The 119,511-nt window shown below is 41.5% G+C and overlaps 2 protein-coding genes, 1 long non-coding RNA gene and 1 pseudogene across 5 annotated transcripts; 1 reads left to right on the top strand and 3 right to left on the bottom strand.

The window, feature by feature from the left end:
* Nucleotides 1-3,007: 3,007 nt before the first annotated feature.
* LOC128410634 (uncharacterized) lies at nucleotides 3,008-7,349 on the bottom strand. Its single transcript, XR_008329563.1, has 3 exons — nucleotides 6,994-7,349; nucleotides 4,801-4,893; nucleotides 3,008-3,137 (listed from the first exon to the last, which is right to left on the bottom strand). It is a non-coding gene; the product is annotated as an uncharacterized LOC128410634 (long non-coding RNA).
* A 106-nt stretch (nucleotides 7,350-7,455) lies between these two features.
* Nucleotides 7,456-103,452, top strand: FSIP1 (fibrous sheath interacting protein 1). Of its 3 annotated transcripts, none has more exons than XM_053382119.1 (14): nucleotides 7,456-7,573; nucleotides 9,004-9,135; nucleotides 11,440-11,602; nucleotides 13,633-13,734; nucleotides 15,766-15,944; nucleotides 17,020-17,113; nucleotides 20,117-20,215; nucleotides 21,625-21,725; nucleotides 23,547-23,657; nucleotides 24,453-24,617; nucleotides 34,051-34,185; nucleotides 73,673-74,180; nucleotides 76,077-76,135; nucleotides 102,248-103,452. In XM_053382119.1, exons 2-13 carry the CDS (start codon nucleotides 9,010-9,012, stop codon nucleotides 76,109-76,111), a joined length of 1,818 nt encoding a protein of 605 aa, XP_053238094.1. In that variant the 5' UTR covers nucleotides 7,456-7,573; nucleotides 9,004-9,009; the 3' UTR covers nucleotides 76,112-76,135; nucleotides 102,248-103,452. The 3 variants fall into 3 exon arrangements, with proteins under 3 accessions (XP_053238094.1, XP_053238085.1, XP_053238075.1); XM_053382110.1 differs by lacking the exon at nucleotides 102,248-103,452 and adding an exon at nucleotides 85,357-85,494; XM_053382100.1 differs by lacking the exon at nucleotides 102,248-103,452 and having other exon boundaries at nucleotides 76,077-76,312.
* THBS1 (thrombospondin 1) lies at nucleotides 95,626-115,497 on the bottom strand. The gene is made up of 22 exons (XM_053382089.1): nucleotides 115,174-115,497; nucleotides 114,746-114,840; nucleotides 112,379-112,953; nucleotides 111,736-111,811; nucleotides 111,319-111,515; nucleotides 110,541-110,669; nucleotides 109,910-110,003; nucleotides 109,013-109,186; nucleotides 108,407-108,583; nucleotides 107,687-107,860; nucleotides 106,674-106,801; nucleotides 106,422-106,574; nucleotides 105,323-105,541; nucleotides 104,783-104,890; nucleotides 104,153-104,312; nucleotides 103,831-103,949; nucleotides 101,515-101,749; nucleotides 100,760-100,987; nucleotides 99,991-100,262; nucleotides 99,003-99,100; nucleotides 98,734-98,873; nucleotides 95,626-98,163 (listed from the first exon to the last, which is right to left on the bottom strand). The coding sequence occupies exons 2-22, from the start codon at nucleotides 114,810-114,812 to the stop codon at nucleotides 98,156-98,158; spliced, it is 3,531 nt and encodes a 1,176-aa protein (XP_053238064.1). The 5' UTR covers nucleotides 114,813-114,840; nucleotides 115,174-115,497; the 3' UTR covers nucleotides 95,626-98,155.
* LOC128403220 (uncharacterized) lies at nucleotides 99,471-99,570 on the bottom strand (annotated as a pseudogene).
* Nucleotides 115,498-119,511: the final 4,014 nt, after the last annotated feature.

Raw genomic sequence — 119,511 nt, 5'->3', positions numbered from 1 at the left:
ATAAATTCTTCAGCAATGTTTTCCCCCTGTTCTCTAGTTAATATTCTTATCCAGGGCCTGTAGATAACAATATTCTTAATGCAGTCATTAGTTTTATACCGAGCATCTCGATGTGGGCCAAAAGATGAGGCTTCCAGCCTATTATACTGTTTGCCACTGCAATACAGAGAGACAAAAATGAAGAAGAAAATTAATATTCCCAAGATATCAAAGCAATGACGTACACACCACATTAATATTGAAACGCTGTTCTTGTGTTAGTTAAAATTGTGTTCAGCGGAAGAACCCACACAGTATTAACAGGAGCAAGACTTTCAGAGGCAAGACTTTACTCCCCCTTTGTCTGTCAGGGTGAGCTTAAAATAAAGTCTTTAAAATTTTATTATTTTGAAATTGAAAATGCCAGGTAAATTCATTACTTGTTTAGAACATTTCTATGCCTCCCTTCAACAAAGCCTCTCAGGGCGACATACTGGAAGATAATAGAAGCCAGTAAATAGATAAAACACTACAGGAAGCAATGAAAACAAACCTATATAATTCAGCAAAGCAGAATATTAACATAAAGCTAATTTCTATTCCCTGCTGAAATGTCTGGGCAAATAAATAATGTATTTGCCTGACACTGAAACGACATCAAGGTTGGTGCAAGGTGAGCATGTCTAAGGAGGGCATTCCATAAGCTGGATGGTAGGATAGAAAAGGCTGTCTCCCTCCTGTGTCAGGGGTTGTCAGGAGACACAGAGGAGAGCTTTCGGTGATAATAGTAGAGAGGTGTGGGCAGCCCACTGACAAAATACAGAAAAATAAAACATAAGAGCAAGCAGACAACTAAACAAATCCCAAGTATATAATACATATTAATAAAGCAATCTGTTGATAGACAGAGCTAACATATTAATCATAGCTGACAAAATGAAAAGCTAAATTCCCATGGAAGGTATGTTTAGATTTAGCAGGAGTGAATACATTAGCATTCACCACTGGCAAACGTGAAAAACCCAAGAAACATGGAAGGAGTTAGGGCTTTGGTGGCTTGTGCATGACAACTAGCTTCTTGCATAATCGTAATATCCCTCCGTTTCTCTATCCACTGCTTCAAGGAAGAGGTACCGTAATTTCTAGTTATTTCAAAAAGAAATGTTTACTACCAACTGTAAATTAACCAAGAGCTGTTTATAAGAGGATAAAGGGGACTCTGAATAAATTAAATTTACCACTGCCTTTATTGGATCTTTCTCAAACTGGGCAGCAGAGTATAAATCCACAATGATGTTAAATTTCTAGACATTCGGGGAGATTATGGGGCACACCACACTGGGCATTAAAGCAATTCCAATGTATCGCAACCTTTCCAACATAGCGTGCTACACTATTTGTGTAATATCCAATGTCACTTGAGTGGGGTTCCATCACGTGACAGGACTTCCTCTTCCTTTCTCGTGTGGCCCCCATGCGTCTTCCAAATCTGCTTCACAGCATCCTTCCAATCCTCAAGAGCAGATTTGGAGGCATGGGGGGGCTGTGGGGAGGAGGACTTATCCCTTTCACAAATGGCGTCCATCTTTCTGGTGGGTAGACATAGCTGGATTCCACCCTTTGTTTATTGGATACACGAATACGTGCACCATGTAACAGTGAGTGAATACTTTAAACTAAGTTGCACAAATAGAGACTCTGGAGGCAGTTTACACACACACACACACACACACACACACACACACACAGTACCAATAATAAAACATTTTCCACTTTACATTTGGTATTTGACTTTTCCCCACCCTTCCATGGTTTCCTCATATTATCTATTGCTGCTGCATATTATAGTTATTCTATACATTCTTTCTGCCACATTATTCTTAGCATACCTTTTACTGCTATACTTCAAAGCTGATTGTATTTTAACATATTTACATTTTTTAAAAAATAATCTACAAACAATTTCCAGTCCTCCTTGAAAGCTGTCTCATTTTGCTCTCTAATTTTACTAGTTAAGCTTGCCAATTCAACATGTCCCATCCATTTCATCTGCCATTCCTCTTTCGTAGCTACTGCGTCAGTTTACCATATCTTCTGGCTAATTCGTGATGATTTGCTTAACTCAATCAGCCAGCAACCCAACAAAGAGGGAACTGCCTCTGGAAGTCTTGCTCCCATTAACCCCACTTTGGTTCTTCCACTGAACTCCAAATTCAACTAATGGAGAGGAATTATAGCTAGCAGCAATGCAATGTGAACCACATCTGCCTTACAGCAGACGTTGTGGCAAAATGTCAAGAACATTAATTTCCTTCTGCTTCATATTAATCTACTTTCCAGTCATGTTTATCAAACACTTCTCCTAGGTTCATTTTCGAAGCCCAGGATTATGAGGGAAACATCCTCTCTCAAATAGCAGCTTAAAGCTTCAGGAGCTGGATTCAGTGTAGTATTTTACATTACAAAGGGCAGCATATAAGCTAAGGGTGCAATTGGATACAACCCAAAACATGCTTAAAATTAAGGACAGAAAAACTGGTCTTAACTGGTTGTTCCTTTTAAAGCTGATGGAATCCTAAATGTTGATAAGGCTAAACCAGGTGAATTAACTTGGAATAAACTACCGAATTGGCCCGAATATAAGCCACACTCGAATATAAGCCGCACCTTTAAAATTGGAGGGGGGGGAGGAAAAAAGAAAAAATACCCAAATACAGTGGTACCTCTGTTTACGTACTTAATTCGTTCCGGAGGTCTGTTCTTAACCTGAAACTGTTCTTAACCTGAGGTACCACTTTAGCTAATGGGGCCTCCTGCCGCCACCGCGCCGCCACCGCACGATTTCTGTTCTCATCCTGAAGCAAAGTTCTTAACCCGAGGTAATATTTCTGGGTTAGGGGAGTCTGTAACCTGAAGCATCTGTAACCTGAGGTACCACTTTATAAGCCACTTACTTTCCTTGCTGCTCCTGGCTGCATACTGGGTGGGGGGAGCTGCGCTGCGTTGCCAGTGGCCTTTCCCCTTCCTCGCTCTCCCTTCCCGGCCTTGGGTGAGAGGATGGGACTGCGTGTGGGGTGGGCATCGCTACGCTACGCTCCTGGCGCTGTTTGCCCCGAGCTCCTTGCTGCATACTGTAAGGTTGCGAATATAAGCTGCACCTATATATAGTGGAGCCGGAAACAACAATACAAGTCTTGCCAAGATATTCATAGGAATAAAAGCGATATGACCACACACTCCCGAGGTGAGAATTGAGTGCCCCTCACAACTATATAGAACAGAGGCGAATAACTGGTGTCTAATTGTTTCCAAGGAAAGAGCATAAGAACAGCAGAGTGGATTGCAACTGGTTTTTAATATCAGCAGAAGATTAGCATTAATTATTTCCAATTTACTCTAATTGGCCTCATATTTTGAAATGGCTTCAAAGAGTTCTAGCTCAAAAATGTATTTAGTTAAAGCAGAAACAGGCTTGATTTTGTATAAAAACAGTATTGTCAGCCAACATCAAAAGTTCATGCTGGCTCTCATGCCAGCAGGGCTCTTTAATTTAGCTTGCTTTACCAGAACAGACTACAGAGCCAGCAGGAGAGAGATAAGCTGCAACAAGTCCAGAAAGTTTACATCATATTTTGGTTTGCATCACTATCCAGCTGTATAGGATTCTGCATGAGCACTGGCAGATATGCAAGATCATCTTTGCTTCTAATAATAATAATAATAATAATAATAATAAATTTTATTTATATCCCGCCCTCCCCAGCCGAAGCCGGGCTCAGGGCGGCTAACAACAATCAAATAATCAAACAATCAAATAAACCAACATTCTAATAATATTTCATTATAAAAATTAATTAAAATCAAGTTAATGGCAACCATTAAGCAAAACTCTGTGCAGGTTGCCAGAGGAGGGAGTCAGGCTGCGCCCTGACCAAAGGCCTGGTGGAACAACTCTGTCTTGCAGGCCCTGCGGAAAGATGTCAAGTCCCGCAGGGCCCTAGTCTCTTCTGACAGAGCGTGTCATGCTCTAGGTTGCATGATTACCTTTGCAGACGGACACTTGCTCCTTGTTGAGAATCCCCAGAGACTGACGAGCCCAGCAGGTCTGTTCTGATATAAGAGAGCCTTATTAAACCCATTTCATCAACTATTAGAACAGCACTCTGGCTAGTGGCAATTCTTGCCTGTCTCTGTGTGGAACAAGCAGCAATAAAAAATAATAAATGTGCTCATGAGTTGCAGAGAGCTCTCAGAGGTTTTCATGTCAGCTTGTTAGGAAACGACTTTACAAGCAGCTCCACTTACACAGATTGCAGTATGGTGATCCCCAACAGTGTGTGGGAGCCAAGTAATAGGAGCCTGAATGGTGTGCCTATAGGAACTGATGTTCTCAAATTCAATAAAACTGACTGGGAACAAAAATGCATGTAAGTGTAAAGTTGCCCAGAAAGTCCAGCATGGTTACATTTCATTTCAAAAGAGAGAAAATGGGGGCATTAGTTAAATCAGGGGTGGGGAACCTCCGGCCTATGGGTGAGTCTTGGTCTGTCTTGAGGTCCAATTGTCCTTCAAGGCCACTTCTCACAAACCATGCCTACCCATCAATTAGCTAACATCACTGGGGGAAAATGTGCTGGCAAAGCAGACCCCTGCAGAGAGCAGAACTGGACCCTCCATTTATCAGCTGGTGAGCAGAGAGTTCAATCCTGCTCGGTGCTACTCAGCATGTTCCCTACAGGAAACACGGTGGCAAAAGAGACCTCTCCCCACCCCACCCCACCCCCCATGGGTCATTTCTGAGAGCTGGATGGGACCACCCACCTATCAGTCACCTGACATCATCATGATGACAGAGGGTCAGCTTGCAGGGTGGTGGGAGCGAAAGATCAAAGAGGACAAAAAGCTTCCCCATTCCTAAAGTAAAAGGAAAGGCTAGAAGGATCAAACACATTGGGGGGGTTGTTACTTAAAACCACAATAATAGAAGTTCACCTAAAATTAGGAAACATACCAAGAGAATGCCAGGATGGTTAAGCAGCAGAATCAAGGAAGCTATAAAAACTAGAAGGCTTCCTTTAAATAAGTGGAAGTCTTACCCAAATGAGGAGAGCAGAAAGGAGGAAAGTATTATGGAAAAGCAAGTTTAAGCTGCTGTGAGAAAGAAGAATTTGAGGAGCAGGAGCAGATCATAAAAAAAAATGGATTGTGTTTAATACGGAACCAGATTGACAAATGTCCTGAAAATGATGGAATGGTCCATTGGCAGCCCAGAAGCTTCCTAACTTTTCTGCAGCCCCCACACAAGGAGATGTCGGCCAGCCGAGAGATAAAGATGGATAGCAGAACTGTCTTTAGCCCAGCAAGTACTGCTCTTGGGCTACCTTTTCAGTCCTGAGGCTAAACTCCTAATACTGTCTTGCAGAGCAACAGGAAGTGGTCCAACCTCACAGCCTGCTACAGTGGAAAGAAAGAAGCTGCAGAGGTCTCTGGACCATCCTCCCATTTCATACAGGTCAGTAAGCTGACCCACAAGGCATGCAACAATGCACGCCAAGACAATGTTTTTGACCTCACAAGCAGGTGGTTAGAAATGGCGCCTCACATGGTGCTCTGCGGCTTGCAAAGAACAGCTTCTTACCCTCCAGGCTGTCCCTCCTGAAATATTTAAGAGTATGCCATGTGAAGGATAGTGCTGGGAAGGAAGGCTGAGAGTGGTGCTATCTAGCCAAAATCAATGCAGCTCTTTGGGTTCTCTCCCAGCTGGCTGGTGCTACTTGCAGCTCAGAGTGACAGCTCAAGTGGCTTCAGTGATATATCAGAACAACGTGGTGTAGTGGTTAGAGTCAGACTAGGACCCGGAAGACCAGACTTCAAATTTCCACTTAACCATGAAATGCACTGGGTGACCTTGGGCAAATCACCACCTCTAACTACCTGACAGGGTTGTTGTTATGATAAAATGTGGAGCAGGAAAACCATGTGCATCATCTTGAGCTGCTTGGTGGAAAGGTGTGATATAAATGTAATAATAAATCCTCTTATTTAGTGTTGGGAAGGGTCTTCACCTTGGGGCTATACCTTGCTTGCCAATGCTCATGGGAGAGCAGCGATGTCAAGGGTGGGGCAGTGTTCTGTTGATAAGCAGCTTGGCTGAGAATAAGCAAACCTCCCCCCAGCTTCCATCCCGAGGCTGAAGACACTGGTTCATGTTCAGAGATCCCTCACCTACAGTGGCTGCACGCAGTCAGACATCCCCACCCCAATAACTGTAGAGCTCAATGCTGATTTTGGCTCCATGATGTAGTCCGTTTCCTTTGCCAGCAGCTGTCAATGAAGTGGCAGATTCAAGGGGGAATTATTAAATTATTAGTAGGGGTGGGGATGCTTGCCAGAGGAATACCAGTTTAGAATTCCCAGCCTATAAACATGTTAGTACATCCTAAACAGGAAGCATGCCTGCTCAGACCCTTTTAGCTTAATGGGTAATATACTGAAAGTCAGACAACGCCATCTTCTGGATGAAATATTATATATATATATTTATCAAAGAGCAATTACCATATCACTCTGATGTGCATTGTAGTCATAAATGCATGTTTTAACACGGGGTTGTTTCTTCTTTAATTTCTTTATTGAACCAGATCTAGTCTCACAAATATACAGTAACGGCAGAATGGAATGAGAGACTAGTGGATTTCAACCTCTGAATCTTTTCTCTCTCCCCACCTCAACCGCAGTGTGGTGTAGTGGTTAGAATGTTGGACTAGGACCTGGGAGACCAGGGTTCAAATGCCCACTTCAGCCATGAAGCTCCTTGGGTGGTGAGTTTGGGCCAATCACTATCTCTCAGCTTAATTTACACCACAGGGTTGTTGTGGGGGTTCATTGGAGAGAACCCGTCTTGTTCTCAGCAATAACGGCGCGCACGTGTAAGGAAATTAAAACTGTCCAATACAATGCAGCCCTGGATCTTTCTACTCAAGAGTAACCCTCGCTGAGCTCAATGGTATCTACTGCCAAATAAGTGCGCACAGGACTGCAGCATTTCAAGCATACGCCACACGAACTACCTATTGCACCTGCAAGAATAAATTAAACAAAAGAAACTGCTTGGTGTGCATTGGATTGCAGTCTTAAACGGAAGCAGCAGTTTTCGGCAAATAGCTAGGTACCCTGATCCTGGCTGAAGATTATCCTCAAACTTAAAGGTAAGGGCTGCTGAAACATGCTTCGGCAGCACATGTGAGCTATACGGACGCGCCTGAGTGCAGGAGCCAGAATCGAGGACATTCAGGTTAGTTCATAATATGTAAGATCAGGCGCATCTCCAGGCTCCGCAGCCACGCGTTCTTTTAACGGTTTTAGAACGTCGCTAAAGGGCTTCAACGGGCATTTCCCAGGTACGCATGCTCAGCAGCACTCCGAGAAGGCGCAGGGCTCATTTCCGCCCTTAGTGTCTACCTTATTTCCGGGTTCTGCTCTTCGAATGGGTTGCCATAGCAATTGAGAAGCGTATCGTCTTCATGGCTGTTTGTTTACAGAGGCGTTTTGCTCGCTCCGCCCGCTGGAGCGCTCTGCAGAGAACCTGCGCGGGGTGAGTTAATGCAGGGCGAAGTTTGCAGATTATGGCCATGTTGTTGTTGTTGTTTATTATTACTTAGAGGGGGCAAGTTAACATTTCCCGACCAACATAATAATAATAATAAATAAATAAAATTAAATAAATAAATAAATAAATAATTTTATTTATATCCGGGCCGGGCCCAGGGCGACCAACACCAAACACAAACCACAACAAAACGCAATAGAAAAAAAACAAAAACAGTTAACCAAAATACGGCCCAAAACACAGCCCAAAACACAGCTTAAAATGCAGCCTCATTTTAGTGTGATTGGTCAGTCAGTTAAGTATTTCTATTGTTTTACTTGACTGGGGGGAGCTGGTCCTCTTTGGCTACGGCCATAATCACTGTACTAATTTGTGTATGGGATCATGCCATTAACTAACACCCCACTGTTTCCATATGGTCGTGGAACTATAGTGCTCTTTGGGTTCTCTTAATGAGATTTAGGGCAATGGGGAGAAGTGCACAAGCTCTGCCCATCACTGTGCTGATCCCCCTCTATGAGCTGAAGGTTGAACATGTAAAATCAGAATCCTCCTGTACGTTCAGAGACTTACGGTGCATTTTGGAACCATAACTTTCCAGAATATTAAAATGAACAGCCTCCAAGAATACAAAAGGCTTCCGTGGGAAATGATACATAATGAATTGGAAAAAAGATGTTTAAAAGTACTTTCCCAAAAAACCCAGAGTTCTTTCTGTTGTATGCAACAACTGCATACATATGGCCCGTGGTTTGTTAGCCCCAAAATGGAAAATGAGCGAGGTCCCAACCAAAGAAGAGTGGCAATGTGAGTTGACAGAATATGCGCAGCTTCCAGATTTAACATATAAAATAAGAGAACAAGAAGAACATATGTTTAGAGAAGATTGGAAAACGTTTATTGAATATATGGGAAATAACTGTACAGCTGAAGACGCTGGCAGCATTAGGATAAATTCAGCAGTGTAAATAAGTTATGATGGATGTAATAATGGAATACTGAATAGTATAGTTTCTGTAAACTATGCAGGGATTTATGATATGTAAAATGAACCATGGAAAGAGAAGGAAAGTCACTGATATCTTATGGATCTAAAAATGAGTACTTTAAATTGTAAAACAGAAAATTTAATAAAAATTACATAAAAACAAAACAAAAGGCTTCCTACTTCACAAGTTTGCCCTCCTGCTCATGAAGGATGGCAAGAACAGTGACAGGAGGCAGAACTAGCCTGTGTATCCTTGCTGGCCTTCCTCATGTCTTTACCTAAGTCATATCAAGAATATCCAAAGAGGGGTGCTGTTTCCATCAAATATACGCTGTGTGGAAAATGTGGAAGAGAACGGCAGGTTGATGAATATCAAATTAATTTAATACATGCCATATAATGCGCTCCCTTTATCTGCTTATTTCAGTTTTTAATGGATATTACAAGGGGAAGCCTGGATGACATTTCAAGGCCAGCATCTAGCTCAAGAATTAATCATGGGAGCAAAGTTTTAAGCACATCCTTAGAGATTTTAACACCAGCGCCAAGCCTGCCTAAGGTAACTATTATGTCCACTGTTTTTCTTGCTCTTTCTTCTACAGTGTTTTCAAGTTTTTGTCAGAGATGCTGTTAATGTTTATAATTATAGTAACATTAGTGAGGTACAGTCCTTGAGAAACCTGTATTTAGTATAGTGGTACCTCGGATGCGGGTGGCGCTGTGGGTAAAACCTCAGTGCCTAGGACTTGCTGATCGTAAGGTCGGCAGTTCGAATCCCCGCGGCGGGGTGAGCTCCTGTCGTTCGGTCCCAGCGCCTGCCCACCTAGCAGTTTGAAAGCACCCCTAAGTGCAAGTAGATAAATAGGTACCGCTTTATAGCGGGAAGGTAAACGGCGTTTCTGTGTGCGGCACTGGTGCTGGCTCGCCAGTTGCAGCTTCGCCACGCTGGCCACATGACCCGGAAGTGTCTTCGGACGGCACCGGCTCCCGGCCTCTTGAGCAAGATGAGCGCGCAACCCTAGAGTCGGTCACGACTGGCCCATATGGGCAGGGGTACCTTTACCTTTACTTACCTCGGGTTAAGTACTTAATTCATTCCGGAGGTCCGTTCTTAACCTGAAACTGTTCTTAACCTGAAGCACCACTTTAGCTAATGGGGCCTCCTGCTGCCGCCGCGCCGCCGGAGCACGATTTCTGTTCTCATCCTGAAGCAAAGTTCTTAACCCAAAGTACTATTTTTGGGTTAGCGGAGTCTGTAACCTGAAGCATATGTAACCTGAAGCATATGTAACTCGAGGTACCACTGTACTTATATTTTATGTTTTCATAATAAAGTGTATTTCCAGTTGGATCCATCCCTCAAATCCTCTTTCATGGTAGAGACTCTGATTCATCGGAGGATCCTGTTGGAGGAATGGGACAGGTGAATTTTGCCAATTCCTGTCCCCACCCCAGTCTCCAGTGCCACACCCCACACTGTTCTAGAGGGCCCCCCAACCACCTGGAGTAACTATTCAGGGGGAAGAAGGAATTGGCAAAAGTGCCCCCCTCCTCTGCCTGTGGTGTATCCCATATTTGTTTCAAAATAGGCATCTGCACAAATGATTAGGTTCCACCCATGTTTTGAAACAATTCATTTATTAAATGAATTTTGTGTGTGTGTGTGTGTATAAATCATACTTTGAAGGAGGGACATGTGTCTTGATACTCTTCTAGTTTTTTGCTCTCATTCACTACCTGTCCCCCTCTCCCCCTCCTTTATTTCTCTTTCTTTTTGCTTTGTTTAAAACAACCTGGGGAAATAAGGCCATAAACATTTTGCTAGACTGCCTGTGCACTGATACATACTGTGATATGTGGCATAAAATAAAGAGAGAGCCAACCACTGTAAAGCTTATTTGTTTGGTCACTTGGAGGTGATTCTTTGCACTGGCAACTAAATACACTGGTACCTAGGGATGCGAATGGGATCCGTTCCGGAGCCCCGTTCGCATCCAGAAGCAAACGTAACTAGCAATGGCACGTCTGTGCGCGCGCGTCGCTTTTCGACGCTTCTGCGCATGCGCGTGACGTCATTTTGAACATCTGCTCATGCGCGAGCAGCGAAACACGGAAGAAATGCACTCCTTACTTCCAGGTTGCCACAGAGCACAACTCGAAGGTGCTCAACCTGAAGCAACTTCAACCTGAGGTATGACTGTAAGTGACTATTCCCAAGCCTTTTTTTTAAAAAAAATAATACAGTAGTTTATAAATATTTGCAATGTACCGTATTTTTCGCCCCATGGGGCACACCGGCCCATAGGACGCACCTAGTTTTTGGGGAGGGAAATAAAGGGGAAAAAAATTATTTCCCCCCCAGGTGCGGGGCTGGGGCGGGGGAAGCCCGAGCTTCCCCCGACCCCAGCCCCCAGAACAGGCTGCTATCCGCAAGCCGTGGGAGAGCTGCGCGAATCCCGAAGCTTGGGGTGTGCTGAGCTCAGCGTGCCCCAAGCTTCTGGGTGCAGGCAAGCTCTTCGCTAGCCGCAGGAGATCTGCGCGAAGTCGTGCAGCTCTCCCACGGCTAGCGGATAGCTTCCTGAAGCCTGGAGAGCGAGAGGGGTCGGTGCGCACCGACCCCCCTCACTCTCCAGGCTTCAGCGAAAGCCTGCATTCGCCCCATAGGATGCACATACATTTCCCCTTCATTTTTGGAGGGGGAAAAGTGCGTCCTATAGGGCGAAAAATACGGTATTATCAGATCTTTAGATTTCATCTGAAATTACATTAAAAAGGAAATTTTATCTATGATTCCAAATGATAATAAGGAGAAATAGTGACCAATGTGCTTGTAGCAAATTTCTATTTCTGCAATCATTTCTAGGTTGCTTTTTATAATGAACACAAAGAACACGAGTCAAAAGAAAATTATGATGAAAATAGAGAGGAATATGGAACCAAAAAAATGAGAACCTCGGACGTCATATCTGAAGAAAAGATGAATAGTAGTTACCAGCTGGTAATACAGAATACAAATCAGGTAAAAGGTATGAAATTTAGTATGTGTACAGTGCTTGTTTACATACAAGTAAGTTCAATGGCATTTGTTATTTTATTTATTTCATAAAATTTATACACCGCATGATTGTAAAAAAGAAAAGAAAAAGCCACCCTCAAAGCAGTTTACAAAATGGTGTTCTGTGGGACCTATTCCTTAGAGTGTGTGTTAGGGTTGCCACCTTGGTTTTCTAGGGGAAAACTCAATATTAAAGTTACAGAACTATGTAAATATTCTTCTCTTAGCTTTATAGAAGCTCAGTTGAGAAATTCTCTGAATGTGGATAAAAAAGAAGGGTTAAATATATTTGAGAGCAGAATTTTGCACTTTGACCTGCTTCTGCTGCTTCAGATATGACTCAAGTATTGTACAAATTAATCAAATCACAAGAGGCAGACATATTATTTGCACAATGAAGAGACACCCAGAATAACCTCCCCTTTTCTTGCTCTTCTATTTCAAACCCTCAGTATGCTTTTAGACTTGGGGCCAATTCACACAATCAAATAAACTGTTATTAATTAAGTGATAAAGTCCTGTCCTTGAAAAGTCACTTGAGCTTAATGGATACTGCACATGATAAAAGATTTCCACAAAAGTTTATCTGAGTTAATGTAATAGTTGGTCCCCTGGGGCGGGGGAAACAGGAAGTTTTGCTGAGAAAGTGCTCAGCTATTAAATGAGTCTATGAAACCTAGATCCAATCAGAACTAGAGCAGTACATAAGGGAGGATGTGTGATGAAATCTTGCAGCTTCAAATATAATAGAAAGAGGGATGATATAAAAAGGCAGGTGAACAGCAAGGGAGAAATAGCAGGCTGGGTGAACAATGACTGCTGGATGACCCTCCCCCCAAAAAATTATTTCATAGAATCATAGAGTTGGAAGGGTTATCTAGTCCAACCCCCTGCAATGCAGGAATATCAACTAAAGCATCCATGACAGATGGCCATCCAGCCTCGGATTTAAAACCTCCAAAGAAGGAGAGTCCACAACCCCCCGAGAAAGTCCATTCCACTGTTGAACAGCTCTTACTGTCAGAAAATTCTTCCAGATGCTTAGTTGTAATCTCCTTTCGTGTAAAATATTTGTTTTACAGCATAAGCTCCTGGGATTAGAGCCCTATTTTATATTAAATTTTGTCACGAATATCAGTGAAATTCAAAATACTGGGCAAAAGTGCAGTGAATGTTGGAACTGATTGAGACATACAGTCACTAGTTTTGTGCACACTCCCCCAAATTGCACCCTCTGTTCAAAAGTTGCTGCGTAGAGGGGGTGATCCTAAGGGGCGGAGGGTGTAGAGGGTTTTCCTGTCCTGCCTAGCACTCCCTTCTGCCTGATGCACAGCCCCCTAACAGCCATAGATCACTCTGGGCCAGCCAACCTGACCTGTAACTATCTGTGGCTGTCTGAACCTGACTCATCCAATACCTGAGTCCCTCCATATGGGTCCAGTTTGGCTTGGGACTCTGCCAGATCTGGTATACAGCCCTAGCTTGGATAGTTTCTGTAATGGAATATTTTAATAATAATTTGTGCACCAAGCTCCAGAGGGTTTGGTGCTCAAACTAATGCCTCTTCTTCACTGGAAATGTATTGCTTGTTTCCTAACATGATTGTGCAGTAGGCCTTTAATTGCTGCATCACAGACAGAAATGAAATAAATGATTATGTCATCACCATAGTATATTCATGCCGGAGAAGCTTTGCCTGTTAAATTTCTGCCTGTCCCGCACCCATTTAGATAACATGTTGTGCCAGAAAAGGGTGGCAACAACACTTTCCTGTGAGCTACAAAATATATTAATATAATATGGTGAGGTAGTTAACAACCAGTATGTAAGTAGTACTGTTAAAAGTTGTTTAAAGCCACACAGATATTTGGCAGAACTTGACAGAACTCCATATACTTGTGTACTGTTCCAAGTTGTTTCTTAGTTTGTAGTAATGATGATTTCACTGTTGGTTCAAATCTAAAGGTGCTGCTAATTTCATGCATGACTTCTGTTTTTCAGAATATTCCTCAAGTTCAGCAGATTCTGAAGATGACTGGGCTGAAAACAGATGGTCTTGTAGCAGCAGTGCTCCTCAGAATGAACCAGCTAGATTAGCAAAAGGTATTCCCAACGTTTCGCCTGCAATTGAACCTGGAGAAGACATGCTGTTGTGCATGACGTTGTTTATCCAGTGTCACAAATAAGTAGATAGTGGATAAAGAGAACTTAGGGCGACTTTTTTATTTCCATATCAAGCAAATAGTAATTCTGGGGAATTTGTGGTTGGAACACAACTACCTTCATCCCTGTCCATTGGCCACATTGGCCAGGGCTGATGGGAGTTGGGAGTCCAACAAGATCTGGAGGGCCACAGGTTCCCAACCCCCTATTATAATGATTTATTTTTGTAGAACAACATCTAATGTTGCCAACTTTGTCAGCCTCTACTGCTATGCTTGGGACGCGGGTGGCGCTGTGGGTAAAAGCCTCAGCGCCTAGGGCTTGCTGATTGAAAGGTCGGCGGTTCGAATCCCCGCGGCGGGGTGCGCTCCCGTTGCTCGGTCCCAGCGCCTGCCAACCTAGCAGTTCGAAAGCACCCCCAGGTGCAAGTAGATAAATAGAGACCGCTTACTGGCGGGAAGGTAAACGGCGTTTCCGTGTGCTGCGCTGGCTCGCCAGATGCAGCTTTGTCACGCTGGCCACGTGACCCAGAAGTGTCTTCGGACAGCACTGGCCCCTGGCCTCTTAAGTGAGATGGGCGCACAACCCCAGAGTCTGTCAAGACTGGCCCGTACGGGCAGGTGTACCTTTACCTTTACCTTTACCTTTTACTGCTATGCTTTCAGAAACCGGATGCACAGGAATTTAGAAAGTGAATGGGGATACGATGGTGGGGAGAAAGTATAAAATTTCTTCTTGTCAAACTGCTGTGAGAGGCAGAAGATCAAGGCTAGCAAAAGTGTTAGCAACCCTACATAGAGACTAAAGTCTAGATTTTCGTTCTGTTCAGGCATTTGTTATCATAGTTCATGGGTAGGCAAACTAAGGCCCGGGGGCTGGATCTGGCCCAATTGCCTGCGGACAGTCCGGGAATCAGCGTGTTTTTACATGAGTAGAATGCATTTTATTAAAAATGCATCTCTGGGTTAGTTGTGGGGCATAGGAATTCGTTCACCCCCCCAAAAAAAATATAGTCCAGCCCCCCACAAGGTCTGAAGTATAGTGGACCGGCCCCCTGCTGGAAAAGTTTGTTGACCCCTGTACATAGTTAAAGAAACATTGGGGGCGGGGTGTGTGGAGAGATAGTGGGCACAAGTCTGTTAGCTCCACCATACTTTTCCATTTCCCTCTATGACCTCAAGGGTGACTTCATGGCAAAACCTGTATTCCCGGAGGCTTCTACACAAAATTGTAAAGACCTTAAAGCTGTTTACATCAAGCATATATCGAAAACTCCTGTTGCTGTGTTTTCACTGTTCTAAATAAGGATAGGGAGGATTTTGGGTTGCTCCCCAATTTGTAGCAACAGACCTTGCCTGAATCAGAATGTATACATACAGATTAGATCGATCTCAGGTTTTCAAACCTTTCTGAGTGTGATTTGCTAGTCCTTCTTTTTTAAAAATGAGATGGTCTAATGGTTCTTTTTTCTTTAAAAACAAAACAAAAGTTTAACAGCAGCTTATAAAATGTGGTCCTTAATGAAGAAATAGAAGGAAAATTAATATCTCATACGGGAAACGTATTGGATACAAATGCCAACTCCTTTTAGCAGAAACAAAAGCTAATAAATTTATAACTACGATTGAAAGTCTGTTAGTGGTTTTTCTAATTGGATTGTAATTTGGTTTGTGATAATGTGGCTATTATTGGATTTGTATTAAAATTAATAAAAATTATTGTAAAAAAAGAAAATAAGAAAATGTGGTACTTAAAGCACTTGTTCAAAACTTTTGAATTAAAAGCCCCTAGAAGTGGCAGTATAATACAGGTGAATTGTACAGAGAAAAAGATAGCACCTTCCATCTAACTATGGGGCAGATATCTTTTTTTCTGCCCTGTTACCAGAGATCTCTGCTTTTAATATGTAGTTTGAAATGCTTCTTGAAATGGAATTTATAAGAATTATTGTTAATATGATTAATTTTTAAGTGACAGTCAGTTCTGCATCCCTGCACGACTCCAAGGAGAAAGATGTAGATCCTCGCATCCTGAAAGCTATAAAGAAGATGGAAAGGTTGGACCAGATATTGGCCAACAAACAATCTCAAGAAAGGGCAATTAAAAAACAAGGCAGGGAAATGAGAACTAAACTGTGGGAAGATTTTCAGGTTAGAAATAACTGTAATAATTTTGACATATGCACTTTGAAATAACTTTGTTAGTATATTCAGAATTGTTTATGAGTGTTTATAGTTTCATTTTTAATTTAATTTAATGTAATTGTTGCATGTTATATCTCTTATCGTGTGAACAAATATCTATCACAAAGCAACCATGTTAAATAGTTTAAAGATGAAAATGAATAAAAACTGTTTCAAAAAAATATTTCAGGTTAGAAACATACAATTTAAGTTCAAAATTCTTCTGTGAGCAAACATTTACATAAACTAGCATGATTTAAAACGATGCATTTCACTCAAATTCAAGTTACTCTTGTCTTAAGAAAATCAGATGCTGACCTTATATGGGAGAACTGTTCAAGTCTTTATTGATCTTATGACAAGTGCTAGCCTGATGCAGTATTCACAAAGCATGTGCTACTCCAGGGGTAGGCAGCCTAAGGCCCGGGGCTGGATGCAGCCCAATCGCCGCCTCAATCCAGCCCGCGAGTGGTCCAGGAATCAGCATGTTTTTACATGAGTAGAATGTGTCCTTTTATTTAAAATGCATCTCTGGGTTATTTGTGGGGCATAGGAATTCGTTCATTCCCCCCCCAAAAAAAAATATAGTCCGGCCCACGGCTGAAAAAGGTTGCTGACCCCTGTGCTACTCGGTACTTAGTCATACCTTTAAAACAGTGTTACTAACACGCATTTCGGAGATCAGTGGTGGCCAGGGTTTACCAGGTGGAGCTGCAGAGCCACCCTCTCAACCCTGGTGTCACTGCAGCTGGATGGGGCAGGTCGGGGTGAGGTCAGGGCTGTGTGGATGCACTGACATGAGCATTCAGTTTGACTTAGCCAGTGCATCTGCACAACCCCAACCCGTCCCATCCCTGCTCTGCCCCAGCCCCACCATGGTCATCTGCAGAGATGAGAGTGTTGGGAGACTGGCTATTCCTCACTATACTGTCACTCTCATAGGCAAGAAAGTTGCCACAGCTGTGGGATCTTCTGGTCTGCCTTTTCTCTGGAATGCAGTATTATAAACATAAATATATATTTATTTATTGTCCACATACAGTCTATGACATCTCGTAGTTCTTCCGGGGTTACCGAAGAAGCAGAAAACACCAGCAGATTTTTAGCTTTGACCACACCGTCACCGGAAATGCCTGGTAAGTGTCAAATCAGATAATAATAATAATAATAATAATAATAATAATAATAATTTATTATTATTTATTATTTATACCCCGCCCATCTGGCTGAGTTTCCCCAGCCACTCTGGGCGGCTTCCAATCAAGTGTTAAAAACAGTACAGCATTAATGTTAACCATGTTGTTCTCTGCTTTAATAGTGTCACTATTGTTTAGGCAACGTATGTAGATAAAAATTAGGCAGGCCTTGCCTGCAGGCTTCTAGCTTAACAAATCCACATGTGACATACTTGTACGTAAACTTTTTGAATTACATTTAAGACCTCATGTGTGGTGCTTAAAATTGGTGCAAACCCACCAAGTTACCATCAGGTGGCAGTATTTGACAATGGAACATGCTTGCTGAATCTTTCATCATTATTATTTTTTTTTTAAAGTAAGGAGGGATGGTTTGCCCAGGTGCTAAAACTGAAGAACTCCACCCCCCCTTTTTACTTTACAAAGGTACCTTTTGCTGTAGAGATCATGTTGCTCATTGATACTGGCCAACAGAACTATGCATAGTTTAAATAGTTTAGGATCCTCCTTGCCCAAGGCATTTGTACTGCATATCTACAGTCAGGCCCATTCTGTCTGAATTTTGCAAAATAGCTTAATTTACTTGAAAATAAAGGTTGGAATGTAATACACTAATTAGCTCTCGAAGAGGTTAGCATTTAATCAGTCTTGGCACTATGAAAGGTGAGCTTCTGAAATTAATTTTGCAGTTGACTGTCCACTAGGCAAAGGGACTATAGGGAAATGCAGAAAGTACAGAGGCAGTGATAATTTCCCAATTAACAGTGGTAATTCAAAACAGTAGTCTTTAAGGTGCCACATGACTTTGTTGTTTTTGCTGCAACAGACTAACATGGCAATCAAATATATTTCAGTCTTTCTGAAATATCCTGTGCATCTGCAGTGCCTGAATTAAAATAAGAGACTGTATTGTATAGTCTACTTGACTAAAAGGCACTCTATCTACTCTAGCTGGCTTGTATTATTCATGTCATTGTCTGTCTTGTGGTTCTTGCTCTGCATGTTCTGTAGAGTTGCCAGAGAAGGGCTGTTATTTCAACACGTTTACATTATAGTTTCTGGCTGATTCTTGGCTGACATTTGAGAGCTTTATGAGCACTAGCTAGTTTCAGACAATGAAAAGATAAATTTCTTCACCGAACTGTTCTGACAGCATTTGTGGGTAAATAATCAAACTGGCTCTGTGCAAAGAGAATGACATAGTGAAATGGTTGCGTTGCTGCTACTCCATTTATTCAGCTGGTTCCCTTAATACACATATACAGTGGTACCTTGGTTTAAGAACAGCTTAGTTTATGAACAACTTGGATTAAGAACGCTGCAAACCTGGAAGTAGGTGTTTTAGTTTGTGAACTTTGCTTTGGAATAAGAACATGTTTTGCTTCCTGTTGAGTGTGTTCCATTTGTAAATTGAGTCCCCCGCAGCTAAGGGAAAGCACGCCTTGGTTTAAGAACACTTTGGTTTAAGAACAGACTTCCGGAACGGATTAAGTTCGTAAACCAAGGTACCACTGTATTGTGCTACTGCTCAGTCTACTGTAAATGTAGGTGAGGATACCCATTTCACCAAATGCAAGTTTGTTCATGGGTCCATTCATGGGCGTAGCCAGGATTTTTATTAGGGGGGCAGGCCTTTGTTGTGGGGGTCAGGTATTTTGTTAGGAGGGGCAGAACCTCAGTTAGCAATGTACAGTACAACCTTGACTTACCACCGCCCCTATTCGCGAACAATCCGACTCGCGACCACAGCAAACCTGGTAGCAAATACTGGGTTTGCCGTGATTCATGCATGTGCAGAAGCGGCTTCTGCCGACTGCACATGCGCAAAAGTGGCTGCACCGTCTGCACATGCACAGAACAGCGCTGCCATCGAATGTGCATGCGCAGAATGGCGCTTCTCCCAGCGACCCAGATCGACTCACAAACAGACCTCTGGAACGGATTCTGTACGTGAGTAGAGGTTCCACTGTATTTTTATTGATTGGGAGGGGCAGCTGCCTTTCCCTGCCCCCCCCCCAGCTATGGGTCCTATGGGTCCATTCTTGACACATCCGTTGCATTGTGTGACTTGACTCTTTATCCTGTGCCAATTGGGTAAAGGAATTGGTCTTTGTATCTCTTTGAACTTGCAATCTATATTTTTTCCACTGAATTTCTCTGTCTCCTTTTAAAAGAATTAGACTAAAAATTGTCTTGTCTCTTATTCATTGCTACTTAGTTTTGTGAAAATGTAATTTTACATGCCATAGGAATCATCCAAAAGGTACCTTCTCGCACTCCTGAATTAGCACTGCAACATTCCCTAACTAAAGCAGGCATATAGCACTAGTATGACCCTATGTGTCTGAACTGTTGGAAGTGGAAATACAGCCATTATGAGCATCTGGATAATATAACCATTGCTTGACTGTGCCGTTACTGTAAATATCTTTTAATCTATATGGCTCCCTTCCTTCAGTGAGCAAATGGGATGTTAGGGCATTTCCATATGTACTAGCTAACTATATCAGATCATAGCTGAAGGCGTAGAAATCTTCATATTTACAGAAAGTCATGCATAGCTCAAAGCACATGGCCAGCCTTTGAGAATGAGGAGTAGATAGAAGAAGTCATTTAATTATATTTCCAGGTTGTTCTGAAATGGTAATTTTAGGGAGTGGGAGAGGTGGCACAATGGCATTCCTTTCTGTGAAAACTAGATAATTGTATATTCTGTTGAGAGAAAGAAATGGTGCTCAGTCTCAGGGTAGGTGCCTCCTTGATCCCACACCACACTACCAGAACTACAATGCCAGTCATCAATAGGAAACTTTACAGGCTTCCATTCTTACAAATATTAAGTTGATATACTTGTCACAGGTACTGGTGAATATGGGACTGTTAATCTTTTTGTTTTGAAATGTAAATAATTATCAGTTATTTAATGCCACATTTTATTAACAGACTCGCCTGCTGCTGAAGAAGATGAAATGTTTGTTAGTGTATTTCACACGCAGATTCATCCAGAAAACTATGGGAATAATAGTAGACAAATGAAACAAGGTACAGGTTATATCAGTTTACTTTGTTCCATAGATCCAGTGACAATTCTGCCTTTTGCCTGGGGATACTGGTTTAGACATAATGGGTATTGTCCTGTTACAAGAATGATCCTGCATGCATCTTAGACTCAAGTGTTCCCATCTCTTCTCTACTCTTTTGTAGGTGTGAGGAGGTTAAACATGTCACTTTTGCTTTTGAACAGAAGACAGTTTCCTGTTAGGATGAACTTGGGGACCTGCGGTTGACAAACAAACCATTATAAACAAATGAAGATATAACACTCGAGTTAGAACTCTGGGCTGCAGAAAGCAGTCTACCTGGATATGTAGTGCAGTTTTGTATTTGTATCTCCTAAAGTTTTGAGGCAATTACTACATCGTATTTGTAATGCCTTTAACTACATTTCCTTCTGAATGATGAGGAAGGCAGTGCTATTAGAGTATTGAGTGCTTTGGCAAAAAGGCAATGTTTAAAGAAGTAAATATAAGTTTATAGCACATTCAGAAATATGTAGCATAATACAATTTTGCAGGTTTGAATTACTACATAATAAGTGTTTTCTTGTTGTGGGAAGTACAGTATATTTGAAGTATAGTGGCAGTCATTGTACTTAGCAGATCTATGCTAAAGGTAAAGGGACCCCTGACAATTAAGTCCAGTTGTGAAGGCCGAGGGAGCTGGCGTTTGTCCACTTCCGCAGACAGTTTTTGCAGGTCATGTGGCCAGCATGACTAAACCGCTTCTGGTGAAACCAGAGCAGCGCATGGTTTATGCTAAGGGAAGGACTATTCAAATAATGGGAGTAACTTCAGGCATAGATAGGATGAGACCAGTGGTTCCCAAAGTGGTGGGATTACCAATGGGGGCACTAAGAGACAAGGGGGTGGCAGGGGGCACTGGAGGTGTAAATGACTATCAGATAAATATCACCGGATCAAGTTCATTAGTTTTGTTGAATTAATTTTAAACTAAATAGTGTTAATTGGGTTTTGCATAAATGTGCAATTAAATTGTTACTGTTTTGAATTTTATCGTGTTATCTTCCTTAGTAAGTCGTGCAAACCACTATTCTAAGAAATGCTTTTTATAGGGTAGGATAGGAGGGGGCATTGGGGATAAGGAGGTGGTGATCCCAAAAAGTTTGAGAACTACTGGATTAGGCTATAGTTAGTTGCTTGAAAATTTTGTGCATGACTGTAACAAATGACTTTGAACTGAAATCCATCTAATTTTATTAGTGATATTTTTGAAAGGTTGCTGAAATTAATATAGTCTGAAATGAATAATACTGAATTATATTTGTGTACTGTAGATAGTGAAATGGTAAATTAGATGAATTGATTGTTTTTTAACTATTAATTTGCCCAGTTATACTTTTAGAATTTTTTTCTGAATTGCATGCTGTTTAGGTGACGATAAAACAAGAAGCTCAATAAAGAAAGTGGAAAAGATGACTAAGAAAAGTGAAACAAACAGTAAAAAAACTGATTTTGTTAAAAAGAACATAGAGGTATGTGTTAACAGTCTGCATGGCAAAGTACAGGATTAGAACTCTTTGTCAAGTCTCATCATGCTACTCATTTAGAAATTAATAATGGATGATTAACTTTGCTACAAAGGTTATCCTATATATAGCCTGCCTGAAGTTTTTAGGAAAAGGATGATAACTAGATTGTTGATAACTTCAGCTAAATCATGTATTGCTGGGAAAACATACTAGAATCTACTGAACTGGCATTTATGGAGCCCATGTTGTTTATTTTGTACTATCAGGCTCTTCTAATGCTATGCCTGTGGTTTTTTTCTGCTGTCAGGAAATGGAAAGACGACTTACGATTATTCTTATACCTAAAAGTTGTGAGTGGTATGATGGAAGATAGCCCTACGACAAGACTTGTATGGAATTTGTTCAGATCCTGGAACATCAGTTTCACATAAATTACATCGTGGGCAGTGCAGAGCCTATGGTCTAGTTATGTTTTAAAAAGAGCCTTGCTGGATCAAACCAAAACCTGCCTAGTCTAGCTTCCTGTTTCCCAAAGGGGCCAGCCAGATCATTTGAGGAAGCCTAGAAGCAGGGCAGTAGCCCTCTTGCTGTTGTTCCTCAGCAACTGATAATCAGATATATTGCCTTTGATTCTGGTAGTATCATATGGCTACTGTTACTAGAAGCTATTGATAGCCTTATCTTTCACTGATTTGTCTAATCACCTTTTCAAGCTGTCTAAGCTGGAGGTTCCACATGGATTTTGTAGTTTAACTATGTGCTGTGTTAAAATGTACTACTTGTCTCTCTGATTCTCCCGCCTTTCCATTTTATTGGATGGGAGAAGGAGAGAAAACTCTCTCTCTCTGCACCTTCTTCAATCCATGTCATCGTGGATCTGTGGTGTCATTAAGGGCTTAATTACACGAGATGGTAGTAGACTTATCCTTGAAGCCCTTGCCCTACCTCTCCCTTTCCTGTCCTATTGTGTCCATGGAGACATTTTCCCCCACAACTGTACTGCGGGACTAGGAATGATCCTGGATCAAAAGCAGCTCTGTGCATATGTTTGTGGGGAAGAGATCAGCAGATAAGGATTGGGTTGAATGGTCTCCACCCACATAACCCTTTGATCTGTCACTGGCTTGCTATAGTCATGTGTACTCTGGCCCTCGGCTACTGCCAGTGTGGTGTAGTGGTTAAGAGCGGTAGACTTGTAATCTGGTGAACCGGGTTTGCTTCCCGGCTCCTCCACATGCATCTGCTGGGTGACCTTGGGCCAGTCACACTTCTTGAAGTCTCTCAGCCCCACTCACCTCACAGAGTGTTTCTTGTGGGGAAGGAAGGGAAAGGAGAATGTTAGCCGCTTTGAGACTCCTTCGAGTAGTGATAAAGCGGGATATCAAATCCAAACTCTTCTTCTGCTTGTGCTGTGAATGGCATAGGTTGTTTGAGCATTGAGGTCAGCCATTATTTGTGCAAAGTTTTTCACCTCCTGATAAAATTATCTGAAACCCATTTCTCCTTTCAGGTGGATTTGTTGATACATATCCTTCTGTATCAAAAATGTTAAGATTTCAAAGTATTCTTCATAAGCCACCACATTTGTTATCATATACAGTATTGCACTGGGTGGCTTGCTAGCAGCAGCAGCTGGACTTTATTTTATTTTTAAAATTATTTTTATTTTATTTTATTTTCATTCGTAAGTGTAATAATAAAAATGGAAATATAAAATATGTAAACATAATAAAAGACTATAATACCATAATGGAGGTTAAAATCTCATCATTCCATCATCAGTCTTCAGTGGCTTCAGGCTTCCAAATTACTTTCTTTATTCAGCTGGCCAAGGATTCAGTTAACCAAGTAGTTATGCCAGAGGAAGATAAGAAGAGGCTGTCAGAATTGCTGAAAGATACTGAAGATGAGAGTAGTGAACTTCAAGTAACTCAGGTACACAGATATTCATCCAGGTTGATCCAAAACAGTAGTGTGTACTCTCCATTTCAGAGGATTAGTGCAGTGCTGGAATCTTCTTTGGTTTTCAGTGGAGTGGAACCTTGCATCTGTGTGGATGCTTATTGGTAACATGCAAGCACTACTGCTTTGCCCGAGTGTACACTGACATTTTCTGAGTACTGGGTAGTGAGAGTTAAATAGTGATTTGTTCGTTTGATTTTTTGCTACAAAAGTGGCTACAAGAAGAAAGTAATTTTCTTTATCTTACTTGTACATAAGTACCTAATAGTTTGGGATTTGTCTCCTCTTTGCTTTATAATGAAATTTAAAATAATTAGTATTTTCCCAAGCACTCTTAGGAATAAGAGCCTCTAGCCTGCCAGTAATCAGCATTCTTCTGGTGACCTTGCAAAACCGTTCTCAAAACTTGTGGACCTCTTATGGTTGGCCTGTTTGTCGGCACCCAAGCGGCGATGCAGCGTGCCTCTGAACAGGTGCAGAGTGCATCCCCTCCAACCCCATTGCTGCTGAGCAGTACCAGTACCTTCTTTCCCTAGAAAAAAAGCACTGCTCCATCCTTTATGCAAGTTATGTATAATCACTATTTTTATGAAAAGTTATGAGATGTTGCTTGATGAACTAAAATTTTAACATACGTGGTTTCCTATCAGATCTGCATTTATTTGTGCTGAGGAGAATCTGTTTCTCTTAAAAATAACATGGCAGGGTTTTTTCGGTCCTAGTTTATATGCCCAGATAGTGTGACTAATTCGTTATTCCTTTTTCTAGGAAGAAGCAACTACAATGCTAGCACCAGGTGAAGGTTACACACCTGAGCCATTGGAATACCATCACCTCACTGAAATCAATGCCAAACTCAAACTAGTAATCTCTGATGGAAATTTATCTGCAGATCAGAATTCCTGTTCAATAGTCTCTAAACAGATTTATCAGGTACAGTGCGACTTGGAATATACCTTTAAATGCTCAGTAGCCATTTTTTAACATGGGAATTTGGAGATGCTTTCATTCTAGTGAATTGCTTCCTGTTTTCCTTGAATCCCTGTCAGCTTATCCTTTTTGAGGCAATCTAAGATATATTGAACCCATTCCATTCCCAATTGGGACATGCAGTCAGACCCAGCTGTTTTCCGAATGTTTGTGAGACTCCCAAACCAATTCCATCCCACCCACTGTACTGAAACTCCTCTTGCTACCACCCGTCTATCTGCATATTCACCTTGCTGTTTGGGCTGAAGTGAAGGACGGATCTTTCTGCTCCTTCCCCAGTGCTGTTGTTTTACATTTCTCAGTTTTTCTGGCACCGTGGTCATTGCTGTAACTGAGGGGAGATACCTCTGTTCTGCTGCTGCTGCTGCTACTACTACAGCAAGGTCAGGAGAATGGTAAAGGCAGACCACTGAGTGAAAGGGAGGAGATTAAAATCTGAGCAGCAGAAGAATTCAAGAGGTTGAAATGCTTATCTCACAGCTGCTGAGGTTTGTGTTCTTATCATAGAAATTGTGACGGTTGGTGACATTTATTCTCAGTTCCTTGTACCAAACCTAGTATGAGCACAACTGCAGGCTTCCAGTAAGTTAGTTTTAGTTCACCTGAAGCTGTGCCTGTAGTGTTAAACAATGATTTAGCATTTTGTGTGAACCAGCAGTGCACTGGGTCATATTTGGAAACCAATGCTTAGCTCCCATGCCTATATTTCTCTCTGCAAGCTATTGAGCTCTGGAGCATCTATGCAATGTTTATGTAAAATTATGCTTTCTTTGTAATATAACAGAAAACTGTTTTGTGAAACCATCAAGGTCAGTAAGACTTCTGAGGGAGTATAAAATGAACAAAAGGTTAATGCAAACTTCTAGGGTGCTTGACTTTCACACACTATCATCATTTGGCAGAAAAACAGCAGAACAATAATCAAAGGAAGTTTCCTCATATTATTCTAATGTCTTGGAATAGGCCTGAAAGCAAGAGCCTAATTCTGCTGTGCTCCCAGGGAGCCTGTGGACCTCAAAGCTGTCACTGGCCCAGGACTGATTATTATCCTTCCTGGGCATTGAGCCAGATCAGTTTTATGGGAAAATGCCTTATTTTTGGAGAAACAGGAGACATTAGTTTAGAAGGCTAATTAAAGGAACACAGTTCAGAGTAGGCTTCAAATGTCAGAATAGGAGGTATTTGCAATAATGTGTTTAGGATTGTCAGAGCTGTAGTCCATCATAGTTTATGAGTGTGTTCATACCATTATGTGCAATCAAACTATATTTTTGCACAGTGAAATACAATGTTGTCATTAGATACATCAGTGCAAACTATGTTTTCTGGTGAAACAGGTAGGTTGCAGAAGAAGTAAACATTTGCCAGCAATCTGTAAACTTTAGCTGATCTTTTTAGCGTAAATTACTGTCCATAGAGTGCGTGTGTTGAATGCTTTTGCTGCTCAGAACTAGTGATGGAAAATACATTTCCTGTAGGAGTATAGACAAGGCCATTATCAGAGGAAAAGCCACACAGGCTGGATGCAGCTTCACTTTTCTTTGTCATGATGGTCTCACCATCTTATTTTCTCTCTCTACTTATTTTTGTATTTGTGGTTATCCCTGTCAACTGAAGATAACATTTCATGCATGTGTTGAAGTGAACGTAGAAGCTTAAGCTCATGCCATAATAAATTGGTTAGCCTTTAAAGTGCCACAAGGCTCTTGTTTTTACTGCAACAGAGATTATGTAGCTGGCACTCTGGAACATATGCTTGGGGAATATGCCACCAAATGCAAAGGAGGAGAGGGTCCTTGTCTTTCAAGAGTTGTGTAGAAAAGGGAATTAGAGCATGTGCAGCTTTTTATAAAAGGATGGGACAACTTTTAGAAATCCAGTCTTTCTAAACAAATGTGAAAGGTGCAGAATCCCTCTTTTCTTTTGCACCTGACAGTCTGGTTTTTTTAAACTGTCAGAAATAGTATCTTTATTCTGATAACTAGCTTTTATATAGCTGTGCCAACTTTGTGTAGAAACCTTCATCCATCTTAATTAACTGCAATAAGAATACTTTACTGTTGTAGAGTGTTCTTTTATTGGTCTTCATATTTTAAACCTTTCTTTGCTGCATTGGGAATATTGGCCTAAAAGTATCATGGAAACAATCTTTAATGAACACCTTGCACAATACCTTGATATCTCAGGATGGCATTGGCAAGGATAATCGGAGAATCTTAAGTATGGAACTCCTCAACCCTGGAGAGAGGAATAGGAAGAAGATGAGAGTGAAAAAATCGGCAGCTCTAGCACTGCCTCCACTTAACTGTTGTTACTGGACAACTTGTGAAATGGTGCGATATTCCCAGTGTTTTGTTTCCTGGCAAGCATTTATCAAGAAGCAGAGAGAAATACTATCTTATGACTAAGGGCCAGTTCATACATTCCAAAGAATTGGAATGCAGACTCATTTTGGATATTGTTTTAACAGGAAAGTGGCTAAGAAATATTTAAAATAAATTGAGAAAGAATTGGTGCAAGTGACTTGTACTCCTTTACCTGCTTCTTCGTAATGTTAAGGCTGACCTAAAGCACCCTACTACAGGCAGGTTTTTTTTAAAAAAAGAAAGATCATCCTTGAGCAAAACAGGGTTGTTTTCACACTTCTTCCTTAGCTCTCTCATATTTTTTCCCATATCTTCTTCATTATTTTTCTTCACAGTGAATTTTCTCCTTTCTGTGCAGCACTCTGCATTCATATTTACCTCTCTTAACTGGTTTATGTGATGTATCTTCTCAGATCCTTCCTTGCAATGCTTTCCTTTGCATCTAACACAAACTAGTTGCATTTACTTTCAAAGTTCTTCATAGCCTTGCCCTACTCTGTCTTTCTGACCTTATTTCCCAGAAGTCTTCTGTTCCCTTCAACTGCCTTGTTCAATTACTGCTGCCCTTAATAGTTTGAAACTTGGAGAACGCCTACATGATGCCACTTCTCGCTATCTCTTGAAATGCTTCTTCAAAACCAACCTTTACTGTGAAGCCTATTCCTCACTGAAATAAAGCGTATGTGCTGCAGTTTCTCACAGGAATCAATTATTACACTTAACCTCTGTTGCCACACTTCCTTCTGTTTTCTTGCTTACTGTCAACATTTTAAGCTTCTTGGCAGATACCTGTCTCCATGTTACTCTGTAAAGCATTGTACAGTGGTACCTCGGGTTAAGTACTTAATTCGTTCCGGAGGTCCGTACTTAACCTGAAACTGTTCTTAACCACTTTAGCTAATGGGGACTCCTGCTGCTGCCGCGCCACCGGAGCACGATTTCTGTTCTTATCCTGAAGCAAAGTTCTTAACCTGAAGCACTATTTCTGGGTTAGCAGAGTCTGTAACCTGAAGCGTATGTAACCCAAGGCACCACGGTATATAGTGATGCTACTAAAAATAGCAGTCAATTTTAGTTGATTTTAGTAGTAGTAGTGTGGAAAAACTTCGGACCCAAAACAAAATGTTGCAGTATATCCTGGTCCCCCATTCCCAGTAGCAGCTATTCTATTCAGAGTACTAGTCAGCCAGCCACACCTACTTCTGGGAGGTATTCAACTAAACAGTTATGCTAGCATGACTTGTAGCTGTGCAATGTAGCCCCCTACCCCCAATCTATTCTGAAGCACTGTGCTATCATAACTATCATAGGAACTAAAGCAGGCCAATTCACGCTCTACCCTGTTTTCTAGCTTTCTCTTCCAGCTAACGCTCAGCATCGTGTGACCTCTGGGCATCTCATTGAGTATAATTTAGCCTCACGGGTATTATTTTTTTTGGGTGGGGTCCCCTTTTGGTGAGCTCCTCAACCTTTTTGTTGTAATTCTGAGGGATCTCTCAAGCATGCTTGTTTTTCAGTGGCCCTATTTTGCTTTGATATCGGTTGGCACAAGGAAGTAGTCATACTTCCGATGTTTACTAAGCTCATTTTCTGCTCAGTTGTGGTCCAAACCTAAAATGCAATTTTCTATATAATTTATGCTGCATATGAAACCCGTGACTAGTTACCTACCAAGCAAAACGAGTGCATGGTAGCTTACACCTAGCATGTATCAGACTGAGCTGCAACACCTATAAAGTGCACAATTGGGCCAATTGTTTCAACGGACTTCCTTCAAAACTAGTTCGTTGTGGTTGGCCCCCCCTAAAGATTTGGCGAGTAATCTGAAATAGTTGTAGACTTAACCATCTGTTTGTATTTCCACTTAGCCGGAATGAACTTCAGTTATTTATTCTCATGTTATTTGCTCCAGATTTTTGTCTGCCAAGGACTGTGTTTAATGATAATTTCAAAGCAAATTCCCAAGCTAGTGTTTCATTATGCGCAAAAATGTAATTATCAACAGCTTAGAGATTTGGTTCCTACCACTTGTTACTATATTTGAAGAATATAGGAATTCTATATTTGTGTGTCCTTAATCCTTCACAAATGGTTTTAATAAGTTTGTATAGGAGTATTTCATCTTGGCTGTTACAGGAAAGTTGGATCCACAACTCTTTTCCATGATTGTATTGTTTTTCATTTAGGAAATTGGCGTAATCAAAGCCGTCTTTCTCTCTCAAGCATTTCCCCCCCGTATGCCAGATTGAATTAAATCATTATAGTTATGCTTGTCTCTTAATTTGGTTTAATTATTTATTTAGTTTGAGCTCTTAAGTATTAGCTCAGTTGAATTCCTTTCTTTTTTAAGGAGAAAGGTTATGCACAATAGAATTGCAGACTTAGGAGTTCTTTTTCCATGCCAAGGAGTGCCCTATACTGAACACTTGGCAATGCAGAGTTTTGTGAATGACTGACACTGCTGTGGAAGGACGAGTAATCTGTGATGCAGAATCCCTTCATGAAGATGGTTTCCATTCTTAACAGAAGGAAGTTGAAGGTTAGGTTAAGCCTCTCTATTCCTGTGGATGCCTGTGGAAGCCAGACTTTCAAAAACCCTGCATTGTGCTTTGGCTGAGCACACCTGTTCCCAGCAGGGGAACAGGCATGCATAGACAAAGCAGTGGGATCTAACCCCCACTCCCTAGCTGATGAGGAGGGATTAAAAGCCCTCATCAGCTGATGAACAGGGGTTAAATCCTACTGCTTTGGCTGCATGTACCAGCTCCCAGCAGGGGAACTGGCATGCACTACCAACACAAAATTAAACCCTGCCCCCTGCCCATTAGCTGATGTCACCCTCCCATCAGAGTGCTGTCAGTTGATTTTATTTTATTTTTTTAATGCCTTGCAGGCCAAATTTTACCTCCTGGCAGGCCAAGATTTGGTCTGAGGGTTGGAGGTTTCCCCTCTCATGTATGTTATTGATTTTTCTATCCCCTGATGCCTCCAATAGTCGATTTATATTTCCTTCTTCCAATAATTAACATGCTCAGTTTTCATTGGGTTGTTTTGGTCCTCCACCCCTGTCGCCCATTTTATGTCCCTCACTCTATTATTATTACTATTACTATTACTATGACTATTATTATTATTAATTTTGGTATTTCTGCAAACATTGGTGTTTCTCCAAGCTTGCGGATACTATCTCTTGTATCTAGGTGGTGTTGATCTGACAACATAAGGACACTCAGATAATGAATTTGCTACTAATATATATGATGATATATAATAATGTATTACAATGCATGTGTTTTATAGTACTATAATGGGCATGCCAGTGTTTAGGGTTTATCTTAAAATATCATTCAAAAATCTGGTGCTCAGCTTTTCAAGCTGCATGTACTACTACAGTGGTACCTCGGGTTACAGATGCTTCAGGTTACAGACGCTTCAGCTTTCAGACTCTGCTAACCCAGAAATAGTACCTCAGGTTAAGAACTTTGCTTCAGGATGAGAACAGAAATGGTGTGGTGGCAGTGGGAGGCCCCATTAGCTAAAGTGGTGTCTCAGGTTAATAACAGTTTCAGGTTAAGAATGGACCTCCAGAACGAATTAAGTTCTTAACCTGAGGTACCACTGTACTGATAAATGCTATTGTGAAACCCATCCCTTTGTTCACAGAGAGTGGGTACACCAGGAAACGTTCTTGATTGGTATTATGGTTTTATCTAAATGTCTTTCTTTTTTTTTACAACATTAAAACAAGCTGTATGTGTGATTAATCAGTGCTTTCAGATGCCATCATGCTACATTTGACTTGAGGGTGGTTGAGCTAAACCTTTTGGCATGACATTTGGCTCTTAGAAAAACTGCCATTACTGGCATTGCCACATGGTTTGCATTACAGTAGTAGATGTTAGATGTTAACAAGCAGATTAAAATAAGGATTTAAAAGGAACTACATAGAGCTAATGCCAGCTCTGTGCAACCAGACAGCTATCTGTAAGTCTGAGCTTTTCCACATGATAAAATGGGTGCATTTAACGATTAGTGTGCTACTCTCACAGGCTTGTATCTTGTGCCAGAGGAGTGATATCATGTCTGTGAGTAATGGGTAGGAGAGAGTCTGGTGGTGGTGGGAATAGCGACAATGCTGTCCACAATTTATTTTATAGGGTCTGGATGAATAGTGGATCTCCACAACCTGAAAATAAATATTTAAGCAAATGTTTCTGAAATGGCTGTTCAATGCATGATAATAAGCCTTGCTGCTCTTTGAACTTAAAAAGTGTTTTAATACTCTACAATGACGCATGGTGAGGAAGCCGTGAGTCTTTAATTACATCCCATAGGTGCCTATGGCACTTGTGTAATCACAATTTGCACCATAATTACTATAACAGTGGTTGCATTTTCCCAGATAAACAAAATATAGTGCAACCAAAGCTTAGAAAATGTGACATCTATCAAACAGAAGAGCAAGCTCAAAAATATTGGGTAACAGCTTAGTTTTTTCTCTCCGTGTGTTCTCTGTCCGGTTTTATTTTCCATCACTGTATGGTATCCTTAAACGAAATCCCAGATGTCTGCGAGCAGAGTAGCCATGCAACCTTATGCACATTTCCATGGGAGTAAGCTCAACTGAATCCAATTAGACTTAATTCTTACTGGGCTTGCATAGGATCAGGTTGTGCAGAAGTATTTTTGAGGGCAGAATTCTGCTTGGATCCAAAGGTGTCTAGTTTGAACAGAAAGACACTTCTGCTTGCTGAAGGGGACATGTGATTTTTGGCAATTCCCTCCATCTACAGATGACATCCTACATTCCACTCCATTTCTGAGGGCCCTCCAGTCTTTAGGCTTGGCTTTTGGGGGAACAGAGGTGTTGTAGTGGTGGTAGCAGGAGAGCTTCATTCCATGATGAGAACGCCATCTGCAGTTCTTAGGATGTAGGCTATTATATATGCATTTATTTTTAGCAGAAGGCATTTGCAGGGCTGACTGATTAGTTAGATAAGCAAGTATTTGTTTTGTCAAAGGAATGGTGGCTCCCCAGAGGTTTGTGGAAAGCAGTGACCTCACTGGCATATCTGTTGACAGAGCCTTTACTTGAGCTACAGAGAAAAGTCTACCAATGGCTTCTATTCTGTTGTTCATTAAATCTAGCCACTTTTAATTCCAGTTGATATTTTGGCTTAACATGCACTATATTTTGGGGAAGAAGTTTGCTTTATGTCATAAGTATGTGGCTTTAATTAAAATCTGGACGGTTTTATTTTGGCAATTTTTAAAAAGACATCTCGTTTCTTATTATGTGTAGCCAAATGTAACTTTTTGATCATTCATATTTGCCAAATATTAACTCAGTTGCTTTAGGCTCAGTAAGTAAGTGATGTCATAGCAGCAAGTGAGCAGGGTGGAAAATAAGAAGCTGGACTTCGTAGAAACTTTCATTCCAGTGGTGAATAATACTATCCTTTGTCTCTTCTTCCTGTTTCCATTCCTGATCATCTAACAGATAAAAATAAGTTGATTTTCTCATGCTATATAATATATTGAAAAGATTTAAATTGAATTGGTGGTTTGTATGCAGCATGCAGTACAGATGATGTTAAATGCAGGAATGCTCATAGAAGTTGAGAGCCCATTGTTAAAAGTAAACCTTGGTCTAATGCAGAGGTTTTCAAGCATTTTGGGTCCATGGCTCCCTTGACCAACTACATTCTTTCTGCTGCACCCCTGTGGGGCTCAGGAGCCTAGTTAGGTCACCCCTTGCCTGCAGAGCTGGCAGCCCCATTCCCCTTTTCAAACACCCTCCCTTGTGGATTGTTCCCTCAGCCTCCTCTCCTCTCCCCTCTCCTTGGGAGTCCTCTATGCAGCTATAGCTGCCGCCCCCGGTTTCTGACTTGCCCCCCTGCCCCAAAGAGGGATGCCTCCTACACTGGCCCACAGGGGTCTGGGAAGCACCCCCTGGCCAGCCCCAGAGGAACCATTCGCACACAAACAGCTGTGCAAGCCTTTGGGAGGCTGAGACACGATAGGGCATCAGAGGAAGGAGGGAAGGAAAGAGGGACAGAGGCCAGTATTGTCTGTGGCACCCCTGAGCATCATTCAAGGCACACTGGTTGAAAACCACTGGTATAGTATATTAAACAATATTCTGTAGTAAATGACCAGCAGTTTATCAATGTTATTTTCATTAATAATTTTTGTTACTCTTCCAGATAAACTAACATGCCTACATTCAGTTTTAATTGTCAGAGATTTGCTACATTAAATATATTACATGTGGGGATTTTAGCTGTTTAACATACAGTGTATCAATTGTAGCATGATAAATCCTGCATGCATATATATCATTATGGGTACACATGCTATAGGGAGCCTTTGTTACAGAAAAGTTTCCCTACTAAAGTGTTTTCAGTTAAGAAATGTCATAACATTTCTGTTTCTCCTCTGGAAAACAGTGAAAAGGAACAGTTCCTGAATTTATATTCTGGCTGTCTAATTCTGCTTTTCAGTATGCAAAGCCTATGAAGAGCCTAGGTGTAGATAGAAGTGTCTATTGGTGATCTATTGGGGTATGATAGAGTCCCCACCCCCTTCTTCAGATATGTTAAATTTTTCTACATAAGAATCACAACTAGAGAAGGACTATCAGGTGGGGTATTATTATCTGAGGATGAAAACATGGTTCACATTCCCTATCTTTCTGAAGGTCTTATTGATAGCTATATTTGGAGTTTCCCCATAGGCCAAATTTACCTTTGTAAATTTTCCTTTTTACAGGAATACATAGCACAACTCATTTGTTTGAGCCCAGCTGCCTATGTTTTATTAAGCATATTGTTCAGCTCAACAGTCACTACTACAATCTACTGTTGATGACATCCTATAATCTGTTTGATACAGATTAATCTGTAAGCGACATTTAACATGGAGGGGACCCTAGTAGATTGGTCTAGATGGTCTCCCTTTCTTTTTCAGCTTTACATGTCAATGATTCCATTATTATTTGCTTCTGTTAGGATTCTTTGGCTTATGCAAATAGAAAGCTGGAAACAATTCCAGGTGAAAAGGTTTTAAGAGACACGAAAGAAGAACGAGATCAGCATAACCGGCTTAAGGAGATTGACCAGCAGCTGAAAAACCTGGAAGGGACTGTAAGTCTTCTAAAGTTCCCTAGTTTGCTAAAGTCAGTAGATACCAAGAATAAGAAGAGAATGACAAAAGGTTTCGTTTTGTGTTCTTGGTAATATTATTCTGTGTTACAAAATAGATAAATTACAGTGATGCTTCTCAATTACAATATCTGTATGAAGATCAAGTGCTTTCTCACTGCTTATATAAACTGGTGGGATTTTACATAACTTGCGTTATGTTAATATAAAACGAGTGCAGGTTGAATTATATTATGCCATGAAGTCTAATGCTAAAAGACAGCTTTCCAAATAAACAGAGAAATCACTCCCTCTATTTCCCTTGTTCACGGGGTGCTGATGCTGACGTAGCCAAAATGGCACCACCCACCCACAAGAGGCAGGCTCAGGGGAATCCCAAAGTATGCAGATATGGGCAAATATGGGCAAATAAAAGGAAAAATAAAGGGGGGAGCCACCTCAAAAGTGGAAACCAGACTGCACATGTTTGTGCTTGATCACTTTCTACTTTTCTTGGAGGGCACATGGGGGGGGGGGAGTAACAGCACATGCAGCATCTATTCTAAATGCTGCTTTGACTTCCTCTGTGTCCCCACCTGCTGTCAAAAAATTAAACAAACTGCTTCCTCTTGGCTGCTTCACCAATTGCAATTATGTGAGTTTTCAATAATAGCTGCCATAACAACTGTGCAAGGAAGGGGCTGTGAGGGAGAAAGCAGGCCAGAGGATCACCAATTCGCTACTTATAATGCCCCCATCACTTATTGACCCTTTAAAAGGAGAGGAACAGGAATTTTTTTGTTAATACTCCCTTAGGGAAGATGTTTTATGGAGCTTAGAGCTGTAGTAGCCTTAGGTTTGTGCGTTTGCACATTAGGCAATAGTTCCGCTCCCTGTATAGAAATTACTGCAACTAAACCAACCAATCCCGCATAGTGTAAACCTGCACAGCAATAAAAGAGGTTTACAATGCAATTCTGTACATGTCTACTTAGAAGTAAGCCCCACTGAATTCAAAAAGACTTAGTCCCAGGTAAGAATGAATATGATTGCAGACCTAGCCTTCAAGGGCTCCCTCACTCCTCCTGGAAGAAGCCAGATAGTAGTAACACCTTGTCCTGCCCCAAAGAAACGTTATGTAGCAAGGTATCACTAGTATGTTTTAAATGCTTGAATATCCTTTTCTTCTCAGCAGAAAGCAGTGAACTGAAATGCTGCCTCCCTTCCATAGTTTAACAGTAGTGTAGTATTGCACCTGCATTGTGTGCTTCATTTAAACATTTCTTGAAGCACTAAAAGAGACGAGGCTAATCAAACCTTCCCCTACACATATGTGCAAATTTGGTTTCTTTACTACTCCAATAGTCAGTTTTAATTTAGTTCAAATAATTTCTGACAAATTGCCTTTTCATATTCCTAGTAAGTACATGTTATGCTCCATATGAACCTGGTTCCTCTTCTGATGCACTATTTCCCTCCCACAACCCATGCTTTTGCCTAGAACAATTCCTGTGAAGGCACAGATGCAGAAAATATGTTGGAGCTGAAAATCCATGTGGATATTATGCCAAAAAATATATGATTCAACACACAGAGTTCTCAAGAAGAGCTAATCCGGAAATGTTGTAAATATGATGGGAACATATTTCAGATGCTTTCTTGTTAGTAGTTCCACCATGTATCTGATGAAGTAGGCTTCAATCTATGAAAGCATAGGTTTTAATAAAAATTTGACTTGTAACATGCTACAAGACTTTTCACTTGCAGGCCCCAAGACTAAGATGCCTCTTCACTTAAATGACTGTCCTTGTCAATGGAATGATGGTGTTAAAATAATGTACGTCAGTTTTATAGCTTCAGTTTCATAAGTTAGTTGGTAAGCTGCTAAAGAAAATAAACTCAGTCTACAACATCCCTTTCTGCCATTGACCTTTGCCTTTTGGTCACTGACCCTTGCTATTTATGGGAATACAAGTCTGGACGGGGATCTGCAGTTTGGTGGCTGGGTCTACAATAAGCAATGACTTTGGAATGCACTGGGCTACTGGTTCATTAAAATACAATGAATGTTAACAGGTCAGTTCCGAGGTCTGATTAGTACAAAACAGTTCCTTGGAATCTGCTATGGTATATACCCCCTCTTGTGCATACCAGACATTTTTTCTCTTAAGAGGATGCCCACAAGACCTTACAGGGGCAGAAACTATTCTTCACTTATTAAATGGTAAATGAATAAGCCACCTGTACTAATGCATAACCCATTGTCAGGTTGGCATTTATTTGTATTGTGAGAAAAGGGGATAAATTGCAGGATCAACCAGATGGAAAGTCAGTCACAACCTGTAGGGCTCTAATGCATATCCACCAACATTGCACAGAGGAAAAAGCTTGTAAAAGCCATTTCTCATTTGGCCTGGTTTTCACCTTCTGATCAGCTCTGTACATGTTACTGAAGGTTTGATTCCTTTTCCCGTATGCTGTATTAATTTATTGTTAGCTTTAATGCTCTTTTATACAGCTAATATGGTGTTTGATCTTTATATTAAATAAGTGCTACAAAAACATAATTGTTCTAAAACTTCTTATCAACAGTTCAGAATGACCTGCTGGATGCACAAAAATGTGTGCTAATATGATTAAGTATGTCCCATCTTACTATAATATTGCAACCTATTTAATAGTATTCAAACAGAGCACCTTTGGGGTTGACTTTTTTGTTTTTCTTTATATTGGATATGGCTTTATTTTTCTTACTTTCCCCCCAAAATTAGTCTTCCTAGTGTGCCAAAACATTAAGGCTATTCATTACGAAACTTGAATGTTCACATACCTTGATGTTAATACATCTAGAGTTACTTAGATAGAAACAAGATGCATCCACTATCCACTCCGATATGTAACTTCTAGAGATAATGATGAAGGGGTTTAACCCTGAAGATTGGCAGCCCTAGCAATTCAACAGCATTTTAATAAAGCAAAATAGGAATAGTGATTTAGCAAGGAGAGTTACTAGAAAAAAATGGCTCTCTCTGATAAACAGAGATAGAATACATGGAAGTGCAGGATACCGTGGCAGAATCCATTGGTTAGATCTGGGGTGGACAAGCACTTTGGTCCAGAGGGACGCATGTGGCAATAGATGGTGGGTCAGGGGCTTAAAATATAATTGGCTTCTAAGGGCTTGTTGATGAACATGGTTGAAAAGGAATTTCCTTACAAAGAATGTCTAAAAAATTTAAATACCAAAAATACTATGGAAATTGTTGCAAATATTTTAATTGGGTCACTCAGGTCAGCTGAACTGAAATGGCTGAACTGACCTTGCCTTGCAGGGTTTGATCCATGGGGCTGTGCTTGCAAGATTAAGTTCACCAACTGAAACCAGCCCTACACTATTTATTTTAAGAAATGTTATTAATGGCTTTATCAAAAAACCTAAGTGGTATACCCAAACATAAAATAATTATCAATAAAATACAGAAGAAACCAACAGAGTTTTAAAAACAAGTATATATGACTAAATTATGTATCTGGGCAGGCTTGCTAAAATAAAGTTCTTTTGCAGGTGCCTAAAATTGCATAATAAAGGTGCCTGCTTAATGTTAAAGACAGGGAGTTCCAAAGCAGAGCTGCTGCCAAAGATCGATTCTTCACAGATGTGAAGCAAACATTATATGGCAGATTGAAGGCGGCAAATTGGCACATTTGATGCAAGGCGATCCCTCAAGTAAACTTGTGCAAAGCTGTTAAGGGTTTATATATTACTATAATAACACACTGAACTTGGCCTGGTAACAAATAGGCAGCCTGTGCTGATATTTAATCGGAGGTATAGTATGCTGACAGGAGCTCACTCCTGTCAGTAATCATACTACCACATTCTACTACACAACTGGAGCTACTAAGATTCTAACAGTGAATTCATATCAAAAAGAAAGTTACACTATATTAACTATATTTTCGTGTGTTTATTTGTATTTTTATTCTGTTAACTGCCCTGAGAGCTACAGATGAAGGGCAGTGTACAAATTGAAAAAAATGAAATAAATATTCAGTGGGGGTTACTCCCAAGTAAGTGTAAGGGAGGAACACCAAGCCCATGAGATGACTTGCCTAAGGCTGTCAGAGCCTCCATAGACTCCTTAAGTCCGAACCACGCCTCAAGCTATTCAGAAAGCAAGAAATACTCAAGTAAATGCAGAACAGATAACTCAAAGGAAGTCTAGCCATGGTGGGACATACAATGGGACATACTATGCAGTGCATACTGGTGCACATGCAGGTAACAGCCACAACTGACAATAGATGTGTGACAGCAAACACACAGTAAGCAGCAAACACTCCCTTTCCCTATCCTGGTGTAACTTACCAATGCTAACCATCACCTCTGCGGTGCTGCAGCCAACTTTCATCACCAAGCAGCCGCATCAGCAGCAGCTCTGCACAGCTTCAACTTCCTCAGCTGCCCAGAGCTTGAAAGCAACCCCATTGTGGCCCGCTAGTCTGCTAATTGTGAGTCGATGACCTGAACCCACATGGGACAAGGACACAAGTATATTAGGTTAATGGGCTGAAAAGGCCACAACTTTATTGGTTACAGCATGTGAGAAGTATTGGCTTAGGCATTGGATAAAACAACCTATACATGACCCCACCAGCGCAGCGGGGGGTCCTTGAAGGTTAACAAACAGTGGGAGGAGCTTGTTGATGCAAATACAACTGGAAGCTTCCCCTTATGTCACCGGGGATCGTGCCATGGCCCTAGCCACCGGCAGGGCATCGGACAGGATCCACGACTGCCGGGTTCCTTTAATGGAATACCCTACAAGGGGCGGGGTAGGTGATGGCCAAACCCCGCCCACCAACACACGACACATATCCCAATGACTAACCACCAATACTGGGAAAGTTGTGACGAATTGCTACGAGGTCGGCGAAAAACCAAGAGGCTGGTAGCAAGTTCACACCCAGGCCATCCTGGAAAGCTGAGATGCCTCTCCTGCTGTCTGCCACTCGCAGCAGTTTCAGGCCTGAGCCAAGCTCCAAAGCCCTGCTGTCACCGCACTGCAACTGCCTCAGGCCCTGAGTGCAGCCTGAAAGCTGGGCTGCCATTGCTACCAACTCAGTTTGGGGACGGTGGGAGGGAAAAAGAGAGGGAGAGAAGGCACAGCTGGGCCTACTTAAATTATAACTCTTGTGAAGCTGATGCTTCCTTGCCAAACATGCCGTGCCTCACAGCCGAGGCAGTTTCCCACCACCCGGTTGACAGTCACTGAGCATTCCAGACATCATTGTGGGTTTTACATGGTGCTTTTATTTGGAAAGTTAACAGCCTCCCTGTAAATTTGTTGTTTTGTGGTAGTTAGAAGGCTATCTGTCCGTTAGTGAAGCTCTTCATTATGTCATTGGGAATAATAACAATGATTATACCATTCTTCAACTGTAATTTTGCTCCTTTCCAGCTAGCCTAATAGACTATGCAATGTATCTCTTTTGCCTCATATGTTATTGGCTTATGCAGGCTAATAGCATAATGCCTGAATTGTGGTCATTGTTCCACAGCCAACCTAGCAGTTTGAAAGCAAGTAGATAAATAGGTAGCGCTGTGGCGGGAAGGTAAACAGCGTTTTTGTGTGTTCCGGCACTCATCACGGTAGCATACGCCAGTAGCAGTTTAGTCATGCTGGCCACATAACCCGGAAAGCTGTCTGTGGACAACTGTCGGCTCCCTCGGTCTGAAGCGAAATTAGGGCTACACCCTATAGTTGCCTTTGACTGGACAGAACTGTTCAGGGCTCCTTTACCTTTTACCTCTTCCACATCAGCAGGTATGCACAGACCTTTTCTTCTTGGCTGATTTTTGGCAGTAGCAGTTCTGTAGCATCGGCCATAAGACCACAACATGTTTTGTACCTTTAATTTCTAAATTTATTATTTGGTATTTCTGCATTCCAGGACCTAACCCTTTCTCACAACTATTTTCTTAACTTTAAATACAAATTTAATCATTTTTTTGGTGACTTAGTGAAGACACTGTAGAGTTTCTTATGTTGAACATGAATATGCCAGAGCTGGGAGGATGAGTTGTGTGAGTCATCCCATGTGTTTTTAGTAAGAAAGCTGTGATAAACAAGAATTGCTTATGTAAGTCTGTACTGTGTTTTCTTTTTATGTAGAACCCAGAACCATGTGAGAATAAAATTGGTGGCACATTGCTCCTGGAAGTAATTATTAGGATGAAAACCAAACATTCCACACATACCTTTTTGCCACAAACAACATGCATCAGGGGAAAAGAAAAGTTAACTTCTGAGCAATTATTTTATTCAGATACTTTGAAGCTACTTACAGTCATCATATTCTACATGTTGGCCCACTTCAGACATATGAAAATTAAAACATGATTTGTTTAGTACATTGACTAGGCACAAGTTTATGCTTCCACCCTAACTTTTGTATATGAAGATACAATATTTAAAGGCTTCATTCTAGGTTTGGAGTAAACAGCAATTTGTGTGAACTTGGCAAGTAATTTATTTAGTTATCCATTATTTAACACCCAATATATCAACCCAGGAAATATCCTGACTTAGTGAGCAAACCACTGTTTGTCAAGTTTAGGTGCAACCAATTGTGGTTTGTTCCTAAACAGGAATTGAAGCTTTAAATCTTTTCCTCTCAAGTAAAGTGGAGGGAAAAGCTATAATTTGTTGTTGTTTAACTGGGCCGTTGACTTTTTTTCTTTCCGTATCATTGATGAAGATATGCAATAGATGTTCAGCAAGTAACATTCCCCCCCCCCCAATGAAATTGGTCTTGAAAGGAAATCATTCAGTGTCCATGTTAGTCTGTCTTTGGCTTTTTAACAGGCAGAAACAATCTCCACATAGAGGAAGTTGAGGCACTGGTCTCTCTTTTCTAATATGCACCTTAAGTCATGTTGTACAAGGAAGATGCTGTTATTTTTCCTCTACCACCAGCTCCACAAGGCATGGGGCAGGGAAGAATGCAAATCAGATTTTTATTCAGTGGAGGGATGCATACTCTATAAATGTCTGAACAGAGCCTTTATGCTGCACTGCATAAAAATAGGTTCTTTCAACCTGGTAGGTCAGTTAAATTGGATTGATTTCTAGAACTCTTACACACTTCCCCTTTATTAATTGGGTTCTGAGCCTGGAACTGGTGCGTCCTAAGCTGGCTCCCAAAAGAATTTTAGAACAGCCTCAATTTATCATGCAAAGCTGGGACAATTATATTCCTTGGGATTCCAGGCATTAATTTAAAATACGTTTTAAACATGTAGCTCCCACATTAGGCCTAACTTGAGCTATTCTTTTAACATTGAAAAATTCACAATTTTTGACCCTGCCATCAGTAAATATGGTAAAGGCTTCAGATCATCTCTAGTACTTATTAGCTCTGGTTTCTCAGAATATTATTATTATTATTATTATTATTATTAAGTTGCTTTACTCATGGAAATAACTCAAAGCAACTTACAGACACAAACAGTAATCCCTTATTGTGCCAAGACTCCTGGGGTTCTCCATACTAATTCACATATAACAATGCAGTATATTAGGTTGTTAATGATAACTACCTAAATATTTATAACTCAGTGGTAGTATACAAGGTTTACTTATGCAAGCTCTCAGCATTGGGGATGGGCGAGCAGCCTTCCTCTTATCCTGAAAATTAACTGGACCTTGTGAATGGTCCAATCAAACACTGAAACCCTTTGAGGATGCTCAGTTCCTTTCACTTTCCTCTAGCCCATTTCATTTTACAGTGGTACCTTGGGTTAAGTACTTAATTCGTTCCAGAGGTCCATACTTAACCTGAAACTGTTCTTAACCTGAAGACCACTTTAGCTAATGGGGCCTCCTGCTGCTGCCGCACTGCCGGAGCCAGATTTCTGTTCTTATCCTGAAGCAAAGTTCTTAACCTGAAGCACTATTTCTGGGTTAGCGGAGTGTGTAACCTGAAGCGTATGTAACCTGAAGCGTTTGTAACCCGAGGTACCACTGTATTACTCTAGTCTGATAATATTTATTGTGATGTTTTCACATAGTACTCATTTGAAACTCTGTTTGGATGCAGTTTTTAAATGCATGTGTAAATGAGCATCCTGGTTCACTTCAGTAGAGTGAAAACTCAATGCACAACAAAGAAGCTCACCTTCATTTAAGTGAATGAGAAAGGCCTCGCTGTCAGCAGTTAATTCCATCTCAGGGCTTCTGCAAGAATTATTAGATTGGGGGTGCTTTAAAAGCTACTCTAAAAATACATAAATTAATGCATTTGAGTAGTGACTTGCCACAGGTGCACAGAGGATAAAGTCACTGAGCAGGTTCTTTTTGTTAACCCATAAATATTCACCATGTCCCATTCATCAACTAGATCGAATGCAAATACAAATCAATTGTTTCTAGCGATTTTTCTACTGCTTTTGTGTTGTGTGTACTCCAGTATTCTGATGGTCAGATGGAGCTACCAGACCATAAAATCCAGCCAGCGAGAGAGTTGGAACTAAGGGGAGCTCAAGGATTTATTAAGTGATGTGAAACTCTTGTTGTTTTGTGCATGTGTTACATAATTGCTGTATATGCAAGGCTGTTAAAATACCCTGCTAGTAATAACATGCACACCATTTTATAGCTGCAAGAGGAGATAAAAGAAGTTTCTTAGTCAGCACTTCAACAATATCACAGCACATGTCAGTTTTATTATTGTGGGGCCTTCAGTTTTGGCAGATGCACACTATTCTGGGTGTAGTGTTGTAATTACCATATAAATTAAGCAGTTAAATGAGGCTGGTACAGCCTTATCCCTTCTGCCACTAACCAGATTGCCAATACGGTGCTGTGAAACAGGCATAATTCAGGCTAATTATGTTTAGAAGGCCAGAATTTGAAATGCTGGACCTTTCTTTCCATTCAAACTGGTCAAAAGTAAATTGAAGCTGTTTAGCTGCAGTGCAAACAGAAGGATCATTATTTCTGCACAACACACTGTCCATAATAGCATTCCAAGAATGGGTTTAATCCGCCCAGGTTTAATTCATAGCTGCTAATTATATTTCAGCATACATTCTTATGCTTTAAACTATGTATGTCTTTACTTTAGTGAATTGTAACTAGTTCTTAAACTGGGGAGGGGAGGGGGGACTTTCTTCTTTTTATTCTTAACAGGCTTTGTAATATTTGATGGGATTAAGCTTTTTGTTGTAGTTCAAGACACAATTGATACTTATTTTTGTCTTCACCAGCAGAGTTTGATTAGAGCATTCTGAGCAAAACCAGAGTCAAATCAAACACATTTTGGATTTTAGGTTTCTAGGCTATACTATCTTGTGTAAAGGAAAATAAACAAACTGTATTATATTTCAAACCATAAAAAGTTAGGAATTTACAGCAAAAAAGTTGTATGTTCGACTTTAGTGCCTAGGATCAACACGACACCTTTCGCTAAAAAGTTCCTGAATTATTTTACAAAAGTAGTTACTTTTCAATGATAAGAGGGTAAAGTTCATCTAAAAGAAGGTTCTAATACCATAACTGCCAGTTTCTGCACTCTTGGCAAACCCCAAATTTAATGCTAAAAAAATTGTTTCCCAGGTAGTCTATTATTCATTTCTGATAGGCAATATGTAACTTCTGTGCCTTCATTCATATTTCCAGAATTAAACTTAGGGGATTTCTTTAGCATGTCAGTCCATTTATCTGAGCACTAATCAAGTCTGATTACATCTGATCACTTGAACGGCCAAAATTTGAACATGGGGGAAGGAAAGAGAGGTTGTTTTCTTCAATTTTGTGGGTAGAATTATTAAGTCCCTATTGCATGGATAGACTGCATGGTGCCCAGCAGGTGTTGGTCCATTGCAAGTCACATCAAGGACTGCCTTTCCCAAAATGAAGCAAATGTGTTCACCTGATACCCTAGTCTGTGTGACCCCTCTGAGAGAGGGATGGAGGGTGGCAATGTGAGAATGGGCCTTCTCAGCTGTGGAATGCTCTCCCCTGGGAGTCATGTCTGGCACCATCACAATCTGTTTTTAGGCTTCCTGCAAAACATATTTATTTGCCCTGGCCTTTGGAGCTTATTCCCCCCCCCAATCTTTCAGTGGAGTGGGGTTCAGTTGGATCTGTTCTTTTATACATATTATTGGTGTGTATTTTGTTTGGATTTTAATGTTTGTTTTAGCAAGCAACTAATAAGTGTAATTAACCATCATCATCATGCCTGACCATTGGCCATGTTGGCTGGGGTTGATGGGAGCTGTAGTTCAGCCATTTCCAAAGTGCACAGTGTTGGTTCTGTTGCAATCATTAGAATCATTTTGGAACAGCAGACTCAAGGCTTGAACTGCAGCGTGACTTTCCAATGTTGAGAATGAGTGTGAACTTTTAATGAGTATTAATAGTGCATGAGGAAGCGGTTGTCAGGCATTTAAATATTTCTATTGAAGTTTGATATACAAATAAACAAAACAAAACAAAAATCTTAATCTCACAGTTACAGTGCTCATTATACTATCCAACTTGAAACTTGGCATTTAGCCAGGTACAGAATGTTTTTCTGAAACCAGGGCTGTACTTTCATGCTTGACCTCTCATCAGAACATTAGTCTTATGGGGGTGGGGAATGTCAATTGTTAGCAATGGTCACAGTGAAAAAGTATTTCATAGCAGGGATAATCACACATTGCCATCTTTTCATCTTTCACCCTTGAAAGTGTATTGAAAGTATTTCTGCAGAGATGATTATCCTTCGGGCCATACTGGATGTGACAATAAAGGCATATCTGCCCCAATGACAAAGATTCTGGAAATTGTAGAAAGAGGTGGATGGAGTCCAGCTTTCAGGGATTTGTGGCTGGATGGTAATGAGAAGCTGCCACTCGGTGTAAGACCAAACAAGGCTTGGGTTTTAGCACATCATTACAGAAAACAGTTGCCATGTACTGAGATGGGCATATGAATAGGCTCTTTATCATGATGGTACTTGAGTGGGTGATATTTCAAGGGCAGTGTTCACTGGTATTCCCCCCTATTTTTCAGTATTGTTTTCAGATGAGATTTTGCCTTCTTTTGAAGGGCATCCTGTTTCCTTGTTGCTGCCCCTTTTTTTCTGCTTTTCTGTTTCATCAAACAGTGGCCTCCCATATACAAAACACTAGTGTACCCTACTAATGATTTAATCAGCTGCATGCTATTGATGATATGAAATCCCTTTTGTGCCTTTTAAAAAAATGCCATGTTACATAAGAATGATCATAGCCCGTGGCTTTTGTTTAGTGTACATATTATAATCCACCCTCCATTGTGTGCAGCTCAATTGAGGTCTTTTCTCTCCTTCCCATCTTCCCTGCCAGATTTAACATATATGCCATGCTGTACTGTTAACTACTATAGGAGGCTTTTAGTAAGACAGGCTTTGCTCATGGGAAGAGCATGCTCCATGTTTTTATTGAAGTTTTGAATGCGGGTGTGACATAATGGTTAGAGTGTGGGACTTGGACCTGGGAGAGCAGGTTCAAATCCACACTCAGCCATGAAGCTTACTGGGTGACCTTGGCCAGCCACCATCTTTTAGCCTAGCCTACCTTACAGGGTTGTTGTGAAGAGAAAGGTGGTATATAAATATAATAAATAAAAATAATATTTTAAGACTTAACATCAATGCTCATGTTTACTGGGAGAGTTGTGCTTTTCAGTTGTGTTCTTGAGTATTTCAGTGTTGTTTGCCACAAAATGGTCTATTTCAGGTTAAACCCAGACAGTCCTGTGTGTACTTACTTGGGAGTAAGTTCACTGAACTCAGGAGGACTTCTCTGAGTAGACATATATTGAACTCAAATTAGTTGCATTTAGTAATGACTTTTAAGTTCAAGTAACATCTGTATCCAATCTTATCTCTCTGTAATATATATCATATGCACATCCACACACTCATAGCGGGGGGTAGATGCACATATCCTGTTACCTCTGCATAGTTATTCCTCCAACTGAAATCAATATGGAAGCCAGCCCTTGTAAACTGTGGAATACTGCTCCAAAAGGTAGAGAAATAATTTGACCAGGCTTTCTGGTAATGGTTTCTGAGCTATTCTTGCTTCGTAATTTTTGAGCACGAGTATGGGACGCGGGTGGCGCTGTGGATAAAAGCCTCAGCGCCCAGGGCTTGCCGATCGAAAGGTTGGTGGTTCGAATCCCCGTGGCGGGGTGCGCTCCCGCTGCTCGGTCCCAGCGCCTGCCAACCTAGCCCGGGTGCAAGTAGATAAACCCCCGGGTGCAAGTAGATAAATAGGGACCGCTTACTGGCGGGAAGGTAAACGGCGTTTCCGTGTGCTGCGCTGACTCGCCAGATGCAGCTTTGTCACGCTGGCCACGTGACCCGGAAGTGTCTCCGGAAAGTGCTGGCCCCCGGCCTCTTGAGTGAGATGGGCGCACAACCCCAGAGTCTGTCAAGACTGGCCCGTACGGGCAGGGGTACCTTTACCTTTATTAACAAGAAGAACCTATAGTGTTAAAACTAAATATGCAGTTTTGTTTTTGATTTTTAATTTACCATAATCTTATTATTTTCACTAATCGTATAACTTCTGGAACAGAATGTACACAAAGCATTCTCTATCCTCACACATTTCATTGTGTCCCTTCCAACTGGTGTGGTTTTAGTAAAGACGCCCTCAAGCTATAATTTGCTAGTTGACTAACTATTATAGAACATACCTACCATTCTATACTAAATTGTTCTTTTAAATAAACATTGCTGAGGAAGAACTTTGAAAACAAAATGAGTATAAGAAAATTCTGTGCACCAATAGGATCAACCTGTTGAATGACCCATTGGGCCATGTCCTTTCTGTGAGCAATTTCTCTAGGGAACATTGCCCCTCTCTTTCCTTGCCAGCTGTTGGCATTGGGCTATGTAACCCAGTTTCAGAGGTCTTTGGGGTGTTCTGTGGTGGGGAAATGGATCTCTGTGATCTTTTATTAGTTCAGCTTGTTTTTATATAATGAGTAGAATTTCTCTATTACTTTGACTACACTTTCTATGCTGTCTTGGAGAATGGATTATGCACAACTACTCATTCAACAGCAGAAACAGCCTTTAGACAATCCTTCAGTGAAAATGAAGAAGAAACAAAGAGTGTAGACTGCAAAACTCTCTCTTCTCCCCCACTTCCCCCCTTTTTTGGTAGCTAGTTGAAATTGTTGAATTTAAAAAGTTAATTATTGTAACAGGGTGAATTAGCTAGAAATTGCCTACAGGAGCCACCACATTTTAAAAGACAGTGCAATTAAACATTAACACAAACTTAATAAATGGATACCCCCTGTGAGGAGTTAATCTAGGCTACAAATGCTGCAACCTGTAATATAAGCATTTCCAGTGAAATCTTATGCAACTGGGATGACAGTTGATGAATTATTTTTGCCTCAATAGTTATGCAATCTTTACTTGTAGTTTTGCTTATTTCAATGAATGCAGCTTGCAAATCATTAAACCTAGATTGTTTTCAACACCTGCACTGAAAATATTGCTTTATAGCAGAAAAGTGGGGGTGGGGGGAAGGAATGTGTATGGGAGGGAAATAGAGTGAACCAAAGCATGGTAGAATGATAACAGGGGTTTGGAAGAGTGACAGCTTTTTTTCAGGGCAGGAGTCACAATCCAAGTTGAGGAAAAATCACCATGGGCTGTTTGAGGCTATTTATATATAATGTCCATGGGTTCAGGCATCCAGCTAAAAAGAAGAGGGTGACTGACAGTTGCCCTTCAAAGGATCTCACTTTCAGTGCCAGTCAACTGACTGGCACTGAGAGTGAGTCCCTTTGAAGTTGCCTGTTCAACTGACAGTTGGGCGGCCCTGCGTACCTGTCCGAGTTGGCCCATGGGGGGTTAGGGAGGTAAAGATCCTGGACCCCATTTCACAGCCCTGAACTAAGAGATATATGACTAGGAAGTGTCTGAAAGAGAAACAATAGCTTCAGTAGGAAGGTGGTTTTCAAGACAGCTGTCTACCCAACCACAAGTTTATTTTCCCCATCTCTTTATAACTGGCTTCATTACAAGTCTAGTCCAATTTTCTAACATAGCCATATGGGTTATGTGAGGTCTTCAGGGGTGGGGAAGAGAAGGGGGTAATTGTTATGTGGCCTACCCTCCTTTCACTCCAGTTTGCTAATTTAAAGATAGTGTGCAATGCCTTCTAAGTGTTGATGCGTTTGTGCCTGAGTTATGAGCCACCTGCTTTCTTGCTGATTGCAAGCATCCCTTCTTCACGTAGTCACTTACTCACCTGCATGGTCTCATAACGCTACCAAGCAGATTATTAAATGCAAGGTTGCTTTCATTATCAGTCATAGAAAATAAACAAGGTCCCTTCTTCCCCTCCCAGTTCGTTGGCGACTGACAGCTGTGAGATAATCTTTCAAAATATAATGTTTTCAATTTTGCAAAAGAAATCATTAAAGAGAGCGCAGAAAACATCTTCAACAACTTCACGTGGCCGTTTCTATTTTGTAATCATTTTTATTTTGCCGTCATTTTTTGCAGTTCTCCACTGAGATTACAGCAGGAGACAGCTGTATATTCTTTTTAAAGGAAAACTCATTAACAAAACTGTTTATCCAAAAAGGATAGCCTTGTTTTCAACAGAGAAAAGGCAGTGTGAGCCAATTCAAACATTATGTTAATATGTACTCATTAAATTGTGATATGTGAATTAGAGGAACTGGCATTTGGGAATATGTTAATTATACAGGTAAACTAATCAGAGCGGCAGGACTGCTTACAGTTCCCTTTTGAATGTTAGCATGTAGAAAAAAGACTCCAAAATACAAATCACATTTTCAGATACATTCACAATGGAAGAGTTGGGCAAGGAATGAACTTTCTTAAGTTGTAGTGGTGTCGAATAGTATGTTAGAATGAATGCTACAGTAAAAATTCAGTTCATAGAATATTCTAATGGAGTTAGTGACCTTTGTTTTTCAAGTGTTCAGAAGCATAAAAGTGGTTGTGGCCATTTAAAAATATAATTACAAAACCACATGGTGGTCATGTGGGGGGTGGTGGTCACAAAAATATTTTGGCATTGCAGTATTACAGTGAGGTACCTGTTTGTGTATTGGACAAAAAAAACCCACACCCATTTGCACGCCATGACACCATAGTGGACAATTGATAGGAACAGTCAATTTTTTTTTTTAAAAAAGAATAAATCTAACTACCTTGACAAATGTTGAATGGTATTGCGCCCCCCCCGCAAAAAAAAGGTATTGTGGTGCCATGGTTTAGCCATCCCTACTAGTAGGCTAAGAAATATATAATTGGTTCTAGTATATGTTGAAGCATATTGTGACAGGAAGGCACAAAAACCTCTGGAGCATATCTGTGATTAAAGGTAAAGGTACCCCTGCCCGTACGGGCCAGTCTTGACAGACTCTAGGGTTGTGCGCTCATCTCACTCTAGAGGCCGGGAGCCAGCGCTGTCCGCAGACACTTCCGGGTCACGTGGCCGGTGTGACGAAGCTGTTCCGGCGAACCGGCACCAGAGCAGCACACGGAAACGCCGTTTACCTTCCCGCTATACAGCGGTACCTATTTATCTCCTTGCACTTAAGGGTGCTTTCGAACTGCTAGGTGGGCAGGAGCTGGGACCGAATGACAGGAGCTCACCCCGCCGCGGGGATTCGAACAGCCGACCATGCGATTGGCAAGTCCTAGGCGCTGGGGTTTTACCCACAGCGCCACCCGCGTCCCCATATCTGTGATTATGCATCTATAACTCAGTAAAGCTTTCTCAATTCTAACTTGTGAGACACTAGACAAAATATTGAACTGATTATGCTTGTCAGCTTTGGCAAGCAGTTTAAATTTACTTTATTTACATTGGCAGTATATTGGAAAGAAAACCCACAGGGTTCTCTGAACACTAGTATGGTATATGGCAAACTTAATTGAAGTTAAGCAGGTCAGGATCTGGTAAGTGTCTGGATGGTACCACCTGAAACATCCCATCAAATATGCTGCCTGGAGTTCCATAGAAGAAAACATAAATGTAATAAATAAATAGAAAAATGTAGCAGTGCGATCAAAAACTCTCATTACACTTTGAAAGAAAAATTGTATCAAAATAGATTTCCTTTCTGTAACACAATAACAGTGCAGTCCTATGCAAGTCTACTCCGAAGGAAGTTCCATTGAGTTCCTCTCTCCAACAAACTTCAAAATTTCAACAAATTTTGAGGGATAGATTTCAGTATATTTAACATTTTCACAGTATTATTAAAAACTTATGTTTATCCATCCCAATCAGAGAAAACGCTAAGCTATATTTATTTATAATTTTAAGTTTAAATTTTGGTCTTTCTTTAATGTATCTAGAATAACCATTATCTTCTTTCCCTTCAAGTGCCAAGCAGTTTATTCTCTCTCCCTGTCTTTCTCTCTCTCTGTCTCTCTCTTGACACTTAGAATGGCACACTATGCTTTATCAGTCTGATTAAAAACAGACAAAGCCAGCAAACTCAAAGTATTTCCATACGTCTTGATAAATGTGAAGTAAGAGCATGACTCTCAGAGGTATTTGAACATGGGCAGCGTACTTCATCACATCGTATTTTTACAAACGACATCATGCAAACTCCCGATAAATACAATCTGTGACTTTTGCCACATTTAGGTAAGGTCAGGCTAAGGGGCAGATCAGAAAATTAAATGTGTGGAAACTAGTCTAGACATAAATATCTCTATCTGTGACCTAATTCTATTCAAGTGTGTAATTTATGTGTGATTTTCAGATGCCTTAAAAAAGGGGGGGGGTCTCTACCAAGGTTTCCACCCCACCTTCCCGAAAGCTAAGCAGAGCAGACTTTCTATTTTCCTTCTGCTGCGTGTTAAATAAGGCAGTGCAATGGAGGTCAAGTATCTTTCTAGCAAAGGGCAATATCCCTGTAGTCACATTACCTTTCAAAGCAAATGTGTGATATCTAAAACAAATGTGTAATATCTGTTCTTCGTAATCCTGTCTAAAGGCACTGGATAGTATATTATTCAGAGACAATAGGGACTTGGAGTCAAAAGCCGACATTTTCCGCTGGCTAAGCAGTGACTGCAAGCAAGTATCTGGCAGAGTGTTTTGCCTCTTCTCACTAGTTGATGTAAATGCAAGTTGATTTTGCTGTTATTACTACGATGTATTGCTGTAACTGAAGCTATACAAACTTCAATAGCCTAGTCAGCTTAGAAGCCCCAATGTGCCAGCTATATACTGTAGCTACCAGGTGCTCTGTGTTTTTTAAAAAAAGATTTATAGCAGGTGACTTGTGATACAGTTTGCTGGAAGGCCTATTGTAAGGTAGGGCTGAAGGCTTGAGGGCTGCTATTTCAGCCCCATGCAGGCGTGGGACTGCTGAGTCACTTGCAGTGACCAGGACAGATACCTACTAACACCAGGATTTCTAGGTGTTGTCAGGGCTAGTTTATGCAACTAGCAGAATCAAGCTTTTCCTAGCCTATCTTTTTGAACTGTAGGTGTGGGATTAGACATTACTGTGTTCTGTCTGTAGAATTTTCTTTCTCCCAGTCTTGCCAAATCCTGAGCATCTTTAGGAGATACCTTTTTTGTGTGGCCACAGATGTCAACATATATTTGGACTGATGTGTTAGAGACATTCTGCTTCTTCTACTGGAGGTAAATACTAAATTGTGGATGGAAAACTACAGGTAGAGAAGCTGTTGCTTTCATGCCCTGCATCCCAGGAGCATTTGGCTAGGCAGTGTTGGAAAACAGAAATGCTGTACTTTAGAGCACTATTCAGCAAAAGTTACTCATTGCCATGTGTTGTTGAAATGAATGCAACAAGTTAGTCATTTAAAAAAAAGACTTTTATTTTTGAGCAGTTGCAATAGACAAATACAATGGTACCTCAGGTTACATACGCTTCAGGTTACATACGCTTCAGGTTACAGATTCCGCTAACCCAGAAATAGTGCTTCAGGTTAAGAACTTTGCTTCAGGATGAGAACAGAAATCATGCTCTGGTGGCATGGCGGCAGCAGGAGGCCCCATTAGCTAAAGTGGTGCTTCAGGTTAAGAACAGTTTCAGGTTAAGTACAGACCTACGGAACGAATTAAGTACTTAACCTGAGGTACCACTGTATATAAAAACAAAACCATATGTGGACAAACATGTAATTATACATAAAGGGGACAGGTGGCAGAACAAGTTAGTCATGATCATCTGAAGCCTTGGTGCTTTCCTGTGGACTGATATAACTAATGTTACTTGAAATTGGGACCACCCCATACGGATCTTCAAATGTTTACTATTTTTATTATAGAATTAAGTTGTGTTATATTCTGGAAATCTTTTTAAAATTACCAGAGTGGTTGCCATGTTAGTCTGTTGCAGCAAAACCAATGAAGAATCTTAAAGATCAACAGTTTTTTATTATGTCATCAGCACAGGAAGTGTGGTTCTCACTTGTCAGGTATATATTAGTGTAGAGAAAAAAATGGAAAAGTTTGGAGTTAATTGTCTCTTACATTAAATTGACAGTAACCTGTGCAAGTTTGCACAGAAGCAAGCCCCAGTGAGTTCAATGGCACTTACTTCCAGCAACGTGTGTATAGGACTGAAAGCTAAAAGAATGAAAAATGAACCTTCCATGTTCGCAGTCCGCAGTCAATTGGTGATAACATAATGCTTTATCACCAATCAGTGGCGGAGCTTCATGCTCCAGCATGGGGGTGGAGAGCAGGCATGGGTGTGGCGTGCTGCCTGCAGGGGCGTGGTGCACATTCGGGGGGCGGCGCACTGCCTGTGGGGGCATGGCGCCCAGTGCATGGGGGGACAGCCGTGATGGCACCCTACCGGGATCGTGGTGCCGGGGGTGGTGCGCTCCCCCTGCCCCCCTCTTCCTCCGCCAGTGTCACCAATTACTGTTTCTTAATTATTAATTCATTCTGTTTACTTCAGAAATGTTGCAAAGTAATAATATTAATAAAGTATTTTATAATTTTCAAGAAAGGCACAGTTTGAATCAGTGAATTCCAAATAGATGTGTTTTCAGTGCTGCCCAGCTCTGAGAAGCAGGTTTTGGGGATTTGTTGGACTTAGAACCTTTTATGTACAATTAAAAATAAAACTATTTGTTAGTCGATGTGTGACACCATTTTACAAGGACATGCCAAACAATACATTTTCATTTGTATACAAGGATTGGTACACTAACACTGTTAAGGGTTACAGTGGTACCTTGGGTTACATACGCTTCAGGTTACAGACTCCGCTAACCCAGAAATAGTACCTCGGGTTAAGAACTTTGCTTCAGGATGAGAACAGAAATCATGCTCCAGCGGTGCAGCAGCAGCAGGAGGCCCCATTAGCTAAAGTGGTGCTTCAGGTTAAGAATAGTTTCAGGTTAAGAACGGACCTCCGGAACGAATTAAGTACTTAACCCGAGGTACCACTGTATTCTGCAAAAGCTTGAAGAAGAAAACATAAACAGAAATAAATGCTGTTAAACTCTACATAAATTAACAAAGAATGCTCACGAATTACATAAATTGGGGTGAGAAGCATAAAGTTCTCCAAGAGCTTCTTGTGTTGGAAACACACAAATCTTCTAATAAAATACCAGAGTATTTTTCAGCAGACTCTACTCACAGTTGTCACAATATTATTATTATTGCTGTGCATTGCAGTGCTGCAAGCTTCCACAACTTGTGATCAACTAAATTGAATGCCACTCGCCACGCATGTGTGGCAGCCCACAAAAGACTCTGTGAACAATCTAATTTTGCATGTGTCTGGAACAGCGAAATAAGAGGAGTCACAAACACTTGACAGGCCACAATACCTGGTATGTTGTCTGAATTTGCTTTAGTGAATCACAAATTGTGTAGGCCTGCTATGGCACTTCTCAGTGTATACAAATCTTGGGGTGGAATTCAGTGTTTACTATCTTGATCGTTTCATCAGTGGGGGCATTTCTCCTTGCTAGAGTGAACAAAGCCCCTTTCCTCCCCCTGCATGGTTCTGTGGTTTCTCCTGAACCTTCAGAGCAAATTTTGGAGGGTCAGGAGAAGGGGAGAAGGCTGCATTATGCTAGTGGAAGCCCTTGCACCGGCTTTAGCTAGCACACTGGGTTAATTGAATTCAGGCTTTTGTTTCTTTTTTACTCAAGATAAAGATTGAGCAAATGCAACCCCCCAAACTTCATGGCTGAGAAGGATTTCATCACCCTTCGTGACTCCTTTCCATCTACTATATCACACTGGCAATAGGGTAGCATGAACACAATGCCCATTCAGATGGGTCCTTGGAATAATTTTAAAATTCCACTCTTAAAGTTCCTTCATGCACGTGATCAAAGAGTTTTTGAGGCTTTCGAGGACTGAGGTCCTTGATAATTTCTCTTGTAATTGTTTGTATACACATCCCCCCCCCCGGCTCCCCAAGGATATTGGCACGCTACAAATCCAAATAAATAAATGTCTCATATATCAGCCTATTCATCTTGAATAGTTTGCCTGAGAATTTTGAAAATCTTTTCTCAACCAACTTCAATAAATAGTTTCATTAAATTCATCAGTGCTCTTGGCAGAATGAATTATGACAGTTAAATGACTTTCATCCACCCTTAAGCTACTATAATAATGTTTGAGAAATATTACCAATAATTTTTCCATAAGAGCCCTCTGTTATGAAACAAAGCAGCCTTCTGTTAAATCCTTGGGAGACCTATCCCAAATATTTGACACTTACATTGCCTGCCGATTAAGTAACCATGATAATAAAAATTCCTCTTGAATTTGAGAGAAGTGCAGCTCTTTGCTAGACCAAGCTATGTAAAAGTTAATTCAGTTCAGAAATCCAGCTGTGTATGTTAAAGGATTCTTATTACTTCTAAGTGTAGAAGAAAATTCCACTAAGTACTGATGGTTTTGCCAAGAGTTTGGAAAAACATATTGTTTTCCATTTAAACTAATGAACTTCCAGTTTGATTTCCCAGCCAGTGGGCTTAAGTACAGTAAATTTTCTCTGATCTCTTTAACATACATACATACATACATACATACATACGTATGTATGTATGTTTACCCTGTACTTGCACATAAAACCCCCAAGGTCGTTAACAATAAATTTTATAATAAAATACAATAAACATACTACCCAATGTCCTAGTTTATATATATGTATATATATAGAGGGGGGGGGGAAGCAAATAAAATGTCAGACAATGGGGTAAGTTACGTATTGAAGTACAGCGCAGCTCTGTGACCAAACATCTATTTAAGTAAAAAGCCTTTTACCTAATAGCAGAACAACATCTATTGGTAGGGACTTACAAAATCTGGATGCAGCCACTAAGCATGCCCTCAGATTTCTGCCAAATGCATATCAGGTTTTGGCAGGACAGAGAAGAGAAGATCCCAATGTCTTCAGAGCTATGATGATAATAACCAGGACTTTGAAGAATTCCCAGAAAGATATCAGTAGCCAAGCTAGTTGTTGTAACCTGGAAGTCACATATTCCCTTGTCATGACCCTGGACCAGAACTTCTTAGATTCAGAGCCCTCCTACAATAGCAGCCCAAGGAGGAGTTGCATCTAGTCATTGGTCCATCTTGTGAATCTACCAGCGTCGGAGTACCCATCTCATCCCCTGAGCTCCAAGGAGACACTTCTGCCCCTGGACTCCAAGAACTAGATCCACAGACTCTTCAAAGGATCCAGAGAGCCTCAAAGAGCTTCCCCCAAAGCAGTCTCCACAGCTTGAAACCCTGTGGCCTAGAAAAAGCCAACTGCTGCGAAAAAAATAGTGGAAGAGATGGGTGTCAGTAGAGCGGTGCAAAACCCCAGACAACCTCCACCAGTGTTTGTGTTAATATGGTAGCATTGACCATGCTGGCTGATGGGAATTATGGTCCAGCAACCTCTGGAGGGACTCACTTTGGCTACATCTGAATTAGACCATCCCTCCAGGAAGAACCGGAACTACTGCAAATAATAACAACACTTACTACGTAATTCCACCAAGCAGCCCAGGAGAATATCAGGGTTGATGGTACTGAAAGCCACTAAGAGGTCTGGCAGGAACAACAAAAATGCACTTCCCCAGTGTTCCCATTGTTCAAATCTGGGTCTATCCAATAAATCTGGACTGAAGGCAAATCAAATGGATGTGGTGATGCAGATATTCTAGAACTATGGGATGTTTAGAATCATAGCATTATAGAGTTGGAAGGGACCCTAGGGGTCATGTAGTCGAAACCCCTGTGATGCAAGAATCTCAATGTAGAATCATAGAATTGTAGAGTTGGAAATAAATTACACTGAAGGAACTCACTGCTTAGTGAATGTATATAAGATTGCAGGACGCAATCCTTTATAGCCTTACCCAAAAGTAAGTCCCATTGAACTCTTACAACCCATTGCACATTCTGTTCACAATGTATAGTTCTTTGCTGGATTGTGACCTGTGTCTACGTGCTTCCAAAAAAGATGCACTAGTGATATGCTATGACTATCTATGCAAGGCTTCCAGGCATCTTCCTTCATGCTGAAAAACAATTATGTTAGAAATTGCTTTCAAATGCAAATGATGCAAAACGGCATGCTTGCAGTTGCTTTCATTTTGTTGCAGTCAATATAAAAACATAGGTTTAAGGGCAAGGTGACCAATTCCAAATGGTTTGCAGATAACTGCCACTGTAAGAATTAAAGGAATTTGTTTCTCCGTTGTTTTTTTCAGTTGACTACTATTCTGGGACTTGAAGAACAGAATATCTTTAATAAAAACAAGGCCCAGAGAATTATAAGAAAACTAAAGCAACATCAGTGGCATGAAAGAACAGGGAACCTCAATCTGGCTGGATAAATAAAACACTGCAAAGTGTATCAAAGTGTCATTTGTAATATAAAACTCTGCAAGTTTTGAATGCCATAGAATGGCAAAATAAATTCTGTGGATATCTTCGGGTGGAACAAAGCACAGACTGTGCACCTGTCAAAAGAGGCCCTCACAGCTGCAGCAAAGGGTGGGAGAAGACGGCTGGGGCTGAAGAGGGCAGCGGCAACAGGTGACACTTTGGGCTGTGTTTGCTCAGGGTCTTGCCTGGTTGTGAGCAAGAGGTGAGACTCATAAAAACCTGTTTCCCACCTGGGCAACCAGTTGGAAGCAGTGCAGTTTACGCACTAGCCCCTACTGGGCTGAGGAACGCATCGGCCTCTGAGGATCCAGAAGCAATCCCCCCCCCCGCTAGCTCCTGCTGGCTTTTTGTTGATTGGGCTGCCCCTTTTCATGAAGGTTTTGTGTCCATTAATGTAATTGGACTTTGATAGTTCTTTCTTTCATCAGAACTTGGACAGAAGGATCAGTGTGGATATGGAAAATAACTAATTTTGTGAGAATGTCCCATCAGTCGTGGCTGAGATGGGAGACAGTGGAGCACAGGGCCATGGCCAGACTTCGGGGGGGGGCAGGAATGGTGCCAACATTCCCCCCCAAAAAAGAGGGCATTGACAGTTTGCCATCCAGCCTCTTCTTAAATCCCTCTAGCAAAGAAGAGAGCACTCCTTCCTGAGGCAGCCTATTTCATTATCCACCTCTTAGCATTAGGAAGTTTTTTCTTACGTTTTGCCAAAACCTGCTTCTCTACCGTTTCTATCCATTGGCTCTAGTCCTGCCTCGTGGAGCAGCAGAAAGCAAGGGAGAGGGTGCACTTGGAATTTGCACCTCTTTCCAGTTCAGCTGAGATATCTGTTCTAAACCACCATTGGTTGACATAAATAAAGCCCCCCCCCCCCGGGTCCCTTTGAAATACTGAGCAATTGATTTACCCAGCTTCAGGAACTGGCAGAATTACCTGGACAATACTGTTAAATTTTGTGAAAACAAATATAATAAGGAGGGAAGCAAGAGTAACCAGAAGACCCCCCATGAAGGAATAAATAAGAGCTATTGAAAATAGAATGGAACTGCACTAAACAGTGGTGCTAGCGGGACCTAAACTAAATAGTCATGCTAGCACATTGCACAATGAGTCCTGCAATTGCAAAGGGGCTTCCCCTCCTCCCACGTGCCCCTGTACTCTCCCCAAATTTGCTCTGGAAGGTCAGGAAAAACTCCAAAACAGTGCAAGGAGGGGAGGTTGTTCTGGCTGGCAAGCAGAAATACTTGATGGAATGGTTTGCTTAGTGCTACATTGACTATAACCCTCTGGTTTTTAATTTCAACAATAAAATAAAATAAAATAAAGTATAATATAATATAATGTAATATAATATAATATAATATAATATAATATAATATACCACCCTATACCCTCAGGTTTCAAGGCGGTTCACAGAATAAGCTTGCACTTGTTATTCCCACTTCTGGATATTTAGTCAAAAAGAAGATTCACATTCACTGGTGTCATAATTGTGTTTATACTTTTTTAAAAAAAGAAAATTGATAATATTTTGGAAACCTGGATTGGGTTTCATTTGCTGATCATTAAATTCATCTAGTCCTTAAATCTGGAAGAAGGTGCTGTTTCAAAGCCTGCAGCTGCAGGAATTACTTTGCAGAAAGCCGTAATGTGGTTGCAGTTCCCAAAAGGCTTTGTGGATGTGTGTAGATGTGAGTGTAGTTTGGCAGAACTGAAGAGCTCAGTTTATGAGAGGTCAAGGACAGAGTTAACAAGGAATGCGAATTCTTTTGCAAGCTCCGTGAGAATGTTTCCTCCAGGGCTCCAGCGAAGGTATTGGTAAGCTACTGGGGGGAATGTCAGATTGCAGCTGTGCTCAGCAAGGTGTGTAAAATCTTTCAGAATTCCAACTGAAAGAACGAGGATAGAAATCCCCAAATATCTATCTTACCAAAATCATATTTAACCTTTAACGTAGGAGTTTTACAGCCATCTCTTATGTCACTGCAAAACAAAACAACAACAAAAAATCAGGCAGAAAGAGAGAAAGAGATGTGTAATGAAAATGGTGCTTACTTTTGGGAAAACTCTTTGGATTTTTAAAATTGTTTGAGTAGGATCTTTGAATTGAAAGCAAGGTGAGTATTCTTTAAGCACTAGGCCACATTGAATTCTGCATTGAACAGTGCTTTTTGTACAGCCTGCCATATAGACAGGGATAGTTTGGCTACAATTATTCACACCGCGTCTACTGCAGTTTTGTTGCCTGTGGGCTGCCCTTGTTGAGGGCCCAGAAAACGTACAAAATACGGCAGCTAGATTACTAATTGGGACTAGGCGTAAGGAACACATCATATCAATTTAAAGGAACTCTGTTGGCTCCCATTTAAAGAGCTGGTTTTATCCTTCAAAACTCTAAGCAGTTTGGAACCACACTGCCTTAAAGATCACTTCCTTCATACTAAACCTGCCTAGCTTATTAAGTTTTGAGATCTCTCCACAACCAGAGGTTAGGTTAGTCGGAACTATTAAGGGTCTTTTCAGCTGTCGTGCCCCAAATTTCAGACCTCTTTATTGATGGAGGCTTGCCAGGCACTGTATGATGTCTTACCACTAACAAGCAAATAACCTGCCCCTTTGCCATTTAGCTGCTGTTTTTTTAATTGTTGTTTTAAACTTGACTCATTTTCTGCTCTGTTTTTTCCTAGTTGTGTTTTTATGCATAATTTATGCATATATTTTAAAGTTCTATGTAAGCTGAAAGGCTTTTTCATAATAGAATGGGATTTTTAATTATTATTATTTTTAAAAAATACATTGTGAATGCAGCAAACTGGTTTTTCCCCCATGAGGTATGTGAAATGACTGTAATTTTTGGCTCTGAATAAATAATGATAACATAATGGTAATAATGATCTCTGTTAAGTAGATTATTATCTGCCCATATGTTCTATTAATAATTTACACAATTAAATGAAAATGCAGACAGTTGATTCTTACAAGTTGACTCTTGGCATTCCTCCACAGAGCAAGTGTACTAAGCTAATTGAGTTCATTTTGTCCTTTAAAAAGGCAAAGTAAAAAAATTCTTGTTCCTTTATTAGTTACATAACTGGCAGAAAATCAACAGACTAAAGTCAAAGTTTCCCCATCATTGCACTGTTATGCTGCACTTGTTGTATTTCCCCTGTTGAAATCCTGTTTTAGCCCCACCCCCCAAAAATGTTCCATTGCAATCTGGGCACTCAAAGTTTTACTAACATGTTACCTGAATTGCTTTGAAGATGCGTATGAAATAATAAACTTTTAGTATGTGTATAATCCATATGAAATGAATTTTATGCTCGATTGTATCATGATTTTGAGATGCTTGTGCTCATTTTAAGTCTAAAAAATATATATTTGCAGCCTTTCCGGTAAAATTACTCGCTATTTAACACAGGGACATGAAAAAATGCCCAGGGGGTCCTTTACCTTTACCCTTTTACCTATGAAAAAAATGTGCCCTGCACAATCATATAACAAAGAATTACTGCTTTCTCTCTCTCTTGTCATCTTTAAGTCCTTCATGAGTTCTATATTTCATTTCACCAGGACCCACTTAATGCTAAATATCTAATAGCACAGTCATATGGCTGCGTGCTCAGAAGTAAATCTCACTGAGTTTAATGGGACTAGGGATGGGGGAGAAATTTGATTCAGTTCACCTTTCAAGGGAAACCAATCTAGTTCTCACTTTTCCAAAACAATATCCAAGCTGAAACACAGCTGTCCTTTGAAATTCAAAATTCTCCAGATTTTGTCATGTAGGTCTCTGGCCAAGTAATGTTTATCTGCACAAAAAAACATATATTGAGAGAGAGTGTGCATAAATGCGTATCTTACTGAAGATAACATGCCAAAGTGCATTATGTCAGGGGAACTGCTGCGCAGAAAATTGTACATTAGGTAAAATTGCATACTGGCATATGTTTATTGGGAGAAATTCACACTAAAATGATAAATTTTCATCAGGAGATGAACTTAAGACTGGAAAACTGGAAAATTAAATGGAGAGGTCTGCCCATATGTGTACCCAAGTATATATAGGATGGCTGCTGCATTCAGCAGGGTTTACTTCTGAAATAGGCATCCATAGGATTGCTCTGAAATGCTAAGATTCGTCCTCCCTGAGAGTCTTACCTTTAGCAATCCCAGGAGACTTACTGTGGCGCTTTCCCTTTATTGTTCCTTCACATTTCTGAGCTACTCTGAAAAGCAGGGAGACAATATGCCTTCGTCAGAAAAAGCTACGAGCCAACCGAAACATTCAGCAATAATATTCCTTCTGCTGTAGTTTTGGCCTGGATATTTCTTTGACACTTTTAATACATGCAGATAAGCCTGCGTTTCAGTGCCGTGCTACAGCGGCTGCCTTTCTTTGTGCCTTTGCGGAACAGAGCTCGTCAAGACAAGAATGCGCTCATGGTTTGTCGGATTGGAGCTTTGTGTCAGTGGGAACTGTAGCCGGGACATTTGGGATTATGCTTAGTGAAAGGTGCTGTAATTGGCTGCATGGTGAAATGCGTGAGAGGCAGGCAAATAGGGTCAGCGAGAAGGACATAGGGCTCCAGAGCTGTGCACTTGCAGGGCCAGACGTTGGGTTCCCATCCCCCAACCCATGCAATTAAGAGACCAATGAGGCTGCTTTTTGGGGTCAAAACAGGCCACAACTTTTTTGAATACAGATGAAAGAGGTTTGGCATGGGGCAATCAAAATATTTACTGTCCTCTCGCTGGAAGTGACGCATGGTCAATCCAGACAGGGGGTTCCTAAGGCTTACATCCAATAGGGTCTGTGGGAGTGCCTTTGGCACTGGCCCCCACTTGGGCACACGGACATGGCCATTACCTCCGGACCCCTTTAACGGGATACTCCAGCGTTTGGAGGGGCAGGCGAAGACTACAACCTCCCCTCCATCCAAAACAAAGGATTGCCCCGATGCCCAACCAGTTGTGACGATTGCTATGAAGTAGACAAAACCACCGGGTCAGTGCCAATTAGCCGGGTGGGCAAATTCCTACCCGGCCCATAAAGGATGGCGACCACCATAGCCACAGCAAAGTCATTGACTATCAGCTTAAACCAATTGTGGGTAGGGGGGAAACCTGATGAAGGAACAAGTTCAAGTTCCCTCGTCGGGGCCCTGGTGAAGCCTCTGCCTTCCTGCAATGCCACCGCACCAAAGGGCGTGAGCGGACTTGTCTTCTCAGACGCCTCACAGCAGGCATCAGGGCAGGTAAGAATTGAGTGGACTTTAAGAGAAAGGACACATCATTCCTCACCTCTCCACTGCTGCTTTTAGCTGAAAAGCTAGGGTAGAGTCATTTTGTATTTTTATGCTGTGAACCACCGTGAGATCTTTGGATGAAGGGCAGTATGCAGAATGAATGAATGAATGAATGAATGCTTGTTGTTGTTTAGTCGTTTAGTCGTGTCCGACTCTTCGTGACCCCATGGACCAGAGCACGCCAGGTACCTCTGTCCTCCACTGCCTCCCACACCACTGCCTACCCTTCATCAATTGGATTGAAGTTTAACATTAACAAAAGTGTCTTGGTTACTTCCTGAGTGGTGAAGAGCTTAGCTTACAACCTGCAGCCTCCAGTATTATATCCTTACTGTCCTCATTGTTTATGGGTTGTACTTGAATCATTCCTTCAGATATCATGGGTTCCTCTGGCCCAGGTCATCGAGTTTAGTTTCTTACTTTGCACTAGCACCAAGCTATGTACTCGTTACATAGCAGTAACCCTCAAAAATAGTATGGTTAGGTAATGCTTTAGTCAGGGTTGTCACATTTTTAGCCGATCCTGCAATTCCATTGAAATCTTAGTTGATATGTTTAGAATTGTGCTGTGAATCGCAATATGGTGTGGGAGGCTCATTAGCCATGGTTCCTCCCCTACACACACCCACACACACACACCCCTATTTTGTTTGTGCTCTTCCCACACTTCCTGTAGTGGGGCATGGGTGGGCAACATACAGCCTTCTGGAAGTTGCTGAGCTATAGTCCCCACCATACCTGACCATTGGCCATGGTAGCTGAGGCTGATGGGAGGTCTGAAGAGCCACAGGTCACCTATCACTCTCCTACAGCAAGCAGGGCTTCAGGTGCATTGCACACAGTAGATTGGGAAAAACATGTAGGAAAAACTGTGACTTCTGTGTCTCCTGTTTCATCTTAATGCCCTTGATTTCTACTTGCAACCTGATAAAGCTCTACGTATGGTACAAGCTCTGAGGCACTATCTTCATTCTTACTTTACAAAATCCCAGGGCTAAATCCTAGCCCCGAAAATAAGTGCTGTGCTGTGCCTTGGTTAACCCTTTCTCAGATTCAGGTTTGGCTGTAAATCCATACAAAAGCTCACGCTAATGGCTTGCATTCAATCCTCCTCTTAAGGTGAACGGTGTAGAAATGGTGAGCCCATCTTCCAAGTTGGCAAGATGACACTAAATTGTTCACATTGGCGGGATGTATACATTATGCGCCTGTACTCTTGAGGAGATGGGAGATAGCTGACACTTTGAATTTAATTATGCAGCTGATGATAGAGGTGCTGACAGTGATTACTTGTACATCTGGCATAAATTTAAGAAAGGGGAAAACAATGATCCAGTGTTCAGTCTCATTTTTCTTTGTCTCCAACATATACTCGAATATTTGAGCAATTGCTCTTTTCTATGTAGTGGTTTCTAAGGCTGCAACCCTATGTGCATCTTTAGCCAGGGTTGCCTAGCTGGGAGTAAGACCCAGTGGGATTTACTTCTACGCAAACGTAGAGAGGATTGTACCGTAAGCCTACATCTTTTATGCCGTATTCCCCACCCCTGGATTATTTTGTTCATTTCAATGTGCTTTGAGCATAGAAATCTGCTTTATAGTGAGCCAGTGTGTTAGTCTGTCTAACTCAGTATTGCTACACTCGTGGGCAGAAACTCATCTCTTAAAAGGCACTGTATAAATAATAATTACTATATTGTATAGGATTACAAGGGGTAAGAGTATTTTTTTAAAATATTTTTTATTGAATTGTTATGCAAATACAAATAAAACAAAGTATAAAAACATTTCAATTGAATACAAAAAAGAAAAAAGAAAAGAAAGACAAAGAAACAAAAAAGAAAACAAAAAAGAAAACAGAGCAAACGCAAAAAGTAAGAACATAAGTATAATACAAGTATAATGCAATAATAGACAGTCCAGAATGTCATTTCTCTACCGAGATGCTGACCCTTCTGGGGGTGAATCTCTTTTTTTATATACTTTTGGTTTTTTGACTTCCATTGACCGCACGGTGGTTCATTTCTTATAACTAAAGCAATTTCTCTGTATGTATTTCAATATATTCCTCGTCTTGGTATAAGGAGACATTTTCCTACTTACGGTTTTATTCTAAACACAAGCAAATCTTGGTTGTTGAACCTTGACTCGATAGGTAGGTATTTAAGCATTCCCATTCCTTCTGGAATATTTTAATTGACTTGTTCCTTAAGACTTCAGTCAACTTAGTGAGTTCCAAATACTCACTCAGATTTTGTAGCCATTCTCCTCTAGTTGGCATATGGTCACCCTTCCAGTACAGTGAAGCGTTACAGATGCTTCAGATTACATACGCTTCAGGTTACAGACTCCGCTAACCCAGAAATAGTACCTCGAGTTAAGAACTTTGCTTCAGGATGAGAACAGAAATTGTGCTCCAGTGGCACAGCAGCAGCAGGAGGCCCCATTAGCTAAAGTGATGCTTCAGGTTAAGAACAGTTTCAGGTTAAGAACGGACCTCCAGAACGAATTAAGTACTTAACCCGAGGTACCACTGTACTTTGCTCTTAGTACCCTAGCCACCGTCACTGCATTGAAAAATAGTTTTACTCTTTGTTTTGGGATGTTGTCAGTTAGAATCAAAAGGGGGAAGAGTAGACCCCATATCTTTAGTGTCTGCATGAGCACTGTAGATGTTATGATATATTTCCGCTGCAAAGAGAAGCTCCTACTGCTGTTGTTCTTCCAGTTTCTCCAACTGTGACCACCAGCATATGAATGAAATAACTCTGAGGTTTAATGTGCATTTGTTAAACTTTAAGTACCTCTCTGGGTGAGCATTATTCAAAATTCCTTGTTAAGCACGGCATCATCGATTAACAAACACTTTTAAGAAAGCTACAAGAGGAGTGCGTTTTATTCCTGCATTTTCCTAACATCTTTCAGTAGTTTGTGCCAGAATATAAACACTGAGATAGTGGGCACTGACGCCACTTCATATCATACTCTGCGAAACATGAAAGCAAACATGTGCAAACTTGATAAGCGTATTGGCTTTTTGTAATTGAAAGCAGACAAAACCACATCTAAGCATTCTTGGCTCTCTGTGTTGGTTTCACTGAAGTTTGGAGCCATAGCTGTGGTGAAACAATATTCATATTTTACTCTTATAAAATCTGTTTGCCTACAGTGCTAAATAATTAAAGGGAGGCTATGTATATATTTGTATATAAATGAGCTGGCTGAAAATGTCAAGTAATAGGGGATGGGGCTAAGAGACTAGCTTCTCCTCACTGCCTGCTCAAAGTGTACCTTTTGTGAGATCTAGTTCTGATCTGAGCTGCAGAACGTCCTAGTTGCCATCTGATTTTGATAACTTTATACTTTGCAGGATGGATTAGTGTCAGTTCTCTTCACTTGTAAAATTTTAAAATATTGTTCTGAATTTTTTTTTAGTGTTTCACAATTCCCCAGGTTTGGTGGGGGGGTGCTGGCATGTGGCATAGTCCCCAACTTCCTGTGCCATGTGCCCCTTACCTGGCCTGCCCCACCTTAAACACCATACCCCCCCTACCCTCAACCACTGTGATTGGTCCCCCAGCTCCTTTCGCAGACCCATCTCCCCTCCCCCAAAACAACAACAACAATCAAACAAATTAAAAACAGTTTCAAGAAATTATTGAATGCTCACAGTAGATTTATTTCAGCAAGGAAGGAGCAAGTTGCCGCAAAAGAGATTAAAAGCCATATTTATAACGTAACATACTGTATGTTTAATACATCTCAGCAGTTTAAGGGTGAGAAGGAACTGGCATAAAGAATGAGTAATTAGAGTGGATTAATGTTTCTCTGAGCCAAAGTTGTGAAATGTAGAAGCAACATGCCTGAACTATTCCTCTGGTTCATTTTTCTTATTATGTGAAGAATACACATATATCTCATTGACTGTATATTGTAAATCAATATGACTTTTAAAATTAGACACCAGTTTGGTGGCACATTTTGAGGACTGGACTTTTGACAGAATCTGTTTTTGGAGCGTGTCTGACTATCATACTAAGGTTCTGGGCCATGAGAAAGCAACATATATTAATTTTTGCTGGTTGCCTGTCTCTTTTTCAGTACTGACACTGAAAACAATTCCTAAACCTTTGAGCTCGAAAGCTTGGAGTCACAACAGGGTTTGTGCAGAAAGTAATTACAAGTACACATTCCTACCACATGCAGCAGGATTTATCCTATAGACTCATGCAGCTGAGGAATTCAGCTAAGCTTTAAAGACCCTCAGGTAGAAAAAGGCATCTGGGGTCAGGGAAATACCATGCTAGTTGGCTGCAACTTACACAAAGAGAACGCTGCTGGAAAGACCATTAGGAAGCACCCAACACAGCTGATAATGAATGATATTTTCTCTCTCTCACTCTCAGCATTAAAAAGTGTAGCACACATAGGGACACTGTCCTGTTAAAAATTAGGAAGAATAAGGAGCACATTATTCTAATAGGACTCAGACTACAGAACAAGTCATAGAATCATAGAATCATAGAATCATAGAGTTGGAAGAGACCACAAGGGCCATCGAGTCCAACCCCCTGCCAAGCAGGAAACACCATCAGAGCACTCCTGACATATGGTTGTCAAGCCTCTGCTTAAAGACCTCCAAAGAAGGAGACTCCACCACACTCCTTGGCAGCAAATTCCACTGTCGAACAGCTCTTACTGTCAGGAAGTTCTTCCTAATGTTTAGGTGGAATCTTCTTTCTTGTAGTTTGGATCCATTGCTCCGTGTCCGCTTCTCTGGAGCAGCAGAAAACAACCTTTCTCCCTCCTCTATGTGACATCCTTTTATATATTTGAACATGGCTATCATATCACCCCTTAACCTCCTCTTCTCCAGGCTAAACATGCCCAGCTCCCTTAGCCGTTCCTCATAAGGCATCGTTTCCAGGCCTTTGACCATTTTGGTTGCCGTCCTCTGGACACGTTCCAGTTTGTCAATGTCCTTCTTGAACTGTGGTGCCCAGAACTGGACACAGTACTCCAGGTGAGGTCTGACCAGAGCAGAATACAGTGGCACTATTACTTCCCTTGATCTAGATGCTATACTCCTATTGATGCAGCCCAGAATTGCATTGGCTTTTTTAGCTGCCGCGTCACACTGTTGGCTCATGTCAAGTTTGTGGTCAACCAAGACTCCTAGATCCTTTTCACATGTAGTGCTCTCAAGCCAGGTGTCACCCATCTTGTATTTGTGCCTCTCATTTTTTTTGCCCAAGTGCAATACTTTACATTTCTCCCTGTTAAAATTCATCTTGTTTGTTTTGGCCCAGTTCTCTAATCTGTCAAGGTCGTTTTGAAGTGTGATCCTCTCCTCTGGGGTGTTAGCCACCCCTCCCAGTTTGGTGTCATCTGCAAATTTGATCAGGATGCCCTTGAGTCCATCATCCAAGTCGTTGATAAAGATGTTGAATAAGACCGGGCCCAAGACAGAACCCTGTGGCACCCCACTAGTCACTCTTCTCCAGGATGAAGAGGAACCATTGATGAGCACCCTTTGGGTTCGGTCAGTCAGCCAGTTACAAATCCACTGAGTGGTAGCAAAGTCAAGACCGCATTTTACCAGCTTCTTTACAAGAATATCATGGGGCACCTTGTCAAATGCCTTGCTGAAATCAAGGTAGGCTACATCCACTGCGTTCCCTTCATCTACCAGGCTTGTAATTCTGTCAAAAAACGAGATCAGGTTAGTCTGACATGACTTATTTTTCAGAAATCCATGCTGACTATTGGTGATCACAGCATTCCTTTCTAGGTGCTCACAGACTGTTTGCTTAATGATCTGCTCCAGAATCTTCCCTGGTATTGATGTCAGACTGACTGGGCGGTAATTATTTGGGTCCTCTCTTTTCCCCTTTTTGAAAATAGGGACAACATTTGCCCTCTTCCAGTCTGCCGGGACTTCGCCTGTTCTCCAGGAATTCTCAAAGATGACTGCCAGTGGTTCTGAAATCACATCTGCCAGTTCTTTTAATACTCTTGGATGCAGTTCATCTGGCCCTGGAGACTTGAAGTCCCCCCCCCCCGCAACAGTAATGTTTACAGCAGGCATGTTTGTCTTACTAAATATTTCAGTTTATTTATTAAGGCTTCTTCCCAAAGTTGGGCACACAATAAAATATAATTAATCATATAACAACACAATAAAATATAAATTCATTGAAACAATAGGAACAACTAAAGCCAAAGCCACGGCTTTAAACCAAGCCATGTACAAACACATTCAGCTCTAACCCTTTAAAAAAGCATGGGCAAAAAGGTAGGCCTGTGCTTGGCACTGAAACGACAGACGTTTTGTGTAGTGTCAGACTAGGACTAGGGAAACTCAGGGTCAAATGTTCTCTAAGCTATGTTGCTGAGTGATCATTGGCCCATCAGTGTGACTCAGCCTAACCTATCTCAAAGGGCTGTTACAAGTATTAAATGGGTGGCAGAGAAACACGTATGCCACCTTGAGCTCCTTACATGGAAAGGCATAAGAAAAAATGTAATAAAATAAGTAAGAGGCAAAGCTCTTAGACCCAACCAAGGCTTCTGAGAGTGGAAGGGAAAGGAGATATGATTTTAGCTTGTTCTTACTTCCCAGTCAGCTCAAGAGGGTTGAGGAACCATTTGGAACGGCACAGGAGGTATATATGGCAGACATCAGGAGAAATGAGTGGAAATCATATCTTGCTTTCTGCTCAGGGAAGCCTCTCTGGAGCCAAGATAAAATTGCATACACCCCGATGGCAATAAACAGGACCACTAAATATTAATTTCTCTCTTCTGAAGATCCCGAAAGCATCACTGTTAGTTTTACTACTCAAGTTTTATTACTGTTTATCACTTCTGTAGTAGTGTGCAAGTCATGAGGCGGGCCATAGAAATAACACAGCCCTTCTGCTGTCCAGAAATCATACAGTTTTCAGTAAATGAACAATACAGGAATGGTAGTGGTGGGATTAAGGAATGGCAATGAGTATTGGTCCTTTTGCAACCTTTTCCCCCCTGATGAAGCCTCTGTGTTTTTAGCAGCTGTGTGAAAAGTAAAATTATAAGCAGGTAAAGATTTACCCAGCATGGAAATGCAGCAGTGAGGAGAGTCACCTGCTGAATAATGTAGCCTGCATATAATGTAGACTGTGAGGGATTCTTCTTTCTCTGGAGTAACAGAAGTGACTTCTCACAAATCACTTCTATGACCCAAAATTCCACAAATTTCCTTGCTTGCCTTTCCTTTTTTGCCTGCTGTGGGGAAACACCAAGTCCTGCTTGCTGTGGCTGGTGGATTAGGGCAGCCTTCTTCCATTTCAAATCCTTCAACTCCCATCAGCTCCAGCCAGCACAGCTGCGATGGAAGCTGTGGTCCAAAACTTTTGGAGGGCTCCAGGTTGGGGGAAGACGGCTAGGGGGTGCAAGGGGAGCCGTGAAATCAAGTCCCACTGGTTTTAATGGCAGGATGAAGCATGTGCTTATATCTCCCCCATTGAAAGCAAAAGTGCTTGACTTTGGCAGGGTCATGCCCCTTATTTAGCCTGCTGTAAGAATCCATCTTACAACGCAGGTGGCGCTGTGGGTTAAACCACAGAGCCTAGGGCTTGCCGATCAGAAGGTCGGCGTTTCGAATCCCCGCAACGGTGTAAGCTCCCGTTGCTCGGTCCCTGCTCCTCCCAACCTAGCAGTTCGAAAGCACGTCCAAGTGCAAGTAGATAAATAGGTACCGCTCTGACGGGAAGGTAAACGGCGTTTCTGTGTGCTGCTCTGGTTTGCCAGAAGCGGCTTAGTCATGCTGGCCACATGACCCGGAAGCTGTACGCCAGCTCCCTCGGCCAATAAAGCGAGATGAGTGCCACAACCCCAGAGTCGGCCACGACTGGACCTAATGGTCAGGGGTCCCTTTACCTTTACCTTTACCTAAGAATCCATCACCTCAGTAACAATATTGATGCTACAGCAGGTACATTATTTAAGCAGGTCCTTAGCATCCCTTAAACCCTTGAACATTAGGATAGCTGCAATACATTTCTACTATCAAATGTTTAAAATGAAAAAAAGAGAGATTCCCTCACAAACGTAACTCAATCTTTTAATTATTTGTCCAAATGTCAGCCTGTGTGCTGATTGCCTCAGCTGATTTACTTCTTGACAAGAAATATTTGTATAAGGACGCCAGCAAGAAATATGAGAAGAAAGGAAAGCCCTTAGGGAGGTTTGAAGAGTTCTTTTATGGCTAAATCTACTGAATAAGCAATTGTAGCTGGACACAGAAGAGAAAAATCCACACACTATACTTTGGAAAATTACTGTACATACGAAACGTAAGCACATTTGCTTGGAGTAAGGATGGATATGGTAACTTAAATTGGTGATGGACTCTATTGCCACTACACTCTTGCAAAACTGGAATTTTATTTTTTATTGGAAAAGTGAACAAATGATGGGAAGAACTAGTAACTTAAAGCCATTCCACTTGGCGCTACTAGAAGGAATTCACAGGTACTTGGCAGTACAATATTTTCATGAAAGGGAAATATATTGTTAAATTTTTGCCCATCCAAAGGTTTTGAAAGGCCTTCACACTCAAAAGTGGCAACCCTAGATGTACAGTAATTTATCGTATTATTTTCATAATAAAATACGACGTCAATGTTTATACTGGTATTTCAAGAAGTGAAATACTTCTGTATATTATGGAGTAGTGGCTTTTTTGTTTGTTTGTTTAACATATTTATTGACCAAATAATAATAATAAATTATTATTATTATTATTTATACATACATACATACATACCCCGCCCATCTGGCTCGGTTTCCCCAGCCACTCTGGGCGGCTCCCAACAGATTAAAAACAGAATAAAACATCAAACATTAAAAACTTCCCTAAGCAGGGCTGCCTTCAGATGCCTTTTAAAAGTCAGGTAATTGTTTATTTTCTTGACATCTGATGGGAGGGCATTCCACAGGGCAGGTGCCACTACCGAGAAGGCCCTCTGCTCTCTTTAAGAGCAGTCGTTATTTCTGTGTGAGTTTTCTGTCGATCCATAAGTTAATTGGTCAAATGTATACTAAAATGTGTCCATCACTTACTGAGAGCATGGCTAAACTTAAAGTTAAAACTCAATTTCAGTGTGATAGTTCACTATGTGCATAAATGTCTTCCATTGAAGCCAAGAAAATTAAAACGTTTGGATGGATGGTGTCCCTTTTGGCTTGCCGTAAGAATTAGTTACAAATCTGTAAAACTCAGACTGCTGCTTCTTAGCACTGGCAAGAGGGAATATCTGATTGGCGCATGAAATATGTATTTCCTCCTTTTGGTATCTTAGTCAGAAACAGGACCTTTTCTGCGTGATGCCTGACTTGTGGAATGTCCTAAATGGGTACATCTGTCAGACTCCATATCTTCTGGTGTTTAAGCAGGTACTTCAAACCCACCTATTTGCCTGTATTGTTGTTATTAGTTAATTTTTTAAAAAGCTTTACATCTGACAACAAATTCAAGTTGCAGGCTGATCCCAAAACAATGATTAAATTAACCATCTGTAAATTGACCAGCCATTGGGTTTTGATCGTTGCTACGTTGGATTGTTTAGTTGATTTATTGATGCTGTAAGACTTCATGGATATGAATTAAAGCCTTTATTCCTTTCTAAGCCAGATTGTTAGCCACTTTGAATATAAAGAATAAAGTGAGTAGGCAGATAAAGGCACAGCCAATAGATCTACCATAGCTTTAATAATCTCTTCAGTAGACCATATGAAAGGGTGACTGAAGCTGTGGTTGGGCTTCCGGATGCTTTCTGCCTGACAAAGTCACATTATTGTCCCCTATATTTTCCACAACATATAGAGCGCAACAGGCTGAATGGTAACGTTTGTAACAAATTTTTTACTGGTTACTTCCTAACATACAAATCAAGTGCAGGATGTACACCATCCTTAAGCAAGGTATATAACCTATTTAATTAAAACCAATGCAGATATATTTCTTCCTTTCTTTATACATTCTTGTTTGATTTCATATATTACACAGTCCTCGAATGTGATTAAGGAAAGGTCCACGGAATGTCATGGACGATACAGCTGATGAGGTTGGCTAGCATTGGTCGCAGACACAGGCAGGCTGGCTCAGGCAGCTGGGTTGGGCAGAACAAGGTTTCCGGATGTTTCCTTGTTTCACATTCAAGGACTGTGTAATATATGAATTCAAACAAGACAGTATTAAGAAAGGAAGAACTATATCTGCATTGGATTTAATTAAATAGGTTATATACGGTACCTTGCTTAAGGATAGTATATGGTGTTCATCCTGGACTTGATTTGTATGTTAGGAAGTAACCCATAAAAAAATTGTTACAAACATTACCATTCAGCCTGTTGCGCTCTATATGTTGCGACTATTGCATCTGCGTAACAAGTTATTGTATTTGTTTTGACCCTATATTTTCCACTCACATATACAGGCATCTCTGCATTGGCCATTCTTACAATGTTCAGCATTCATATTAGGATCTTTGCACAAACATACAATCCTTCACAACCACACTTTGAAACTTCAATAGGAAGGAGCTACATACTACAAGTGCACAGGGTCAGCCATTTCTGCTACCATGACTTTCCTTTTTCAATGTCGCAGTTGCTGGAAATGGCTGCGGTGGCCCCTCTGTAAGTAGCAGCATCAAAAATTGACCTCACTTCATGTGGCCGTGTACCCAAGTGTATGATTGGGTGAATAGCAGCTTACACTGCCACTGCCCTCACTAGGCCTCTAAAATGTCACTTAAGGACTATTGTGAGTGCTGCAGTGTGGTGGGCTAGGAAACATTGACTCCATTGTGGCTAAGGTATTAATGCTGTTACAATTAGACCAGTCATGTCCTCACACAATCAATAGGACATTTGTGTCTAATTCTGTGACCAGTTGCTTCCCAAAAGCTCTTCAGCTCAGGCTGGTAGCAAGTTCCTGCAGGTATTATTATTTTTTTAATCCACAGGTGGGAGGTGTATTTCCAGTTATAGATCATATTAAAACATTCTTGGTTCATTGTCTGGTACTTTTCCTTCATTCTGGAGCCTGGTTTATGCTCTTTGGCATCAGAGATCAATGCTTCCATTATTTCTGTGTGTCGCCAAGCTGTTTTATGAAGGCATTATTTATAGTTATATTTTGACAGGGAGAATTTTTCCCTTGTTTTTCCAGCCAGATGTACTGCCTTGTCTCTCAGAAGAGCAGCTTAATGCCCTTCTGGAAGAATGTATGCAAACCCCAAGAAGAGTAAACAGTCTTACCTTGCCAAAATCTCAGGGATCCTTTCTTGAACGAACAAGTCTCTGTTGCAACACAGCTAAAGACATCATTCCATCAGATGATGCCCAAAGTGTGGAAAAGCTGGCAAACCCAGAAATGATGGATGCTCAAGATAATGATACATGTTCAAAGGAAATGATGGAAACCTCTGACTGTAATCTCAGCAGAGCACTGGATGAATCTCACCTGTTAGAGAAAAAAGAAAATGAGAATCAAGAAAGCCAAGAGGAGGAGATTGTGCATGCCAGTAGCTCTGAGGACTACTTCATGTCAATTGCCCTTAGCACAGAGAGGCTGAAAAAACCTTCTTTTCTTGATGAACCTTTTTATTGTGTCAGCACGAACAATGAGCCATCCACAGATGTCAACATTCCTAGCATACCATTGAAAACCAGAGGAGGTGAGGTTCTTAATAAACCATTGGAATAGGCTTTTGATTGTGATTTTAAAAACCCAAGCAGGTTCTCATCGAAGGTATGCACTAATGTATTATGATTACACTGGTAGGGCAAAAAAGCCCTTTCATAAGGCACAAAACGATGCCAGAAATAACACAAAATTTCAAAATGTTTTCTGACATTCTTGAACTGACATAAATAGCTGTGAGATTAGTTCTCAGGAAAAGCACTAAAAATAATGATTGATTATGTCAGCTGGCAATAAAGTTGGATATACACAGATGAATTATCTCTTTAATAATATGTAAACCTGTTTCTTTTGTTCATTGTGTCGATAAAATGTGTAAAAGGTTGCAGAAAAGGTCAGCTGATTGCATTTTTTAAAAAAGGAACTGGTAGCATTGCTCAATAATAATACAGAGGTGATGGATATTTCTAGTTAGAGATCATTTTAAAATTTTATTGGTTTAGTGTCTGGAAGTTTTCCTGTGTTGCCCAATAATATTAACAAAGGGTGGGAATACATTGCCTGAGCATACCACTGTAATGCACAGGAGTCCTTAGAAGTCAATTAATGTGTATAAATTGGCCAGGCTGCTCTTCAGTTGTGACAAAGTGTTCTAAGTACTCATCAGTCATTTTGACTTTTCTAACAGAAGCCTCTGCTGCTGAATGACACTTGAATGAAGAATGCATTTAAACATATTTTGTTGTTGAATCTTTTTAACTTTATGTACCACCTTGAACTATCCAGGCAAAGAAAAGTAGAATAAATGCAAGACATAGAATTCTCACAAGATTTTGGCAAAGCCCCTATAGAGCAACAGGCAGATTAGCTGCTACAGTAAATATGTGGTTACTGCAAAAAAATAAAAATAAAAATCAGTATCTAGCACCCCTTCTGCTTCCCTAATGTCTCTAGTATATCTAGGGATGGTGTTGGACCAGCATGACCAATGGTCAGGGATGATGAGAGGATGACTGAAACATCTCCTGTGCTATGGTTATTCATATAGCAGCAGTTGACTTTCCCAAGTTAGAATATGGCCGAGCAAGGATTTCCTAGGTCAAACTCCAGTATTCTAGCAAATGAAACATTTACTTGGAATACAGCAATATTGCTTAGCTAGGCATGCCACATTTTCATGGTGTAGTATCTTTGTACCCATCTAGTGGCCATCATGATTAAATGTTTGGGATTTGCCATTTTTAGTAGACTGTAAGGAATTATGTGACAGCAACCCAGACATACAAGCTAAAAAGCAGATGAATTTTGCATAATATATGGTATGGAATAAGTGGGTGGAGATAAGTTTTTCTTCCTTTCTCTTAATACTTGAACTTGGGGCCATCCAAGGAAGCTGAATGTTGGAATATTCAGGATAGGCAAAGGAAAGCACTTCTTCACACAGTGCATAGTTAAATTATTTGCTTCTCCAGGCAGTAGTGATGATCACTTGGATAGCTTTAAAAGAAGATCAGGCCAATTAGAACAAGGCTTTCACTAGCCACAATGTTCTACCACCTCTTTTGGAGGCAGGATGCCTTTGGACACCTGTTGCTTGGAATCCCAAAGTGTGCTCTGGTCTTGTTTCCTGGCTTCCCACTGGCATCTGGTTGGCAAATACCCTAGGCCAGGAATAGTCAATGCGATGTCCTCAAGGTGTTGAACTCAAACTTCCATCAGTATAGCCAGTATTCTCAGTGTTCAGGGATGATGGGAGTTGTATTCTATCAACATTGGGAGGGCACCATATTGATTACCTGTGGCCTAGTCTGTGGCCAGCAATGCCCAGAGTGGGTTGACGGCAGCAATAACAGCCAGCTGCTTTTTTCATTTACATTTCTGAATACTGTAGGCCTTTCAATAAGCCAAGAATGGTTTTATTTCTGTACAGATGAACTGAAAGATGAAGACATGACTGAAGAGTAATATGCTGCCACCTTCACTGCATTGGTAAAGTCTATTTAATTGGTTATTGGTTTACTTAGTTAAGATCATTTCAGAAATCATCCAGATCTGAGCCATAAAAGCTTATTATTCTGTGAAAATGTTTTTCCCATTGTAAATGCTTTTTGTCTTACTTTCCTGTGGCAATTGGACTTCTAAATAAAAAATTCTCTGTTTACTTGATTTCTGGAAACAGCATCAATAACTTGCATGCATGTTAATGGTTTTTTTTTTTTTAAAAAATATCCCAAAGATGTGGTTTTAGGTTCCTTTACCTGATTTCTAATTATGAAATCTTGAAGAGTCTTAGGAAACATGGCAGTGTATGCTTAGGTTTTCACGATGCATGCAGTATAGTAACAGCTTTTATGTAACTGAGACATAAGTCCGCATTCCTTACAGTGAGCCATATTTAAATATCAACAGAATAAGTCTTTGGCAGATTCATCTAAACAGGAGGCATGCAGAGAATGGGATGCTCAAACGTACCTCTGTTTTCTGTTTGAAACTTGATTCCCAGCTACTTACGTATATGAATCTGGACATGTTCATTCTTGTGTGTTATGTGATGATGATTTATAAAAAAATCTGAGCAGGGAAGAACTGCAAAATTCTACCATTAGTTTTATGTTTGCTTTTGTGGTTTGTTTATTTATTTATTACTTTTAAAACATCTACAGTGACTAGTCTCTGTGCAAAACTACACCACCACCACAAAGGCATGGGCCCTGTCCACAGGTTTATCATCAAAGATTAGCTCTAGTCATGCATTAGCATAGTGTCAATGTACAGGCAGCTGTTCAAAACTGTGGACAGGGAGTCATGTTAAATTGCACATTGTAACATACATTTTGTTAGAAGTAAAAAAATAGTCTGCTACTCAGACGCACATTCCATTTATCCTGACACCAATAACGCATGTGTGAAAGCCTGTTAGTCTGGCAAATCTTGTAGGGAATTGCTCTGTCCTTTCAGCATTGAGTAAAAAAGAAGATAGGGATTTATTTAGCATTCATTAATCATTACAGTGGTACCTCGTGTTACATATGCTTCAGGTTACATATGCTTCAAGTTACAGACTCCGCTAACCCAGAAATAGTGCTTCAGGTTAAGAACTTTGCTTCAGGATAAGAATAGAAATCGTGCTCCAGTGGCGCGGTGGCAGCAGGAGGCCCCATTAGCTAAAGTGGTGCTTCAGGTTAAGAACAGTTTCAGGTTAAGAATGGACCTGCGGAACGAATTAAGTACTTAATTCCACTGTACTAATCATCCATACTGCATTGTTCAACAATAATTAGAAACCCGAGCCCCCTGCCTGTAGGTTTACAATCTGCAAATTACAAACAAGGGAGTAAAGGGGAGAATATGAGCAAGCAGTTGTTGAATAGCAATAGGATTATAATAGATTGTGCCTTGTCCTCAAAGGCGATCGTGCGAGAAGAGCACAGTGGGTCTACTATGAAGGGTATTTGCACTGAAATACCTTGCTGATCAGTGCCTCCGCCTGCAGCTGAGTGGGCATTGCCTTGGAAGGAATCACCTAGTGGCAAGATGTCCCTGATAAAAGAGAAGAGTAGTGCTGCAGTGCCATGGCTGTAGCCATTTGCTCTGGAGATTGGAGAGTCTGGCTGTACGTGCTTCTAATATGCAGGCAAGTCCACTCCCATGGCACGTCTTTCTAAACATTGACCCTTGCTGTGGGTTTTCCAACTGAAGTTGTGGCATTTGACCACCACTAATGATTAAGGCAACTGAGGTTTAATTTTAAGAATGTATTTATGTATTGGTGAGGGGTGGGCAGCCTTAAGTCTCTCTGCTTAACAAATGAGGTTGGCATAAGGAACGCAACCCAAGTGGAGAGATGCCAGGTGAAGGAGCTGATATAACAGGCATCGGGCACAAGTGCAAAGGAGCAGGTTTAAACCTGTTGGTACAGGATGTCCCAAGAGCAGGGATTGGTTCTGGCAGATCAGCAGAAGCGCACGTGGCAATCTGACTAAGTAAAAGAGCAAGAAGCAGACACCAACTTGTCTTGTTTTAATAATAGAAACAGAAGCCTGGCAGGCAGGCAAGCAGCAGAGTGGGCTGCAGAAGCTGCTATGCAGAACTGATGTCTGTTTAAACAGTGGCAACTGTAAATCCAGAAGTGGCCAAATACTATTGGTTGAACAGATTGATTCTGTTTAGATGACAGTGGAGGCTAGAGCTCAGTTGCATCTGGTACAATCTCTTAGCACACAGTTTGTAGTAACCACGTGCTGCTCAGGCCCTGCTGCAGCCTGATCAACATGGGAGCAGAGCCTAGAAGCTTGCCATGGTTTCTAGTAATGTGGGCACCTTTGTAGCTGTCTAATCCTGCCAAACTTCCTCTTTCTCTGGTGGTCTTTTATATCCTTTTTAGCTGTAATAGGATTATGTGCAGCATAGGCTTTTCTTTCACTGTCCCATTTTTGAGCATCTGCAAAGCTGCTAAGCAAGCCAAAATAAACACATTCCTTTCCTTAAATCACAAATCACTGCATGCCAATATTCATTTGCCTAATATTACACCTGGTTAGACAAGACAACTTTGCTGTGGTTAGATAACTCTGCATACAGTGACATTACTGTCAGAAGTTCTGACAGTAACTACAAGAGGCTACCGCAAAGCAACATCTTATTGACCCAGTTTTGGATTCCTCGATGTTAGGGTTAGCACTAGGCTGCTGAAACAAGTGAAGCGGGTATCACTATATACCCTTTCAATACATCCCCCTCTTCTTCTACCCATACCTGTTCAGATGTCTTCGCATTGTCATATAATCCCTCCTTTGATGAATTTTACCACTTACTTATGACATGATCATACTTACTAAGGACCTAAAATTCAGCATCTAGGTCCTCAGCAAGGACAACTGATGTTCAGAATTATAGGTAAAGGTAAAGGGTAAAGGGACCCCTGACAGTTAAGTTCAGTTGCGAACGACTCTGGGGTTGCGGCACCCATCTTGCTTTACTGGCCGAGGGAGCCGACGTTTGTCCGCAGACAGTTTTTCCGGGTCATGTGGCCAGCATGACTAAGCCGCTTCTGGCAAAACCAGAGTAGCACATGGAAACACTGTTTTTTGACCGTGAAAAGTTAAAGTGTGGCTTAAATTCGTGACCTTACAAAAATTGGCTTTTACGATATCACTGCTGAAACATACAGTAAAACGGAATGAGTGTGAGTGCCTGCAAAATTTTAAGGGAGCAGCTTATATTCGGGTATTGTCTTTTCTTCTTTGAATTTTAAAGGTGCAGCTTATATTCGGGTGCGGCTTATATTTGGGCCACTACGGTAATTGCTAATGATTTTTCTTTTATGGTACGAGCACACTCTCTGTGCAGGCCACCTTATAGGCAGCAGGGGCATTCACTCTGAAGCAATCTCTTGTGCCTGTGGTCCAAATTCCGAGCAATTATGCCCAGGACTGCAGTTTCTTTCCCATTATCCCTGTAAGGAGGGTAGTCTTCCCATCACCCGCACAATTTTCCTAATTTCCTTTATCACACTTTTCAAAAGCACACAGAAGCCATTCTAGAGCGAGACGCAAAATCAGATTTCTCAAGTGTGCTCTGCTTTCAACTCTTCTGCACTTTTCTTTTTTCTTTGTCTATTCAGCTGCCGTGTCTCATGTAGGGGTGATCAAGTCCTCCGGAAATGAATAGGCAAATTTGATTTGTGAGTTTGCACATTTTTAATGCTGACCAAAAGTGAGAGGATTTAGTTTCCCTCCTGAGAAATGTCTCTTCATGCTTTTATGAGAAAAACCACATGTTCTGAGTAAAATCCCCACCCCTTCCCTCTCACTTTCTGCTCCTGTACTTCCCTGAAGCACCTTGCTCTCTGTTGCATATTTCTTTTTCTGATTTCTCCGGCTGCTTCCTCAGTCTGCTCTGGCTATTTCAGGCATGGTATGCTGGCCAAAGGTGTCTGCCTCCTGCAGGATAACACCCCGGTTCACAACTTGCATGTTGCTCAAACAGAAGCACGGTCCTGTGGCTATGAAATCCTTTCTCATCCCCCTTATTCTCCCAACCTTGCACCATCGGACTTCCACCTCTGTTCTGATCATGCTGTTTTTCCTTCTGCTTACAGCATGGGGGCATGGTCTCCACTGGGCAACATTTGCCCTTAATCTAACTTTCTTAACTTTGTAGCGTTATACAGGCAGTGACCTGACCATTTTAGGCTCATCTAGTTGACATGTGAACTCCAATGCCCAGGTCCTTTTTGACCCAGTAGAGGGCAGAATAGGGGCAGGGTACTGGGAACAGAAGCTCCTGCGAAATGGTCCCTGCCTATAATATGTTTGAAACACTTTGCAGATGATCACCTCTAACAGCCATAATTGTCCTCTTGTTCTTGAAACGACTCTGCCTTCCACATGCAAATGTCCCCTGCAGACCACATTAGACCTCATTCTTATTTTGACCGAGTTGCCCGGAATATCCTATAGCCTCTCTGGCAATGTCTGTTTTCCACTGTCCCTGATATAGGCCCCAAGATGCAGGCGAAAAACGTAGTTGGATAACATTGGGTCAAACCATGATACTGACTGGCTCTGCTTGCACCACGATGGTGGTCCTTTTAGCACACAAGGCACCGTAACCACGCACCTCTCGTTCTTGGTCCCAGGGTGGTCAACAGAGAGGCAGGGCATTGAAATTTGCTAGGGTGAATGTGCCATGGGTGTATTGCTTGAATTTTAGCTGGATATGCACGTGTGCAAAATTGCTAAGCGTGTAGAAATAAACAAATGGACTCAAGAACTCAAGTTGGGCCTGCTGGATCAGGCCAATGGCCTATCTAGTCTATCATCCTGTTCTCCTATGACCCCTACTGTGACCCCAAGGTCTCGCTCCTAGTCGGTCACCACCAGTTCATATTAAACTCAAAAATCCCAGATGTTGCAACCTTTCTTCACATTGCTTCCATCACAAGAGAACTTTACAACGACAGCATTTTTTATATGTAAGACGTTACTCATAAATGCCATATGTTTGTCTAACCGCAGAAGCCTGCCACAAGGCAACATCTTCCCATTAATCCAGGCCAGTGCCTCAAGTTCCTGTTTTCTTGTCTTGTTCTAGGCCATGGGAGGAAGCAGCTTAGTATGTCAAGCACATTTCATTATTTCCCTTTCCTTCACTTTTGCGTCCTTCGCTGCCCATAACCTGTTACTCTTATAAGCACATGAGGCCACCATCACACCAAACCTTAAAACATGGGATTACTTGCTACAGAGAAATAGTAGCCAACCTGGGCAAAAGGTATTCAATCTGAGTTCAATCCAGCCCTCTGGACATACAGTCAAGTAATTGGGTAATAGTCTCAATCTTGAAATCATCATCATCATCACCACCACCACACCTTTTTCCCTGATGGGAACTCGAGGTGTCTGACAGCTAAAATGGAAACAGCTAAAAACATAGAAAAAGAGCGATCATTAAAGAAAATTAAATATTAATAGAATATATATGTGATATTAAAACATACAGAGCATTAGAATACGATAAAACTTCAAACATTAAAAACTTCCCTAAACAGGGCTGCCTTCATATGTTTTCTAAAAGTCAGGTAATTGTTTCTTTCCTTGACATCTGATGGGAGGGCATTCCACAGAGCCCTCTGCCTGGTTCCCTGTAACCTCACTTCTCGCAGTGAGGAAACTGCCAGAAGGCCCTCGGTGCTGGACCTCTGTGTCCGGGCTGAACGATGGGGGTGGAGACACTCCTTCAGGTATACTGGGCCAAGGCAGAAGACCCTGGGTTAAGTTCCCTGCATCCCAGGTAGGTCTGGGAGAGACTCTGTGTCTGAATGCCTGGAAAGCCACTGTCGGTCAGTGTAGACAGTACTGAGCTTGATTGACCTGTGGTCTGACTCACTCTAAGGGAGCTTCCTGTGTTCCTACTATGTGCTACAAGATGGCTTTGGCTGTAGACCCTGAATTGTACAATCTGAATTGTACAATGTATAATGGTATTTCTTGGCAGCTCTGTGCATCACAGTTTGGATTTGGCAGGAAAGACTGTGAGAGATAGATGCGCAGCCCCATCCCGTGCAGATATTTATTCAAAAGTACGTCACGCCACATTCAATGGGAATCACTCACTAATAAGCAAGTTTGAGATTGCAGCCTCAGAGAAGGCTCCCATTTTTAGGGGACCAATCGTATGTTACCAAAAGATTCAACTGCTTGTCTTTTTCATGTCAAACATTTTTATTCAGGGGAAACAAATGGAGGATTAGAGGATTTCCAGTTGATTTTTGGTAGATGATGTTGAGCTTTTGTATAAGGATTATAGCTGAGTACTTCTTAATATTGAGAAATGTGAGGGGATGTACTTTTAACAAAAGGGAATTGTGTGGCTAATTTCTAGTAAGAACACCTAAGCCCTGCCTAATAAACTCTGGGCTTTGCAAGCCTGTGTTTGCATATGCATGTTGGGCGATCAACGCACAGGTTATGCTTGTGCATGGCCTGATATTTGTTCCTGCCGAAGCTTCAGGAAGCTTTTGGCAAGCTCAGGCTGGAAAATTTGTTCCTTATATTTATATATTGAACTGATTATTTGCACACAGTGTAAGTCGCTGTACTTAAAACATGTAGGAATGTGGCCATAATGTCCAATTTTTGAACCATTTAGGAATGAAATAACCCAAAGATTTGGACATCTTCCATACACGTATTTTCTGGATAAAAGGATTACTTTAAGCAGATTTCCCTGAGCTCTGCAAATCTATTCAAACTTATTCTTAAAGGGTTTCTTTAAACTGAAACTGTAAATCTCTGTTCTAATTCATTTTGTGTACTTAATTTTTTTAAAGTAGTTCTGATTGTTATGGTACTCAAAAGTATTTTCTTCCTTCCTTCCTTTCTTGTGAGAGTGTTACATTCATGTTTGTTCTTGAACATTTCAAGTTTCTCATTTATTTACAGAGTTTTTGTATAATATTATTACAGTTCTTCGGATATGGCCTTTGTGGGCACATTACTGTTGGTAATCTCTCAGTTTAAAGAGGGTGACACAGCTATGGAGGGGAAATTTATATTTTAAAAAATAATCCCGGTTGAGATCTAGAGAGAGCCATTTTTTCTCAGCCTAACTTTAAGAAGTGTTTCCAAGTAGTAATATTTAGTATGAGTTAATATAATGTGATTGGCTTTTTTTTTTCTTACTAAGTGTTCACAGCTACTACTTCTAGCTTTGACTTGTATGCCACCATACGAGCTTTAGCTGTTTTAGCTTTAATATTTTTAATGTGTGCACTATATTTTAAAAATGTTTTTATGTTATTTCTTTGAGCTGACTTGAGAAAGACATTTGTGCCTGGAAAGGTAGCATAAAAACATATATATCACTGTTATTTCTCTTTCCTTCTTGAAGTTCTTTGCCCCAATTCTGCAAGGGAGTTAAGCATGCAAAAGCAACTTTCATATGCTAATGTCCTTCGTGGAATGGTAACTGCGGGTGCAGATTAGAGGCATATGTTTATCAAGGTGCACTGCTGAATTGTGATGTGATCTACATTTCTACCCACAAAACTATGCAGGTGAGAATGGGCATTCTCAGTTGCGTAATGTTTTACCTGGATGAAGCTCTGTTTTTCGTCATCTATGATACTGGGGCTTCATTCTTTGCCCAGAAGCAGCCAAAGAAAGATTATCAGTTTGTTCAGCTAACTTCTACCTTTTCTTTCAAGGAAGACAAAAACCTCTGGCTACGTTCATTGCACACATACTGCTCAAAATGTACTCCTATGCTTAATAAAATGCAAGCACCTCTGAGTGGGAGGTAGACCTGGGTTTATTACATCCGTGCCCCTCACTGGTGACACAGTTTTACTACTCAGAGATAACAACTGAAGTACTGTTGAAGCAACAGCCTAAATCCTCTGCTGTCATAAACTTGGCATCAAGGTGTATTTTAACTGCTGTAGGGGAGGAAAGCTGAAAGGTATGTGTTAGGTTTTCTAAAATAACTGCTAGTAATGGGAAAGTGGGGACCGAGTGCCAAGTTTTGCTATGCTTTCTGTAATAACCTCTAGCGATGATCTTAGTGAATCCAGAGGAAGAACCTAAAAGTGCCATTAAAAAAAGTGCAACACAAGAAGACAGCTGGAAAAGCACAGTAGGAAAATAATATACTTGGTCTTCATATGCCAGAAGCACAGTAGATTGAGTATATTGTTATAATTTGCCAGAAACGTCTTGCGTCTCCTATATTTGAACCTGATTTAGGCGGTCAGGGGTCCCTTTACCTTTTTATAAAGCTGTTTGTTTCCAGCAAAACTGTGTTCTGTGCTTCTTTATAGATTATTAAGTGTCTGCATTCTTATACAGTGGTACCTTGGTTGTCAATGCATTCTGGGAGTCTGTTTGACTCCCAGAACTGTTTGAAAACCAAGCCGCGCGGCTTCCGATTGGCTGCAGGAGCTTCCTGCACTCAATCGAAAGCTGCGTCGGACATTCAGCTTCCAAAAAACGTTCATAAACTGGAACACTTATTTCTGTGTTTGCGGCGTTCAGGAGCCAATTTGTTCAGGAGCCAAACTGTTCAACAACTAAGATACCACAGTACTTGCTTACGGCAGTGTGGTGTGTTAGAGGGTACTGGACTTGGCCCAAAGATGTAATGATTCTGGGTGCACAGGCAAACTAGAGGAATGAGGAATGGCTTGAAACAATGTTATTCCTCAGAGCCTCTAAGACCAACTTGTCCAGAGACTTCTAAGCCTTTGGAACTGCCTGGATCACATGACCTGAGGGCAACCCTCAAATTATCAATTTCTCAATTCTAAGGGCGTCTCTCTAAATTATAAACCCTATCATTACAAAAGAATAATAATAATAATAAGAAGAAGAAGAAGAAGAAGAAGAAGAGGAGTTTGGATTTGATACCCCGCCTTTCACTCCCTTTAAGGAGTCTCAAACGGCTAATATTCTCCTTTCCCTTCTTCCCCCACAACAAACACTTTGTGAGGTGAGTGGGGCTGAGAGACTTCAAAGAAGTGTGACTGGCCCAAGGTCACCCAGCAGCTGCATGTGGAAGAGCAGAGACGCAAAGACGCAGAGACGCGAACCCGGTTCCCCAGATTATGAGTCTACCGCTCTTAACCACTACACCACACTGGCTGCAAATCTCTACTCAAGTTATTGGACTCACAGGGTGATCTTGTGTCCTTCACTGTCTCTCCACTTCAGCTACATCACAGGGTGATTGTGAGAGTAAATGTATACCACCCTGAACTCACAGAAGAAACAGTGATATGATAGATCATAGGAGAAGCCTACAAATGGAATGTGTAATATGGAAAGCTGTCTTCCAGAGTGAGTTACCTTTTACATTTATGGCAAAAAATTCGTTTAGCAGGTATTTCTGCCCTTCCCAGAATTCAAAGTCCTGCTTATAAAAGAGGGCAGATGAACATTCGAAGTGCTCTGTAAGAACCATAGAAGAGTTCTGTTTCATCTGTTTAGCTCCTATTTTTTGTTATTTCTTGTTATCTCAAGATGAAGTTGTGGTGGTTTGTAGAAAGGTAACCAAAATTTGCTGAATAGTTTTCAGAGTACAAGCGTTTTACATCAACACTCCAGCACCTGATAAGAAACAATTTGGCATCAGAGCTATTTGTATTCTGCGCAGGAAATGAGCAATCCAACCCACCATTGTCACTGAAAACTCTTCAGTGAGGTAGATTGTGTGGAGTATTATTTTTCCTGTGCTGGCAAATGTTCAGATGTGATATTGAATGTTAGTGATGGACCATGGTCAATTTGTATTACTGGCTGCTTTATAAACAGAGCATTGACGCTGTACAAAGGTGGAAATGATAACTTGCAGCTAGGCCTGCTCCATAAATGAAACATACCGTAAATCATGCTTAGGCCTTTTGAAACCAGTGGCCTTATATATTCATAACTCTGGGTTGGATTATAACCTGGCTGTTCAAATAAAGAAGACTGCAGTATGATGGGTGAACTTGCATTATTTTAGAGTAGCAGATTATTGTAAATTGTTTTTAGTGTACAATAACAAAATGTATGATACTACTTGGGTGTGTTTCAGCTGGACTATGGATATTTCTCCTCCCTATGAGTTGCTTCTTCTATGTCCACTATAGGTCTTGAACTAATGTCACCATCGTTCCTTTCCCTCCTGAACCAGGATGGCTATCTTCAGGTGCTGTAGGCAAAACATGCTTAGAATCATAGAAGTGTAGAGTCAAAAGGGATCACAAGGGTCATCTAGTCCAACTCTTTGCTATTCAGGAATCTCAACTAAAGCATTCAAGATAGATAGTCACCCAACCCCTGCTTAAAAACCACCAAGGAAGGAGAGTCCATAACCTGCCAAGGGAGTCCGTTCCCCTGTCAAACAGCTCTTACTGTCAGAAATTTCTTCCTGACACTTCATACCACCTTGTAAAACAGCTTCAAACTCATTGTTTATACAGAGTTTGTAAGTTCCAGTCTGAGCAACCAGAAGATTACTGCTTTGTAACTGCTCATGCTGGATTTCAAATCTCTAATATTCTCCATTCTTCCTTTGTACTGGGCAGAGCTTTGAGGCCTACCAGGGCTTTTGCCTGGTGCCAGCGGTGCCAGGCTCTCTTGCACTCTAGGCAAGGCTAACTACCTGCACCCACACCCGCAACCCAAATTGCTAATTTCAATTTTCAAAAACGGGTGTCTTGTAGAAAACAACAAAAAGCACAAAACTGCTAAAATAAATTTATTTTAAATTGCAAGAACAATCTTTTTCAAATACGAATGGAAATCTTTCAGCACACATTGTGATGCTAACATTTAAGTCTTCTAAAAGTTTCAATTTCAGGCACACCAACATCTCACTTTGTGCCTTTTCTTTTGCAAATTTTGTCACCAATTCAGGTCAAGTGCTGATGCTTGGGCATGTTCAACTGATATAGTTGCCAGGCCACTATCTTTCGTTCCATTGTGCATCAAAGATTTTTCCAAATTCTTACGGGTCTTAAGTACAGCTTCAGTAGATTTTTTTGTTTGTTTGTTGTTGATACAGTATATCATACAGGAAGCCAAATAGGGAATTATACTGTTGTAGCTGTTGGAATATCTCTTCAGCAGATTATATGGTCATGTCTAAGATATCATAGTAGAAAGCTATTTTGGATTTCTGCTTTGAATCTTGTGGCTTCTTCTTGAGCCTGTATCTCAAGCTGCCATGTCTCTCTCCCTTTTCTAACTTGCTTTGTGGCAGTATTTCTAGCTCCTTTGCAATCTCAGTAGCATCTATCAAAACATGTTGAAAACCCTCATCACACTTGCAGCCCGCAAGGTACTTCTTGGTCACTTGCAGTTGGCTTGTAGCTCAATTTAAATCAGCTTTCTTATTTTGTAGTAGATTGCTTGTAAGATTGATTTCAAAAATGATGTTGTACCATGTAGCAAGGAATACCACAAGCTTGAACTTACAAACAGCATCAGCAAGGGCTTTAGCTTCAATTTGGGAAGTATTTCCAAAGAAACCTCTCAGACTTGTAAAATGCAGTCTTGACTATGCTACCACTCAGTGGATTTGTAACTGGCTGACTGACCGAACCCAAAGGGTGCTCATCAATGGTTCCTCTTCATCCTGGAGAAGAGTGACTAGTGGGGTGCCACAGGGTTCTGTCTTGGGCCCGGTCTTATTCAACATCTTTATCAACGACTTGGATGATGGACTCAAGGGTATCCTGATCAAATTTGCAGGTGACACCAAACTGGGAGGGGTGGCTAACACCCCAGAGGACAGGATCACACCTCAAAACGACCTTGACAGATTAGAGAACTGGGCCAAAACAAGCAAGATGAATTTTAACAGGGAGAAATGTAAAGTATTGCACTTGGGCAAAAAAAATGAGAGGCACAAATACAAGATGGGTGACACCTGGCTTGAGAGCAGTACATGTGAAAAGGATCTAGGAGTCTTGGTTGACCACAAACTTGACATGAGCCAACAGTGTGATGCGGCAGCTAAAAAAGCCAATGCAATTCTGGGCTGCATCAATAGGAGTATAGCATCTAGATCAAGGGAAGTAATAGTGCCACTGTATTCTGCTCTGGTCAGACCTCACCTGGAGTACTGTGTCCAGTTCTGGGCACCACAGTTCAAGAAGGGCACTGTCAAACTGGAACGTGTCCAGAGGAGGGCAACCAAAATGGTCAAAGGCCTGGAAATGATGCCTTATGAGGAACGGCTAAGGGAGCTGGGCATGTTTAGCCTGGAGAAGAGGAGGTTAAGGGGTGATATGATAGCCATGTTCAAATATATAAAAGGATGTCACATAGAGGAGGGAGAAAGGTTGTTTTCTGCTGTTCCAGAGAAGCGGACACGGAGCAATGGTTCCAAACTACAAGAAAGAAGATTCCACCTAAACATTAGGAAGAACTTCCTGACAGTAAGAGCTGTTCGACAGTGGAATTTGCTGCCAAGGAGTGTGGTGGAGTCTCCTTCTTTGGAGGTCTTTAAGCAGAGGCTTGACAACCATATGTCAGGAGTGCTCTGATGGTGTTTCCTGCTTGGCAGGGGGTTGGACTCGATGGCCCTTGTGGTCTCTTCCAACTCTATGATTCTATGATTCTATCTCTACTGTATTAAAGATGATATCTCATTGGTTTCAAAGCATTGATCCGACTCTTCCATTGTGTTTCACTAAGTAGCTTAACAGGTATGCCTAAGTCTGATACATAGCTAGTTAGAATTTGCCAATGTAGAGTTGATGAATCGAAATAATGACAGGAGTACCTGGGGTTAAGAACTTAATTCGTTCTGGAGGTCCTTTCTTAACCTGAAACCACTCTTAACCTGAGGCACGCCTTTAGCTAATGGGGCCTCCTGCTGCCGTCGTGCTGCCGCCACACGATTTCTGTTCTCATCCTGAAGCAAAGTTCTTAACCTGAGGTACTATTTCTGGGTTAGTGGAGTCTGTAACCTGAAGCGTCTGTAACCCGAGGTACCACTGTATAGATCTTTTGAAACAAACTGAAGAAACTAGTTGTTTCCAAACTGCATCATTGACTACCAAGTTTAAAGTGTGTGCATTTCAGGGCCCCCAAAAGACATGTGAGTTTATGTCCATGGCTCTCTTTTGTATGCCATTTTCTTTGCCTTTCATGTTACTCCCACTGTCATAACCCTGGCCCTGCAGATTCTCAATTGGTCATTTGCTCAAGGTGCCCATGAAGAGTTTCTGTCATAAAAGCACCTGTAGTCTCCTTTAGTGAAACAAACCCCAAGAAATGTTCTCTTATGATAAACTCAAGTTCAGACATAACATACATTGGTTGAATATGACTAACATCAGGTATGCAGCCCAGAACAATTGACTAGTATTTGGCTGAGTTTGCACATGCTAACATTTTCCGCTCTGTAGCACCTGCTAGAAGTTATATAAACTAATTTTGCATATCTTTTCCTAGGTAGTCAACCATTGTTTCTTGATCTTTAACTCTGTGTCAGTAATGTTCATTCGTTATCATTTCCAAATAGTGCTAGATATTCTACAAACTTCAAAAAAAGAAGAAGTCCATTGCTAGCACTACGCAGATTTTCAGTTGTACCCATGGAATTAAATAATTAAATCAATCCAATCAAACTAGTTGTCAGAATCTGGCCATTTTAAACATATCCATCGCACGGAATATTGACCCAAGGGAAACTGAACATGGTGTAGCCTGTTTTGTTACCAGTGAAACATCAGTCCTTTGGCAATTGTGTTAATCCTGACTTGTGCAACAGTGACCGGAGTCCTAGACCAGAAAGCTGCTTGCATAAGGAAATGCTCTATGCTGGTGCAGCAGAAGTCGTCAGAACAGTGAGGTCAGTCATAGGCCATAGATACTGTGACACATTCACATGCGGGGCTCTTGCAAGAGTGCACAGAGAGCAGGGCCAGGAAGGAGGGAGGGAGGAACTAAGGATAAGCTGAGTGGTTCTAATGCATGTAACCTTATGTCAGCAAAGCACAGCAGCAACGCATCTTTTAAAAGCCAAGTGTAGAGCAAAAAAAAAAAAGTATTTATTAAGAGTTTCACATTTTTAGATTCAAACTTTTGAATTTGGGCACATGATGGTTGACTACTTTTTCTGCTATCGACTTTGAGGGAAGCTTATCATTTATTTAAACAATTTATATACTGCTTAACTGCAGTCATTTAATCAGTGCCCAATAAATGCAAAATGGTAAAAATCAGGTAAAACTATAAAATCAGACTCCAGTTTAAATAAATAAATAAATCTTAAATCAGATTGATAAATAACAGCGTGCTGAAATTCAGTACTATTGCACCTTTCCCTGATTTCTGGAAATCCCCCAAATCCAACAGCATCTATTATTAGGAATGTTGAAACCATACCTTCGAATTGTAGGAATTGAATTTGCTTGAGAATTCCACCCCCACCCCCCGCTCTTGGCTGCCCCAAATACTTGCATAAAGTGCAGCTTTCCTACTTTGACACAAATATGTTCTTGGACCCAATACTTTATGGGCACCATAACCTGGGGCTGTCCGGAGAATCTCATTATTATCCTAAGTATAATATTAATTCCCAAACAGCATTTTCAACCTGATCTCTCTTTATCTGCAGACTGTTATTTCTGTTGGTTGACCTACACATAAAGGAAACCTGTGTTGAATGGGTAAAGATTTACTCCAAGGGAAAGATGGTCCAAATAAATAAATAAATAAAGGATGGCAATGCCAAGAAGAAGCAGCAGAAAGGAATGCTCTTGGAACACAGTTCCTTTCAATGAGTTCTTTTTGTTTTAAGCTCATATTATATTTCTGCCTAGTTTATGTGTTTGGAAAAGTGCTCCCTCTTTGACAAGGATAGATCACTTAAAGCTCTAAGCCACAGTTATCCATTACACTGGGGCATTGGATACAGTCCAGGTGAAGCTGGCCAAATGCCTTGCTGAATTAAATGAGACTCCACAACATGGTTTACAGCTTACAACTGATTCCATTATATATCAGGCAGCTTCTCTGCAATAATATATTAGAGGTATAAAACAATGCTGAATCTTGCACACTGTTTATTAGCAAGGGTGTGTGTGTGTGTGTCTGTGCAGAATGAAAAACATTGGCAGGTACTGGGAATCTTTCATATCTGGAGTGTTATCTTGTGTCACTATTTTGATTTCTTATTCAGAAAGGAATACTATCATGTCTTGTAGTGCTCATGGCTAGCAGCAGTTAATGGAAGACTGCAGTATGATGGAGCTGCATTTTGTTGGAAGCTGCCCAGAGTGGCTGGGGAAACCCAGCCAGATGGGTGGGATATAAATAATAAATAAATATATTATTATTATTATTATTATTATTATTATTATTATTACTACTACTACTACTACTACTACTACTACTACTACTACTCAAATGTTATGGTAGACAGAAGAATAATTCCCCACTTGGATGGTGTGTTTGGCATCGTATCCATGGAATCCTTAATGCGTAGACTGACCTTAAGCTGTCTCAGCTGTCCAACTCTGCATCAGCTAAAGCATCAGAACCATCAGTCTGATTCACAGCGCAATATAGGAGTCTCAAAATTATCTTGCTGCTGGCATCTGTCTGTCCCGAGAGACAATGGAGTGCTCCTCCAGGGGTGAAGTAAAACCACTGGAGAATCGCAGTGCCTGTTGTGGCTGCAGAGACCGTTAACTCATAACTTCTGCCTCCCACGCTGCTTTTGTTGCATTAGCGGCACTGAAGTCTCCTCTCTGGGGTGCAAGCCTGGGTGGTATGTACGGAAGTGCTGAGCTGCCAAGATGACAAGAGCCCCCTCTTGGCCTCACTGATTTGGGACAAAGCAAAGAAGAGCAATACATTTGGTACCTGCTTGGTTGCATGCAGGAGTAGCTGGAAGGAGGCATACAAGATGCCATCCAACTACCTTAGGGACTGCACTCTGGATTTATGTAGGGCTTGGTCCTTAGCCTATTCTTCTCCCAAAGGTGTCCCGCAAGGCAGCGGGTATGTATTTTTTCCTCAGGGTTTACTCCCGAAGCATTTCTCACAAATGAGTATGGCCGCAAGGCAGCGGAGGTTTAGCATCAGTTTTCCTTCTCCTAGATGGGCTACCTTCCCAGGTTGGCAAGTCCCATCTGCCCCTCACATCCCTCTACAGGACATGCACAAACCACCTTCATGCTCTCATCTGCTCAATCTGCTTGAACCTGTCTTTGCATACAGGGGAAATCCCTAACTCACCAAGGGTTTGAAGCCAATCGGCTACCCTCACCTAGTTTAGCCACACCCCATGAAACAGCTTCAAAGACATTAATGGTAAAGGTACCCCTGACCATTAGGTCCAGTCGCAGATGACTCTGGGGTTGCGGCACTCATCTCGCTCTATAAGCCGAGGGAGCCGGCGTTTGTCCACAGACAGCTTCCAGGTCATGTGGCCAGCATGACTAAGCCGCTTCTGGTGAAACCAGAGCAGCGCACGGAAACACCATTTTCCTTCCCTCTGGAGTGGTACCTATTTATCTACTTGCACTTTGACGTGCTTTTAAACTGCTAGGTGGGCAGGAGCTGGGACCGAACAACGGGAGCGCACTCTGTTGCAGGGATTCGAGCCGCCGACCTTCTGATCGGCAAGCCCTAGGCTTAGTGGTTTAGACTACAATGCCACCTGCGTCCCTCTTCAAAGACATTAGGCCTGCATTTGAGAGAAATCTTCTTCCAGGCTCAACAATTAATCCAGCAGTGCAGCTAAGTTACAAGTCAGACTGATGAGATGAGGTGGATCAGTAATAGAAGGTCGAGTTTCCCCCTTTTTCACTCAAAGGGCCTGCTGATACTTAGCAACTCTACAGAAAATATGCTACACATTTGAAAGCCTTTTTAACTATTCACAGAACCCTTCAGAAGCAAAGAAGCTGATAAAATAGAACCATCCCTTCCCAAATCTCTGACTAAGCCTTACAAACCATCTAAAGGTAGGTCCTAGTAAAAGTAGCTCACTCCAATGTACATGCAGTTCCCTTGATGCATCCTATTAATGAGCTTTTGGGCATTAATGGAGATATTAATGAGCTTTTGGGCATTAATGGAGATCACAGAATCCTATTAAGGTACCGCGAATTTTTTCGTCTAGCGAATTTTTCGTCTTGCGAAGCACGAAATCCCATAGGAATGCATTGAAAATCAATTAATGTGTTCCTATGGTCAAAAAAAGTCCAAACAAAGCCAAATTTGGTACAACAAGAGTTTATTAAGTGCTCTTTAAAGTCAAGGGTGACAAACTGAAACTGCAGAGTTTTGAGAAAGTAAAAGATAAAGTGTGAGATTGGCTTCATTATTATCAAATAAGGGAGGCTTATAACTTGGACAAAAAAATTGGCTTCCAGGTGGAAAAATCAAAATTGGAAACAGAACTGTTAGATCCCAAAACTAAGACATTATCAAGAATGTATAACTTGCTGTTGAAATGGAATACTCAGGATGAAACGGTTAAATCTGCTATGATAAAATGGGCACAAGATGTTGGACATAACATAATGTTTGCTGACTGGGAACAGTTGTGGACCACAGGTATGAAATTCACGGCATGTAATGCCTTAAGAGAGAATATTATGAAAATGATATACAGGTGGTACATGACACCAGTCAAGCTTGCAAAAATATACCATTTGCCTGATAATAAGTGTTGGAAGTGTAAAGAAAATGAAGGTACATTCTTTCACCTTTGGTGGACGTGCCCAAAGATTAAGGCTTTCTGGGAAATGATCTACAATGAAATGAAAAAGGTATTTAAATATACCTTCCTGAAGAAACCAGAGGCCTTTCTCCTGGGCATGGTCGGCCAATTGGTGCCAAAGAAAGACAGAACTTTTTTTATGTATGCAACAACAGCAGCAAGAATACTCATCGCGAAGTATTGGAAGACACAAGATCTAGCCACCTTGGAAGAATGGCAGATGAAAGTGATAGACTATATGGAATTGGCGGAAATGACTGGCAGAATCCGAGACCAGGGAGAAGAGTTGGTGGAAGAAGATTGGAAGAAATTTAAAGACTATTTGCAGAAACACTGTAAAATTAATGAATGTTAAAATGATGTAGGATTGAAATGAGATGGCTTTAGTAACAAAGTTAAAAGAATATGTAAAAAAGGATTGATAATTAGATGAAAATATGAAGTTCAATATGTTAAGATATATAATTAAGATAAAAACAAAGAGGGTAAGGTTTTGCTGAATTAACTATGTAAAATGGAATACAAAAAAGGGAGGCGTGAGGAGGTCAGGAAAATATGTAAACAAAACTTAAGACATGAAAAGATTGATTTGTTTTTAATTGTGCTTATTTATTTATCATTTATTGTTTATGTATTTTTCATTTTTCATTTGTATTCTTGTATTTTTCTTATTTCTTGTTTTTTTATTCTTTATTTTGTAACTTTTGTCTGTTTATAAAATCTTAATAAATATCTTATTAAAAAAAATAAAGTCACACATACTGTAAAGAGCATTTCAAAATTCAAACCCAGATTTTTTTTAAAAAAACAGCAGAGTGGACCAATGGTCACAAAAAATCATAAAAATGCAGGAAAAAAACACACAAGCTTCCAGATTCTTGCAAACCCCTCCCCAACACCAAGTCCTTGAATTCCAAACACCCCAACCCAAAATCCAACCCCCCCAAAAAAAAGTTTTAAAAGCTTAACTTACCAAATGGCTGCAAAAGAAGTTTTTGGAAAAGCTTCAAAAATCACCAAAGTCTTTAAAAACCTCAAAAAAGGCTACTATGTACACTGCGTTCTATGAGTTGCTCCTCGAAGTCAAGTCGCAACTGTATTAACGGTGTTAAGAAAAAGGAAACAAACTTGCAAGACGTTTTCGTCTTGCGAAGCAAGCCCATAGGGAAACTCGTCTTGCGAAGCAACTCAAAAAACGGAAAACCCTTTCGTCTAGCGAGTTTTCTGTCTTGCGAGGCATTCGTCTTGCGGGGCACCACTGTAAATGCCTTCTGCTGATGTGTCACAAACCATCCTCAAGAGGGTAAGTTGCAGCCATTTTGTTTGTTTCTAAAAAGATGGTTTTGCTTCTCAGTCTCGAGTCAAAGCTATGCAAGTGCATTGTGAACAGAGGGGGATGCAGCAGTGAGAATTCGGAAATAACTTTTTTAAAAAGTGGTGCCCATGTGGGAAGGCTGAGGGGGGTGAGTTACAGGTGGACAAGATTGAACATTGTGTTAATGAAACTCTGCAAAGGGTAGGGACTGCTATGAGTACAACTTTGTGGAGTCCCTCAGGTATTAGAAGGTAAAGGTATGCTTTCTTTATGACATTTTTTACTAACAGTTTATTGGAATGGAAGGTAAAAAAATACACAGCTTTCTTGCCAAGAGGATAGCTGATTGAAATGGATCAAAGTCAGGGAGAACTGAGTGGCAGGTTTTATAACATCAGTAGGAGGAAGGAACATATGAAACTAACCCCAGAGGTTGTAAATATAGATTTTTGTATCTGTTTATTGTTTCTTGTATGTAAGAAACATTATTGTACAATTTACACAGCTTTTAAGTTGTAAAATGGTTAAACATGTGTACAAAATATGCTCATTTTTAGAAAAAAAAACACCATACTAAGAGCAACAACACTGGGGATGGGGAACAAACAATTCTTCAATTCAGTGTGCAAATGTTTTATAAAAATAGAAACACTAGCTCTACAGGTAGCATTTCACGATAAATTATTTAAATAGCATATCTACACAAACAGAAGATTAACTATTCCAACAGTAATGAAAACAATAATTTATACAAATACAAGGAATGGTATGCAAGATGACAGGGGGTGAAACCATCGAACACAGTATCACAAATTGTTCTCAGCATTGCTTCAATGCTGTTTTCTTACTGGGAATATGTAATTCTGCAAAAAAAAAAAAAATCTTGACTATATACAGCTTGCAATCTTTTGTTTCTCCTTAATACTACAGTAGCTTTAAATTTCGTTAGATATTTAAACTCTGCTTGATCCAAAGGTTTTTCTCTCTCTTCCTTTTCTCAGTCACACAACAATGAGGTAATATTTGTACATAAACTTTCACCTTTGACATTCTTTTTTTCTTAGTAAGAAGAGGCTCGTAGATAAAAGTTTTGCTGCCCCTTATACCACGAGCAGTCTTTCTTAATTTAAAAAATTGCTCCTGAAATCCCACCAGTGAGGCACTTATGCTCCAGCAACCACACGCTGGTATCTGAGGTGTGCGATCTGCAAAATCAAACATTCTTATGCCACTTCTTCCTTTAGTCTGCCTCCTCCCTAGGACAGGGATTTTCTTCTTTGTCTGACACATGGACCAATAGAATGCACTAGCAACATACAAGTATAACAAAGGTGATAAAGGCAACAATCCATTGATAGCATCTCTCATGCAAATCCCTCTGAAATGAGAAGAGCACGGACTGACAGAGGATTATGGCCAGTGTTAATAGAAAGCTATTACCTCTCCGACAGGAGAGATCTGGGCAATCAATATTTAAACATTTTTGTGGTTTGGCAATGCAGCAGTAGGGTAGCCCTACTAGGCTACTTTGCCAGTTGTCTTGTACAGAGGAAGAAAGAAGAACACACTGATAACAAAACAAAAACCCAACCTCCCCCTCTCCCACTGCTTTTTTTATTTTTTATTTTGCTGTGCCCCACATTGCTTCTGGAAAACCTGCTCTTTACAGCTAAAATATCTTCACACACTACTGTCTAGATTCACTATAGAACAATAAATAACCTGTATTTACAATCTTACAGTCATGGAGACATTGCAAAAATTATGTGGATAGTCTTGACGCATTGTTTTACTGTTTTAATCTAGAGTCCTTTCTTATTCATAACAGACAGGATAGGTAAAAATAAATATTTTACATTTTCTTTATCTACAATTCTACAAAAATCAATGCTTTAAAAACATGTTTGTTTGTTTTAAAAAAGTCCATTGCATTTTGTAGAAAAGAATTTTGTATTTTAATTGTGTTTGTCATCTTTTGTGCCTTTGTAACCATAATATAAGAAAAAAACATAGTTCCTTGAAGGCCAATACAAGTGCTAAGTTGAGCTGAAAGTGCTCTTTGGCACTTCAGTGTTCTTGCTACGTCTGCACTGCCTGTTGCTGGTATCAAACCTGTGCATGTTTGTTATCGTGCATTGGCACATGTAAACTTGCTTTCCCCCTCTGTTCCTCTGCATCCCCTTTCTCACTAAACTGGTGTAATCCAGTGTGCCAACATTGTTACCCCTCTTACCCCACAACTGAATTTTTAACATTTGTTAATGATGCCTGGGGCTAGCCAGCTAGTTTTCCGATGTAATCAAGCAAAGTAGTTCCTTATTAATTGAAAGAGATTTAGGCTGTAATCCTATGCATTCTTATGTGGGAGTAACTCTGATTGGGACTTGCATAGGAGCAAACATGCAGAGGATCAGGCTATTAGTCAGATATGTAACAGTCCCTCCAATTAAGATGTAAACCCCAGGGAGAATAGTCCCCTTTCAGAGAGTGAGGCATTTGCCTCCAACTTCTGCTAGTCTCTTTCCTGTCCCTCTCATCTCCCACAAGCTGAAGTATATATTTCATTTTTAAGTAGTCCACAACACAGCATAAAGATAGTCTTATTACAAAAGTGCTACTCCGTTGGACCTCCAGTTAAAGAGAGGCAGTGACAATGCCCAGCTACACAAATGCCTTTCTTACAGAAGTGACTATTTGCTCCTGAGGCAAGGAATGTTCTTATTCACAAAATACATTTGTTTTCTTCTGTGCCAACAGAGGTCAGAAATGAAGTGTACTTTGCTGTTTTTTCTCTCTCAAAAGCATTCTCTTGAGGCAGATCATGTATTTTGAGTCTATTTTGTAAAGGCAGAAGAAAGTGAAGAGCAATTAAAAAAAATGGTCCCCGGGTTTGTAGAAACTAAACTTCTCAGAAGGTACAATACAGCATTTCAAAATAATTTCTGTATCAACTGCCTTTGTGATCACGGATCTGCAAGAAGAAAGGAAAAATAGTTATTTGTCACTCTGTTTACACTGATACATTAGTAATCAAGCAGCTACAATTAGCTTCTCAATTGTCTGTTTTGCATCTTAAATAGTAATTGCACGTAGGTACCGCTCCGGTGGGAAGGTAAACAGCGTTTCCGTGCGCTGCTCTGGTTCACCAGAAGCGGTTTAGTCATATTGGCCACATGACCCAGAAGCTGTCTATGGACAAGCGCCGGCTCCCTTGGCCTATAGAGCGAGATGAGCCTGCAACTCCAGAATTGTCCACGACTGGACCTAATGGTCAGGGGTACCTTTACCTAGAGGCTGTTGAATATAGATTCAAATTCAACAGTTCTATTTTCAATGGCAAACCTTGTGTGCCGTAAATATTTTTACATCACTCTTGATATTAAATACAATTTTTCCTCTTTTCCAAGCGTTGTAGCCAAAGAGTTACAGATTTCTTTACTTTTTTATCAAAACCTTTTGAATGTGTAAAGCTAAAGTGATGGTGATATTTCACCAATAATTTCAGGAAAACAAACTTAGCTTCAGAAATATGGATTCTTACCTTTGCACTCATATTTAAGATCTGAGAAGAACACCATTTCTTGAGAGAAGACAAATAATCCTAAACGACCACCAGCATAGGTTTTGTCATAGATTGGTCCAGAATCAGCCATGATCTTCTTTCCTTCAAACATTACAACTCTGCAGTAAAGAGAAACAGTAATTAACCTCAGCCATGATATAGAATGCTTATTTTGCAACTATAAAATTAGCTATTGCCAAATTGTATTTGTCCTTCTAAAGTTGTTTTAGAAACTTTGCAAAGCTTACCTAATGTAACCAGTCTTTGGCCTGTGACTCAGACGCCATCTGTAGGCAGTGAAATCTTTCCAGCCTATATGATGAGGGTCATGCCACAGAGTCCGCACCTGAAAAGCAAATACGTAGTTAAATTACACATGACATTATGCTGGTACAAGTCTTTGAAATCAACTATGCTTGGAATGTCATTTCAGACATGGATGGTGTAGTGGTACGCGTTGTGATTTCTGTTGTCTGGTCTTTGACCATAATAAAGATTGAATTGACATGGCAAGAGGGGATGAACAGCGTGCCCAATGGCCTCGGGCTTCCTATTCTTTCTGTTTCTCTGTGGGCAGGTTGTGCATTTTGTCCTCTGAGAGAGGTGCCTGAAGCTAAAGATACAGGAAACACAAACATTGCTCTTCCTGTTCCACCCACCTACCACATTTGAAATAGCCTTAAGTGAATGTATGATGCTGTTAATTGAATTGTTCAAAGAAAATCCCGTTGGTACTAAATGGAATTCTGCGCAGGGGCCATGCTAATCTTCTCTGTATCGTTCCAATTTTAGTATATGTGCTGCCGAAGCGAGCACGGTACTAAATGGAATTCTGAGAGCTTATTCATACGGTACATATTTGTGTCAAAATGAGCATTCTCTTGTGGACAAACATAATGTGTGAATAAGCAATGACAGATGTAAACACCAGGGACTGAATCCAATTAAGTCATATCACTGAAACAAATGGACATAACTAACTAAAGTTCATTGAGTTTAGTGGGGCTGCTCAGAGAATGGCTTAGTTGGGTACAACCCTCCTCTACTGAATTGAATGCAGAAAGTTAGTTTACATTAATCCTGTTGTGCACAAGACTTTTGAAAGAGACTTGTGCGTTCTTATCTTATATTGTTATTTAATATCATCCTTCAAATCTGATTTTTCTTTCTACAATAGTAATAGTCCAAGGATTGCAGAAAGGAAGGTTTTATTTATTAACAGAAACAATCTCTTACCTGTCCAGGAGTATTTCCAGTGTGCCACAGTGCATTACGGAGGTGTTCTCCAGGACCTGTGGTGGAGTTCACTACTTTGATAGCAAGACCGGAATATCCCTGAGCTTTGGTTGGTGTTGGATCCCAGTAAGACTGGGTGATTTGCTTCCACATGACTACGTAAAAACGGCTGCTGGACTGATAACCAAACACAAAGCCAGCATAATCATCATCCCTTTCTGTATTAATGAAGAATGTGCCGCTGAAATCAACAGCATTAAATTCATCGTAGCCTGAGTGAAAGGGAGAAAAAAGGAGAGATTTTTAGTCTTTCTTAAACTGCAAGAATGGTCAGTTCCCCTTATGATTAATTAAGGCCTCAGCCTCTTCCAAAGGCTCACTGGTGTGAAGTACTGTATTTAGAGATTCTACCACAAGACTTCTTTGATTTATTTTCCTTTGGCCACAGGTTTTCATGTGACTCTTCGGGATATGGAAAGATTTGCTTTGAAGTCATAGTGGACGTAGCAGATAGGTAGGACCACAACCTATTGCCTTTGCTGCTCTGCTGTCACAGAGGCAGGCAGACAGGCTGGCTTAGGGCTACACCACTATGGAGGGATGGAGACCTTAGAATCTGAATATAAGTGAACCACTTGCTAAATTATATTATGCAGGCAAGTATTGTGTGTACTTTCAGCCGAGCCTTTAAGTGAATAGTTATCATCCAGAGACAAATGACACTTTCTACAATAAACACAGAAAGGAAAACCCCAAATCGCCTGCTCACCAACTGCAAGTCCAGGATCACAGTTGACAGTCTGAACCAGTTCTTTGCCTTGGTGACGAACAACCCAATTAGGATCGTTCTGAGATGTGCCCTTAGGATCCAGTGGAACCATCTGAAATCGGCGGAAATCTGTCTCACTGATGTCAACATTCTCGGGGCAGATGTCGTGAATGTCCAGCACCTTGTCTTGGTCAAAGTCATCTTTGCATGCATCTCCACGTCCATCACCTAGTCCAAGAGAAAGAAAGGAAATGGTGGAGGAGTGGGCGAGAAATAAAAAATATGTGAGAGTTTAAAAAGGAAATGTGCATTTCAGATTGGCAGTACGATGTTATACTAAAATATCTAATGTAATTAATCCAAGAATTTAACTGTGCTACCGAAACCACCATTACTTGACATCAATAACTATTATACTAGTTACACTAACAAATAGCATCCAAAGTGCACATTTGATAATTTCCTTAAACTTCTTTTCTCTCTCCACCTATATCCCTTTTAAAATACAGTTCCAGACCCAAATCTCCAAAGGCTCCCCAGTCTGCGTGATAAACACCCTCTTACAGCATTTCAGTGAAATGTGTAGATACATTCACATGGAGCTGCTCCGTGAACAAGCAGAATATGTTTTGTTGCCATTAAGGATTTTCTCCCCCTTAAAAGGATGATTAAACACTACACTGTGTGTTTAATTTAATGCTAGACAATCGCTCCTAGTATAGTTAGAGAAGTTGACAGTGAATAATTTTTCTTACCATCAGAGTCAAGTTGGTCTGGGTTGGCAACCAGTCTGCAATTGTCTTTGTCATCAGGGATGCCATCATTATCGTCATCGTGATCACAGGCATCACCTTTTCCATCCTTGTCGTGGTCAGCTTGGTTTGCATTGGGCACATAGGGACAGTTATCAAGATTATTTTGATGGCCATCTTCGTCAATGTCCTGGTTGCTATCGCATTTGTCTCCTATGCGGTCAGAGTCAGAATCCGTCTGAAAGGAAAATGGACGAACATGTTCAAGTAAAGCATTTTAAAAAGGGTACCAACTAGAACTATCTTAAAAAGATTCCTAATAATTTAGACTGTCTTGGCCCATCCAGTGGCTTCTTGCTAGTGAAGTTCCAATGGCCAGGACTCCAGCTGGTCATGCCATTTGAGGGAACAGCTCTGCATAGGCAGTCCTCGCATGCATGGAGCTTTATTGAAGTGAACTAACAGGTTGGCAGGCATAGGAGTTCTCTTTGTATGGTGGTATGACAGCTATTGCACACTTGTAATTTGCTAATGTTAATGTCCACAGACAAAAAAAGAAAGAAAACTACCTGTCCCAACTTGTTTTGGGTTGTCTTCAGACATCTTATTGCTTAAATGTATTCCTCAAAGCACCAGGGCCTGAGAGAATGGTGTGGTTTCTGCCTTTACTTGGCAGGAATTTCCATGTAATTTCCATGCCAGAATGTGTTAATCTCTTGTTTGTTTACTTTTTCAGATGAGATAAAAGCGCCACTTTCTGCTTTATTGTGCACTTTGTACCTTCTGGGCACAAATGCTGTATAACTGAATGAATATTTTCTATTTACCTCACTGCTATGCCTGTGTTAAGGCTACTGCTGTACAGTAATGACCCACTTTTAAGGTAATACCAACCATAATGTTTTTTGCCACACACTGATTAAATGCTAGAACATTCTTTTAGAAGTGTCATGATATAAAAGTACATACAAACTGCAAATAGTACATCAGGCTGCTTACTTTCCGAAATATGGCCCTAAGACCTCTAGATGTAGACTACAATATTAATCAGATTGCCCTAAGTTATCCAGCTTCGTGTTACTGCAGGTTTGGCTGATGGTCCATTGAGAAATATAGTCACCCAAAAATCAACTGATCACATTAACTGCTAGCTGAAGAGGGGCATTTTCTGTAACTTAAAATGAGTTGCCCGAGACACTCAGCACTTCAGGAATACTTGCAGTCCATTGTCACTGTGGTCTGCTATACACTACTTTGGAGAGAACCCTTTCATTAAAAAAATAGTCTAGCAGAAGTACAGGGACATTAAAAACAGATTCTTTTATTGTAAGCATCCTTTTAGCCAACACTGCCCACAGGGTAACACGAAAAACAGATCTAGATTCCTCCAATTTTGCCGAGACCACTCAAGCATCCAAGGTATGCCCCTGAAGCTATTAATCCTACTGCCTTGTACATGACATGACTGCACAAGCTTCACCCATTGCTGCATTAGATCTAGCAAATTAAATGGGATGGGTTGGGCTTCCCTCTTATTTCCAAGCCTTTAAACAGGCAAAGTTTAATTAGGTTATATATATTTATGGTGGGATGTGCCTTTCAGCTTTTCTAATAGTGGAGAAAACAACTTTGTGATGTTAGCATTCTATATAGCTTTAACTTTTGTCCTTAGCAAAGCATTTTGCGTGTGTTTGTTTATGTGAATCTAAATTCACTGCCCTCTTGGCCTCAGGACATCTTGTGTCATGGATATACATTCCTTGCAAACACACCCTTCATTGTTCAGCACATGTTCTGCTTTAATGCTAAATATCTGAAACATGAGAGTGTCATGCTGTAGCACTGTGCAGGTTCCTTTATCTTAACCAGCCTGTATTTAATAAAATATCACTGTGATGATACCAGAGATCTTTTTCCCCATTTGGTAGTTATGCTACTAGCTGATGTGGCTCCAATACAGAATGTATGCTTTCTACAGTGATTCCAAACCATAATGGGTGATATTCTACTCAGAATAGAACCTCTGAAATTAATGAACTTAAGCTACTCATGGTTATCCATGTGGTTTTTCTATTAGTAGAATATACTGCATCTAACACGACATACAGAAATGATTTATGCACTTGGATGCCGCATGCATTTTTAAAAAAAAGAAATCAAGGTTTTCCACACACGTCCCAGTTATAAACAATTTTGTATTCCTCATTAGGCTGCCAACTGGCATATATTGCAGGGGTGTGTGTGATAAATAGCAGATATCAAAGAGTTAATAAAAACTGAATGTCCATGTACATTTATAGGCCAAAGAATTAAGCTGACCTGATCTGGATTGTGTTCCATAGGACAGTTGTCACACTGATCTCCAACACCATCCAAATCTGTATCCTTCTGGTCCACATTATATACATACTGGCAGTTGTCTCTTTCATTAAGAATGCCTAAAAATACAAATAGTTTAGATATTTTAGTGACCTTGGTAACATGTCTAAATAGTACACACATATAGTGGGACCAAATGAAGCTAGTAACTAAAAGGAAATAACTAAAGGAAACCAGTTGAATTTGGGCAACTTGTAGATTACTAAGAAATTGTGTGGTGATTGGGGGGGGGGGTAGAAAAAGAAAAACAACAAAACCGTACCATCTCCATCAATATCCACAGCACACGCATCTCCTTCTCCGTTGTTATCAGTGTCTATCTGATCCGGGTTGTGATTGTATGGGCAATTATCACAGCGATCACCAACGTCATCCCTATCATAGTCATATTGTTGTGGGTTGTAGATGAATGGGCAGTTGTCCTGTAGAAGAAAGAAAATAAAGAAGCCGTGTTAACAACCATAAACATACAAGCATGCATGCACTTTTAGATTTATAAGAAATTTGCTAACTATATTTATTTGAATAAAGGCAGTAAGCAAAGGCATTGATAGGACGACATCCATATGGACAGTGTGACAGAGGGAGCTGAGAGAGAAGCTAAGGCCAGTCCCCTGTGCTCTGGAATTTTCCTATCTACTTGCTGAAGCAGAATGATGCTATAATTTGAAGTACCAAGTAAATCTCAGGCCTTTTTAAGCATGGGATCCCTGCAACTGTTGAAAATACAAAACTCTGATAATACTTTACTGTGCTTCTCTTTAAATGCATTCCAAAATATAGTGCCTATAGTGACTGCCAAGCTGAAGTTCTGCAAATAGCCCCAGATATGGGGAAAAAATGAATATTATCTAAACCACAGACAGAACAGGACTGTTTCCGCGAGACTTACTCTGTCATCTACAATGTTGTCATTGTCATCATCATTATCACAAGCATCACCAATTCCATCCTTATCATAGTCTTCTTGCCCAGAATTGGGAAGGTTGGGACAGTTATCCTGCAGAAGAAGAAACATAATAATTTACTATCCACCTTTAAATACAACACAGCAAGGTGCTCAGATTGTAAGATTATATTTCCTAGATTTTGTTTTTGATGGTGTCAGTCCATAGTACCATTCAAATATACTCAAAAGTATGTACTCTAATTTATCCTGAAAACTAAAGATGAAACAAGACATTTCAGATTGTCCAAAGTAGGCAACTCTAAAAGCTATGTATGAGCCATAATCTGACACAGGTGTTATTTCAACAAATTTATGCATAAGCATTTGACTCAGGTACACTAACTGACAGTTTTTTTATTTCTTTTAAGGTATGGATATTATTGCTCAAATGTTCGTGGTGTGTACATTTATTCAGGGCTCTAAAGTGGGTGGGTGGGTGTGGGTGAAAGAGAGGGGGGGATGAATATGTAGAAATTGGCTTACTTTACTGCAGTGGTAGGTGGCATTGGCAACGCAGGGCAGGTTTGTATTTGGCCATCCATCTAAGTCTGTGTCTTCTCCACAGATAATGCCATTACCAGCATAGCCTGGCTTACATTCACAGCGATACATAGGGTCACTGAAGTGGCCAAGGTAAGTGCACTTGGCATTCTTGTTGCAGTCATGAGTTCCATCCTTACATGGGTCACGTGGTTTACAGACCTAAGAGACCAAATGGACACAAGAAAATTAAGATTACATGCAAGAAATGTGTCTATAATTTTGTTATTTTGAGATAGCAACACATGGAAGTCTCTTAAAAAAAGAGAATACTTCTCCATGAATACAGTAGCCAATTATGGCTTTTGTTTTAAAAGAACAAGGCATCCTATATAATATGTTAGTTACTAGCTTAGGCTTGGATGTGTTCACATATAGAGAATGTTTGTTTATTTCAAATCCATCCATCTACAGGGCCCCAGACCACATTCCACACCATTCCCAAGGTCCATTGCCCCCATGAGCAATTTTGCAAGCGTTATGGAGGACTGCAGAGGGAAGAGGTGGAAAAGCTAGGATCCAAGGCTTTAATTATAGCAATATCTGAAGACGGAAGTGTGGAAGAATATGCTTAAAGCTACCATGTCATGATGCTATTGCTTTCAAGATTTTAGAAGCATTCATTCTAAACTAATTTAATTGAAGCACATAGTATAGATACGTTGTCCTTGGAGCCAGTCTATGTTATGCATAAAAACTGGCATGAACTAGGCTGTACAGGCCAGGCCCCATTTCTTTCATTGTTGTGGCTGCTAGGAAAGTACAGCTACGATCATGGTAATGGTGTTTTCCCCCTGATTCACGTTAGCCATTATCCATGCAGATCTGTGAGCAAAATCATGTGGCGGAATGCAATACTGTGAATTCACCCTAGAATTCTTTTCAGATCTTAAATATATGCATACTCTCCTTTCAGAGCAACTTGAATTTCTAGAATAATGTATCAAACTTGTTCTTTCCCCCCTCCTGGGCATGTCTCATAAATGCAAAAGGGGAGGGGCGAGGTTTTAGGAGCAGGGACCTTTTCATATTTTGGCAGTACCTGCTTGTTTGCTATTGCATTCTCCACACCTCGACCAAAGGGCTGTGGTCCAGAAAAGCGTGGTGGGCAAGGTAGGCAATGGTATCCAGGCTCAGTATTCTCACACCTGTGGACTCCACCAAGGACAAAGCAGGCATCTGGGACCTCTTGACACTGGAGTATGAAAGAAGGTGACGGAGGGAAAATTAGCTGTAGGTTTACTTACAGTTCAGTCCTACATTTTATATAAATAAGCAATTCCAGTCGCCTTACCTCATCAATATCTTTGCATTTAATTCCATTTCCACGATAGCCAGCAGGACAGGCACCACATTTCCAGGAACCATCAGGAAAACTAGTACATGTAGCTCCCGCAAAGCAAGGGTTAGACAGGCACCCATCTGAGAGAAGATAAAGGTGGCATTCCAGAATGTTATTAGCCTCGTGCAGGGCAATGGTGGCGAGCAAGGTAGATAAATTTAACAAATACTCTTCTGTGTTTTTAAAAATCAGCTCAGTTTTAATCTGACTGACTTTGCACTGGTTGTTCTTATCATTTTCTACTCTAAATTACACAATTAAGAAATATGAACAGCTTTGTCCAGCATACAGCCAAGATGTGGCTGTATCTCGATATGCATTTTTTCCAATGGGAAAACTTAGACAAATAGTTACATCCTTCTGAAGATGACAGAGCAGAGCTACCAAACACCATTTTATACTTCATAGAATCATAGAATCATAGAATCATAGAGTTGGAAGAGACCACAAGGGCCATCAAGTCCAACCCCCTGCCAAGCAGGAAACACCATCAGAGCACTCCTGACATATGGTTGTCAAGCCTCTGCTTAAAGACCTCCAAAGAAGGAGACTCCACCACACTCCTTGGCAGCAAATTCCACTGTCGAACAGCTCTTACTGTCAGGAAGTTCTTCCTAATGTTTAGGTGGAATCTTCTTTCTTGTAGTTTGTATCCATTGCTCCGTGTCCGCTTCTCTGGAGCAGCAGAAAACAACCTTTCTCCCTCCTCTATGTGACATCCTTTTATATATTTGAACATGGCTATCATATCACCCCTTAACCTCCTCTTCTCCAGGCTAAACATGCCCAGCTCCCTTAGCCGTTCCTCATAAGGCATCGTTTCCAGGCCTTTGACCATTTTGGTTGCCCTCCTCTGGACACGTTCCAGTTTGTCAATGTCCTTCTTGAACTGTGGTGCCCAGAACTGGACACAGTACTCCAGGTGAGGTCTGACCAGAGCTACTTCAAAATAGGTCATTACTCACCAATTGGGCAATCCTGCTTGTTGCAGATCTGGGTGTCCTTAGCATCACCAATACAATCCTTCCCTCCATACTGGGGTGCAGGATTGTTGCAGAGACGACCGCGCTGCTGAAGGCCCCCTCCGCAGGTGACTGGACAGGTGTCCCATGGTGACCATGGTCCCCAGTTACCATTTACTAAAGAAAAAATGATTTTAAAAAAACCACAACTATTAGCATCCAGGGAACAGAGCACAACTGCCCTTAGTACCTTCACATGCCTAATCACAAACAAATCTAGATGTTGAAAAATTCAGGCTGTGATGTTCCTTTAAAAAAGGGTGGGGTGGGGTGGGGAAGTGCCATCTCTGGATCAGGCCAAAGCAATGTAGTTAAGAATCCTGGTCTCACAGTGGCCAGCCAATTGCTGTAGAAAGGCCATGAGCCAGATCTAACTGCAACAGCACTTTCCACACTTGTGATTCCCAGCAACTAGTATTAAGGGGCATACTGCCGCAACAGTGGAAGCAGAACCCAAGCATCATGGCTAATAGTCATTGAAAGCCTTATACTCTGTGAATTAGTCTAAACTTTTCCAAAGCCATCCAGGTTGGTGGGTACCACTTATCTTATGGCATCCAATGCCATACCTTAGCTATACACTATTCCCCAATATAACAAGCAATGGAGTATTGGAAACATTAATTATTGCACAGAACACTCATCTTTTAAGACTAAACTTACTTGGGCAAGGATCTTTCTGGCATGGTTTGTTTTCTCTTGCCTCTCCCTCACACTCTCTGCCATTCATCTGAGGTAGTGGAGAGTTGCACAGCCGGATTCTAGTGATCACTCCAGTTCCACAAGTAACAGAGCAGGAAGACCAAGGGGACCAGTGGCTCCAGGCACCATCCTGTTTGACTATAAACAGACACAGCTGTTACCAACTATGAGGATTAAAGCTCTTTTAAGCGATTTGTAGCTTTCTTCTGGCACTAGCGGCAATATAGAATTGCTGAAATTCAATTCAAGTAAGAAACCAACATATTGCAATAATAGAAAGATGGCAATGGTACACACTTGGTACTGAGAGTCATTACACTTGATGCTGTGCATGTCAAGATAAGCAATAATTTACACAGTAATTGAACAATGATTTACACAGTAATTAATTACAGTAGTCAACTATCTTATCAGCTCCTTTTGTCAGCAATGAAAGCTTTAGATTGGCAATTTGCAAGCAACTTAATAGTGCTAGCATGAAGTATTAATCAGAATTTCTGAACATATTGCAAGCTCAGGACAAGAACAGGTTGCATTGTTTTCAAAGTAAAGAAATGAAATGCTTACATCTCTTATCACATTCCTGCATATTGCAAATTCGTGTCTGTACAGAAGAGCCTTCACAGCGATGGTTGATTCTATCACAAGAGCGACCTCTCTGTTGAATGCCATTGCCACAGGTCACAGAGCAGGTAGTCCATTCAGACCAAGGAGACCAAATGTCGTCTGCATAGTCACTGGCTGTAAAAAGAAGCAATTCCCTATTTAAATCCTATGCAACAAATTTTCTATCACGTGTTTGATTTATTATATTTCTATGCTGCTTTTCATTCAAATGAATTCCAAAGCAGCTTGCAAACAATAAAAAACAATAACATGATAGAACATAATAGACCACAAATACAGCATACATCATAAATAATAATTAACAGAGCATCAGTAAAACAATTACAATCTATAAAACGTTAACAAAGCAACAACTAAAAAATAAAATAAACATCAGCATTGAAGCAAAAGTCATATTATATGATTATAAATGCTGGGTTGATTTGTTATTCTATAAAACAATATTAACAACATTAATAAAATTGTAACCAAAAGATAAGCTAGGTATTGTTAAGTTCAGACACACACTCTACACACTCCCATGACTCATAATTTTTCACTCCATTTATCTCATTAAAACACACTGTTTTGCACGGAAACATTTTTTTAATCAAATAGCTTCAAACCTATCTCTATTTCTTGTTCATCAAACTTCATGAAAACAATGGTCTAGGCTGCACCACAACCCAAAGTAATGACATATTAAACTATGGTTTATTAAACCATAGTGTAGTGTTATGTGCAAACCCTGCCCAGCAACTTAACTATGGTATATTTGCTGCCATAGCAGTATATTTTACAACACAGCTTCTAGTGGAACCATGTAGTTGAAAATGTTAAGGAGCCTAAACTACTTACGCCAACATCGTGGGCAGCATTCTCCATCAGGAACGGTGGCATTGGAACAAGGCATGAGAGGGCAAGATACTTTATGGCACATAACAACGGAGTTCTAAATAAGGAAAGACAATATTGACAAACATGTATGAAAATTTACTCTTTCACCTCAGAATTGCTTAATGCTAGAATTACATCAGAGATGTTTCTCAAAGATATTTTGGACCAATCTAGATATTAATTCTAATTCTGTGAAACAGACTCACAACCCCACCTTCCCACCCTGTTCTTTAAAGTAATTTTAGAGGCTAACAAAATCTTAAGATCGTATCAGGTGCCAGCAATATATAAAGAACCACAGTTCAATTCACATTAAAGAAATAATCCCTATGAGAGAGAAAAAATTAAACAGCCCCTCCTCTTGCCAGAGAATCAGCACCTTTTCAGCCTGAGGTTCTTTTAACTCAGAATTCAATGGACTAATGTTCCCAGGTATGTTCAGGTGTTTACCTGGACACGCGAATGCTCAAAGGGTGTGCAGATGCAGCCTTCAGAGTGTCCTTGCACATATCAGCCATCCAAAAACACACTGCAGCCTTCTCCATGGCAAATCAAATACTCACAAATTATATTAACAGTAAGGAGTCTTTACCTGGCAAGTGCATGTAGTACAACTATCTGTTGTCCACTCAGCTGTGTTTTGATACATAACATCATTATGTATGCATACTCCAGGGCTTGTCCTATACCGAGTAGCACCCACTTCCTGAAAAATACCATCCTGAAAAAGTTTTAAAGTGGATTTAGATCAATCTGAATTTCACACTTAAAGCGTAAAGAAATTACTTCAACAAATTATACTCAGCCCCATTAATTTTAATGAATCCTGCTTCCAAATAAGGGCACTTAGGTGGAAACCATAAGCACTTACACTTGAATAGTGTGTGGCTTGCTTCAAAGAAACATGGGGCAAGATCATGCTGCATGGATCAGTTCATACATGCAAGTTAGCCATTTATTTTCTCAGTTGGGTCCCATGTGTGGAACCATATGGGAGGTTTTCAAGGTAAAATAGTCTGTTCATGAATGCTGCCTGCAGCTGCCATTCCTGTGACTTTGGTCACTGTAGAAACAGTCACCTCCATGCTAGAAATGGCTGCTGATTGTTGTCGGTAGTATCTACTTATGTCAGTCCACACTTACGTTAGTCAGTCTGTGACATACAAACAGCTTGGGTGATGAAGTTCCCTGCCTGGTCCCCTGAGGGAGATTCTTAATCACCACAGGGGAGTGTCTGTTTACAAGCCTGCCTTCTATTACATGCAATTGTTTGTTTGCAGAATATAAGCAGCTGGTGGCTTGTATGTGTCAAGGAGCCCTTAGAAACCCATTGTCCCTGTTTCATTATTGTGTATTTAACAGCCACTTACCATTTTGCTGACTGAATCTTTAAGTGTTGTAACCAGGGCACGCAGACTTTGCAATTCTATAAACACATTGTTTAGTTCATCACAGGAGAATCCACAGATTGCCTGGATGTCTTTTGTTTTATGGCCAATGTAGTTAGTACGGATGGCTGGACGGGAGCCATTCATGGGATTGTCCAATATAATAACTCTTCTGGTGGCTAAAACAAAAGGGAAAGGGGCATACATATTATAGAGATATATAATCTCACAGAATTAGAGAGTAGACTAAAAAATACATAGCACTTTGTAACAGAGGTTTCTTAGTTTACAATGCTTTGCAGTTTACTGTGTGATGAAACTTCTCTCACTGTTCTTTCACATACATCAAATACATATCTTTAATAAGTCAGCAAATATGGAGACATATTGCAGACTTACAGCTTTCGCAGCCTTTGTTTCTCAGGATGGCTTCCACTGTGGTTCCAAACACAAACCGCACGTTCTGCAGCATTCCCTTAAAAACAATGCATTTATTGTCAGCTTTTGATGAAAAATGAAAGGGTAGCATTGCCAAAAAAATACATTTTCAAAATATTCTATTCACAATTGATACAAATTTCCCAATTTAAGTGGAGTGATTATTGAATAAAGACTTGTTCTATGTGCTAAAAATGATATTTTTGCGCATGAAGCTAAAAGAAGCTAGATTTGTAATGCAAATGTAAAGAAACACCCATATAGTCAGAATGGTAGCTAACTATAAAATTCCTCTCCTTCACATTGTCTTTTTCATGGACAAGGATCAATTGTTAATGTAAATATGAGACTTGCAGGTGATTTAAACCTGACATTTGAAAGGAATGGTAGATATTTTTGCATCTGGGGCAGAAAAAGTAAAAAAAAACCTCTCTTTTTCTCTAACCCCAAGGGCAGATGCTTCTTTTTTAATGACAGATAAAAACCAGGGGAAAGAAATATCTCCGTCTTTGAAACCTGTTGCTTCACTTTTGCTTCCTAGCAGAATAAAGTCAGATCCCTGAGATAAACTCACAAACCTGCTACCACAATAAAGGCATCTTACCTGGAAGTTGTCATTGACTCCCCCTTTGGCAATGCGGAGTCTGGCGCTGCTGGCCAGGTCCCTGGTGAGGATGTTCTGAATAGGGATTTCCAGCTCAACATTCATCAGCTTCTCACACCCCACGTAGAGCTGAGCCTGATCTTCCTGGACTAGGAGGGTGATGTTGTTCCACTGTGCATTGGGCAACTCAACTTCCTCCACCGACACCAGACTCTGGTTGCCCTCCTTGGGGAAGACACTCAGGTCCAAGGTTTTAGCCTTGCCATTCAACACCAACTTGAAGACATAGCCAGAGCTGTCTTTGCGCTCCACAGCCAGCAGCGTGCCAGGGATCTTCTTCATTGGGCGAAGGTTTGCTAACAGGATGAAGCCCTTCTCAGCTTGGATGGCATCAAGAATGTCTTGGAATTTGTAGTCAGGAACAGCAGGGATACGGTTGGCATCATCAATGCGGTAGGCAGGGCTGGATGTCTCGGGTCCCTTGACTGGATGCACTCCTAGTGCCTTGCGAGCTCCCTTGCGAGTAAAACCAATCAACTCAAAGAGATCGAAAACACTGTCATCATCACCATTTTCTGGCAGGAGAAAGAAAGAAACAGAAAACACTGATTATCGGCTTCTGTCAAAAGGTTGAGAGAGAAAGTGGAAGCGTGGACTGAATATCACAAGCCGGGAGCAGGATTGTATGGAAGTGAGTCAAAGGAACTTATCATGGCCAGACTTTCCAGAGAGAATATTCAGCTCCCAGGAAACAAATAGCTGTGATCTGCTTCTCAGTATCTATACCATCCCCAGTCTCAGAGCAACTCCCTGCCACAGTCTCCAGGCTCTGCAGGAGGTTAGCAGTGATGGAGGAGAGGCTGCAATGGTTCCAGCCAGTTTCTCACACACTTTTGCCTCACTGGCTGAACTTCAGGGTCTAAGGGAGCAAAGAGCTCTTTCAATCCATGACCAGCTACCCTGGAAAACCAGGAGTTTCCTGGTGAGGTAGGTTCCAGGAATTCTCCTCGCCTTCCTTGCCCTCTCAAGGGGCTCTGGCTGAGGCAAACTGGAAAGAGATATACAATGGGAGCCTGTCGAGAGAAGAGGGCAAATGCCAGGAGACTGTGTGAGGGGAAGAACCGAAGAAGGAATGAGCTCTGGGCTATATAGGGAGGTGGGAAGGCAGTTGTGCAGGCTTCCAGGTACAGAGAGACAGCTGAGTTGGGCTGACTCACAGAAGCTACAAAGCAACTTGGGGAAAGGGGTCGGGCATGCCCTCAGGCAAGGCATTTGAACAGTGCAGTGCTCAGCTCAGAACCCGGGCCCAGTGCCAGGACTAAGCCTTGGAAGAGGTGAAGTAATAATCATTAAAAAGTCCTGCGTGCTTTGCCTTAACACACCCATGTACGTGGAGAGAAGACGTCCAGGGAGCCGAAGGTGCCTCTCTTCTTTGAAATCAATTCACCCCGCTCTCTGCACGTCTGCGGCTTCCTCCCCCTGCCCAGCCCTCCCAGCCCCGCTCGTGTGTCTGGTTGGAGCGTCCCACAAGGGCTTGTGTGAGCCACCTACAGGAAAGCGAGCGCTGAGGGAAAGCGCCTCCCTCCCTCCCTCCGGGCGCCAAACCGCCTCACTCTGCTCGACGCACAGGAGCGAGCCCGCCAAGCTGCGAGCCCTCAGAGAAGAAGCGGCCCGGGGGGAGGGAGCAGAGGGCACCCAAGCGCTCTCCGGAGCCACGTCCGCCGCGCTAGTGGCCGGCCTCACGAGACTCCGCGCCCAGCAGCCACAAGTGGCGGCAAGGGGAAACAAAACTCCTCCTTTCGGGCGCCCGAGGGGGGAAAGGTGAGGGGCTCGCGCAAGGCTCCTTCGGAGTTTCTTCCGAAGTTTAGTCACGTCAGTCAATACAGCCTAAGGACCTAGGAAGCTGCCTTAAACCGAGTCAAGAGTCCAGCGTTGTCTACACTGACTGGCAGGGGCTCTACGCTCCAGAGTTTCAGGCACCCCTGTCAGCAACCAAACCCGGGACCTGCTGCGTGCAGGGCATAGGCTCTACCAAGGACATTGCCTACTACCCGGAGAAGAGCTCTGTGAAATCCCAACGCTTGCTATCCTCGCAACACAACTGCTCCAGTGCGATAACCGCCCCAGAAGCCGCGAATCCACCCAATAGGACGCAAGGGATCGCTGCACACAGTCACCAATCCGAAGTCCCGCTCGCCTTAGAGAAGTAGCCGGGCTACTCTTCGAAAACCAACGCCACTATAACGGTCCCAGCCTGACCTTTAAATATTATTAACAAGGCACGAGTGACTTCTCCCCGCCAAATCTAGGCTGAAGTGGCTGCCATTCCCCCGCCCTCCCGCTCCGCGACCCCGAAATTCGGATTACCTGGGATTCGGTTCGTTGCGCAGACCCCCAGCATCAGGAGGAGAAAGAGGCCGCCCGGTAACTCCATGGTACGGATCTGGACCCAAAGGAGCGACCTTGAAACAAGAAAGGGAAACCGCAGCCTGGTCACTCCAAAGGTCTCGGGCCAAACACCCGCGTTAGCTTAGAGGCAGACAGAAAGAAATCGGGCTGGGAGGAAAGGTGTGCAAAAGATGGGAGGGGGATGGAGACGATATACAAAGGCGGGAGAGAAACCAAAAATACGGGGGGGGGGGGGGAGAGACGAAGGGAGGATGAAAAGTGAAGGAAAAGAGAGCGGGAAAGATGCATGCTTCAAAACAAGATCATCCGTAGTATAATATTCGCCTTTGCGCGTTCGAAATATTACTGCAAACTTGCAAGAGGAAAGCTGGCTCTTCAGCACTTACCTCTTTAGAAGTAAGGAATCCGAAGAAGTAACCAGCCCTAAGAGTAAATATCTCTTGTAGTAACCCAGCCGAGAGAGATAAATATCCTTGCGAAGCTCTCGGACTTTCCGATATGGCCCTTAGTTGGGTTTCGTTAGCGCCTCTGGCTGTGTGGAGCCCAAGCGAGCAATGCCCCTCAGCCCAGGTCTCTCTCTCCCCGGCCCTGGAGCAGTCCGAGAGAGAACGAGGGATCCTTGGATTGTAACGGGTGATCAGTTGCCTGCAGCCCTCGCAGGTTCCCCTTGGCTCTCACTCCTGGCAGCTTGCACTGGAGCTGCTGCAGGAGCTTCGCTCGCCTTTAAGGGGTCGCTCGCATTCCTGAGAATCCCAAGAGCCAATCAGCAGCCGCCGGGCAGGAAGCGGGCTGGTGTTTATCCAGTTACCTCACAACAAGACACACACACACACACTCCCCCCCCTCGCAAAAATGCAAAAGGAATTGGGGAGATACGCGCGAGGAAGGTGGGTGGGTGGGAAAGATCTTGCCCGGATCAATGAGGCGTTTTGTCCCTGCCATCAATGGGATGCTGATTGCCTTAGAGCGGGGATTCCCACATTTATGCAAGATACGGAGCGCAGGCACAGTTAGAGACCTGCTAATCCTCGCCTGCGGGCTGTTGGGCATCTCTCTCTTTCTTGTGGGCAACGAAAGGCGGGGTGAGCAAGAAGGGCAGATCGGGGTGGGGATTGGGCCCAGGGGTAGTATCTAAGGAAGCACCAGAGGCCACCTCTGCTCATTTCCTCCCTTCTCTCTGAACGGCAGAAGAGGGAGAATTTGTCACCCGCTTGGTCCAATCTCCCCACCCCCGCCGGTGCCCAGTGGGAGACTTCAGGCATGCCAGTTAGCAGAGGCAGTTGCTCAGACAAGTTAGCTGCGGCCTCATCTTCCCTCCCTCCCTCCCTCCCTCGTTCACCTGCACTGTTCCCTCTCGGTGGGGCACTAGCGAGGGAAGGCAAACCAGCAGAGATGGTTCCTGTAGTGAACAGCCGTGGCCCCACTGTACGCCCTCCTCTCCCTGGTGCCAGTTTTGCCCAAGAGAGGGGCCAAGTGAGCAGGGGATGGGGCCGCCCCGAGGGAGAGGACAGGCAAGCAGCGTCGGCTCCTCAAATGCTCTCACACCCTCGAAGGTAAAGGAGCAAGAGGAGGCAGAGGCTGCTCACCCCACTCTCCCTTTGAACATAGATAGGAACAAAGGAAGTAGCCTTATATCGAGCCAGGCCATCGGCCCATCTAGTTCAGTATTGTCTACACGGGCTGGCAGCAGCTCTCCGGTAGTTCAGGCAGGGAACATCCCCAGGAGACAACACAGGGGTTGATCCAGGACTACCTTTTGCAGGCAAAGGCGAAGCTCATGCTCTACCACTGAGCTACATACAATCTTAGGGTGGGGAGGCGGGGGCGGTTGCTGTGTCTGCTCCCCAGTGGGCCCACGATGGCCAGAGGGGCAGCTCAGGCAACCCGGAGAAGGCGACAGCAGGGAGACACGAAGTGAAATGTTTGCCTTCAAGTTCACACACATCACTGCGCGCCTTCTCTTTCTGAGCAGCGCGCTCTTCCGTTTGTTGGCTTGCGCCTGATGGCGCCCTCTATGCCCGCTTGGGGGCGCTATGCGTATTCTTTATCAGGCGGGTTAGACCTAGGAAGCCAACTTTTCGAGCCGGGCATTCCTCACCTCGGACGGGAGGGAGGTTGCCTTTTTCCCTTTTATAGAAGATCAGGAAAAGCCGAGCGGCGATGATCTCTCCCCCCCCCCCTTTCCAAACACCAGCACGTCTTTCCTCCCGTGCTTTTCCGCGGCGCGCTCGCTCCTGTTTGGACATCAACTCAGACAACAATGCCACCCAAAGCTCCGCGCCTCTCCAGCAGCTCACGCGGAATGACTGCTCTCCCTTCTCCCGGCCTCCCCCCCCTCTCCGGGCACTCCCGGCCCTCGTCGGTGAGATCTCAGCGCCGCGGGGCGTTGCTCGAATCCTCCCCCCTCCCCGATCTGGCACATCTGCGCCGCGCGCATTGGCAGCGCCAACCTGTGCCGGATTGCCAGCGTGACTCGGGCTGCCTGGAATCCCATTCATGCCCTCCGCCTCTGACGTGGAGCTAGAGGCAGCCCCGGGTGGGCGGCTGACGACGTCTGCGCTCCGCCGCCTTGTTGTTGCTGCTGCTAAGCAAACAGGCAACCCTCCTCCATACAAGGGCGCAAGGGAGAATGCCTTCCGCCCACCCTCTCGACCCCGCCGCCTCGGGCTCAAACCCGCATCCAGCCATCTAGCCCAGCCTGCGACTTCCTTCCTTCCTTCCCAGACCCTCTGGGAGACCCAGTCTGAAAGCGCAATTGATTAATCGGAATGATTAATCGATCGATGGCTGGCGACCAATCAAACTGCCCACATGCGGAGTTTTAATCAGCTCTCTCTCTCTCTCTCTCTCTCTCTCTCTCTCTCTCTCTCTCTCTCTCTCTCTCTGCTGTGAAAAGGTTCTGGAGCCAATGGCCAGTTACTTTTGTGTAAATAATCTAGGAATGTCTGTTGCATTCTGAAGGACATTCAAAAGCTTTCCCCATGAGGTAAACGATTTTGTCTATGTGGAAGTCAGAAGAAGCAAGAAGCCGGCCAGCTTTGGAACAGGTCTCCTCTGTGTCGCTTTCCTTGTTAGCTTTAATTAGTTAATGGAGTGATTGCGACAAAACAAATATGCAATAGTCAATTACCCTAACTGGAATGTAAACAAAGGTCACATTACAGTAGGGCTTTCAGGGCAAGTGAAGGCAAATCAGGGGAAAGACTTTGAATTTTTCAAAAAAAGGGGATTGTTCTTTTGAAAAAGAGATTTTCAACAAAGTTTGTATTTGGAACTGAATATAGATATGCAAGATTTTCGGTTTATATTCGTCCCTCAAAGAATTCAAGGATCATTCAAAAGAAGGAAAGCAGTGTTTTACAAACTTCCCCAGGGCCTATTTAGATATTAAGTGAGGATGTATGTTGCATTTTTCATATTATGTTTTAATGCTGCAACCTGCTCTGGGACCTTATGAAGGACAGGCAATCCATCCATCCATCCGTCCATCAATCAGTAATAATGTCACCCATGTATCTTCCCTGGTTTCTCCTAGTGCATCCAGCATTTCCCTGCCCCTGCACTGCACTGCAAGGAGATGGGACAAGGGGTGGGAGCATGGTGATGATTTAGGGGTGCCTACATGCAGGTAGGGGAGGGGAGAGAACAGGCCCTCACATAAGGAAAGAAGCAAGACTACTACCGTAAGTGTAGAGAAAGTTGCATAGTCCTGCAAGAGAACTTTAAAATAGGAGTAAAACACTTAAAGTTGCTAGTGAATTAATATATCTAATAAGTGAATGTAATATATAAAGCACTCACATTAAATGTAAAGGGACCCCTGACTCACATTACTCGTGTTTAAAGAAGAGAGTACCCCATAACAAGTAATTTAAAGCAAGAAAATAGTACCACACAAGCACCACTGTATATCTGGTATTTCAGTAGTTATATCTCCTACTGCCCTTGGGGAAATTGCTTTTTCTTCTTCTTGATGCTAAACTTTTGTTTTTCATAAAAGGTAAAGGTAAAGGACCCCTGGACAGTTAAGTCCACTCAAAGGCGACTATGGGGTTGCGGCGCTCATCTCACCTTAGGTTGAAGGAGCCGGCGTTTGTTCACAGGTCATGTGGCCAGCACAACTAAACTGCTTCTGGCACAACAGAAACCGTGAAGGAAACCAGAGTGCATGGAAATGCAATTTACCTTCTTGCTGCAGCTGTACCTATTTATTGCACTGGTATGCTTTCAAACTTGTAGGTTGGCAGGAGCTAGGACAGAACAACAGGAGCTCACCCCATCGCGGGGATTCAAATCGCCAACCTTCTGATCAGCAAGCCCAAGAGGCTCAGTGGTTTAGACCACAGCGCCACCCACGTCCCTGTTTTTCATAGGACTAACTGAAGCAGCACAACAATTTAAAATATGATATATGGCATCCAATGATGTCTACCCACTTGTGCAACAAAAATTCACTTGCACATCAGGATGGGAAGGAGAGGAAAGGGAAGATTGCACAGACACTCACTTGTGCGAGGCTGGATCTCATCCTAAATATTTACGGAAAAGATTTTTCCCCGTGTGCCCAATGCTACAGCACGCATAAGCAAGGCTATTCTTGCAAACCACAAACTATTTGACTCCATTGTGTTCCTATGAAAGATAATAGGACAGCTTACTTCTTGGAGTGAATTGTAAGCTGCGACATCAATCTTAAAACAGCAACAACAAAGTAAGACAGTCCT

Source organism: Podarcis raffonei, chromosome 1 (assembly GCF_027172205.1).
Source record: "Podarcis raffonei isolate rPodRaf1 chromosome 1, rPodRaf1.pri, whole genome shotgun sequence".
Lineage (NCBI taxonomy): Eukaryota > Metazoa > Chordata > Lepidosauria > Squamata > Lacertidae > Podarcis > Podarcis raffonei.
The sequence above is the reverse complement of the archived record's forward strand: the minus strand, read 5'-3'. Positions and strand labels throughout refer to the sequence as shown.

Coding starts and splice junctions, on each gene's coding strand:
- FSIP1 (XM_053382119.1), top strand. CDS start 9,010: ATGGATATTACAAGGGGAAGCCTGGATGACATTTCAAGGCCAGCATCT. Junction 11,603..13,632: donor GAATACAAATCAGGTAAAAG/GTATGAAATTTA, acceptor TCTGTTTTTCAG/AATATTCCTCAAGTTCAGCA. Junction 34,186..73,672: donor TGAAAAACCTGGAAGGGACT/GTAAGTCTTCTA, acceptor TTGTTTTTCCAG/CCAGATGTACTGCCTTGTCT.
- THBS1 (XM_053382089.1), bottom strand. CDS start 114,812: ATGGAGTTACCGGGCGGCCTCTTTCTCCTCCTGATGCTGGGGGTCTGC. Junction 105,542..106,421: donor ATGCAATAGCAAACAAGCAG/GTACTGCCAAAA, acceptor TTGGTCTCTTAG/GTCTGTAAACCACGTGACCC. Junction 100,988..101,514: donor AGACCAACTTGACTCTGATG/GTAAGAAAAATT, acceptor CTCTTGGACTAG/GTGATGGACGTGGAGATGCA.